This window comes from Callorhinchus milii, unplaced genomic scaffold (genome assembly GCF_018977255.1).
Source record: "Callorhinchus milii isolate IMCB2004 unplaced genomic scaffold, IMCB_Cmil_1.0 Scaffold6, whole genome shotgun sequence".
In the NCBI taxonomy this organism is placed as follows: Eukaryota; Metazoa; Chordata; class Chondrichthyes; order Chimaeriformes; family Callorhinchidae; genus Callorhinchus; species Callorhinchus milii.
Genome location: NW_024704747.1, coordinates 24,014,653 through 24,136,548, shown reverse-complemented (window position 1 = coordinate 24,136,548; position 121,896 = coordinate 24,014,653). Strand labels below are relative to the sequence as shown.

At 38.1% G+C, this 121,896-nt stretch overlaps 4 protein-coding genes and 1 long non-coding RNA gene across 6 annotated transcripts; 2 read left to right on the top strand and 3 right to left on the bottom strand.

Moving 5' to 3' along the window:
• Positions 1–5,967: 5,967 nt before the first annotated feature.
• frzb (frizzled related protein) lies at positions 5,968–13,269 on the bottom strand. The gene is made up of 6 exons (XM_007890110.2): positions 12,570–13,269; positions 11,488–11,547; positions 9,478–9,543; positions 7,760–7,964; positions 7,237–7,300; positions 5,968–6,871 (listed from the first exon to the last, which is right to left on the bottom strand). The coding sequence occupies exons 1-6, from the start codon at positions 13,030–13,032 to the stop codon at positions 6,728–6,730; spliced, it is 1,002 nt and encodes a 333-aa protein (XP_007888301.1). The 5' UTR covers positions 13,033–13,269; the 3' UTR covers positions 5,968–6,727.
• An 8,082-nt stretch (positions 13,270–21,351) lies between these two features.
• nckap1 (NCK-associated protein 1) lies at positions 21,352–62,555 on the bottom strand. Its single transcript, XM_042336131.1, is given in 32 exon segments — positions 21,352–22,346; positions 22,968–23,057; positions 24,193–24,302; positions 25,027–25,143; positions 26,978–27,071; positions 27,414–27,494; positions 28,289–28,371; positions 29,022–29,115; positions 31,413–31,510; positions 33,899–34,029; positions 34,138–34,356; positions 35,027–35,158; positions 36,269–36,408; positions 38,396–38,515; positions 39,496–39,628; positions 41,251–41,371; positions 41,374–41,395; positions 42,952–43,010; positions 43,164–43,245; positions 43,762–43,894; positions 43,990–44,099; positions 45,467–45,563; positions 45,844–45,900; positions 46,129–46,285; positions 46,735–46,783; positions 46,998–47,135; positions 47,294–47,384; positions 47,682–47,824; positions 47,935–47,991; positions 49,123–49,215; positions 55,338–55,447; positions 62,393–62,555. Coding segments are annotated over 31 exon segments (3,276 nt in total). The 5' UTR covers positions 55,446–55,447; positions 62,393–62,555; the 3' UTR covers positions 21,352–22,229.
• A 4,455-nt stretch (positions 62,556–67,010) lies between these two features.
• dusp19a (dual specificity phosphatase 19a) lies at positions 67,011–71,442 on the top strand. 2 transcript variants are annotated; one of them, XM_007890113.2, is made up of 5 exons: positions 67,011–67,097; positions 67,249–67,477; positions 68,988–69,034; positions 69,811–69,963; positions 70,869–71,442. In XM_007890113.2, the coding sequence occupies exons 2-5, from the start codon at positions 67,255–67,257 to the stop codon at positions 71,055–71,057; spliced, it is 612 nt and encodes a 203-aa protein (XP_007888304.1). In that variant the 5' UTR covers positions 67,011–67,097; positions 67,249–67,254; the 3' UTR covers positions 71,058–71,442. The 2 variants fall into 2 exon arrangements, with proteins under 2 accessions (XP_007888304.1, XP_007888303.1); XM_007890112.2 differs by having other exon boundaries at positions 67,011–67,477.
• On the bottom strand, positions 68,869–69,802 carry LOC103176514. Its single transcript, XR_487610.2, has 3 exons — positions 69,700–69,802; positions 69,522–69,595; positions 68,869–69,019 (listed from the first exon to the last, which is right to left on the bottom strand). It is a non-coding gene; the product is annotated as an uncharacterized LOC103176514 (long non-coding RNA).
• Positions 71,443–74,084: 2,642 nt separating the features above from the next.
• Positions 74,085–82,493, top strand: nup35 (nucleoporin 35). Its single transcript, XM_007890114.2, has 9 exons — positions 74,085–74,234; positions 76,844–77,011; positions 77,202–77,335; positions 77,716–77,776; positions 78,580–78,718; positions 78,879–78,948; positions 79,803–79,931; positions 80,564–80,725; positions 80,852–82,493. The coding sequence occupies exons 1-9, from the start codon at positions 74,222–74,224 to the stop codon at positions 80,927–80,929; spliced, it is 954 nt and encodes a 317-aa protein (XP_007888305.1). The 5' UTR covers positions 74,085–74,221; the 3' UTR covers positions 80,930–82,493.
• The last annotated feature ends 39,403 nt before the right edge of the window (positions 82,494–121,896 follow it).

Below are 121,896 nucleotides of genomic sequence, written 5' to 3'. Positions count from 1 at the left end.
TCATTTTGGGGGTAGAAGTTTAAACAATTCCAATGGAATGGATTCAGTAACATTTACAATTATGGTTTTTTTTCGCTGTGTTTATGCTGCCAGGAATGAAGTGACTTTGTTTCTGGCAGGATAGTAAATTGGAATGGAAAGCCTCATTTAGACTGCCTGCTTTACATTGCAGTGAATTCAGAGCTCATTCACCTAACACCTGACTTTAGCGTTCAGTGCACGCACATCTTGTTGTGCTCAGAGTATTGGAATCAGAAGCTTGTTTGTGTTTTTCGACGATAACAACAACGTGCATTTGTATGGCGTGCTTCACAAAGGGTAATGTCTCGGAGAGCTGTTCACTGTTATTAAGGAGCCGGTTGCCAAGTTCAAATGCCAGTCATTTGCTGAGTTACAAGATTACACAAGATTAGTTTGGATGAAGAAGGCCCTTCGGTCCATCTAACTGATCTCCTTTGCTATCCAGGGACCCCAGTTGGAAGGAGGTTGTTTAAGGTGGTCGGGTGAGGACAAGACTGCAATGCTCCCATGGCCAATCAAACCTACCACTTGACTCTTACTTGAAAAAATATCTTCTTTGGAGAGTTTACATTTTGATTCCAAATATCTGGCTGCAAAACAAAAAAAAAGTTTTCAAAATGAGACTTTGAACGTGATTAATGCTTAGAGGAGAATTACTTTCAAAATCGAGGTTCTGCTACTATTTAAAAACTGCAATGTATACAGTATTGCATTGGATGTATTACCGTTGAAAGGTCTGGTTTATTTCAGTTAGAAAGTAATCATTGCTTGTGTAGATTAGAATCTACATTCATGGTGATTTACTTCCCCTTTGGGTATCGACATCGCTGTTGAAAAAATAACATTTCACAACTGGGAAAACCCGATTGAAAATAGTGAAATTATAAAACAGAATTTTGATATACGCTGAAGCAACCAGGGCTATTCCAAGATAATTCAGTGTAATGAAAGCAGATTAAAATGGAAATTATAGTGTTTATAAATACACAGAGTCTCAAATGGCAAGTTTAAAATGTTAAATTAAAAGATTAAATTTCGATTTGAATTAGTGTCCCGGTTATAAGATGCAAAGGTTGGATCCTGAAAGTGATTCACTTTAACAGTTTTAAATTGTAACCGGTTTTAACACCATGACTGTAGTCACTGGTTTGAATTGATGCCTGCAATTGCTGTAATGACAAGCAGGAGAAACTATTCTGCCCTGTGTGTTCTTTTCAAAACATTTTTTTAACTATTCAGATCCATTAAAGTACCTTGAAATATATTACTTTATATTGCAATTCAGCAGGATCCTGATGAATTTTACTGCACAATTTGCAGTCTTAAATTGACTTAAGATTGACCTTTCCTCTAAGTTATGGGCCAGTTATACTCGAGTCATTGGTTTGAACCGATGCCTGGAGTAGAGTAACCCACAGTACAGAGTTGTTTCTCTCACTTGTCATTACAGCAATTACAGGCATCAATTCAAACCAGTGATTACAATCACAAAATTAATTTCACTTCTAATCAGTTTTTTTTCTAAAGTGCTTTGAGACAATCATTTACGTTAACCCATATCTAGATGTAAGTTATAACAATCTTTGCATTTGATATAGCTCCTTACCCAATCCTTATTTTGCCCACAAATATACAGTCAATTCACTTTACAGTATATTCTGTGAAGTGCTTTGAGACATCTGGAAAACATGAAAAGTGCTATATCAAATGCAAGGATTATTATTTTTATTATTATTATTATGCATTGCCATGCCTGACAAACAGATCATGGAGTTAATGACCAAATTTATTTGTTGTTGCTGCCAGACAGGAATTATCCTGTATTGCTTTTGCCTTAAGTGTGAATACAGTGAATACTTTGTCGATGCAGACTACATGCACAGAGCTCTGCTAAACCGAAGCTGAATACCATTAGTGAAGAATCTGTTGCCCATTTTAATGTTTGTTAATGCTTTGCTGTGATTTGTGTTGTAATCATTAAGTCTGCAGTTGTGGATCTTATCACACACTAAATGATTTTCCAATGTGAAGATATGTAACAATATACATGATATGTATTTCTGGACACCAATGGCTGTCAGACCATCCAATTCTGGAGAAAAAGTGCAAGTCAAAAATATAATTACCTTCAGTCCCTGAAATCCACATGCTACTGTATATTATTTTCTAAAAATGTGACTCACCATCTCTCTCACCAGCAAGTTTATCATAACAGTTATAAACTACTCTGGCTTCCTTCTCAAAATGGGATGTTTATCGCTCCTCGGTGTATTTAATGTATTTTCTTTCCCTGTTCTCTCCATTGATCCACATCTGCTTATATTTCTGTCTCTCGCACTCTTGCTCTCTCTCTTTCTCTCTGTCGGTTTTATTCCCTGACTTCTTTGCTGTTTTTCTTCCCCTTTCTTCTTCCCTCTCTTCCCTCCCCACTGTGATGTTTTTCATTCAAGTAGATGTTGTTTATCCTAGTGGTCTGGCAGCGGGACATTACACAGTAATGTCCTGCTCTTTGGTCCTGACTTCCAGCCTCCTGATGTGTTGCAGGCATTACCCACCAGAATCTATGCAATCTTAGAACCGGTGTTCCCTGTAAACTCTTCAAAGAAAATGACAGAGTATAAATTCAAGGATTACAGACACTATTGTGAACTCAGTGACTGTAAGAGCCATTGTGTTGATGATGGTTCCTGTGGTGCTGTCAATCTCAAGTAGATGTGTGAAGAGCTCTTAAAATGGTGAATTTTAGAAATTCTTTCTTGTATCTATATTTCCAAAGGCACTTCAATAAAGTACACAAATCTCTGTATGACACTGAATGATATACCATATGCAAACAGGATATGAAAATACAGAAACCGTTCTATGTGTAGGAATACTAAATAATCCATCTTCATGTAAACAGGATATGTGTTTTATAACTGAAGACGTTGGCTTTGACTGAACTATGACTTGCATTTCACTACTCCTTATAGACTAAACAATGAAAGATTTGTGCTCGGATTTTCACTGTAAGTGGGTAATATTTCCAAACTGACAGGGTCATTCCATTCAGTTACGTGAAACAGGAATTGGGGGCATTGGAATTGTTTCGTTCTAAATTGATTTTGACTGTAATATGGCGCAGGGCAATCCACTGACTCTAATCTATAGCATCACTTTCTCCAGTCTGATTCTACTATATGTGGAGAGTTATATGATTCAGATAAGATTTAATCTGACTATCTGGCAAAAGACCATTTTTCAAAGAGAGTGAAGCAACATTCTGGAGTCAATCTAATCTACATTCAATCTACATGGCTCTCACCCACCTCTTTATCAAAAGCCATTGTCATAAGGTTCTGGAAATCATCTTCTGCCCTCTTTCTCAGTCAAAGGATGACGTGTGATTTTTAAAATAAAAATAAAATATAGAGAAGGCGGCTATCAATGGGGTAGGGGAGTGGTGTTGACAGGTATTCTCCAGTTTATCCTCCATTTGAATCTCACCTCCTGCCAACTGATCACAAGTGCTAACTTACTTATAGGTGATCACAGAGAAATTCACAGTCTGTTGTATCCCAGGACCATTTAGGTGATAAGTGGCTTCCAAAGAGGCAGTATAGAGTGCAGAGTGTCACTGAAAGCATTTTGTTTTGAGTGGCATTAACTCAATAGTAAATACATTTTAAGTTCCTTATTTATTCTTATTGTTATCCTTCAAGACGCAAATACAGCCAGTTTTATCTTATGATTCAAATTGAAATCTCTAATGAACTCCACAATTCATTAGTAATATAGTAATGCCATTGTTTTCCTGGTATGAATATTAAAACTCACCCTTTCCTTTCCTGCTGAGTCTTTTGAGCAAGTGATCAATGGGAGGAGGAGCTGCAGCTAATCTGATAGTTGTGTTAATTCTTACCATTAATCCTACACTTTGTATTATACCTGAACAAACTGAAAGACTTTTCTGTGATACCATATTTTTCATTACAAACAATTTACAGGGCTCTTTTGCAGCGATGAAGTATACATTAACTAATGTATCGTGTTTGCTTTTCAGTATATGAAACAATCAGGGACTTTTTAAACTAATACAGAAATTGTAAAGCACTACTGTACTATTGATGTACTTACTCCTGGCTTTAACATTTTATTTATAACACTATATTGTGGTGGACGTTAATATGAAATCCATGTCAATTCAATATCAAAAGTGCAAATTAAAGAATATTCAAATATTATCAAGTTATTGAGGGCAGTGATTCAATTCTATCTCCTTCTAAAACTACTTGCCCCTCATCTTAATTAGATTGCAGCATTATATTTTCTGTCTAACATATAGCGTATTGAAAATAGTCCTTGCCTATAACACTTTTGCAGATGATGTTTTGCAGTTGCTACCTTCATTGATGACAGCACAAAATATATCATACTTTTCTGAAATGTACGTTCTTTCTTTATAATAAATTAGAATAGCACAAACCACATACATTATCAGATACCCAGGAAAAAGTTAAAAGTTTATACTGAATCTCTTAGTTCATACGACATTTATAGTTTATAGACAATTTACAGACATTTACAGTTTGATTCTCATAAATCTCTAATTTTCTGAATATCTCTTCACTCCGAGTGACTTTTCCCAATTATTTTATAAAATAATATCCTCACACAATTACAGGGTCTGGAATGGACATCCATTTCCTTACCTCAAAATTCCTTCTAATGGACATCATAATCAATGCCTTGGAACGTCCTCTCGACGTGAAAACCCATATAAAAATGTCATTTTGTATTGTGCAGCGGAGAATTCTATATATCAGCTATCCAAGGAGAATTGAATTCATGCATAACAGAAGGCAATGGGAGGTTGTTTGATAGAACAAACCTGATTTTACTCTTTGTATCTCAGTGCTGTCACAGTCTTGGGAAATATATATACTATCAACATATACACAGATGACACAATGCAGCCTTGGGTCGAACAAATAACAAAGACACGGTTTGAATACCTTGGCAGGGAGAACAGCCAAGCATTAATCTTATTTTGGGGCTATTTTGTTTAACGTTCTGTGCCAAATTGAGGGCTTCACAAGGCTCTTTAACCCTCGAAACAAATCTAGCTCATTTTGTTTTACTAAAGGTTAATCAACTTTGAAAACAGATATTGAATGGTTTGATTAGATACTCATATTGCATTACACCACAAAATGTAAATATTTTGTATATTTCTCCCACAAAATATACAGTCAATTCACAGTATATTCTGTGAAGCACTTTGAGCCGTCTCAAAGACATCATAAGGTGCTATATCGAATGCAACGATTATTATTATTACACTAGATCATACCAACACATAATTTCTAGCAGTGTGTTTGCTGCTGTGAAAAACCTATTAAACTAACCACCTGCAATATTCTGATGACTGCAAAGTAAAACATATGGACAATTTGATCCAGTCTTAAAATAATTAGTTTACTGAAGCTACATTCACCTGACTTTGTGTCTCATTATAATAATAATAATAATAATCCTTGCATTTGATATAGCGCTTTTCACGTCAGGAGGACGTCCCAAAGCGCTTCACAGAACACACTGTAAAGTGAATTGACTATATTTGTGGGCGAACGCGGCAGCCAATTGCGCACAGCAGTGTCCCACAAACAGTCGTAGATTGAAAATGACCAATTTATTATTTTTTTTGTTTTGGAGGGATTATTATTAGGCTCTGTGTGGAGTAAGGAAACTTGCCCAAGGTTTCACCCTCTGCCTGGAATTGAACTCAGGTCTCTCGCTTGCAAAGCGAGTGCTCTAACCTCTGAGCTACAGGACTCCACAATTATCTGACTGAATGCGTAGATGAATCATGAATTAATTTGGATTCTCTCAGGCCTATTATTCTAGGTATACCAGTGTAAGACTGTGTTGGAACTGTTTTGTAAATCACAGTACGGAGTCAAGTGATTTTCGAAGAACTGTTTATTTAATGCTTCATAAAACATAAAATTTCAAAACTAAATGTCATAATTCGATGCAAGCCTTGTTCATGTGATGCAATCACCTTGAGAGATTGTACGCTGTCTCCGTTACTAATCATAGCTATAGTTAGGTCACACCTGACGACCAAATAGCTTTGTATCCAGTGTTTGTTTTACAAGTGCTGTTGGCCATCCCTATGGTCCTCTGCTCGCACTTATGAACTGAATTGAGCCAGTGGTATGAGCATGAGCATCATCAGGTCTGACATGCACAAATTCCGTAACTGGGGCTCTACTGTACAACCTTGTCCTTGGGATATCAGTGACGCCAGAACAATTCAATCCTTACACATTCCAGGCCTGAGTTCAGGCATTCCTTCAGTGACAAACATGCGAGAAAAGTTTCAGGGTCGAATAGCCTAGAAACGCAATAAATGTGTGCCATCCGCTTAACAAAGCAGCTCGCCCAATTCACTCCCAACAACAATAATTCTGAGACAGACAGTCTTCGCTTCACGATACTCGCAATACTGGTCGTCAATTCGATGCTGCATTCTTTCTCCTTACATTAACATTCGTGCAAAAGAGGACAAAAAAAAACAATAACAAAGTTACAGAATAGCTAAATTTGATAGTCGCTATTAGGACATACGTGCAATAGTGCAATTTTCCTGTGCCACTCCGATAATGCAGGTTTATTTTTTTCATACTGTCCAATGGGACTTTTCGTGCAAAAAAAATGTTCTTTATTGACGTGCTGGCTTGGCATTATTGCCTTTGTTGCTCTTTTTGGCTCTGGATGTCACGTCTCTCGGTTGTATGCGTTTCTCTCTGTTCTGATAGCCACTTCTTCCTTTCCTCTTATCCTGTCGGAGTTTCTGATCCCAGTTCTGATATTCACAAAGTACCAACACAATCCACATATTATTATGTATTACTTACCATATCACTTTTTACCGTGCTCTTCACAGACACGAGCAAATACAATGTACAACTCAACTCAACAACACTATGATCGAGAAGATGAGTGTTTAAACGTTAGCTCTTTATCATCTCTCTTTGGGATCATTTAGTGATACTGTATTATCCTTCAGAACAAATTATAAATCAATAAATCTTCTTTTAACAAGTTATTTGGCCGTGGCAATCAATCGTTTTCACCAACCGCGTTTCCAACAACCGTACAGACAAAAAGGGATGATACAAAACATAATGGTTCATTCAATCCGTGCAATCACTGATAAAGAATCCTTACCTTAACCCTTTTGCCAAGTCGATCCTTCCATTTCACAGCTATGGAACCCTCCACCAAAAGTAACCTGTCGCAACACAGAATAGCATTCACTTGTAATGCTGACGATTGTACGTTAAGAGCAATCAATTGAGTTGACTTTTGTGTATTTGTTGATATTTAAGTTGTCATACAACAATAAGCATTGCATTATATATAGTGCCTTATCACGTCGTTGAGACGTCTCGAAGCGCTTCACTGTAAAGTGAATTAACTGTATATTTTGTGGCACCAATTGAGCACAACAGTGTCCCACACACAGTCGCGGATTGGGACACCAAATTAGTGTTGGTTTTTGTTGAAGGGATTGTTACCGCCGGAAAAGCAACCCATCAGTTAACTAAGAACCGGGCTCCAACTTACATCTCGGTAAACAGATGCGTGTGGAGTAAGAAAATTTGCCTAAGGTTTTAACCTGCCCGGGAATTGAACCCAGCTTCTCTCGCTTGCGAGGCGAGTGCTCTAACCACTGACCCACTATTTGTACCTGGCTCGCTCTTCGTCTTCATAACCCATGATAATGTACTCCTCATTGGTCCTGATCTCAGGGCAGAGACATGCCGAGCTCGTGTGAAGTGTGACTGTCTCCTTTGGAATATTCACCAGGGAAGATTTCAGCACCTCCTTCACTTGCACAGTCGTGGCAACATCGTGGCATTTATTTCTTACTTCTTTCACTCTGGCTCGAATAACTGCAAATGCATTTCCAATGAATCACACAGTAACCGAGTCCTCAGACATCGTCCAGCAAACTTGATTTCAGCATTTTACACATGACTCAGAAATTTGTGTTATTTTCCAGACTGCAATGGAAAATCAGTCAGTGGTCAATTGAATTTAAAGCATGTGAAAGTATGAATGATAATAACCCATTGCAAAATAATGCTTGCATTTTGTTCTAACCATCTTAGTTTTTGTAATTTGTAATTCTGCAGATTTAACTACATACACAGTTTGTACAGTCTTAATGAATTTTTTTTATCATTCAAGTATGTGTATCCACTTGTTTATACCTAATTTTATATGCGGTGTAACATTTAAGTTGCAAATCCCTGGATTGTAGGCTAGGAAGTTGTATGTTTTATTAGGATTGCAAAGTAGCTCTAAGATCAAGTCATGTGCACTGAAGCATTTATATTGAATGGCTCTGTATTTCTATCTATAGCATTCCCAGAAACAAAAAATGATAATATTAATAATAATCCTTGCATTTGAAATAGTCTTCATCACATCGTTGAGACGTCTCAAAGCGCTTCACAGAATATATTGTAAAATGAATTGCCTGTGTATTTGTGGGCAAATCGCAGCAACCAATTGCGCACAGCAGTGTCCCACAAAGTCATGGATTGAGTGACCAAATGTTTTTTTTTGGAGGGATTATTACCTCCAGAAGCGATCCATCAATCGACTAGCAACCGGGTCCTACTTATTACTAGGTAAACAAGCGTTTGGAGTAAGGAATCTTGCCTAAGGACCTCCCTCCGGCCTGGAATCGAACCTGGGTCGTCTTGTTTGTGAGGCGAGCCCACTAACCACCACATTACGGGACTCTATACGCCAGTCAAGATTAAATACATTAGCTTTGAAAACGTTTTTCTGCTGCATAGTATTGTACTTATTTTCCATTGCCTCTTTTCGATCTTATTTTAACACAGATTGCTGATAAAAGATATAAATTCCCATACGTATGCAAGATTTACACGTAAAGTCCTATTAGCCATTTAAAAAATAAACTTCATCAGTGAACAAGGGAACTTTTGACAGGCAGGACCATAAATTGTAGGAAAAGGACATTCCATGCACATAAGAAAATGATATTCATCAATCTTCAAGCGTCTTAAATATTTTCGATGTCTCAAATTGCAATGTGGCAACACTTAGTCGAACAACTTATTTATTTATAATTCATTATCGAGCTGTTTATAATTTCGCCAGGGATAAGACAAACTTTAAAAGCAAAAAGGAAAATAAAATTTGTGCCTGGATAAGTAAGTTGATTCTGAGATAATTTAACCGCATTTCAAGTGTATATTGACTTATTTAATCTTTTTTTAAAAAATAGTTTATTTATACTCAATCCCCTTTTGCACGTAACTGAAATGTGTAATGTTTTGCTTTGGGGGAAATGAAAAAGGGCCTTGTTATAACATCCTCAGTCACTGCAAGAGCAAGACTTGCTCTCAGTTCGGCAAAGATTGCACTCACCATAATTATAGTTGTTCCTCAGGTAAACCTTCTGAGTCAGCTTTAAAGTTGGGCACTTGCAACCGTCTGAGCACAGGAATACAGGAAAGGCATTTAGCTTACTCCAAAAGACACATAGAAATATATTCGTTAAAATAATTTAGCTGCAACCGCCACTTGCCCCCTTCCCCTCGCGCCATCAAATATTGACCATGAGACATTGAGTAAGGGTTTGGATCTGATTTTAACGATCTGTTAAGAGATGAAAGAGAATTAATTCAACGACAACAACTTGTATTTAAATAGCGTTCTTCGGGCTATTTAACATCTAGGAACTCCTCAATAACATTGAACGTACTTCCAAATAAAGTCTGATCTCTCCTCGCCTCTGGATGGAGGATGGAAGGTTAGCAAAACAGGAGAAAGACAGTTACTCTCTGAAGCCTGGAGTTTGTGAAATTCGGGAGTAACAAATTGGGGGTGAGGAACATGTGACCGTGAGAGATCTTTGGGGTGGGAAGAGAGGCTGGGACACTTGGCGAAGTCTTTGGAGAGGTTGAGTCACCTCAGGACTTATTATGACTTGACCCTCTAGAGAGTGAGGAGCTCGTTGAATCCCAGTGGCTCATGGAGGAACTTGGGGGGAAGGGGAGGCTAGGGGGGAGGGAAGTTATCCCACTATGAGCTTGTGTGACCAGTTGAATGGCCAAGAGGAGGGGCTCCTGTGAGATACCAAGGAGTTGTGAGAAACTCATTAACACATTGTCTACCTGGGGTAATGAGCTGCCGAGGGTACTGTGAAAAAGTAGGAAGTCATTACGACATTGTTTTTTCCGGGTGGGGGTGTGGGGGGTTCTAAGGGATTTTGAATGAACTATGTAAAGTGGGGTGAAGGAATATACTAATTTGACTAAAAGCATATGTAACGATGCTACCCCCACTTGCACTTGTAGGGAGAGGATATACAGTCAGACTAATAAAAGGTTTTCCCAGCGCACTATTTCATTCGAATTTTCCAATGTCTATCAAATTTCAATGTCATTTTGTCAGTTTCCAGTAGTACACTGGGGCCAACCCATTGTAAATCTGTGGTCTGACTGGTATTTTCTGAGGGTGAGCCTGGCAGCAACGTGCAACTCGACAGTGTTACACTACAATTCTGAAGTCGATTAGGCTGATAGCAGAATGGATTCTGTATCAGATTTTTAGCATTTGATATATTTGCCTTGTGTTGAATTTTCAGGAAGTGCAATACCTGAAAATTCAAATCAAGTCTGATTTGCTCTATCTTTTCAATCAGGAAAGACCTAACTACTATAGCCAGTGAGTGTACTCCTTGCTCTATGTCCAGGGATTGAAACTACTGGAAAAAAGGTATCTGAAGTAAGTAGCACCTCCCTTTATATAAGCGTAAATTTCATCAACTACTCTCCTTGCTGAATGCCACCCATCTTGTAGCTATCCAGTGACCATCTAGCAAACATCCACCAGTTTTCGGAACTGTTCACATTTGGGACCATTTTAGGAGTGTTATTTATGGTCAGAGAACGCATTGAAACCGCCACAGTTATGGTCATTTGTTAAATAAAAATAAAAATACTGCACCAATGTCAGATTTGTAAACCATAAAGAGCGACACATCAGACAGACTAACCATATTCTCTTAGCACACCATGACATTCAGGGATATTTTAAGGGACAGTGGGCAATTCTGCTGCTTGTGTATTCCAGCCTCATTCTATTGAAAGATAACATAACTGTAGCATGGCTTTGCAGTAGAGCTATTAAGATTCACGTGCATTGCCTTGAATGCTTGGTTGCATCGGGAGACCAAGTATCAAGTATTCTTTTAAACCCAGTTTAATTGAGTTTTTTTCTGCTTGGTTCACAAAGTGAAGTGAATCAATGAGCTACTCTAATGAGCAATTCTATTAGAAGCATATGGAAAGATTCACAACTGGAGTAGAATAACATTTGCCCGCTTACTGATAGCAAAGTGGAGATTAGATAAATTATTTGCAAATTACTCACCGCTTCCAGTGCTTCTGCAGTCATTACCATTAGAATGGATGGCGATGTCTGGGGATGTTTCTTGAAGAACAATAAAAATCATTCAGTCACAATTTCCACTGAAGGTTTTTGATGAACCGATCAATGTCCATGCTCACTCTAACACCTTATTCAGCACAAAAGCTGTTAACTTTAGTTCTCGAGCTTTTGGAAATGCAACAGGTTTATGTACAGATATTTTAATAGACTTTTGTAGGCAATTCAGCTTCCAATTGTCTACTTAAAGTGTTTAAATCAGTATTCTTTCAGCAAATTATTTAATGATATAATGCAACTTCATTCATATTTAGCTCAGGAATCAATTAAAACTGGTTTGAACGTAATTGCATTGAATGCATTTATGTTCTCAAAGTCGATATTCTTTGTGATCTGAATTCCGAGTAAACTTAGTGCTGACTATTCTTTGCAGCTGCAATAAAACTCTAGCTCAACATTTAGTTCAACAAGAAACTTATTATAATACTTTCAGAAGTTCAGTGAATACAGAAGATTTTTTTTACTGAAATCAGACCCTGCTTACATGGGAAAAGAGTAGCTATAATAATCCTTGCATTTGATTATAGAGCTGCATCACTCGCGGAATATATTGTAGTGGATTGATTGAATGTGTATTTTGTGGACAAAATTCTACAAGTGAGAAGCACTCTTTTAATGATGAATACCTTTTGTTTTCAGCATTGGAGACTTTTGTTTTGGAAGAAGAATACCTTTTAATTCAAGTTAATTCGGGTTTTCTTCGAGCTTCTGCAAGCAGTTGCGTCCACCGTAGCCGAATGTTAACAATTATCCTTGCATTTGATACAGCGCCTAATCACGTCTTCGAGGCATCTCAAAGCGCTTCGCCGAATATACTGTAAAGCGAATTGACTGTATATTTTGTGGGTGAAATATTGTGTATTTATACAATATCTATTTGTATGTATATATTGTATATATGTACACAGACACATAAATATATATTATATAGGTATGTGTATTAATGTGCCTTATCACATATATATGGGTGTGTGTACGTACTGTAAATGTATGTATACTGTACTCACCAGGTGCATCCACTGTCACGATAGCTTCGGGAGATATACACACTCCCCGATCGTACATGGGGAACTCCTCACAAGCCAGATTCTCTGGCCAGCTGTGGTTGTACCTTCTCATGATGGGCTCGCAGCCGTCCCTGGCTCTCTGGCACACCGACTTGCACGGCTTGATGGGCTCGTGTTGGAAGTCGATGGTGCAGATGGGGGCATACATAGCGCAGAGGAAGAACAGCAGAGCCGGGCTGCAGTTGATGCCCACCAGCCCCTCGTACTGCTCGATCGCCAGCACAGCGTTATCCTGTGTGCTGTGGTGCAGATGGTTGGGCATTTTGGTCATGTTCCAAGGCATTGACCTGCACATGGGGATCCTGATGGGCTCACATGCAGCGGCTTCCACCAACTCCAGGCAGCTCAACCACACCACGGCAGTGGACACCCCTAACCACAGCACGCTCACGCGCTTGAACATTTTCCGCTCTCAAGATCGAGGTCGCTTTTTGAGGACGGTTTATCGGTCCCCTCTGTTAGGTGTCTGTCCCCGTTTTTGCTAAATAAAAAAAGGCACCGGGTTCCCCAACAGCTCTGGGAGATGGCGAGTGAGTCTGGTGGGTGGGTTTTTTTTTCCTAAGAGGCTGTTATTTTCCTTCCTGCTTGAAATTAACCAGACTCAGATTTTTTTTTTTTTTTGCAGCTCCCCCCCCCCCACCCCACTAAATCCTACCTTTCCTTTGCTCTCTCCCTCTCTCTCTTTCTTCCTTCCCTTTCCCCTCTCTCTTTCCCTGTCTGTCTGTTCTCTCTCTCCTCCCTCCCTCCCTCTCCCCAGTCAGCTACTGAGTGCATTCAGAACCAGCAGCCAAAAAAACAAGCACTTTTTATCCCTTTTGCAACCAGCAGGTCTCATGACGTGAGTTTGTCGTCTTCCATTTGCTCAGATAGTTTCATCATGAATGATTTTTGCAGAGGGATCTCAAGTTGTTTAGGATTTAATTTAATTGATGATCCCTTTTCTCCCTGTTTTTTTCCCCCCTCAAACAGTGACTCTTGTTCAATGAAAGCAACAACAGACAATGCTGTGCTTTTCATTTATATATTATGTATATATATATATATAAAAATAAAGACAGGTCAAGATCATTGCCAGAGGCTTAATGAATCCACCACTTTAATAACAGCAACAAAAAACAATTACTCTAGAATTTAAAGTTTTTTTTAAAAAAAGTTCTAATGTTCCAGGAAAATAGACCCAAATGTTTCAGTAAATCACACCTTTTCTCCCTCCAGCCCCTACTTTTTTTTTGGGGGGTAATAAAAGTCAATCCTCTAAAAGTAATACAGAATGGGGTTTTTTTTTGCAAGCAGGATGGACTTGCACGTATTTTGAATGCCACTGTTCTGTTTGTGTCTTCTTTTTTATTTGAAAGAGAATTACCAGCAAATTACTGTGCATGCAATTTGTTTCATATGAAAACTGCACTTTTGATCATTCTTTTGAGTGAGCGATCAATAGCAGTGGAGGGAGGGAGAGAGAGAGAGAGAGAGAAAGAGAGAAAGTAGGAGCTTTAAATTTGTATTATTATTTATACATGACTTTGTGATTGAGTCATGCTTTTCTTTCGGGTTTTGCGTGTAGATGTGGTTTAATAAGAGGGCAAATCATGAAATCGTTTTTAAAATCTTTTTGAGTTTCTTTTTTGGGAGGGGGACAGAAATGAGACTGAATTCTGTGCCCAGCCAGTGATTTTCAGCTTGTGTGTGTGTGTGTGTGTGTAATTGGAGGCTATAGCAGGCTGTGTAGTTGGATTCCCCAAAGCAATTTTTTAGAAAGGTTCCCATTTATGCAAAAAAAACAATCTCTCATTTGTCTTTGCTACTGTATTTTCATCTTTTTTTTACACACACGCACATACATACATATTTTCCCTATTTAAGAAAGTTGAGTCTTACTGGAAAATAATAGTAATCGTCCTTGCATTTGATATAGCGCCTTATCACGACTTTGAGACGTCTCAAAGCACTCCACAGAATATACTGTAAAGTGAATTGACTGTATATGTTGTGGGTGAAATGTTTTGTATGTGTTATATTTAAATACTCTATATTTAATATAACACGTACAACCTATGTATGTTACAGCATTTTGCTTCCCGAACTCAGTTTACCTTCCCTTCTGAAGTGTTTGGGATCTGATAGAGATTTATAAGATCCATAAATAGAATAATTCCCCTCCCTCCAATTGCCCTGATAATCTTGCTCAGAATACAACTGACAAGTTCTTTACATGCTTTCCATAGTCAGTCGTCCACAATTGTCTCATTACCTCTTCCCACACGCAGATCAGTCTTCAGTAGTTATATTTATATTATTCCCGAATGCAATGGCCATTCCCTTGTCCCTATTTCCTTTCCTCGTGGCAATAATCCAGTGAAACTATGTCAGAATTAAGTATCTTATAAGTACATACTCTGTCCTCTTCCTTTGCTTCTTGGTGATATATTCTTCGAAGTCCTGAGAAACTTTCAGCTGAGTAAGCGTAAGAGTACTATATATAAGGGTGTCAGAAGTAAATTTACTTTGCCACTTTCAATTGATTTGGAGAGGCTCTCCCTGTGCTAGATGGAGCACTGTATGGAGGGGAAGGAAAAAAAACCTAAGTGGACCAGTTTCTTCCTGAAGAAGCATACATTTTTGCCCTTCATAGAACAGCACTGTTAGCAGCAGATATGAACACATTTATGGCCACACTATCTCATTCTTCCATCTACCACCTACAGCTGTAAAGTATTAATTTAGAAGGAAGTGGGCATTGGCAATGACTGCTGTTTCAACAGTGGTTTTACCATTTGCGGTAAGACTAACAGAAAAGGCAGCCTTGTTTTGGAGTAATGATTTCAGCAATATCAGCCTTGTCCAATTTTTGGCATACAATTTTAATGGTATCCCTGTCTATATTTCCAGATAATAAAAGAGCCTTGACACATCGTTTGCTATAGCTTTCTGTATCCTGCGGTGGTAATAGCCCAGCAGCAAAGAGCCATACTTTTAGATTCAACATTCGTACAACTGGATTTTGACTTGACCAATTGACCCGATAAGGATAAGGAATCCAATCAGAGATTACTTTAAATGAACTTGATACTTGCTTGTGTTATCCGATTCAGTTCTGTTTATATTAATTATTGGCATGTTTTGCTTTTTAAGGGATCTTTTGCTTAGTTTATTTAGACTTATTGGGTTTGGCCACTGCTATTGCTCTCTTTAACACTTTGTGTTTCCTCCTGATTTCTCTGTGTTATTTTCTTTGTATGTTATTTCTCTACAGGAGGCTTGTCGCCACTGCAGAATAATGCAACAGGGTATGGATTAGTTCTTGTAATTCTTGCTTCTGAATGACAATCGTGGTCTTGAAATACAATTAAAGATCTCAGCAGTAATACGATCACTCTTAATCAGTACTAACCTTTTGACTTGCATTTGTGTCAGCCTGGCACATTGGTAGCAATCTCACATGAGTCAGAAGAGTGGGTTCAAGCCACATGTCGGATACTTGGATCGTATAGTTATAGGCGATACTCCAATGCTGTGAAGCAGTATCAGTCTAGAGGGTATTGCATTGCTGGAGTTGTTGTCCTTCAGATGATACGTTAAACTGAGGTCCCGTCTGCCTGTTTAGGTGGATGTCAAACATCCCGTGGTACTATTCAAAAAAAGGTAGTTTCTCCTGGTGTCCTGCCAACAATTCCCCAAATAAAAATTGGCACTCACCGCATGGCTGATTGTGGGTCACTGCTGTGTGAAACTGGCTGCCGCGTTTCACCCACAAAATACACAATCATCCACTCTACAGTATATCCCGTGAAGTACTTTGAGATGTTTCAATGACATGATAAGGCACTATATCAATGATTTTTGTTCCAGCAACACTACATTAAATAATAAAAAAATTGTTTGGCATAAAGCTTTAAAACATCAAAATGTCTCACTGTGCTTTACTGAGTTTTCTGTATAGTGTATTCTTTTTGAGTGCATTGTGAATATAATATAAAAATCATTGTACAGTACTATAATTCAACTATTCTCAACCCCAATCATCTTTATGAACAGTCTGTTAATGGCAGCAATATATCTGCCTTGCAGGGGTTCACATGCTAACAATATTTGGACTACTAACTCATGAGAGTGTGTTTCCCAGGAAGGAGCCAGAACTATTGAACAGACAGTCTCTGCTTCAAACAGATGGGTTTCCTGGTAAACATGGAAATTTCTCAAATGGAATCCTTCCAGGATACCTTAATAGGAGCCAGCTTTTAAACTTTCCCCATGAGCAGTCTTTTGCCAGAGGAATGCATTTTGATATCATACAACAGCTGCCATCTTTTTAACCAGGCCACAGTACAATAGCCAAACCGTATCTTAGAACTCACGAGGCTGATGTGAGCAACATCTATGTTATACCAGATGCTGTTGTAGCTGAACTTCCATCGGTTACACAGACTTTTGTCTTACACTCGCGTGTGTGGATACTGCATCTATAAAATCTCCTAGTGTTAGAAAGACAAGCAGGCAGACATTTACCATACCTCCAAGAACCTTTCTGAATAGCAAAGATCGACTTCAGGGAAACAGGTAGGCAGGGAGCACACACTAATCTACAGTGATGCATCAATAAGTTACAGCTGACAGTAGTTCATCTCTTTGCAACAAACATTTCTTTTTTTAGGAATAGCAAAAGGTCAACATCCCACTACAGGACCTTGCTTTCAAATCCAGTCTACACGATGGGATGACAGGCTTTTTTCTATGCTGGCAATCTACATCAAGTTCCCAGTGGGCAAGACTAATTAGCTATTTTAATCCTTTTACTGACACAAAAATATTATGTTTGTTAAAAAAAATTGTTCGTGTAAATATTGTACAGCACTACAGTAGTGATAAAACATGTGATGAGTAATTTATTTGGGCTACATTCATCTGAATAATTGCTGTAGACTTTCATATGAAACTGTACAAAATACTTTGAATTTACACATCATGTGGAAAATATTTTAAACTGACAAATTCTGAATAATTCACCTACAAAATACAAGGTGACTACTTTACAGTATGTCCCGTGAAGCACTTTGAGATGTCTTGCCACTGTGTCAAAATGTTATTGTGACAATGACTATTGTTATTACGAAGTTATCCACTATTCTCTGGGTTTTCTCCTATTCAAAAATATTTTTAGAAAAACTTTCTAAAGCCTATTTCACAGTATTCCACAGATGTAATGCCCTCATCTGGTGCTCAATGGTTTAGTACCGAAACAAAGTCACAGCCCATTCTACACGAGATACATTTATGACAGATCAAAGCATGTCCTGAATTTTAGTTGCCATCTTTTATTATCCGTAATTAGTTTTCCAGTTATATAAGCCTGAATGTCCTCCATTGAAACAAAAGTGATAAAGGAGACCTTTTACATGACAACTCTGTTAGTTTTGCATCTGCCAATGCTTTATCTAGTCGAAACGGATGTGAAGGCAAGAACAAAAGGCATAATTCTGATTGAAAAAAGGACAAAGTGGTGATTGGGGTGTGTGAAAGGAGATTAAAAACAGTGCCATTAATGCAAGTGGCATTATTCAAAGCTTCTATTTCAAATTCAAGCAGCAAAGCATAACTGTTTGTGCACTACATTGAAACAAAGTACGAAGGAGATAATAAAACACCTGATAAATTGCAAAATATTTGATTTATCTATCACTTCCAGATAAGTATTCTATCACAGAACTGCAAAACTAACAAAAAAGTCTATGGACAACACGATTATGAAGAGAATAACTTCTTAGTGGACTTGTTGTAATCTATCATTTCATATAAAATACCAACAGATACAGATAATCTGTTCAGTGTAATAAATTAATGTATACTACAAGTACATATTTTAGCCTTTGCACAGGACTTGAATATTAGTTAGGTTTTGAAGTCTGCTAAATACAATAACACTTCGCAGATAAAAACAGAAATCACTGGATAATTGCTAAATGTTGCCAAATCAGTGTAAAGTGTGCGACTTAGAACAACAATTCAGAAAATTTAAAAGAAGTTTAAATGTTCATAAAGGGGAAACTCAGGGTTTTACTATGATGTACGTTCCATCATACAGTGCTTTCTTGGTTTGGCAAAAACTTTAATATGCCAATACGCAAGACTGAAACAACCATCCATGAGCTTTATTTTGTGCTGCTTTCACTCATACAATACCATTTCCTTTTATAATAATACAATTCATCTCGTTTAAAGATGACTCTTAACAAATTTCTAAAACTGACCTCCTCACACACAAGTTAACAAAAATGTGAACAATACTAAATCCACAAAACAAGTTTCTGAACATCTAAAACATGCCAACTCCCTCATTATATTTTAAACACTGGTTACACAAAGACAAGGGTATTAAGCTTGAAACACTTTCCTCACTCTGTGACGTACAATACTCGATAACCTTGATTTGGTGCCATTTCCATTTCATAACTAAGCTATCTATTGGAAAGAAAAGGCTACTATTATGACAGATGAACACAATAAGTTGTCCTACGCTACAAAAAGTTAATACTGTGTGCAAACTGACATGTCCAAGAATGGAACACTTGTAGTGTCCAGACCCAGGAGTTGTTGAGAACCAAGATCTTCACGGTACTGATCAAAGTGTAGACCATCTGGTTAGCTTCACAGTAAACACTCAATTCTTACTGCCAGTTTGTATGAACATCAAAAAAAAACTTTATCCTAACGAGGGCTGCTCTTTGGTGTAATTATGCCCTTGACATTCTCATTCGGTCCAGTTCTCTTTCAGAGTAATAATAATAATCCTTGCATTTGATATAGCACCTTGTGGGCAAAAGAGTACATCTTGCTCCAGCTGTTGCTTCTGCCATGATACTTACTTGTAGGTCTCATCAGCCTGATTTACTGTGGCATTTTTAGAGTAAGTACCTGTTGTGGTTTTTGAGCTACAAGTGTCATAATACTGTCTTGATAGAGGTTAACTCCAAGGTTACATAAACACATCTCTCAGAATTGTTTGATGCTTGGCTTGGCAAGTGCAATAAACAAGTCTTGAGGCAAGTCTTATGTACCTGAAATTCTATTTCTTTATTAATTCTGTGCCCAAAAGCATATTGATAGCGTTTTAATTAAAACAAAACTCTTGAGGAAATAAATAATTACTTCTCCGATAACAAAATCTTTTAGTTAGGATTGTTTAAAGGATTCTGGAAATAATACATGTAAAATGCCAATTGGACTTTTCGTTGAACTAGTCTGATCTCAAAATGGAAACTTTACACTTGCAAGTGTCAGGCCACCTTGTTATCAGATCCCACTTGATTGTTTGCATACAACTACACATTTAGTGGGTATATTACAGTATTATCAAACCCAAATTATCAAATTTCAAAATCTTACAGAAACCTATAAGATTATAAAGGGGCACGACAGAATAGATAGTGAGAGACTTTTTCCCCTGGTTGGAGAAACTATAAACTTCTTCACTCAGAGGGTAGTGAATTTATGGAATTCTCTATCCCAAAGGGCTGTGGATGCTCAGTCCTTGAACATATTCAAGACTGAGATTGATAAGATTTCTTGTGGATAAAGGGATATGGGGATAAGGTGGGTAGGTGGAGTTAGAATAGATCAGCCATGATCTTATTGAATGGCAGGGCAGGCTCGAGGGGCCGAATAGTCTGCTCCTAATTCTTAGGTTTTAACCCAGTTGTTACCACATTATACGGCACATTAGGTAAGCCAGGAATTTGGAAATTACAGGAGATTCCCATCCATTTAAGAAACAGTCCAGAACTCATAACCTATGTTAATAAACACATTGTGTAGAAATGGGCTCTTGCTCATGATCCTCTAATGAACCCATTTATTTGATTGAGTTACACAATACCAATCTTTAGGAAATAATGGAATTAAGTCTGGTAGTTTGATATATGCTACCAATGACAAACATATAGACAGTCCCAATTTAAGCACTGTGATGTATCAGGTTAGGAAGACAAGAGGAAGAATGGGATTAATAAATTGTTCGTCAGTGGATATGGTGCAGCTTTAATCGGCTATAAAGGGAACAGCTTCAAAAAGATAAAGACAGTAGAGTTCAGGCGGATGTACACTGAGAATACTTACAAGCTGATGCGAGGGCCCAATGCTGAAAATAACCCACTACATTAGTTGGCAACTGCAATTTTCCAGCCCTACTACGTAAATCTATGCTGAAGTAGATGTAGCCCTCAAGCAAAGTTGGAGGCTTAACCAGAATTCATTATGCGTAATACCAATATACACGTTTTGTTTTCAAAGTAACATTTTCTTTCCTTTCACAAGTGTCTTTGTATCGTGCACCACCCAGCAATGTGGGCACAGGCAGGCCTGCTGCCAGTAGCCTGCAGTTGCCGCTCTGAAACGGATTGTTTAGCTGGAGTAACAGACAATCCTGCATCTCGAATTTACTTCAGAGGAAGAACAGTTAAATCAAATGCCAGGCCAGATGAGAACAATAATAAGCATTTTTCTGGAGCTGGTAGGGGTGCAAAGGCTAATGCCAAAACGCCCACAAATCTCTGTTGCTGTAGGCTATCTGATTTGTTTTCAGAACCAGGGCTCCCACCATTAATTACCATAAGCATTAATGTCCTGAACTCCAAACCTGTGAGGCAATATTTCTGCTGAGCTAGTGAAAGAACCAACATTTAAATGTGGCTTTCACCAAACATTTATGCAAATAAAACATTCAATGTTGTGGATGTGAAGTAACCTAGTGTTTTATTGTTCGTTATGGAAGATACACAAAAACTTGAAAAATGTAAAACATATAAAAGAGATTAAAGGCTAGCAATTTATCAGTATTTGATAAATATTCATGAATGTTTATCATACCATACAACAGGGTACAATGGTAATGTGAAATTCAACAAGGTCTCCACTGAAGTTAGTTTTATAAAAAAAATTATATTATGCTTTGTACAAACATCACTTCTGTTGTTTATAAGAGTAATGTGCAGTGGATTGCTATAATTGTCTCTGTAGCTTTCAGCATTCCTATAGAAGTTTGACATAGTGTAATGTACTTTATTAGAGTAACTAATATTGCAATCATTTAAAATGAAAGGAAAGAGTATTGTAATAAATGCACAAAATGAACTAATCACCCATCCCATTCACTGTGAAAGCAACAGGTACAAATCACTTCTTCCCCTAATTACCTGAAATAATTTACACACAGAAGAAAGCTAGAACACCATCTAAAATAATCACTAGATGAATTTTCCTCCGCATTTTTAATACAGCATTAAGGAACGAGAGGTTTTCAAACAGTTGTTTCATGTGCATGATTGATGATTTTTAAAAACTTAACCAACAATCTTATGGTAGTGTAATTTTAACAAATGTAGCTGCTATTTAAAATAAAACTCGGCTTTACCACTATTCAGCAAATCAGTCAAGCATATTGATGACCTTAAAAGAAACTACTGTACTGGTCTACAATGCACATTTATGAAAAAATGAGTTTCATAAAGCTGCTCTTATATGATCAAGTAAAATAATTCAACAGTTAGTTTGCAAACCAATACTGCAGAACACTCAGTTAATCACATCTTGCCTCTAGAAGGCTCCAGGTTATGCAGAAGATGTGACACTTTGCTTGTAGACAGCATGGTATGCGTTTCGGAGGAGGACATAAGGGAAACAAGACTCCAGCAGGTCCATTGTCAGGAAAGGAGATTCTTGTACAATCTGAGGAAAATTCCAACAACATGACAGAACGCTGATTAGGTACACTGCGGCATTTCAGTCAGCCTTTTCAGTGACAAAGATAGACCACTCTGTTGCTATGCTTATTTAACAGCTCAAGCAAACTACAAGAAAAACAGTCTTGTTAGAAACATTCAACAAAACGGTAAAAGCACCATAAATATTACACTGACCAATCTTTCAAAAAAGGATTTTGTAAGTGAGAAGTTAAAATAAACACTGTGTGTAAATTTCAAAGCCAGACAAGCTGGATATGTGCAGATTAGCTCATGACATAAAACATGACTGCTGAGGACAAATAATTACTGTTTTGTTTATACTGCTGCTTTTCAGAAGCAAAGGGGATTTCACTGGGATGAAAACATGACTGTACCATTCTAGTTTTTAGACAAGGCTACATTTTTAGTCGAACATGGCATTCTGCTACAAATGCCAAGTACTTTAGAGTCGATCAAATGAAGCCAAATGGTCTTTATAGAAAGAACTGTCCTTTATACAATTACTATAAGGAAGAATGAGGTAAAGGAGAAAGAACATCCAAAAGTGAAAGAAATCATAGGAGCACAATTTATGAATGGCCATCAGCATTGTAAACACACTCACCATATCGAGCAGGAGATAAACAGATTCTCGGTTTCTTGTAGTGGTTTTATCAGTCTCCTGTCCAATTTTTAGCAAACTTGAAGATGCAAGCTGTAAAGGAACAAACGTCTACAGTTACAAACATTTAAATCTAAGGCTCAGGGAAAAAACTAAAGAGAATGCCTCGTGTAGGATTCACTTGGAACGATCCGTGATGTTACTTCTGGCCTGCTCTTTGAGGCACTCAAGCGAAAACCAATGTAAATTTATGTTTTTATAAACAAGTCAGGAGGACTGGCAAATTATTTAGCTGAAACTGTTGGAAATGTCAGCTCTGCTAGTTGGAGTGCAATCTGCTTGAGTTGCCAGTCCCAGGTTAATTTGTATAGCTGTCCATGAAGAGACACTGTGTGCTGAGTAGAACTATTAGAGAGCAATGCAGTGTCCTGAGTTATAAGTAGAGACCGCAAGGCTATTCCAACTGGATGATGTTTAGTTTTCCACTCATGACAGAAATGGGATTCACGGTTACCAGTTGACATAAGGAGAATGTGTTTAGGAACTACCTACGCCAACACACTGAACTGTAAGAACTTCATGGAGAAAAACCGCAAGAGTTTCTATATTAGGCCCAAATTTGTTTGGAATGTACACTTTTACCATGGCTCCACTGACTGTCCGGAACATTACAAGGTGATTTTGAAGATCTAAAATTATTCATGACTCGGAATTTTACTTGACATTTACAATGTACAATGTGGTCCCTATAAAACTCTTGCGAAGGCTATACGCAGTCTACTGGGGAAACTAATTGACAATCAGATCTTTTGAAATGACTTATGGTACACATGCCTCTTTACAGTTTTGAACAGTCAGCATACCAACACTTGCATAGAACCTTGAAAGAAAAACTGCACTGTCAGGGTCAATCATAAAAGGGGCTGTCTACATACCATAGTTATACAATAGAAAAATTCAAGTATTTTAGTAATCAAACAATATGCTCATACATGGTAAGCATAAATATAGTTCTTCCTGCAACCTGACTCGGTTTTACCCAACAGTCTCTGTCCCATCAACCTCACAGTCAACAATCCCAATATCTGACTGAACTTCTACAGCGTGCACTGTTTTAAACAGCATCATTTCACACTATCAAGTAGAACTATAGCATTTTAAGTTAGAAATGCTGATCTTCAAGGCAGAAACCAAAAATCAAATCAATCTAAACAGCCGCTGTACCTACAGCAAGAAATTCTTTAAGACGGTCTTCAATGCTTCCCTTATGAATGGTGAACAAGGCAGCAGCGATTTGATTGATAGCTTTGGCCAAACAATGAATGTTGTTGCAATGCCCTGCAAAATAAAATGAACAGAACTTATTCTCAAGTTACAGAAAATGTACCACGATTACTAACAACAATGGGTTAAATAACCGTCTCTTTAATTCTACATTTACGAGTGCCGATAAAAAAAAACAAGATCAACAAGACAGCAGTGGTGAGATGGAAATATAAAAGTTTGCTTCGAGCTACAATTTCTTTGCACTCAGGGCATCTTTTCGCTCAGTCAAGTTAACAAGGTGGACATGAGCAGTTTGTTGCCTGATCTATATGAACCTTTTCTAAGCAGCAGAAAAGATTGCTGGCTAAGTTGTAGGATTGACTGTCAAACTTTTTGGGTCAGTGCCTTTGTTAGCTTTCCTCAGCATTCTTTTTCCAGAATACCTCCTGCAAAATAGGGCTACTGGGAAAGTGTAAAACTATATCACGCACAGGAAAGTAAGATTCTGGCTTGAAAAACCTGAGGTAATATTTGTATGGAAGGGACATATTCCAGATCAGGTTCAGTGGATCAAGATTATGGAAGGATTGGAAAATAAGAATCAAAACAGTCCAGGAAAGAGGGACAAGTAGAGAATGCCAAGGCAAGCAGCGAACAAGAATGGGGTGATAGGAACACAAGTTTGAGAAACCAAGAGCTTATAACAACAAGGCACTGACAATACTGTTTTGTGTCTTGAAAATGACAGCATCAAAAATCTTCACATTTCATATGTTCCATTTTCACATGTTTTTACCTTCGATAGCAGGACTATACTGAGACATGACATTGCTGGCTAGTGTTGGTAGAGAAACTGCGACAAACACCATAAGGAGGCAGGCAATCTTATATTCCTCCTCTGGACTAATGTTCTCTGAAGAATTGAAAGAAAATATTAATTAAGACTAATTTGTCATATAAGAAAAAAGTCAACTCATAAGGCATAAAAGGCTACCTTAATAAATAATACTAAAACGCCAGATCGGATTTGTTTCATGCATATTTGGTCAGACCTCACTGCATTCCTTTAACAAGTTCCAGCTACTCTGACCAACATTTAGCCTCGTCGCCAAAGATAAATGAAGTGCAACTGAGTTAAAGGAAATAGGTGACGTGTTACACCTAAAATGCAATGTTTGGAAAGAGTTTGCAGAGGAGGAGATTTGAGCCTGGTGAACTTTAATAAATTAATTAGTTTATACTCAAAACAGTGTAACTAATTTAAAATTAAATAGTAGAGATAAAACAAATTCTTTAGCAGATGTAGACAGGTCTCAAATCCCCGCAGCCTCCAGAAAGCTCTTGGGAAGGTAAGTAATGTTGATATTAAACATTTCACTGGCAATTTTGTGCTAGGGTCTAGGTTAACACTTTGAGTGCAAGTTTCATCAGTAATGAAGGATTGCATCAAAAAGATCAACTTCTCACACTCTCTCTCTGATAGTCATCTTTCTGATGTCCATTAGCAGAATTTTTATTTTTGCGTTTCCAGTATTCTTTTTTTTCCTTTTTCTATCTGTCCTTGGTGATCAATTATTCAACATTCAAAATCAACAGTTACCAGTTGATCAGTTATGTGATAATTTGTTTGGATGAGACTTGCTCAATAGTTCCTGTTCAACTATTTATTCAATACTGTCATTATGCAAATGAAAAAGACAGAATCCAGATTGTTTGTACAAATTGCAGCATTCAGAATTCCACACACATTGGGAACATTTCCTATTGTGAAAGAAGCAAAAATTTAATTCCAATTTAGATCCAGCAGGATATTGGAACAAAATCACTTACATCAGGTGTTAGGCTGAATGTTAAGTTAACCAGAATACAACCGTTCAGTATGGTTTTGCTGTTCAACCTAACCATATGCATCACTCAAAGGATTGCTTGCAGAATTCTATGTTCAGATTAGTTCCACAGTTTGTTTACAATCAAAGTACGAGATGCTTCAAAAAACACTTCATCCACCTGTGTGGTCTCCACTCATTTAAACTGAAATTATCTTATTAGTAACATGTCTACATGAGTAATTAATGAAGGCTTCTTCACTGAGGAAACTATCAGTAAGAAAAAAAAGCAGCAAAGAGAGCTGATTTAAGTAAGCATCTATGCCAAGCCTCTTTCCTAAAGTACAGACTTATGAGAATATTGCATATTTATGATGCTCAAGATTAACTACTGAGTTTAAAATTGTGCATTAGCACTTTCACTATAATGAACAAGAGCCTGGAACCCATTACCCACATACATCAGTGCCTGCAGGGGGCTGTCAAATCTAATGGCTCTACTCCTACTGATGTTATTTTTGCTGCTGGTTAACAATCTTAAGTCTGCAGTATTTCATCAAAACAAAGAATGAAGATTTAGTAACTGAGCTTGAAGTATACGGGACAATTTCTCTCGTCGGTCAGTGGAGCGACATTGACAATGTGTACCTACAATAGGAAATCCTATAAGCAAACATGAAAATCCCTACAACAAGCAGAATTTTTTAAAGTCTTAAAATATGCAAATATAGTAAACTGATAACTCGTTGCTCCAAGGGAAAAGGGCTCAGTGACGAGTTATTCCGAGTGGCACTTTATGTATAAATACATTATGTATAAATGCATAAATAAATGTAGTCAGGATATTGACAGTATGATGACTTAAGCGGTCATGACAAGGATAGAGTTATCAGGAGTTTACCAGTTTATGTAGTCACCTACCTGACTTCTGGGATGACAATGCTACCACCAATGCTGGATCAATCTCACAAGGCAGACCAGATGCTGAAGAAAGTTCATACACATTCATTGCAACCTGCAGATATGAACAAATCTCATAAAAAAAGGAAGCAAAGGAAATGAACAAAGTAAATTTCGGAATAAGCAAGTATACTTAGAATAAAAGGAACATTGAAGAATTCTTTACACAATCATTACTAGCCTACAACATTATGCAATTATTTACTTCAAGCTTTATTTGAAAGCTAATTTTCCACTGATCTGACAAAAGAATTGGCTTCTAAATTAAGACTGAATTTAAGAATTTTCTACACGACTTTAAATTTTATACAATACAAGACGTTTGAAACTTCTAATATTTTCTTTTCCTCAGAAAATGAAGCACATGTACTAAATGACATTTCAGTCACATAACTACCTTCATATCAGTCTCTCGTGGAATATGGTCCTTGAAGTCTTCAATTGAGCTCACAAGAAAGGGAATGTGGCAGGACAGAACCTTAAAAGAAATGTAACTGTTTATTTGGGAATAAACAAGTTTGAAAATTCATTCATCATTAAACCGTTGATGTCTCAGTCAAATTATCGTGTGCTCTTAAATATTTGCAATCAATTGTATCATGGATGATTTTTGGATATTTGGCTAATGGTCTCCGTTAACAATCTGAATGCTTGATTTAGCTCTATTGTGGTTTCTCAATTCTCAAAATACAACCCTGCCTTGTAAATACTGTAACCACCATTCAGTGATTTCACTGTGCTAATGTAAAAATGTTTCTCGCAAGATTACTAATGATAGTGATATTTTCCTAACCAATGTTTCTTCACCACAGGATTAATTAGTAAAATATTCCAATCTATTTGACTAATACTGTGTGCAATTAGACAAAAAGAAACTTCATTGCTATTTCAAATAGTATGTCAAACTTGAAGTAATCTTTCTGCCCTACAAAGGGGGAAACACAAAATAAGGCTTTTGTCTTATTTATTGTTCTCTGATATTGAATGCTAATTTTACTGATTTAATTACACAAGAGTTTAAGTCCATTCAATGAGTCAAACTGTTGATCTCTAACATTCCCGCTTGGGAGTTTTTGAATCAAAAGTAAACAAATAACTTGATAATCTTGATACATTCTCCTCTTTTCAATCACTGTAAAGTTTCACTCTGAAATATGATCTAAGATATCTAGTATATGTGCAAACTGCAGAGGATTCCCTTGAAATAATATGCAGTTGATGATTGACCTATTATTATTCATGATAGAGATACAATCCATTGTCCATACTTACATCTCTTAGTGCTTCCTGTGCTAGTGAACGAAATGATAGGATAACACCAATTATTGTCATCCTCTTCAGAACACTATCAACCGCTGTATTCAACAAAAAAAAGCAAAAACAGCATCAACTGGAAGTTTTCTTCATGAGAGATATCTATACAATTACTGACCTGACATAATAAAACAATCAGAACTTTTATAGGGATAGTAACCAATGCTTTTAGTCTTCAAAATACCAAGGCTAATCTGCATTTTATGCTCAAGATACAAACAGTGTCCAAATAGCCAGCAGCACGTTGACTCTGTAAAGAGTGAATGACAGACATCCTTGACTTGCCTATGTCAAAAAAGAATCAACAGTATGTCAAACTTGAAATAATCTTTCTGCCCTACACGGAGGGGAAACACAAAAGTCTTAGTTATTGCTCTCTGATATTGAATGCTAATTGTACTGATTTAATCACGCAAGAGTTTCCAGTCAATGAGTCAAACTGTTGATCTCTTAACATTGCTGCTTGGGAGATTTTGAATAAAAAAAAGCACAAATAACTTGATAGTCTTGATACATTCTCCTCTTTTTAATCACTGTAAAGTTTCACTCTGAAATAAGACCTAGGATATCTAGTATATGTGCAAACTGCATCAATGAAATGTTCATAACTATAGTTTCATTAAGACAGAAGCGATTAAATCACTAATCATCTGTCCAGTTGCTTTAATATAAGAACATGTTCTGCACCCACATGTTAATCTTTTGAAGAGTGCTGCCATCTGGTCTGGTTTGTCAAAGCTGGTCCTCATTTGTGTTAGCACATCAACATTCTCCACTACAAGTTTCTAAGAAGAAAGGAGACTTAGTATCAGGCACTTAGTCAGCACACAGATAACCAAAATCAAAAAGATATTTCAATCTGGCAAAAGGAAATTAGGTTTATAAACTCCAGATGGTTCAACAATCTTTGGTTCCCAAAAGAGATTTAAGATGTTTGACTTGACTTCTGAAACAAAACACGCCACAGCTTTATAACACATGTCTCCGTCTTCCTATCTCCAATCCGCAAGGACAAACTTAACAGCATGGGTGAAGAGAAATTAATTTTCTTTCAACCTCTCCTCTCCCCCCCACCATCCCCCTCTTTTCCAATCCTCATCGCAAAATGGCAATGAGCATTCCTGCAAAGCAGTCTGCCCGGCTGAGAAAAGATTTTCAATAAACAGCAAGAGGTGTTTGGAGGAGGTTGTTCTGTATTTCCAAGACTAGAATATTGAGAATCAATTTTAAAAAAGCACCAAAAGTAAAAAAAAATGCACCATAGTTCAGCAATCATCCTAATTCTAGATCACTTTACATTCAGTCAGAGTTGTACATTTCCCCCCAAAACTAAATCATTTTCATATGAGGTTAAAAAACGTCTCTCTAAAAGAAACAACTGCCAACATTATTTTCACACAATAATGCATTCGCTTGGGTTTGACCACAAACGAAATAATTTGATTTTAAAAACAGAAAAATCTTCTCAATAACCCTTGGAGACCACATATTCTTTATATTTATAACTGAAGAAGTTTCATCTGCACCAGATTATCAAAAAAAACGTTAACCTTCATTTTTATAAATGCAAGATGTACAGATTCTCAAACAACACAAAACTAACGCAGAATGGGGAAATTTGAATTGACCAATTTCTTTAATTGTACAATATACCAAATTATTTTGTATGATCCAAAGATCTCCATCTGCACTTTCACAATTTTATATTATGGATTACAGATGTTTTGTTAGATTGCCTAGTTTGCCAAGACACAGAGAGAGAGCAATGGGACTAATAGATTTATACTGCCAGAGAATTGTAAAGGGATTGTATTAATCAGATATGACTGCCATTCTTCTTAAATATGGGAACCATGTTTGCTCATTTCTAGCTCATCAATGACTCACTATTTTCAAAATAGTTACGGTTTCATTAAACTGCCTGCTTCGAGTACCGAGGGTTATCATTTATCCACACAAAGAATTATTGTTTTTTCAGCTATACAAATGTAATTTGTTGTTGTCCTCCCAGATAAAAATCTCTCAGAAGCATGTTCACTATTTCCCATTCGTCCTCATTTAATTTTCTCACTGCAACTATAATAAATGGAAGGAACTTATGGTGTCATGTTTATGCTATGGCTGTTCCTGTTCTCTCAGCAGCACTCTAAAGGATAAGATGGTGTGAGTGGGCCAACGTAGAAATAAGACATCTTTTCACCTAACTCAGTTAACGAACTGGCCTAAATTCAAAGAATGATACTTCTGTGTGTTTTTTTTTCAACTGGATATTTGATCCAGCCGTTTTTATCCACTGGAGTCAGTGTTTTACTTAAAAGAAAAACAGCATTGAAACTGGAGACGCCCAAGGCAGCTGTCAGCGAAGTATTTGTGACTATTAATTAATGTGGCTTTGGTGCTTTTTAAAACAGTGTGGTTCTAGATAAATCCTGTACATTTGTTTTTCTGTTTTTCATTATTTACTACCCCCTCCCCCTGGTAAACCGAATTTACAGTTGGGGTGTTTAGGAAAAATCCCAAACGTACTATAAAGACAATGCTGACTTTTGTTTTCCTTTATACAGTGACATTTCAAATTTACACAATTACATAAAACTTCATAAACAATTGAAAAGAAATAAAATTCAACTCTTTCAAGGTCAAAATCCCCAAAAGTGAAGAATCCAAACTCTCTTGTACTTTGGTCTGGAAAACAGCAATAACATTTATTGATTTGAAAACTCATCAAAAAGGGAGCACTCATCATGTGGTAATTCAATCCTGACCAGTATTATGTCCTCACTTTGCACTCACCAAACCTAGACTTGAAAATGACAACAAAAAGATTTACCACTTATTACAACTTTTTAAGAAGTTAGCATGTGCTATTCAAAGGATTAAACACTAATTATTTTGCAGATGCAACTTTTCACTTTGTTATGCAATCATTTCAATGCGATTCGTATTGTAATATGAACTTCCAGTAATCCAGCCGACATTTTAAAACATCAAGTTTAAAACATCAAAGCAACCTTCTCAGGTTTCCTTTGCACCAGACAATTAATAACATACATGAACAGTTAACATGAAACCATAAGCTTACCTTCAGTTCAGCCACTTGTGAGGAAATGTGCCACATTAAGCTTTCACTAAGAAATTTCATTCCATATGGACCCAGCAGCTCTGAAAGGGACCTCATTTCTGTGTGAATAAAGATAAATCTCAGCCCACAACCTCCCAACAGTAATACAACTCTTTCACCACATTGACACCATATTTTTTCAAAGACCTCCACAATCCCCAAAAGTATCTATACGGGGGCAATAAAAGCGGGTTTAAAAGATTGTATATGTTCCCTCTACATTATTATTTCCATAACATTTAAAAGCATTCTTAAGTTCTGTAAATCTTCATTTAAAAAAAAACAGTATAGCACTATGGTGAGTTGGTTACTAAATAGGAAAAGGAAAATCATTTGCGGGGGGAAAAAAAACAGTTGAAGTCATCTTAATACCCAGCATGAACCCCAGTGTGACAAACTAGTGGTTGTGTTTTATTCTGCGCTTGCATTATGGGTCGGTTTAGCAACACCAAACCTCCATGGTGAGCTACACTGAACAACTTACTATGAGGCTCCACTCACTCAGTTATTTCTGCTGAATGAGTGTTTTTCTACTGGAACTGCTGATAGATTAACTCAGTGGCAGCAGGTTTCATTCTTTGCGCACCAGGAATCTAGGACTTGACAGCATTGTACACCCGATGACATTCCCATTATGTATGTGATCGTGCCTATGAAGTGATGACAACAGATTCTGTGGATGCGCAGAGCTTTTGACATTCAGTTTTCCAGACAACCAGCCCATTGCAATAACGGTAGGGAAAAATAGCCGGGAGAAAAGTGACTTGATATTCAGCTGCTGGCCTGTTCTACAGTCGTTTAAGGAACATCTGATCAGGAAATTGGAAATTCCAATGGGAAATGTTACACAATGACACCAAAGCCTGTAAAGAATTAGGATTTTCAAACAAAAATGCTAGGCCTGCGACTATAAGTAACTTAGTGTTGTTGCATAAGTTATAGTACGGCAGGAGTCAGAACATAAATCTACCACCATATTCCCCTTCAAAAGTTGAATTGCTGTCACATAAAAACCAAATATCTACTTTACAGAGTGATGACTTTATAAAGTTGAGGCAAAAAGGATCTAGCAACAATGAATCACAAGTTCTATTCCTAAATCATAATTTTGCTTCTCTTACGTTTTAATTAAAAATGCACACAGAATCTATGAGTTATAAGGACTTCAATGCTGCACAACATTTCATTTTGGGCTGAGACTATAATAATGAAAATAATTTTTCATATTAAGCATTTCAGGACAGAGGTCAGAACGTTATTTTGGAAGGAGTATGAAAATAAGTCAGGTTGCAATGTTATTTTATGAATAACTTACCACAAGATATTAATCATGTATTGCACTTGGGTTGATAATTCAAATTCAATGTAGTTACTAGGAAGGATTTCAAAATTCTATGGTGTAAATAAACTGAACCTAAGTATATGTTTTCAAATAATAATAATCCTTGCAATTGATAGTGTCTTTTACATCAAGAGGACGTCTCCAAGAACTTCACATGATTTAGGGTAAAGTGCATTGTGCATTTTGCTAGGAGTAACTATCTTTGTTTTTAGAATAGTGTCTTTGTCTAACCACTAAGCTATAGTACCCCACAACATTCTGACTCAAGAGGCAAGGGTGCTACCAGCCTTACATTGTTGACAAATTCAGGAATGCCCTGGACATATTCAGGTAAAAGAAGTGACTGAGGGGTATCAGAGCCAAGAGTATCGTATGGTACAGTTCAAACTTTGGTCTTGGCCAGAACGGACCACAACAGTTTCTCTGGTCTGTACATTCTTATGTTCCTAAGAGGATACACAAAAAGAAATGCAGCTAGCATTTGCCAAAGAGAACAATGGAAATGCTCAACTCTTTTGGAATGAAGTGTTAAAGACAAATCAAAGGAAAATAAACCTTTTTCCAGTCAAATGAAAGTTTATTTATGAGCAGAGAGAAAGCTTCATCCAAAAAAGTCCTGGTCCCCAAGGTAAAGTGTGGTGAAGAAAGAATCATATTTGTGCTTTACACAGCTGCCTTGGGATATATGAGTCTTGTGAGAATGTTTTGAAGTGTAAGGCTGCTCTACAGCAATAAATTTATGCATCATTTATTGAAATTTTAAAAATAAATGCAAAATAAGTGTAATTACAAGACACCCCTATTAAACCCATTCCTTCATTGGTGACATTTAGCACTGAAACTGCCTCAATATTTTACAAAAAATAAAGGCAATGTCAAATATATAGTTGTCATTCATAGAATTATATATATGTAGTTAAGCAAATATATATATCCTATAGAAAAAAAGATATATGATTTGAAAGTTGTTGCGTCAAATAATAAACTTTAAAAATCATTACAATGTTCCATGTGGGCAGACAGAAGAAAAACAACAAATGGCACATGAATTTATTGCTGGAGAAGCTAGCTTTACACTTCACAAAATTCTTCCTAATTTCTTTACCTGAGATGTCTGAATATTCCTCTGCATTAAATGTCAGCTCACTCTCAGTAGGAAGGTTCACGAAAGCCTTCATGGCTGGAAAATATGCAATGTGCCCATTGCTGACCTGTCGCAGAAGAGTTTCGAGATACCTGTAGAAGTGCAAGGTAATGGAATTAAAACAGGAATTCTGTCACGCTATAATCCACTCTTTATAAATTCAAGTTAGGCAAAAGTACATCTAAATCAACTTCACTTACCAATTAGTGTACAGGCTAGTTATGGTGGGTTCACCATGACTATCTAAATGTTGCGTTTGTTGGAGAAGAACATTGTTAAAGACTCTGGTGATATCAATCTGCACATAGTTTTCTATGGACTGAAGTACTGTCATGTAGGCTTTCACACTTGTCAACAGCTCAGATGGCTTTGCAATCTCCTGTGTAGCCTGGTTGTACATGGTCATCCCAACAATTGATCTGAAAAAAGTAAATCATTCAAGATAAGCAAAGCTGCTCAAACACAAGTAAAGACAGAGCAAGTAAATACAAATTGGAAAATATTAGTACTATATTATATATTTAATTTTACCTATACATTCAAACATTGAGACAGTGAAATGTGTTGCTTTATTAGTTTTACTGCCAAATACTTCCAAAATGAGTTAAATTAATGCAAAACATTTTTAAAAAAATTCTCTTTTCCATCAGCCTTGACTATGTTGAGGCTCTGGGCTAGCTCCATAATTAAAATCAGGGCCATCAGTCAAAACATTACCAAAATAAACTTAATTTGCGAGAGAAATAATCCAGATGAAATTGTTACTCAAGTCAAATACTTTAAGAGCGCTCTTGAAAAAGGATCCAGAAAAAACAGTGAACTTTAAAAAATGCTTGTGTAGAAATAATTTCAGGAAGCTAAAAATGTATTGCCAACATCTGGCAGCTCATAAATACTTGACAAGTTACTTTAGCTGATCACTGATTCTTCATATTAAGTCAAAATGTTAGCTTCTAGTTTCTGCACTTATTTTTTTAAAAAAGACAAACATTCAACCGAAATGGGTAAGAGCGAAAGTGGAACTTTTTGTTTGTCAAATTTTCTACAAAATATCAGTCGAGTTTCTTGTAAATTGTGAAGCGTTCTTACTTAGTAAAACGGATTTCCAAATGTGAAGTCAGATATTCTCTTGGTGTAAAGGTGTGCTCCCAAACAACTAAATTGGGAACATAATTGATAGAGAAACAAAGTTCCGAGAGAGCGGTGTGAAGTTTGTCCAGACTGAAAAGAAAATCAAATTAAACAGGTAAATAATTGTTTCAAAGTAGAACACAACTTCTGTTGCCAAAGTTCCCAATTAAAAACATTAGATATGTTTTATTTACCAATAATCATTTCATAGTTCTTCCCATTATAAAAGTTAATTTACAGTTTAAGGCAATACCTGAAAGTATTAACATTTTTTGTAAATATATTTTGTTTACACATTTTACTTCACAACCAAAATTAGTAACTTAAAGTGATCAAATCTTGCCATAACAGTCTACATTACCCAACCCAAAAAATGATGGGCTAAGAGTTCTCCTACAATTGTTTAGCTATCATGAAAACATTTAGTCACAAAGTGTTCTGACACAATAAAATGTAAAGTGTACTGGAGAGATATTTAGTCAATAAGCTTCCAAGCTTTCAGTCAATGACATCCTCAACAAGCGTTCTTGGTCAGGCCAGATGATTTACAGAAGATTAAAGTGGGTGTGGACGGGAAGAGGAAGAGAAACTGAAATAAAAAGGGGTACCTTCTTGATGTGAAAGTTGCTATATAAGTGTAAATTTGGACTGTGTTGTATAGAGGAGAAACGCTTATTTTCAAAGTACTTAGTCCAAAGTACAAACCTCAACATAAGTAAATAGAGTCATTCTAAGATGGATCAAATCCACCACAGTAATGCATGTCATGTTACTTTGAGTAAAGGCTGATTTAGTTACTAAGTTTTGCGAACTGCTATTAACTCTGGAGAGCTAAGACTATTTCCAGCAACTATAATGCTTTAGTGCATTCTTTGCTAAAAAGTGAAAGGTCAACTCAGGGAGGTTCAAACAATTGCTTTAACCACTGCCATTCTAAGTCACAATAGAAAATGATTAGTCAAATTTAATTTTGTGCTGGATAGTCACTTACAGTTCATAAACAGCAATTCTGCCAACAGAATTACAAAACTTTACCAGTAATTCTACCAGGATAACATATGCAGTCATTCTTAAAAAAACACAGAAAATGGAAATGCATCTTGCAAATGTGTAGTCTCAAGTGTTCAATTCTGGTTTATGGACTAATGCTGAAAAAAAATCTTAACTAAATTACAGAGATGGTAATTAATGACTCCTCACTTGGTAACCAGTAGCCTGTTCTTTCTCATGCTCTCCACTCCAGGTTTCTCCCTTTCAGGTTCCCCTTTCTTTCCAGTCTGTTTTTTGGACTTTTTGTTCACTGCTTGACTGATAGTCTTGGCACAATGTTTTGGCAGTAACTACACAACAGGAAAAAAACACACAAGTAAAACCCTTAAAACAGCTTAAAGGATGAAGCATGCCAAAGCTAACACACTTGACAGAGTAGAATGATGAAGGTGGGGATCCAGCTGTATTCTAATACCTTAAACATTTCCATGGAATGCTGCATTTCTTCTGGTAGAATTTTTTTCATTAGGTGTAATTAAATGTTTTCAGGTGAAGTCTTTCACTGGACTAGTGTAAATAAGTGTATTGCACATTCAACAAAAATTGTGTTCAGCTCAATTTCCAGAAGTAACAAATTCTCCCAGTACGGAAACCCTCTACATATTGAAGTTTACTAAGCCAAATTTCAGTATCACCTGATGTTTTCAACAATTGTTAAAGAAATTTAGATTGCTTATAACTGTAGGTGGACTTATTCTTTGCATCCTGCTATACAAAAGCTTTCCAACACACGTTAATTTACTATTGTGCTGTAACATAATTCATGCCCGAGACTCTTGCAACCAAAATTTTTTTTCAGGGTGGCAGCTGTGGGACAAGTCAGGGAATGTACAAAAGATGCACATTTCTTTAAAAGCTTTCACCCACAAAATATAGTCACTACACTTTACAGTGTACCCTGTGAAGCACTTTGAGATGTCTCGAAGACATGATAAGGTGCTATATCAAATGCAAGGATTATCATTATTATTATTATCATCATCATGCCCTGCAACTGAAATCTTCCACACTCGATAAAAGTTATTTGGATGATGACTATGATAATCAGTTCAGCTGTTGGAACACCTATAAGGAACCTGGCATCTGTATCAAACATCACCACTAAGATAAACCTTCAAAAGTTTTGCGTATGCTCCGGTGACAATCCTGCACGATGACCAGAACACTGCACGCTGTTAACGGTGTCCAGTAATTGTGCTCCTGCAGTAACATTTCTAACTGTCTGAAATTCTGGACTAAGTTCCATCTAGTAACTTTGCATAGTTACTCCACAATGCCATTAATTTCAATTCTAGTTAATTCCATGCTGAAAAATTCTTTGGGAAATTTTGTTTTTGTGAAAGGCACTATTGTGAATAGGAGGTTTTAGATGACCAAAAGTATAGTTCACCTTAAGGCAGCTCATTCTTGGAAGAGTTTTGAAAGATCTCGAGAATTTGTCATTTTCAATGTATACATGGTGGGGAGAATTTCCAACAGGTCCTAAATTTGTTCTACTTTTCAGCATTTTAGTGTGCAGAATTTGGCAAATTGTTGAATTCATTCATAACATTGAAGTCGTTTTTTGTAGTTCTTAAATGAACTTGCAAAAAATCAATTTCAAAACTATCTTGCTCTGAGATGTAAAATTATCTTGCTCTGAAATGCAAGATAGAGGTGAAATTACTTCCCTGGTCTTAAGATGCTGAAACACTGAAACTTCAGAAACGCATGAAAATCTGTGGCAAAATACATTTCAGGTACAATTTTGCACTCAGGAACGCCACAGAGGACAAGTACAGAGATTTATGATGCACCATAAGAATATAGTGGGAAACAAGAAAAACACAGTTTAGGAGCTTTCTCAGACTTCCACCTGAGCCAACACAGCACTTTAAACTATGGCAAGTTAAAAAAGTTTTAGCATAGAGAATTGCTCAGTGGTGTACACTTCTCTAAAATAAGCTGCTGTAATTATATAAAGCACTATTACAAGTTTCCAGAGATTACCAGATTTTCTAAATTGTATAAAATGACCTCAAGGGGGCTGTACGGTTTGTCATCCACTATCATCGTATTAATTCATGGCGGCTCTTGATCGCTCTACTGTTTTTCCCCCTGCTTTTACTCCATCACTTATATTCACCTACAAAGTAGTCACTACTCTTTACAGTAAAATCCTATGACGCAATGGGAAAGGCACTACATGAAATGCATTGGTTATCATTATATCCCTTAATACATCAACTTCAATACTGTTTTGAATTCAGCTTTGTTAATACCTCAACTGAAACTCACCTGGTCACTGAGAGTGCATTGCTCTGTACAGATGTCTGTGATAAGATTGCGAGCTTGCTTAGCCATTTCATCCAGAAACATGTTGCACAGTGAAAGGCTACGATCTCCAATGTGGTGTCTCTGAAACAATAGAGTTCACAAGACTATGAAACATGCATACTTATGTTGGCCAAAAATTATTTCAGGAAAAATATTTATCGAAAATAAAATATTGATAGAAAATAACCCATGTCTGGACCAGATGCAAGAGTTAGCCTTTCCGCAAACAGAGTGCTAAAAACTGTACGTGCATCGATACATTTATGCCGGTGGAATTTAGTATTTACTAAGATAATAACATAAAAACACATCACATCTAAAACAGAAAATGCTCAGTGAATGTATATATACACATTATTTCCTAATTCAATCATACACAACAGTTAAATCCACAGTGCGGATGTTATACATCAATGTCATCTTGTTTTTAAATGCAAAATTTCACACTGGCTACGGCAACAAACATCTTGTTACGGAATGTTTGTAAGAATGATAAATATTCACCTCAAGAGCGAGCTGATTTAATAACCTGATTTTACTCCCATAGTTTAGAGTGTCATTTGTCACAATTAAAGAGATTAACACCCTTAAATGGTCTTGGCAATTGGTTACAATGATCCTAAAATCTGATTTTGATATTAGCATTTCCAGACAATTATTGAAATGAGTTGTATTAAAATCAATTATATTTTATACAGATGGACTAAGCCTTATGTTCTTAAGATTTTAATGAGGCAAGGGCATCCCTGATTCCTAATTCAAGTGAAAAGACTCAGTTAAAGTCTTTCTGAAAAGCAAAGGGAAAAGATCTTAATTTCAATTCAGGGAATATTCCCCATCCACAATGTGAACAAAGACCCGAAGACACAAGGACCAGCAGCTATGCTAAAGGCCAGAGAGGGAGAAGAGGTTTTCAAACCATAGTGTGCATACCAATGTGGGTGCATACATTTTTTTTCAACTCAACTTTGATGTATAATGCCCAACACGATTATAAATTATTGGAAAATGCAATGTTGAAATCAGGTACCTAAAACTAAGTAAGTCAGAAACAATCTTACCTCTTCAGGACACAGTTCATGGGTGCAGCTCATAAAATGTGTGCACACCAAAGGGAAGGCGATTGAATATCGCGATTGTGAAGGCAACTCCAAGCACTGCTGAAACATCTTCTCAAAAGCACGACTGTAAAAGCTTAACAGCATTAAACGCCACTTTAATACAGTAACATCAGTGTTAAAAGTTCTGTACACCCGAATATTGGTTAATACAAAAAAACTTTCATTTTTAAGAAAGAGCTTTCCAGCAGTTTCCAATGTATAATATAGCAACTGATTTTTTGCAATGAAATTAAAGGGGAAGTGATTACTCCGTGGTCAATTTTGGTAATAAATCTTTTTTCATACTAGTAACCCAATGCGTCGTGGTCCTGGAGTGAAACTCGGTAACCGCGTGCAAATATGCAAATCCGCCAAAATGTCTACTTCATACAAGGACAGTATCTGGGATAAACACAATAAATCGCTTTTTTCAAGGAGAGAAATTATAACTGAGAATTTGGAATTAATATATTGGACAGAGGTTGAAGGCCCAGTCTGATGGAATTAAACTCTCCTCTCTGCTAACTTTAAAAGTTGGGATGAGATAGAGATGGAGCCAGGCAATAATTATGGAGGTGGAAGAAAGCGGAACTGCTCATATGCCAAATGAGTAATTTGTTCATCTTTTGCTGTTTAGACTCAATTTTGCAGATATCATTAAATACAAAGATGCAAACCCAGGAAAAAAAAGGTTACTTCCTACACACAGTTACCAGTATTTTCTCCACATATAACTAGCTCTGAATAAAGCAGGTTTAATAGATGCCTATGCGTGGAACTGTTAGAGAATCTTTATTCACAAAATCCATTTTCTATACGTTTAAACTGTGACCAGCAAAATGTCTATACAAAAACAGTAGTTCAACACTCTACTGAAATGCAAGATTATGGGCCCTTGCAGTTTTAAAATATGAAATTAATTTGCTCCCAGATAATGTTTTTCAAAAAAAACTGGAGAAGATACAATTTTGATAAGATTCATAAAATGCCATTGAAAGCAGGCAGATAGTTAAAACACAAGTACCAGACTACCAATTAGTTGAGATCCCAGTATCAATTTAAACCAATACTCCCATTTCTCCAAAGATTTCTCTCCTCCACCCCCAAACATAAAATCATGGTGATTTATTTTCAGAGGAAGAAAAGGGTGTTGATTCCTACATTGTTCACACACATTTCCTGGTGTGTCAAGACAACAAATAGTGTGGACATGGTGAGTTTTCAAACTACTCTACTCGGGCCTCTAGGCAGAAAAAAACATGGCATCCTTCAACTCTGTACTGTTTTGTTTTAATTGTAACCAGAAAGCTAAGGTATAAAATAATCTCCTGTACATCAATTATAATGGGGCCATATACAGAAAAACCTTTGATATTTCCATTTTGGAAAATTACAAGTTTTATATACAGAAATACAAGGCAGAGTTTTGGACTGAGGTTTAAGAATCTGCCAAAGTCCAATTGAAGATAAATGGATCTTGAAATCAAGGCAGCAGGTGAGCCAATTATTTTCAGCTCATAAACAATTGCTCTCATAACATTGCTTTGAACTGCTAAATTTAGTTCCCTCCAGATAAGGGCCTTAGGAACATAGGAATGTATATTAGAATGCATCTCCCCATACAAAAATCCTGTTAGCACTCCCCTGAAGTATTGCTAGTAGGAACACAGGAAACCAAGGGCCAGAAGATTCAAATTAACTGGAATATAAACATACCAGAAGATGGAGAGATCCGAAGTTTCTACCAGCATTTCAACCAAGGAATCTACCATTTTCGTGTGGAATATAATCGTATTCATCATTTTTCCGAGCTCTTTGTGATCGGAGAGATTGAGGAAGCCTTGGAGACACTAGTGTAAGCCTATAAATTACAACATCAGGATTTTCAATTTGACCCAATTCCTTGTGTATTTTAAAATGAAAACTTGTAAACTGGAGGGCTACACACAGTTCCAAAAAAAATACACATACTGAATTAAAGTAATTATTGGACAATTATAAATGTAATAAATGAAAGATAAGCAAACACTAGGCGATTGACACTCTGTAGAATCAAATGGAAAAAATACAATGACCATTCGCTTCATCCAAGTCTTGCAGTAATTCAATAAAAATGGTAATAATACTTGGATTTGATATAATGCCTTATCACATCATCGAGATGTCTTAAAGTGCTTCACAGAATATATTGTGAAGTGAATTGACTGTACATTTTGTGGGTGAAACGCTGCAGCCAATTATGCACAGCAGTGTCACAGTCGTGGATTGAGTGACCAAATGATTATTATTTTTTTGATAGGTTTGTGGTCATGCATTGTACTTTGTTAATAATGCAACTGATTTAACCCGTTATACTACAGGATCAATAATTCATGAATGCTTCAATTTAGTTTACTAAATAGAAAATACAAATGTTTTTTTTTCAAAAATCTTAAGAAATACAAATTTCTACCCTTATTACTTGTTCCCCATACCAGCATGTATCCTTAAGGGCAAAGAACCATTTGATCATTGCACATTGCGTAGAAGAGAGAATAATTAATAATTTGTGGGCAAAATAAATATACCTTGATCATAGTATATTGAAGCAAACATGAAATTTTGGAGGGTTTAAAGACAAATCAAGCATTTATATTTATCCATTGTATGGGACATGACAATAAGATGTCTGTCTTACAATCTTGCCATTGTCATTTAGGTGCCCATTTATTTCCTTGACTTTGCATTTTTCTTTATGTAAACCCGAAAACTGCTTTTTGAAAATGTCACCTTTGACAGCTATACAGAGTATGATTTGCCTTTGAACTCAAAATAGTTTCTAGATTTACAACTGTAAACTGGCAAACTGGAGGGAGACACGTCAACACTTTGGTTTTCCTGGAAATAGCAAAACTATTTTCCAGAGACTTACCAACAGCACTGTGCTTAATTATACAATGTCAGCAAATGTCTTTGATCTCCATTTATAAATGTTGAAATTCAGACTTTATGATTTCACAAACCAGATCTACCAGCATTCTTTGTGGGGCTTGGAATGACCACTGCCTGCTCAATAACAGCTCACAAATCTAAGCTAAACACTGCAGGGCAGGAAAAACAATTACACAGGGCGAGGATGCATACCCCTCCTTAAATTCCATTCAACCACTGAATATTTATCATGTTTTTTATTATTACCCAGCATTTACTGTAATTTCTCTTTAAACTGCTCTCTAAATAGTCTACAAATATTCCAATCACACGTTTAATTTTCAATTGGTTTATCATATGCTGAATATTCACAACACTTTTGACTCTAGATTACACAATCTGAAAGTCTTGTAATCTCCTGTTTTTGCTTCGTGGAGCTATTGGTGGAAGTGAAAGTCTAAATCAACTGCAAGGAAATGCTTCTAATAACATTAATTTCATCCTTACCTGCAATCTAAACCAGTCCAGTCTCATTCCTCTGAAATCAAACACTTCTCCATCCTCAACTGTATTATGCAGAGAAAGAGATGATCAACAGGCTTGTTAAATAAACTTATTAAGCACTGCACAGGATAAAATGTTTTTTTCTTCATAGTTCAATGAAGTTTAATTATGGTGAATAATGTGCTGGGACGCAACAAAATAAATGCAAGTCTTACCTTGCTTTACACTCAGGGAAGTCATGGTGTTCACAAAAGAAGACATAATGATGGACTCGTCTTCTGGGCATACTGAAAGATTCTAGAAAGCAAGCAGAAGAATCATTTTAAAATATGGTCTGGGTCGGGGAGAAACAGCATACATTGATATTCACTTCCTCAAGAATCCAAGTTGTAAGACTAGATCCCATCACTTTATCCAATAGTTGACATAGTGAATCTATTTAACAGAGTGACTGCATTAACAGTTACTGCATTAGCAGCTTAGAAAAAAAATTAATGCAGTAGACTTAAACATCAATAAAACTTACGTTTTCTCAGTCCTATCCCTCAACTAACAAGAGCATAAATCAAGTTGATTAATGAGATTCACGTGCCATCTACTGGCTGAAAAACTACACTGCATCTAAAACTTCTAAATCTACACATAAATCTGTTTAGAAAATGACTGCTGTAGAGCTACTTTACCGCTTTGTTAGCCACTGAATCTAATATCCCACTCCCTTTCCTTTCAAAGGCCTGCAATTCCTAATAATATCCCTTTCTAACATAGCTTGTCATCCCTGCAATCCTATCTAAACTCATTAAGCAATCTCACCTGCACAAGTTCGTTCAAAACTACTGCATCAAAACCAGAAAGGTATTGCACATAGTATCTCTGCATCACCGGTCCATATTTGCGCACATGAGCTCTGAGCTCTTCCATGTAATATATCAGCTCAGCAATGTGTCTGCAAAATTAAACCAAAAAGGAATCAAGGTTTAAAGACAAATGACAACTAATACAATATTTGGATTAGGTGCAAAAATGAAGCAAGTCACTTACTTATCAATAAAATCATCACTGTTTCTAGTTCTTGGAATGTTGTCTGCGTGACGAAGGAGCCAGATAATTTCATCACGTGCAAAAGATAAAGCCATAAATACAAAGAGTGCCTGGAAAAACAAAAATTGTCTTAAGCAACTCTCCAAAGCAAGACAAAAAACAGTATTGAATTCTGCTTGACTACTAAATTCAGTATTGCCATTAACTGATTGTGGATGAGCACTGATTGGAATTCACAAGATAGCCACCTCTTTACAATGTTTTTTGGCCACGACCCACCATATTACAATTTCAATTTTATTACACTGTATAATTTGGCACCAATACTTTTGAAAAGGACAAGGTTACCCTCAATGCCTGTTTTCCTTGCAGGCTAATAATCACACTGAATATAGTCCAAGCAACAGCCAAATGCTTAGAATAAAGCATTCTAGCTTCTGAGATCTGTATTATCAATAAAATGGCTCATAAGCATCCTGGCACCTGCATGATCAAATCTTGCTCTATTTCTAAATGGAAGCAGTGAAGAATAGATCACTTCATGAGCCTGATAGAAGTCAGACTAAGTCAGTAACTTAAGATAAGGTACTTGAAATTTGGACACAGATCAGAAATATCAGGCTAATAATAGTCATGGGTTCAATAGGAACGATGGATCAGCTGGTTAGTTTTAAGATCAAATTCCAAGCTGAAGAAACAAATCCAAAACACTGTTTCACCTTCCAATTCCTCTGTCTGAGGTTAAAGAACAGGAGACTCTTTCCATTTAAAGACAGAGAAGCAATATGATCAATCATTGGCTTCCTAACATACACATTATCCTTAAGATAATTCCTCGCATCCTCTTCATTTTTTTGCCGATTATCCTCAGTACATTTCTAAAGCTATAAAACTTGCTGTAACCTCTCGAACTATTTTAAGTTATGGTCTAGCCCATGATGGCTGGTTGATTTTTGAATACTCTTTCATATGTTACACATCTCTGTAACTCAGTTCCTCAATAATTCTGCTTTAAATATCCAAAGCCACAAATCCTACCTAATTTTAGGCAGCAAGGCAGTTTAGTCTTAAAAGTTAAGATTTGAACTGTGGAAAAACTTCTCAAATTCAATATGAATTTGGAAGCCATTTTACCTGTTTTGTTTTTAAAAACAGGGGTCTGTTTTAAAACAGAATTTTGTAAATAATTTTGTACAATTATAAATTTAAAACTAAATTGTCCCCCTCTGGTGCTCTAAGTAACATACAAAATGCAAGAAACCAGGAGCACGTATGCATTTTGAAAGCAAAGGCCATGCAATACACTTTAATTTAGTCCACGAGTCCAAAATCAAAAGAAAAGAAAATTGCTTTTCACATTCGTTGAACTACTATGGTAAAGGATAACGTTACTGATCTCAGCAAGTAAAACAAATAGTCAACATCAATCGAACTGGAATGTTTGGATTAACTACCATTAAAAGAAAAATATCAGTACCTTTGGGCCTAGCAATCCTGGCTGGTCAGCAAGAACAGTAGCAAGCTCTTTTAATGCCGATCTCAAGAACTTGCGCCTCTCCCTGTGCAGTGGACCACTTGAGGAAGAGATAACAAAAAGTTACACAGACAAATAAGCATAACAGAGGTTTAAAAACCAGCAGCAGCATTAAAACAAACATAAAGTTATTGGTCACTCGATTCCAACATTCTATCTCCAAGCTGGCCACCCGTCAGCTCAACTCCTATTGAAAGAGAAAGCTCACCTCACTTACATTTCTTTTGATATTGTGCTTTTATACCATTCTTATTATAAAGAACTTACATACATTTTCAAAACGTACGTATTTCTTGGCTGGATCAAACACAGATACTTACGCATGTGATAATGCCGTCTCTCGACATTCTCGGATATCAGCTATACGTTTGTTGTAGCTGCAAACATAAGAAATTCTGATTAAAGGTATGCTTGTTTTTCACCTAGAATTTAATTCATTTAGATTTTAATTTTTGCCTGTGTAAGTACAATATTTGTAACAAAACATAATACAAGTGTAGTACTTCAAAACTGAATCAATTTACTTCGTATTAACAATTGAAAGCATATCTGATTTTGAGCATCAAAATTACTACTTTTTTTGTACAGTTAAAAAAAGAATTTACCCCTTAATGTTCATGAATAAGTCCTCTGCAACCTTGTGTACGTGGAAGACTTCATCTCTGAAGAGAGCAAGACAGGAGCTGCTCTGCAAGGCAATCTTCCACAGGTTCAGAGCTGCTGCATCAGAGTTTAGGGTTCCATGGCACAGCACAAAACCAACTAATAAAAAGTATAACATGTTTAGTTAACTTGCAAGAATTAACAAAAGCATTTTTATATATCCTACAACGCTTTTTAAAATAAAAACTTTTAATACTTTGCACTTCAAGGAAATGAAAGAGACCAGCTCTATTTAAATTTAAAGCGTTCAAGCTTTTTCTGGTCCAAATATAAAGTGAATGTTAATGCTCATTGAGGACTTAGTGAGCCAATCAGGATGCAATTTGTAGAAGTACATTTCCTAATGGGAAAGCAATTTACAATAAAATGATGGAAGAATAAGAAACAAAATTTAACACAGCTCCACACCGATGCAGTTTCATGATGTGATTTCAATAACCTTGAGTGTAAATATATTGATATATTGATTACTGCTCAGTATGAGATTGTTTGTTACATCTGTGCATTGTGGTCGAAATTCACATTATGGTGTAAAGTATGCAACTTACAAACAATCCATTTCTCCATCGTATCCAGAGACAGATATTCACATGGCATCTGATCAAAAAAAGTTTAGAATTAGTTTGAAGGATTAAAATTGAATGCTACAATTGCTATATATAGTCCTTTCCACTTATCTCAAACCCGCTTATATCGATATTCCACATATCTCAATATAAAATTCGGTCAGTCCCTGGCATGTCAACATAAGTGGGAAGGACTATGTATATAATAAAAGCTATGTATATTTTATATATAAATTCTATTTTACCGTGTCAGACTGTGCAGGGTTAAGCATAGTGCTAGGAGCACTGATTAGGCTCAACAACTGAGCATTCCTCCACTGCTCTGCTGAAAGGTTCCGTCGTGGGTAAACCATCTGGAGTGAAATCAGTGCATCTGACAAAGACTGGAGGATAGGGACAGTAATGACATTATTCTCAGCAATATCACAAGGAAATGTTCCAAAAGTTGAGACGTAACATTTTCTGAAACAGATATTTTTTTTTAGAAACACAAGAGAAAATCTCATTTAAAATCTCATTCTGCACTTCCGCTAGATCTCACCTTGCTGTGTGGCACAAATTCTTCCATCATTTTCTTTAAAGGATTTTCATAATCTACAATCATCTGGCCAAGTCTTGGGTATTCCCGATCACTGTGAAGAGAATGAAAATATCACAGCCCATTTTACATCAAGACTGGACACAACTTTCAGAAAAGAAACCAGAGAGATAGGCCTGATGGCATTCCATTTATATTGATATGAAATATAAAATTTGATCGGTTAACAGGACTTTAAAATTTGAACGGCAACAGGACTTTAAAGCCCAAATATTGAATGCATTTTACTTCTTCCCTCCTATATTCCCTGCAGATAGTTCACCTTCATGCACAGATATAGATCACATTAAACACCACCTAAGCTGCCCACCAGCTCAGTTTTTTCACTCACCTGGCTCCATGTGACATTTCATGTGCATAGTTGTAGAGTCCCACTATTGCCTTCCTTTCCTCAATCCTTGACACCATTATCATTAGTGTTGTGTAGGTTACAACCAAATCCAAATAATTACGAGTTAAATCAAAGTTGACAGTCTAGGTTAAAAAAAAANGTAAAATGGAAGAAAATGAATTCAATGGTGTTTTTAATCTGCAAAAATAATCTCAACAATTGCAATCTGAAAAGCAAACAAACAAAAACTTACAATATCAAAGAAAACCTGGGAAGCATCAACAGTGTTCAGCAGTTCGCTCACATGATCCTGGAAGGGGGGAAGGTAAAAGGAAGAGGAAGAAACAGGACATTAGGATTTTTTTTCTGACATTGAGTCACAAGAAGAAGGTATCCGAGTGACAATCACCAAACTATATTTGAAGGTTAACCACAGGACTTTCATCCAGATAGGCACAAAAAATACTGCTCACAAATATCTCAAAAGATTCCTTCAGAACGTCACAATTTTAAATAAGTGGAATCTAGAATACATACAGCATCATAAATACATCAACAAAGTAATAAGAGAGGCTCTCTGCATTCATTTCACCATAAAAAAAGGAAGGTGAATGCATGAATTAGTAATGTTGGAACTTACAATACTGTAGTTGCAATTCTAAAGTGGAATAGTGTCCTCATCTGGCATCGTTATGTATTGCAATGAAGCAAGCTTGAAATTTTGAAAAGTCAAATTTCACCCTTTAGCTATTAGACTACTACCTCTGTTGCATTTGGTGCTGCCTTTCAAATCCCTCCTAGTTTTCCTGCTCTCAGTTTTGATTGAAATATGCATCAAAATGCAACTATTATAATGTGTAAAAGTACAATAAATAAGGAAAAATGGCTTTTCAGACAGTGAATTAACGGAGACAGAGAAGACTTGGATCCCTCACCATCAATATTTTATGTTCTCTACAAATGTTCAATATGTGCTAATTATTAGAGGCATTGTTGTGTTTATTGACACTTTCATTCAAAAATAGAATATGGAGGGAAAACAATCTATAGGAAACAGAATGAACTGTAAATTTTTCAAGTGAACTATACCTAAGCAAAAGTACCTCCATTCAATCAGTGGAATAAACAGTATACCTTGAAGTAGTAAAATAAAATAAGATCAGTCTAAATGCATTGCATGATATGTTAATACTATATACAGCAAGGAAGGTCCCAGGATAAATTCCTAGATTATGGTGATCTCTAAAAGGGCATTACTCCTATATTAACAGACAGTCACCAGAAGTGGAATTACAGTGGATTACAATTAAAAAAACTGGAACTTTAATTAAATTGACCAATTGGTCACAAAAGACGCAGATTCCGGAATAATATTCAAAACATTTAAAATTGCATTACTATAGCAGAGCAGGGATGTTAATATAGCTGTACAGCAGAGCACCTTAAATTCCATGACATCTACGAACGTGAAGTAATAAAGTGCCAGATTCTTCAAAATGTCTTGCTTCTCCTTATGTAGTTGTGACAACTGTTGCTAAAGGAGGAAGGGGGGAGAAAAAAAAAATCAATAAAAACATACTTTTACTGAACAGTTTAAATATAAGTTGTACTGAAAATGAAACCAATGGTCCTCTTCAATTTGACAGTCGAGCATTTTAATATTAACAGTGTCTCGCTTCTTTCACAATCACAATCCAATTTTAAGAAAATCCAATGGACATTTCTTAAAATGTCCATTGGATTTTCTAGTTTATATATTAATCTGAATAGCAGACATTATGCTAAGTTTTATGTAATGTAGTGTTAAAGTTTCCATTATGCCAAAATCTCACAAGAGTTCAATATAGGGTTCAAGAGAGGATTATAAAGATTTTATATTTAATTAATTTTATCAAGCTGAGGAACATTGGTTCTCAAATCAGACCTCATTATTGTGAGAGCAGGGTTTAATTTCTGCTGAAATCAGTTTAACAGTTCAGTAGGAAATACTTCAACATTCAAACAAAAATGTCATTACTCATGCAGTGTAAGCTGCCATTCAAAATACTCAACAGAATAAGAGCATTATATTTATTAGCTTCGCTGGTCAGAAAATAAAGCAACAGGTCTGTACTTTATTCTGCAACAACAAATGTTTTGAAAACGAAGCTCAGATAACATTTGTACTGAACGACAAAGCTAAATGTTATGCTTTCCATAACCAACAAGAGAAGTTTTTAAACATTTTGAAACGAGTATGTATGTCAACTAGAATGGACAATACACATTTTAGATCTACTTTCTGCCTATCGTAGTTTACTTGAAACAGATTTTGATAGAGGGAAGTAATGGCAAAAAGAATGAAGCTACAGATAGGATTAGTAACTAATATCAGTTTTCACTCCTGACCCAAACAGGAATTTAGTCCAATCTATCTGTTCATCCATGCAATTCCAACCCTTTTATATTGTTGGCCCCAACTTTTAAAATATTAACTGAAAGAGAAAAAATTTGAGAAAGATCAAATCTCTGTAATTTGCGATTGTAATCTGAACATTTCATGCTAAAATGCAGAATATTATGCATTTAAAAATATGCATTTTCAAAATCATTCTGGTGAAGTATGCCTGATATGCTTCAGTGACAGGTCTGCACAAATTATTTTGGAAATACTATAACTTAGTACAAAAGAATTATAGTTTGGGTCAAGCTACAAATGGTTTAAGATACAGATTTGGCAAAAAAATAACAAAGTTGGTGGCTATGGTAGAGGGAATGATGTTCAGCTAATGTACATAACATACAGCAAGAGAATTCACACTTACCAACATATTATCCACGCAAAGTCAAGTTAAGCATGCAAAAAAATCGAAAGACACGATGTAAAATGACAATTTTAAAGCTTTTGTTTGCTATAATTTAGCAGAGCCCAACAAAATTAAATAAGCCAAGCTTAAATTTGCTTTCATGAGACAAAGATTGAGAAGCGCTGTGATCCAGGTTTTAAAAATGCTGAGGCACATGGAAAATACAAATGCAAGACTTTATAAAAAAAAACAAAAAAAGCACAAATTGATAACCGGATGAGCAGGTACAAGAATAATATTACAAGCCTCCGGCATTGAGAAATCCACCCTGAGTTACAGAAAAGACAAATAGAAAGCCATAAAAAAGTTATTAAATCAATTAACTCATTAAAGGAAAACAGAATAAAGGATTGACAATTGTAAAGACAGGAATAGATTAACCAGATTATGTAAAAAAACGACAACCACTTACTAAGATGCAGCTTTTAAAGTTATTTGGATCATATATGTATGCATTTACTGTACTGAAAGGAAACCAATATTGAAATGGAACAGGTTCGATGTTAGAAATAACATCCTTCAATTCAGGCATCTCCAGATTGGTATCTAAGTAGGTCTTGGGCTCCAGTATGCCACTGGAATGGCAGACTTTTATCGGAGGGGAAGAAAATCTAGGATTGCACTTAAGTGTGCCTCATTAGCTTGTGTTCCCTTTCATCTATGGCTAATTCACAGCTGGGCCCCAAGTAGAAATGGTTGAATTTCCATTTAAAATGAGAACCCAAGAAGGAACTTACAAATGCTGCCACAAAATGTGTTTAAATATCAATGCATCAACCACAGCTAGCATAACAGTGCCTTCTTAGTAAAAGATCAATTAATTCACAGCTATTCTTTCTGTTCAATGTGCACCTTCATACGTGTATGTGTCAATACAGAAAATCCACAAACGTGAGTTTTGAAAGTTTCTTTTGCCATAGCAACTGTGAAATGGTTTGAGATTTGCACTTACAAACGTTACTGCACGCAGGTTGTCCAATATAGCAGTTGTTTGCTACTTGGTAAGTTTATTTTAATGTGAGGTACTCATAAGGTCTGAATGAGTTGCAATGTGTGCAATCCACCAAAATGCTATAATTCCATTTTCCCCAAAAAAACACTCTTCCCCTGAAGCTACAAAGCACGTTCAACATAAATTGTGAAATCCCTATCGTGAAACAACTTTGACAAGCTCCACTGGAATGTTACACTTAAGATCTTTTTTTCTGATAGAAGTGGTAACAAAGTGACATTCCTATGTTGAACAAGATTTCAAATACAGTAAAAAAAGATGTTTGAAGTAAATATGTATAATAGAGACTGAAGTTTTTCAACAGAAAATGATGCATTTAAAAATATTTACTACACGACCACATGCAATTTGCACAGAACTTTTCATGTAGGATATCTCGAAGTGCTTTCACTGAGACAGTACCAATACAATTACTTTAGCAGCAATATACATTTCTGATCCCTGAAACTTCTGTTAAAAACTAAAGGATGCAATGTCAATCCTGCCTGTTTATCTATCAAGAGCCAAAAGGAAAAAGTGTAGTTCTAAGCAAAAATAACTTCCTGCTGCTGGAATTCACTGAATGGTGACCCTAACTTTGTCTGATTGCTTCATTCCATGGTGCATTAAAAACTATCCAAACACACCCACACACAGAAGTTATTTATGCATTGTACGGTATGTTGTATTTTTCATCTGGAGTTGAAACCTATTTATTGGAAACACCAATCCCACTTGATTCGATGTGCAAATCGTACTGGTTCAAATGCATTTAAAGAGAATTCATTGTTTTTTTCGATAAAACGAATGTCTCTATTAAACAGATGTCTAATTAACTCGGATCAACATGAATGATTTGACTGCTAAAACAACTTTACTGCAGAATTCTGCAAATGTGCAAGTTATTAGAATCAAGCAGCACAGGAAAAGCAGCATGCAGTAAAGAATGGTGGTGGTACATATAGAATCTCCCTCTCTGAGTTCTTGCTCCCAGCTCCGTATCCTTTAAAAATCAAACGGAGTTACATGCGGTCCAAATGAATTTTTTCTGTACGTGCTCATTATGTAATTTGGTAGGAAGGCGCCAGTGGCTCAAGTAGGTTTTAAAGCACAGCATTAAAGGCCTATTAAAACAGAACTCATTGTCACCAAAACAAGTCTAGATTTGGTCTCTGTTCCAATCTATTGATTTAATCAGTTCTATTTTCCAGACAACTTAAGGTATTAGAAAGCAGTAAGAGAACATTTAGAAGAGAGAAGTTAAGTTACATTTCTTTGGTGAGAAGGTTGTTCCAGAATATTATTGTGTCAGCAGTTCAGCGGGCCTAGAATGCAGCAATAGAGTCGGCAGAATTCTTTTTTTTTTTTGCTTGACAATATATTTGAGAATTAAATCGGACCCCAGTGACATCAGACATTAATGGTTAACACGCTGTGCCAGAGAATGAGATATCTAAATCATTGATTCCTTTTGTTATGGGCTCCACACCCAAATTCTTTTGTACACTCTGGAAGCCACAAAATTAGAATATCAGCACTAATAATAATTGCATTTGATATAGCGCTGGATCACTTCTTTGAGACGTCTCAAACGCCTCACAGAATATACTGATGTGAATTGACCATGTTTTGTGGGCGAAACGCGGTAGGCAATTGCACACAGTAGTGTCCCACAAACATTCATGGATTGAGTGACCATATTATTATCTTAAAATCTCACCTCAGAGTTAAATCAGAACAGGAATTTCTGGTGTTTTTCTGGTTTATTGAATAATGATTTCTTTTTCAAATATCAGATATTTAATCAGGGTTTATCAGTGTTTAATCAGTAGTCCTGTTAGCTGAACCCCAAGATAGAAACACAAGATTACACCCTGGAGGGAAATACAGGATCCGTTTCAAAATAAATTAGCACCCTGGCCCGTTGTCTGTGGAATTTGAATTTATAGATGAAACTCTTCTATGCCAGATAAATCTAAGGGGCCCCATGTAAAATAATTATGTGCTCTTTGAATCTGCTCGAGGGCTCCAAAAACTGGCATTAAATTTGCACTAATTGGTAATTTCATCCAGATGATGCCACAGGACATCTTATGTGAGAAATGAGTGGGTCTTCCTGATTGGGATAAATTGGGTGTGACAGAGTCACTCGATACAACCAAATTATCTTTCACTTGTAATAACAGGTCAGACTGGAAAGAAGGGAGTTGTCTTCAGGAGATAAAAGGGATAACAGATCCAGAACAATAGAACTTCACACCCAAAGGTATTCCAGTCCCAACACGCTCCCTCTACTACTCTCATTGTAATTTTTGAATATTGCTTACCCTTCACCTCTACAGTGAACATCTGGCAAGTTGCAGATGCTACAGAAACATCATTTACAACCTCTCATATATTTGCATCTTTTAATCAAACCGAATTGTTTTTTTTAAAAAAAACAGCAGTAACTAGGCATCATCGTTACAAGATAGTCACAGGGAGCCCAAAAGGAGAAACAAAAACAGAAATCTCTGGGAACACTCAGCAGGTCAGGCAGCATCTATGGAGAAAGGAAAGTGAATCAACTTTTCAGGGCCACAACCCTTCGTCAGAACTGCCCGACCTGCTGAGTGTTCCCAGTGACTTCTGTTTTTGTTTCAGATTTCCAGCATCTGCAGTATTTTGCATTTTGTTTAGCCCAAAAGGAAAGTTTAGGCGACATTATTATTCCTCAAAGTTTTGGGGATGTGGAATGCCCTGCTATGTAAGGTGGTAAAAACAAATCCATTGGGAGATTCAAGAGAGAAATAGATAATTATATGAAGGATAGATGTTTGAAGGAGTATTTGGATAAGGCAGAGCAGAAGGATTGAATGAAGACCTTGCTCAGAGTTGGTGCAGATTTGATGGGCTGAATGACCTCCTCTGTGGTGTAAATTTCTATAATTCTAGTCTCCAATATGCAGCATTCCAAGATTCTACCCTGCATTACGGGTGCTGTATAACTGCCAGTTGTTTTTATGTTATTGGGGGGGGGGGGTGTAAAGAAGGGGCGGGTGACATTTAAGGAATAAGCTGCGGGATCTTCAGCTAATGCCTTGCTCTTCCTTTTGCATAATATTGGTATCAGTAGATTGCTGCCGTAAGCAGAGCTGCTTCCTGTGGGGCTCAGTGTCCAAGTTAAATAGGATCAAAAAGTCATCTGGAACAATGGCAATCATCATCAGCTAGAGGTTTGCAAGAGCGAAGCTGATAAAACCACTTGACTGCCTATCAGTAGCTAGGATCCTCTCATTACATTCACAGTTGAACCATTGATGAAGTGATTGGCAAGATCAAAGGCAGAAAGAATCGAGGACATAAACCAGAATGTATAAACTTCTCGTGTGCTGGAGAAGAACACGGCATTATTCTAACTAATGTCATTTTGTTGAAGTTAAACAGAAATCGGAAGTTTAATCCTATCTTTAATCATGCAATAGAATTCAATTCACCATAAGTCGGTTATCTATCAACAACGTCAAAACTAAATTTGAAAATAGTTGCAAAATTGAAAGTTTCGGAATTATACAAGATCACAACATTGGTTTGAATGACGAAGGCCCTTTGCCAATCCTTCCAGAATGCTCACCCTGCTATCTTTCCATCACAGCATCAAGCGGTTTTTAAGTGAGTTCACCATTTAAAAAAAATCTAAAAGGATGTAAATGATTGTGCTAGATACTTAGGTACATTTTTCAAGTTTGTTCATTCACACGTCATCATTTCAAAAATTCACAATTAAAATACATTTCATAATTTCACAAACTTGATTGTTCATTGCCATTCGGTACTTACACTGTTGTTACGAGTATCAACAACTGGAAACTTTTTGACAATGTACTTGACAGCAGATTCCAGGTTCTTGTCAATTAGGTAGGATGGCTTTGCCTTTGGATCCCACATGCCTGAATCAAAGAGAAAAAAAAGTTACAAAGCCTTGGAAAGTTGTTTAATTAATATACAGCAGTTATAACTAACATTTTCAGCAGGCATAACCAGTTACTGAGGAAAGTTTACTACCGGTTTCAGTGAATAGGTGAACAAATGAGGAGATAAGTGCAAGGAATCATCACAACTCAAGGATGTAATGGGAGATAGAAAGCAAGATGTGCTACAAAAGTACTGCATAGGGATTGTACAGAGCTTGAAGCAACAGCACAGAGTGAAGGGATTCAGTCCTAAAGGGAGGAAGAGGTTTGTATTTGAGTCTAAAATATATTGAGGTAGGGACTAAAAGGTTATTCAAAGCTAGTTGGTTGCAAACTTCAAGAAGTTATCAGCAGCATCGTTGTTGTGGTGCTCTAGGTATGCATTATGTGCTCAGATCATCCTGGATGAGTAAATAGAAGAAACATTTTGAAGCAGTGCAAATTTTAGCCTTCAGGTTTACACTTCTACACTTAAATAGCGATAGAATTCTTTTCCTTTCATTGATCAAACTCTTTTTTAAGGAATCTCTAAATTTCTACGAAGAGCTCTGCTTGGTTATTTTCATTCAATCTAAACTAAGACTTTGAGAATCTTTTTTTCAGGGAAACTCTTATAGGAATTTATAAACTCAGAAGTCGCTTTCTATGAGGAACCACAATTCATAGAAAGTTGGATACAACTTATTCCTAAATTAAGTTCATCTTAAAAAAAGCTAATTTAGTGACTTTGCCTTTTATCATTTTCTACATATTGTGAATTACAAAGAAAGGTTATGGGTGATGAGACTGGTCTGATAGCAGAAGGAAGGTGAAAAGCTTTGCAAACCTTCCAAACTTGTCCTTGCTGTGGAAGCATTGTAACAGAAAGAGAAAACACATGTAAACACAAGTTTCCAACATCTGGCATGCTTCTACATAAAGCTTTGGGGTTATCCGATTGATTAAATGCCTAATATACATAATGGGTAAAAGGGCAAAGATTCACGTGAAATTAAAAATCTCTACTGGAGATCAGACCGCCTTCTATACATGTACAACTGGAAAGAAAAAATCCATGGAATACTCTAATACGTCCTCTTGTGATAATCAAATTTATAAAGTTCTTACACTAATCACTAAGTTGATATCATATACTAATGAGCACAATAGAAACACTGGTAACTAGTCAGAAGACAGGCAAATTACATGCAAAGCAATCTACGAGACAGCATGCAGAAGATCTGGGGTAATCGATCACCTTCATTTGGACAGGAAGAAGATGCAAACAAGTCAATTTAAACAGTCTATTAAGTGACCAATAACATGATACTTAAGCACAAATACATTGAACTTCCAGTGTGAAAATAAAAATGTAATCTTTTTTGGAATGATGTTTGTTGTAGACTTCCTACAGTATTCCAGAGGACTGCCGATGACAGACCAACCACTGGTAGCCTGGATTATTCCCAATCAGCTCCTGTTAATCATGAACCACAAAGCCCTAATAGATAGGGTGGTCCTAGATGGACGAGTGATGGGAAGCTTTCCAGATAGTGCTATCATTGGCAACTTGCACAGTCTTAGCTGGTTGAACTCCAGCAGTACCCAAACGCATACACTGCGGTTCCCAAGCCTGGTCCTTGCCAACTTGCACCTTGTGCTCTCAGGAATTAGATGCATCCCTTAGGGAGTGTGTTCATTCAATTCCAGAAACAGGCTGGAATGAAATAAGTGGATCCCTCAGGCTGGTTTAGATATTCTTCAGTATGCTGATGAGTATAAAGACACGCAACTGACCCAAAATAATTGCTAAAGTAACAGCGGACCATGAATAACAGGCCTTTTCCAAACCTGCAGAATTTTAAAATAAATCCAATGCAAGAATAGCATACTTCATACACATTTAAATGGAAAACAACTTTTTAGATCAACATAATATAACCAAGCATCACAATGTCCTTCAATTGAAATACATATTAACACAAACTTTTTTTTAACTTGCATTGTACTTCTGGATCTAAACATTAGACACAAACACAAAATGCGAAACTGTCAAATAACTTCAACATGTCGTTAATACAATTACAACACAAAGTCTAAAAAAAACTAACATATATGACCTCTGCATCAGCATATATTAATAAACATATCATTACTAGTTCAAGATAGGGTAAAATAAAACAATTAGGATTTCTATTCCTAAAGAGAATCAGACAATCACTGATTCACTGAAATTGATCTTATTCCATAAACATTGATTAGCTCCTCATAGCCTAAAATGTGGCAATTCAATCTGCACATACCATCAATTGGATACTTCTTAGTCTAACTGGCAGGAAACACACTTCAATGATGTGAAAAAAAACACCATTCTTGCCTAATCTTTCCACCTTCACACAGTAACCCAACTGAGTAAAATAAAACACCCCCTGTAGGAGAATTCCAAATACCTTAGCGAGAACATTATCCCTGTCAGTAATGTGATACTTCAGAGTTGGAATGACCTTGCTAGTTTTCTTGCTTCTAGTTACATGGTCAAAGAGCAACATCTTCTGGAATCTCAAAATCAAAATATTCAATGTTACTTATTCTATCCTCAATTCTCTAGTACCCTATCTCGCATATGAAGTGGAACAATAGCGATCAGTCTACTTCACAATGACAGCTGTTTGATTATAAAACCTTGACTTGTAGAGCTACCCGTTACACAAAGGTGAAATATCTTCTGGTTAGTTGGTTACTAGATATCCATATAACAATGAAAAAATCTATCTCTGGCTCAAATTAAATTGGCAACAAAGGCTTGTTCTGTATCAAGATCCAAATGCTGGTATTGCATAATGTCTGTATTCCACTGAGAGAAGGAAGATGTTGAATACTAAAGGTCAATATTCTATTATGGTAATACGCAGAAGAGAAAAATAGTTTTAAATTCCAATTATTAAGGAAAGGAAAAGGCAGAGTCCAAACACTCCACAAGTTAGTCATTTCCAATGCAAAAATTCAAATCTTGTTGCTATTACCAAATTTCCTGATCATAAGAGTCACATTGAAAAATATGGACAATATGTGAATGTAATTTACATTAAAAAGTAAGCATCATCAAAACCCACAATGGAACATCGATTAGCACCACTACTCAGGAAAAAGTTTAAATACAGTATTCTGTACACTAAACATCAATGTATGTCTCAAATTTCAGAAATATTTCCCCATTCCAGCCTTAAATGCTCTATCCTCAAGCATTTGTATGAAAATAGAACCAAAGAAATTACATCACAGAAGGCAACTCAGCTCACCAAATATATAATGAAGCTAGTTCCACTATCAGAGCTATAGCATTGCAATCCTAATTCCTTGCTCTTTCTCCGTACCCATTTATATTATTTTCTTCCAATATTTATCCAATTTAATTTGAATGTTATGATCTTAGATTCAAATAGCTACTTGTGGCAAAGTTCCATGTTCCAATGATCAAAATACATCCCCACAAAATTAAAACTAATTACAGTAACACAGGGCAGCTAGCCTTCCAATGAGGGTCAAGTATCGACTCCATGTCTCACCCGATCCCATCACATCACCCCTCAAATTGTAATCAATGAGCAGTAGGGGTGCTGGAAGCCAAGCCAAACAAAGCAGCATTGATACCACCAGAACCTTTTTTTCCTTTTTATAAAAAAATATTGCATGCAAATGCTTACATGAAAATTTGGTTCCACTACACTTGGAACCAGGATTGTTAATATTTTACACTAAAACCATTCAAAACAAGACGAGCAGGAACAATCAGGTGGTGACGAGTTACAGATATTATCCCAAGAATGACATGGAGCTTGATATTCTGTATCCAACTTTCATTGCAATGCTAAATGGAGAAACTTAAAGCTGCTTTTTACTCAAATTGAAATATTCTTATAAAAATCAATAGTACTCACCATTACAGTTTAATTATGGAAAAAAAATTCTATTTTAGAAAACACTATGGTACAATATTTCATCAGAAATTCTTCAACAATCTATTCAATTTAGTATTTAAATGTTAACAACCAGAGTAATGGAGCACCACTGATACTAAAATATATGTTTTTATTGTGTAGAATTCCTTGTCAGATATTTGGCATTTTAACACAAATCCTGCAATGAAACTAGTTTTGTTCTAGAACTATAAAATTGGAAATTAAGCATGTATAGATCGTAAAAGCAATTGAAATTTGTCAACAAGAGTCATCACTTTTTGAACACGCGTCACCAATTACTACCCTTCGCTTTGTTACATCGCTAGACCAAACACAATAGTGTACTCTACAGAAAGGATCCTAATCTGGCAAAGAGCTGGTGAATTCAAAGAATGTTCAAAACAATTTCTTTTTAAAAGAACAAAATTACATTTTGCCTGATAACATTTACACTGTTTGTCAAGTCCTGGAGGGAAATGATACATTCATACAAATATGATCTGACCAAATGTAAAAATGAGAACTAGACACTATTGGACCTGACTGAAAATCACCAATTGTGTAAACTAAGTATCATGTCATTATCTGAGTTGAGAAGAGTTTTCTTATTTAAAGGTCAAATGTCAAAATGGCTATACTTCTGCAAGTATAGTCTGACATACTGTAATATTGGGCATGAAGTTTCCAGCAGCACAACTAAATGGAATTTACATGGATATCTTCAAATAATTATATTATACTATAAGAGCATTCAGCATTTTATTCAAATCTAATATCCTCATTGCAAAAATACAATTTGAAATTACTACCGCTGAAGCCTCATAAATTATTAAATAATTGTTTTAACTAAGAAATGTTGTGGTTTGATTAAGAGCTCTGTATAATAAAAGTGGTGAAGAATGCCTGGAAAGTTTACAATCAAATTAACTATACATTTATTGAGTGCTGTATGATTAATAATTAACAATTTTCTTGCAAAAATATAAACTTCCTTCTTCATTGCCTGAAAAAAAAAGTTTGGCTACAACTCCAATGCAACTTCCAATTTAATCATACATCTTAGATCTATCCACTGTATCTAAAATATGATAAGTAAATGAAAAGAATGTTCTAATGTACAGTAAAATATTTGGTTAGTTTGTTATTAAATATGCTCTTAAACGTCAAGCTATAACTACTAGATATAACTGGCAAGTCAATAATCCTTGGATAATTGGGATTATGAAAGTAGTTTCAAATTAAATGCATAAATTGATTGGGTTGATTTGATTAATTTTCAAAGTGCCTGCACAGAATAACTTTGTGCAAGCAGTGCCTGTCTGATAGTGTCAGTATGTGTTCACACATCTAGGAGGTCAGTAATATTTCTACTGTTACTGGATAAATATTAATCTTACTCTAATGAGTTGGTTTTGCATCACCATTTTGCATTTTTTTACACACAAAGCAGTGTCAATGCTACATTCTTAAGTATTCAAGCAAATCTGTAATACTTCCTCTATCAACCGCAAACAGAAATCACACATATCCGGCCAAAAATACCACTTGGGTTTCAACAAGATTCAACGATAAGGCTTTTCATCTGACCAGATTTGCAACGCAATTCAAGGATAAAACCGGAACCATCAACGATTAAAACAAGTACATCTTTGTAAAAGGTTGTTTAAAAACAGAATGCAGCACAACCCGAGGAGGAAATTCACCTCAATTTCCTTTCGAAGGGGGGAAAAAAAACCACACACACACACACACAATACAAACACAGCAACCCATGAGCATCGGGTTCATCAAAGCTGGCAAGACAAAAAAATATACTGAATTGTTATAGCTGTAAACATTTCCCTTTGATGTGCTGCTCCAATCGGACCAAAATAAGGGCTGGGGATGTTATATGGCATTTGGGGACAAGGTGGGGGGGGGGGGGACAAGGTGGGGGAGGGACAAGGTGGGGGGGACAAGGTGGGGGGGGGACAAGGTGGGGGGGGGGGGACAGGTGGGGGAGGGGGGACAAGGTGGGGGAGGGGGGGCAAGGCGGGGGAGGGGGGACAAGGGGGGGACGACAAGGTGGGGGGGGACAAGGTGGGGGAGGGGGGGACAAGGTGGGGGAGGGGGGGGGGGGGGGGGGGGGGGGGGGACAAGGTGGGGGGGGGGGGGGGGGGGGACAAGGTGGGGAGGGGGGGACAAGGGGGGGGGGGGGGGGGGGGGGACAAGGTGGGGGAGGGGGGGGGGGGGACAAGGTGGGGGAGGGGGGGACAAGGTGGGGGAGGGGGGGGACAAGGTGGGGGAGGGGGGGCAAGGGGGGGGAGGGGGGGGGGGGGGGGGGGACAAGGTGGGGGAGGGGGGGGACTTTTTTTGGGTGGGTGGGGGGCTACACTCTTAGCACATCACACTCTACAATGTGATGATGGGGAGGAGGTTGGGGGGGAAGAGAGAGAGAGAGAGAGAGGGAAACACAATGACACTGAGGCAGGCGTTTGCTTCAGAGATAAATGTCGTGAGCAACTGACTCGCAAAGCCAAGGGATATCCTGTGTAAAAAACACACACCCACCCACACACACTGACAAACCATCCCCCACCCCCTCCCTCCCTCTCCCTCTCTCTCTCGCTCTCCAGTCGTGAGAAAGAGACAGACAGACAGAGAGAGAGAGAGAGAGAGCACAAGTGGGGCACAGGACACAAACACGGCCCTGGATTGGGGGGTGAGGGGGTGAGGGGAGGGGGAAAGTCCAAGCAAAATGCACGTTGAGCGGAGTGTCAGACGGGCCTGAGCCGTGGCTCGGGGCTGCACTAGGCCGGACATATTGGGAGGTTGGAAAATGAAGGGCGGGGAAGGAGGGAGGGAGAGGGGGGCAGTGATAAACCCTGAGGCCTGTGTGTGCGGGTGTTGGGGGGGGGGGGGGGGGAGGGGGGGGGAGGGAGTGAGTGAGGGGGAGGGAGAGAAGGTGAGTGAGGGGGGGGAGGGAGGGAGGGAGAGTCCTTACCTTTTTGATGTTATAAATGCGGGTGAGCATACCAACCCCGCGGTCGTTCAGGATTGTCAGCTTCTCGGCGATCTTCTGTTGGCTCGACATCACCGCCCTGGACATGACGCCGGGCTGGATGGCGGGCGGGCGGGCGGCGTCCCTCACTCTCCTCTCCCTCCCTCTCACTCACTCCCTCCCTCCCTCCCTCTCTCTCACTCCCACTCTCAAACCGTTTCCACTCTCAAAAGGGCCGGACCAGGGGAGGGTCGGGTCGGGCTGTGGTGGTGGTGGTGGGGGGGGGTGTTTACGGAGGTGAGTCAATCCTCTCCCCCACCCTCCGTCCGTCACTCTCTCACTCACTCCCTCCCTCCCTCCCTCTCTCACTCGGGCTCGAGCTGGTGGGTGACCGCACCCACAACGAGGCTTCGTTTCCTGCCGCCGCCGCCGCCGCCGCAGCCTCTCCGCCCCGCCCTCCCGCTCACGTGACCTCTCGTGGGGCGGGGGGGGGGGGGGGGAGACTGAGGAGAAAATAGTACTCAGCAGCGCCCCCCACAGCCCGTTGGCTGCATCTGCTTCTTTGAGGGGTGGGGGGTGGGGGTTGGGTGGGGTGGGGGTTGGGTTGGGTGGGTGGGGGGAGAGAGCAAAGTCCGTCTTGCACACACGCCGGACTGTGAAATAATCCCTTTCACGTGCCAGTCATCGTGATTTATTATTTTTACGTATGTGTGTCTATTTCGCCCACAAATATACGGTCAATTCACGTTACCGCCTAATCCTGCCGAGCGCTTTTGAGACGTCGGGAAGACGCTATATCCAATGCAAGGGTTATTATTATTATTATTATCTACGCGCACGCGCGGGCACAAAATATTCAGTCAATTCGCTTGACGCTATGTTCTGCGGAAGGGCTTTGAGACGTCTCGACAATGCGTTAAGGCGCTCTCTTATCGAATGCGAGGATTGTTGTTCGGTTATTGTATAATCCCCAACTTCTGGAATTCCATTCCCCAGTCACTCCGCCCCCCCCACCACCCCCCTCCTTAGCCTCCTTCAAGTCCCGCCTCAAGAACCTCCTCTTCGACCGTGCCATCGGTCACCCCCCCACCCCCCCCGCCATTCCCCTCCCCTCCCTTCTCCCCCCTGACTCCAGCTCGGGTCTGAAATGCTGTACACTGTCCAGCGCCTTGTGACGTTCTCCCGACGTGAAAGGTGCTATACAAATGTAATGTTGTTGTTGTTGTAATTTGGTCAGTAGATCTACGACTGTTTGTGGGACGCTGAGGTGTGCAATTGGCTGCCGCGGCTCGTCCACAAAATATACAATCAATTTGCTTTACAGTGTATTCTGTGAAACGCGTTGAGGCATCTCAAAGATGTGATAAGGCGCTGTATCAAATGCAAGGGTTGTTATCAAATGGAAGGATTGCATGTCACAAGGTGACCAAAATTGGTTTGGAATCTCTTTCAGTTTATCCGACATCATCCCTCCAGAAGACTAACCACCGACCCTTTTAAGGAAATTGGGGTGCACAGAGGAACAAGATTTTTAAGCACCTCTTTTGCACCCCTTCTGGTACCTGCTATGTGTTTCCAATTTCAAGAGTAAAACATTTCCAACACTACAGGTCCTCTTTAGGATGTTTCATTATTTTTATTTGGTTACCTTATCTCTGCATCTTGCTTGGTCTAATATATCCCCTCTCTCCAATTTCTTTTTCTATGGCATTCCATTCCAGCAATCTATCTCTGGGATTTCCATGTGTAGGTGGGACGCATGGAAATCTCAGCTTGGTTTGGATACTCTTAAGCATGGTGATTACTAAGAATTAAACACCCAACAAATCCCTTATGTGTCTTTCTGTCAGAAAACAATAATATAACTGGTCTATTTGTATTTGTGTATTTGTCCCACAAATAAAAATACGTATCAGAGATGTTGAAGTTAGCAGACAAAGCTACCAGTAAAAAAATGTTCTAAGCCTGATTATAGGCAATGGGAATGTCCTGGATTTTCAGAACTCAAATGCTCCACCCATTACTTGGTTTTTCTCCATTTAAACCCCTTTCACATGTTCTTTAATAGGTTACACTATCCACCATGGCTGTTTGACAGTCCTTAATACTCATATTTGCAGCAGCAGATGAACACAACAGTACTAGATAACTGAACAGTGCTGTTGCTATTGGAAACACAGCTACTGTTTTGCTGGTTCTTTGCCTTTCTCTGCAATCTGTTAAGAGTTCATGTCATGAATCTGAGGGAAACATTTCTTGTTTGTGTATTTTTATAGTCCATTTTACAATGCTCTCTGCATTAACAGTTTCATTGGTCTGTTTATAATTCAGATACAATGGGGAAATAGATCAGAAACACACATTGTACCAAAATCAATCTCTCATCAACGCAAAGAAAATGGAAGAATGAAAATAGTGAATCAATACAGCAGCAGCAGGAAGATGCAGCCTATTTTATGTTGTTATTGTTAAGCTGTGATTCTAGATATTCTACAGGCATTCTCTTGTTTTTCTTTTATTTGACATCTATTGTTCCAGATTATAAAGGAAAATTATATAGGTGCTTTGAGATGCCTTGAAGACGTGATAAGGTGCTATATCAAATGCAAGGATTATTATTATTATAAAATGGGTAAACGATTAAAAAGGTTAAAATAGAAGAAATTAAATTAATTGATTTTGTGTGATCTGACATAGTGAATATTTACTCACTGGGGGCGGGAGAGATCAGTTGAGGTGTTTTTTCAGACTTAAAACATACATACCCACCACACAAACACTTCCAGAAAAGGCCACTTGGGAAAGCCCTGATTGATTGCTTGATTGATTGATTGATTGATTGATTGATTGATTGATTGATTCCTTAGTTCAAAGGCATTGGGACCTCGCATGGTAAACATAAACACTTCTTGTTACCTGTTGAAATGGGAATTGTTTGCCTCCTTCAAGTCCAATCTCAAGACCCTCCCTTTCAACCATGCTGCTTTCGATCACCCTGCTTCCCTCCCTTCCCTCCAACCTCTCCAATCCCGACCCCCAGCTCGGGTCTGAAACTCCTTAGTTCAAAGGCATTGGGATCTTGCATGCTGAACGTGAACAACAACAAGAAGATTACATTTGCATTGCGCCTTTCACCTCAGAAGGACGTCCGAAGGCGCTGGACAGTGTACAGCATTTCAGACCCGAGCTGGGGTAGGAAGGAGAAGGGAGGGAAGGGAAAGGGGCGTGACCGATGGCATGGACGAAGAGGAGGGTTTTGTGGTGGGACTTGAGGGAGGCTAAGAAGGAGGCGAGGCGGAGTGATTGGGGGATGGAATTCCGGAGGTTGGAGGCAGAGTGGCTGAAGGCTCTCCTGCCAATGGTGGGGCGGGTGGGTCGGGGGACGTGGAGCAGGCCAGAGCTGGCTGAGCGGAGGGAGCAGGCGGGTTGGTAGGATGTTAGGAGGTCGCAAAGGTAGGGTGGGACGAGGCCATGGAGGGCTTTGTAAATGAGGACCAGTATCTTGAACTGGATCCTCTGAAGTATAGGGAGCCATTGGAATCAGGCATGAATGGGGGAGATGGGGTCACAGAGTTTGGTGCGGGAGAGGACACGGGCTGCAGCGTTCTGGATTATCTGCAGCCTGTGGAGGGAGGAGTTGGGAAGGCCGACAAGCAGGGCGTTTGCATAGTCGAGCCTGGAGGCGATGAAGGCATGAACAAAAGTTTCAGCGGGCTGAGGGGTGAGGTAGTGTCGGAGTTGGGCAATGTTACGGACACTTCTTGTTACCTGTTGAAATGGGAATTGTTTTCCTGGGCATTCTCATACCCATCCTCCTAGTTGTGGAGCACAATTGGTGAAAACCTGAGAGATATTTCTAGGTTGTCTGCTAGTGTTATTATAATAATAATCCTTGCATTTGATATATATATATTATTATATATTATCTGGCGCCTGATCATGTCTTTGAGACGTCTCAAAGCACTTCACAGGATATAATGTAAAGTGAATTGACTGTATATTTTGTGAATGAATATCAAGTTAAATCCATGTCCATATCTGTACATTGTGCTACCCTGACCTCACTCTGACAACAATATAGTCCTACATGCAGGATAGAGTGTCGGAGACTTTAGATTTAATTTCAGGGAGAGGCATTGCGAAGAGAGGGAAGAGCAAGCACCATGTGGGGCAGTCTTGGCACTGTGTGTGGAAAGAAAGATGAGTTTCTGCAGAGTGACAACTGCAGAGTGACAGTATATACCCTGTTTGATGTATCAATGTCCCTTTGAAATTGGGTGCCCAAAATTGCACATTGTATTTAACAACGTGAATATTAGTGATCTGTACAAGTGTACAAGAAGGTTTTATCAAATGTTGAACAGCTGAGGCCAATAATAATCGACATCACACACACCTAGGTCATCTTTTTCTGGACCTTTCCTAAGATGCACTGTTTGCTAAAAAATGTTTCGAACATGACTTTGCACGTTCATTTCTATGGCCATTCTGGAGGCTAAGATTCTATTGTGAGGGTGGTCTTCCCACAGTGTAGATGGCGACGCGCTTGGGAGTGAGCTCTCTGATGAGCTCTTGCGCTGGTTTGGTCGCAGTACTTCCGACTCAGCTGCAGTCACACGTAGTGGGAGGAATGTGACACTGCACAGTGAGATGATGCTATTGCTTCGCTGCCCTCTGGTGACAAGAACTTCTGAGCGTTAGCAATCAGGTAATTGCCACAGGGGGTTGTGCACATTTCACTCCTCCTGCTTGAGTCAGTGGTGTTCGGTTGTGGCGCACGCTGTGGCGAATGCATTCGACTTCTTTTGCACAGCTGCTCTGGACTTCAGCCTCTTCTTAACTCGAACACTCTGATGTAGGCGGAGATGCATTCGCTGGTCCAAGAAATCCACAGCTTCTCAAAGACCTCCCTCAAGAAACAGAGCACCAGAGTGACAACCGTGACCGGGAGAAGACTGATAGAAACCCTGAGAGATGCCCGAGTGCAGATCGTGGAAGAAGCACATCAAGCTGATGGAGCATGTGGATACGTTCAGGACACCAGCCTTGATCTGCAAGTGGGTGTTGTCAAGCCTTGGCTCTTACTCTGTGAGTGAGTCTTAACTTTTTTTACACACACGCACAGCTATGGTTAGTAGTTTAGCTACTATCTGTGTGTGTGTGTGTGTGTGTGTGCAAACTTAATGGTTGCAATGATTCCAGTATCTGACACAGCAATTAACTTGCCTTGTCCAGCAAAGTGAAACAGCTCAGTAATTGAGCCACTAATTTCAGTGATTGGTTTGAGCCCTGCCGTTCAAACGTGTATATCTGTTCAACCCACAACACTGTAATAACCAAAGTGGGGACGTAAACTAGTTATTTTGTAACTAATGTGGGTCACTGGTAGACCCTGGCTTTCTGAATCAGAAGGTTGTGGGTTCAAGTCCTATTTCGGGATACAAACTTGCATTGTCTTAAAATACAGTCACATTGCTTTACAGTATGTCCTCCGAAGCGCTTTTGAGACGTTTCAACGACGTGATAAGGTGGTAAATCAAATGCAAAGATTAGTAGTAAGTAGTAATAATATTAAGTAATTGCTGGATTGCGACACTGATTTTGTTTCTGCTTGTCTAAATCTTTATCCACAAATATTGTATTCGGATATGAAAATAATTTACAAATAGGCTTTTTAAAAGACCCATGACTGTTATGGTTTGCGCATTTGGTCTGGGAAAACTGACAACTCATCAATCAAAATGTAGTTATTCTTTTTATATGAAACATTAGTTCAGTTATTTAAGACACCACAGGTAAACCAGACTATCTGACATCATCCCCATTATTTCTGCATTGAAAATACACTATCACTCTTGTATGATGGACCACTACACGTTTTTTGATGGTAACATATATCCCATAATTATATGATGCCAGTTTGCAAATGCGACTTGTTTATTGTTTTTTATTTTAAATACAGAACACATTATGTTTGGAAGTGTAATCAGTATGCACAATAGTGATGGTTAAGTTTACCATGTTTAGCTGGATCCACTTTCAAGCCATTCACGACTGAAAGTAATTCTAGACTTGTGTTGTTGATAGACATTCTATCCAACATTCCAGCACATTAGTATCAAGTAGTTTTAGCGCCTAAAATTACAGGACAAAAAGCTGCCCGTCCTCCCATCTATCTTGTTTAAGGCCAAGTTACTGTTCAGACCATCCAATTTCCGAAACATTTAAGTAAATAAAATTAGCTCAAATATCTTTCTAAATATCTTTCTTGCGTCTCCCTTGCCTCCTTCAAGACCATCTCAAGACCCTCCCCTTCGACTGTGCTTTCGATCCCCCTGCTTCCCCCCCCTTCCCTCCACCCTCCCCAATCCCGACCCCCAGCTCGGGTCCAACACTCTGACTGTCCAGCGCCTTAAGATGTCCTCCCGATGCGAAAGGTGCTATACAAATGTAATTTTGTTGTTGTTTCTAAATGCTTTTATTCCTTAACAAGGTTAATTCATTACAATGTATCCATATGTATTTTTGTTCAGCCTTGCTCTCTTTCCATGATTCAAGATTATCACCATTTCTAATGTCAATGTTGTTATTATTTCAGCTTCACAAGACGTGGCCCAGGACTATGAGACACTGAAAAAGTTTAAGGTATAAAAAAAATGCCATCAGATGTTTTGTTTAATAATCTTATAATGTGACAGCACTATGATACTGCATTGGAGATTTTATTCACTTCAGTTTCTTAATTTCCAATGAATTGCTTTGGGAATCACTGATGAGGAGTAGGTGAGTATTGTAGACTAATCAATGAATTCCTCATGGATATCTCTGGATACCTAGCTCAGAACGGATTCAATTGCTGGGATCAGTCTGCTATTTTGGATGCAGTTGGTGAGACCGGGGAAAACGGAGACAATAATTAACTTGAGAAAGAAAGCCTATAAAATGCGGTGACTACACTTTATAGTAATTTCTGTGATGCACGTTCTGCTGACACAAAAGGCACTGAATCAAATGCAAGGATTCCTTATTTACAAATACTGTGTGAAAAAGGTGACACAGTATGTCTTATTAATGATATAACATCAACATGGTCAGGTGCCTAGTGACATGTCTTATTTGTGCATTAACGTACCTTGCCACTGATGTGTAGAATGCAGGTTGTCTCCCAGGATTTTCCATGAGATCCCACACTCAACTGACTGGAACCTAAAACAGATTAGAGAGTAGGTACTTTTCTGTGTGAGGAAGAGAAAATGAGAGAGAGAGAATCTCAGCAGAAGTAGAGGCTGGAAACTAGGCACTTTGCTTACCTTCTTGGCTAGTATTGGTGCATCAGATAGAATTCAAATGTAGAAAGCGATGTTCGATGCAGAAAATTTAGTTTTGTGCATCAATTTACTGCAATTGCTTTTCTTCCGAAGATTTCACACATTTTGAATGTAGGCTATGGAATAGAAAATGCCTTTCCAGATGTTTTCACCTATAAAAGCATTTCCATACTGGACCTTCCAGAGACTAGAATCACTTCATACTTCCAAGAATGCTTCAGTTTTATTGATCAAGCAAGGACAAAGGTGAGTACATCTTCTGGAGAGAGCATTTTGTTTTAGAACACTTCAGATGATAGGGCAAGAAATTATGAACATGTTGATTGAATATAAATGGTTGACTTAGTAATAATATCCAAATAGAATATTGTAAACTGTTTAGGTGCACACATTGAATAATTAATTATTTTTTCCACTTAGCCACATTTCCTTCTGTTTTTCGGTTACAAAGGAATATACTCAGAAGGAAATTGACTCCACACACATAAGAACAACTGTTTTTCATTATTCATTACTGAAGATAGTGTGAAAAGCTATTCCACTAATAACCATTGTGTTTTTTATAGTGTCTTTATCAGACTTCAGATATCATTACGTGCAATGTGAAACTGTTACTAATAAGTTCAATCAACTGAAGCAGTTAAGAAACCTTCATCTTCATTTGGAAATTAATACTATGCTCAATCTCCAATGAGGCCAGCATGGCGATGAAAGATAGCTGACCCTAACAGTCCTTTAACAATAACAACCCAATATCAAGCCAGCAATTCTGCCTATCTTCACAATGTTATTGAAAATGAAAATCCATTTGCAACCGCTTATTAAGTAGCTAATTATTATGACAGTAAATGGCTGATAGTGGCATATATCATAGCTTTGTTGTATTGCACAAAAAGATACAAATGTAAGGATGTGCAATTATTATTTTCATTTACTTGAACTTTGCACTGTGGAATTAGGTGCCATTCAGATTCTTGGGATATAATTTTAAAATGTTAACTTCTGGCTATTAATCCTATTTGAAAAATGGCAATGTTGCACTGTAAAATGTTTTGCCAGTCCTAATGCAATTGAAATGAGCCTGGCTTTAAGTTTCTATTTGTTGAAAAAGAAATGTTTTTTAATAATTGTTTTTAATTTCTTTCTTTAAGGATGGAGTGGTGCTAGTTCACTGCAATGCTGGAGTCTCACGTTCTGCATCTATAGTTATAGGATACCTTATGAAAGTAGCTGGACTAAGCTTTGAAGATGCTTTCTCATTGGTGAAGAATGCAAGACCAGCTAGCAATCCTAATGCTGGCTTTAATGAACAACTAAGGAAGTACCAGCCAAACAAATAAAATAAAGCATACAGAACTGAATTTAAAAAATGTAATTTTCGGATTGCGACATGGTGCTGACCTAATTGAATTTTACCATTTTTTTTCATGCTTCTTTAGTGATATTGTAAGTATTTAAGTAAAACAAGTCACCAAGATAATATGAATTTTCAATGGATGTCTGGATGCTATTTATTTCCACAAAATTCCATTTAAATCTTTTGTCCTTTGGATAGTAGTTAGGTTTGATATTTGTATGTATACTGTGGTTTGTCATGATCTGCGTGTGTGTTGCATGATTTACTTTATTTTTCAGAAATATGTCTATTGTAAATCTGTTAAATTCTTCCCTGATGTGCAATCTGTCCTTCAGATGGGACGGTAAATTGAGGTCCCGTCTGTCTGTCTGTTCAGGTGGACGTTAAAGATCCTATGGCACGACTGGAAAAGGGAAGGGAGTTTCTCTCAGTATCCTGCCTAACAATCCCCGAAATAAAATTGGTCATTCACTTCTTAGCTGTTTGTCGGATATTGCTGCGTGCAATTTGAGTGTCACATTCAACTACAAAATAGATTATTTACAGTATATTCTGTTAAGTGCTTTCAAATGTCCTCCTCATGTAAAAGATGCTATATCAAATGTAAGTATTATTTATTCTAAAATGTTTGCTATGACATTATATATCTTAATTTCTCAGAAATAAGCACAAACTTAAAATTATTTGTTTCAGAATTATCACAATGTACAGTTACCAATATACATAAGTTTCCTTCATCTAAGGAACCTGAGTAATGTGCGTAATGTTTGCTGTAGTACCGTCAAATTGGATAGAATCTTTTGTAATCGAAAGACCAATTACAGTGCATCTGGTGGTTCACATCACACAATACTTACATCATAAAGACTGCTGTCATACCAGCTGACGTGCAGTTTAAATGTTCAACAGCATAACTGTATATTATATACCATGGGTGAATCACAGCACGTGTTACAAGACTGACATCATAAATAATGCAAGCTTTGCAACATAAAACAAATCCTCCCGCACCATGTATGAGGAGGGATTACAGTTTCGGCCTTACTTGTAAAGGAAACCTGAGAAGTTAAAGGCAGCATTACAGTAAAAGTGGTACAAAATTCTCTGGTTACATATGTTAGACAAAAGGATCAAGATGACATTTGGAGCTTGATCTTGACTGCCTGGTCAATGTTATGTAAAACAATTAGTCACTTAATATTTGATAGGCTAAATGAGTAAAGTAAGTACTGGTGGAGGTTGTTAACCAATTCAACAGAAAATATCCAAGTTAGAGGGTCACCAAGTTTGTCAATAGATTGATAAACTTTGGTGTACAACAGCCTGAAAACGTATCTCTTACACCTCACTCAGTTATCCTTAACACTCATAAATGTCATTTATAATACTTGTCATTTCTCATACAGGAAAAACCACAAGGTATTTCTAATTTATTCAACAAATATACAAAATCTTATGTGTTATAATCTCTAATGGTAGAGGAATGAACTGCGAGCAACAAACAATTAGACAAGTTGGTGCTCTTCAACCTTGAAGGAGATGTCTTGGAGGGGACCTTATAGAGGTAAAGTATCTTAAACACAAATTTAAATGGGATTGAAAATGTTAATCCAGAACAATGCTTTAGTATGCACTGAGACAGTGGAAAATGAGGACTCGGGTTCAGTGTTACCCAGAGCGTAATTAATAATCAGTACAGGTTGCCAGCAAACGTGGTTGAGTCCTGGACACTGGACTCGTTTGAAAAATAAACTGCTTGATGCTATGAGGGAAACAACCACAACAACTTGCATTTTATAGCACCCCTCTCGCAGGGTAACGTCCCAGAATGGGAAGACAGCAGGAATGGATGTTCTCGGAGGATGAGATCAAATGAGCTGAAGGCCCTCTTCATCCAAACAAATCTTGTGGTTTTAGATCATTAAGTGGGAGAAATGAGCACTTTCCTTAATGTGCATCTATAAATATATTGCATTTGAGAACAAACAAAGAAACGCCGCATTAATAAATGCAGTGGGCAGTAGCTTCCGGACTATTAGGAAAAAGAATGGCCCGGAGCAAAATACAGTGAGAGACAGAGAGAAGAGAGGGTAAAGAGGAGGAAGAAACAGTGGAGGAGGAAGGGAAAGAAAGAGAGAGGAAGGGGGTGAGACAGGAGGAGGGAGTGAGGGAGATAAAGTGAGAGAGGAGGAAAGATAGAATGAGAGAGGTGGCGAGATGGAGGAGAGAGTGAGGGAGACAGAGTGAGAGGAGAGATAGTGAGAGGAGTGAGGGAGTCAGAGTGAGAGGAGGAGAGTGAGAGAGTGAGGGTGACAGAGTGAGAGGAGAGAGTGAGGGTGACAGAGTGAGAGGAGGAGAGATAGTGAGAGAGGAGTGAGGGAGTCAGAGTGAGAGGAGAGAGAGAGTGAGGGTGACAGAGAGAGAAAGAGAGAGTGAAGGTGACAGAGTGAGAGGAGGAGAGATAGTGAGAGGAGTGAGGGAGTCAGAGTGAGAGGAGAGAGAGTGAGGGAGACAGAGTGAGAGGAGAGATAGTGAGAGAGTGAGGGAGACAGTGAGAGGAGGAGAGAGGAGAGAGTGAGGGTGACAGAGTGAGAGGAGGAGAGATAGTGAGGGAGACAGAGTGAGAGGAGGAGAGATAGTGAGGGAGACAGAGTGAGAGGAGGAGAGACAGTGAGAGAGGAGAGAGTGAGGGTGACAGAGTGAGAGGAGGAGAGAGAGTGAGAGAGACAGAGTGAGAGGAGGAGAGATAGTGAGAGAGTGAGGGAGATAGAGTGATAGGAGAGATAGTGAGAGAGGAGAGAGTGAGGGAGACAGAGTGAGAGGAGAGAGTGACAGAGTGAGAGGAGGAGAGACAGTGAGAGAGTGAGAGAGACAGAGTGAGAGGAGGAGAGACAGTGAGAGAGTGAGGGAGACAGAGTGAGAGGAGGAGAGGGGGAGTGGGAAAGAGGGACAGAGCGTCGCCAGGTGATGACGTTGTTCCCAGCATGCAACGCCCGTCGCCTTCACCGCCGGAGGTGGAGGGGAGAGAGGGCGGAGTTTTTTTTCCGCCATTTTTGAAATTAGTTTGAAGCGGGTCCCGGGCTCCAGCCATCAGCGCGGGAGCGGGAGAGAGAGAGGCGGCAGCAGCAGGGAGGATCGGCCTCCCTCATGGAGTTTCAAGGTGAGGCGCCCGGACCCACCGCGTTCCGTCGGCCTGAGGGCGGCCGTGGGCCGCGGGCCGGGCCGCACCGCACCGCGCGCTCTGCAGTCACTTCAGGCGATCGCACCCCCACAGACACACACACGCACGACGCTGATGCTGCTGCTGATGATGATGATGCTGAGCCCCACCGTGTGACTGGCGGCGCTCCCGGTGCTCCACACTCGGCGGTTATAATCGGCTTTTTATCTTTTTTAATTCCGGGTTCACCGTCGACTTGTGACCCAACGGGACACTCGCACCTCAGCCACACAGTGAAGCTGAGGGCACCTCTGGTGCTGCCACTCTGCACACGGAGGGGGTCCAGCACAGGTTCAACTACAGTAGTTCGGCTGTGGCCTGGGGTAGGATAGGGCTGGGCCTGGGGTAGGGCGGAGGGTGGGCCTGGGGTGGGATAGGGTGGGGCCGGGTTGGGGTGGGTTGGGTTGGGGTAAGGTGGGCTGTGCCTGTGGTGGGGCTGGGCCTGGGGTAGGGTGGGCCTTACCCTCTCGACTCTCTTCCCCCTCCTCGCTCCCTCCCTTCCCTCCCCTCCCCTGACCATTTCCCCCCTCCTCTGACCATTTCCCCCCTCCTCGCTCCCTCCCTTCCCTCCCCTCCCCTGACCATTTCCCCCCTGCTCGGGTCATGACCCAACTGTGCAGCGCCTTGGGACGTCCTCCTGACGTGAAAGGCGCTTTATAAATGGAATCTTGTTGTTGTTGTTGTGGGTGGGAATGGGCTGGGGTGGGATAGGGTGGGATTGGGTTGGGGTAAGGTGGGCTGGGCCTGGGGTGGGGCTGGGCCTGGGGTAGGGTGGGAATGGGCTTGGGGTAGGGTGGGAATGGGCTTGGGGTAGGGTGGGGCTGGGTGGGGTAAGGTGGGCTGTGCCTGTGGTGGGGCTGTGCCTGGGGTAGGGTGGGCTGTGCCTGTGGTGGGGCTGTGCCTGGGGTAGGGTGGGCCTGGGGTGGGGTGGGCCTGGGCTGGGGTCGGCCTGGGGTAGGGTGAAGCTGGGCCTGGGTTGGGGTAAGGTGGGGCTGGGCCTGGGGTGGGTTGGGGTAGGGTGGTCTGGGCCGGGACTGGGATGGATATGAGTTGAATATTTTAATTTTTTTTACCTTGGGGCAATGGTTGTGATAATTGCTCAACACGCCACCAGGTCCTGCTCTCACAAGCCTTTGCCGTTTATTTGACTTTCAACCACCCGTGGTCTCCTCAGGATCCTCTTAATGTCTTTAGATTGCGAGTAGCATGTTTGTTATCCAATATAATCACAATCACGATCTTTGCATTTCGCCCCAAAGTATACAGGCGATGCACACTTTACGGTATATTCTGTCAAGCGCTTTGAGACGTCTCTCGAAGACGTGATGAGGCGCTATATCAAATGCAAGGATTATTATTGTTATTTGCTTTGGCGCCTTTTCAGGTCAGGAGGATGTCTCGGAAGCGCTTGACAGGATTTACTGTAAAGTGTGGTAACTATTTTGTAGATTAACTAAATTGCACGAATGGAGATTGCACTGCTTTTGTGGCTCCTAATGTTGCAATCTTCACTGATACTGTATTTAGCTTTAGAGATATTTAATCAAATTACTGCATCAGTTCTCGCAAGATATCCAGATCTTGGAGAGAAAGTTCTGTAATAATAATAGTAATAATCTTTGCATTTGATATCGCGCCTTATCACGTCTTCGAGACGTCTCAAAACGCTTCACAGCATATACTGTAAAGTGGATTGACTATATTTTGTGTGCGAAATGCGGCAGCCAATTAATTGCACGCAGCATCTATTGGGGAGGTACAGTGGCCCTACACAGCCCTTTTAACTCGTATGAGTTTGAATATAGGTCAAATTGGAAGGACAAAGTATGAAGACTGACATCTGTAAAAGAACTACAGTACATGAAATGAGTTTGAACTGTCACAATTAGGAATATTCTGCTCTTGTGTGTACAGTATATAGAGAGATCACTGTAGAAAGTAGAAACAATGGCTGGTGTTTGGGGAGCTAGCCACAGGAACGTTGTTCTATCTGCTGTATTATAATAGCCTACAGCAGGCACAGAATACAGTTCTTGTGGCTTATCATTGCGCCATCACCCCAAATCTTGCATAATAGGAGTTCACAGCAAACGGGGAACGTTTCCTGTTGATGAATGTTTGTGCTGAGTTTATAGTTTCACAGGTGACAACGGCCATCTGGTACCATGTGCAAGTGATCATACTTCATTTGTAAGCACAATTTAGACTTTTGGGTTATCATGATTAAACCTGTGCACATGCTTTTGAACAGTCACTTGGTAATGATCAGAAGCAGGAATCCTGGCTGATTTTCTCTTTCCTTTTTCCCCTCAGCCTTCAAGCCCCCTTTCTCCCCTGCTTTTATGGTTGCCCATTTTTGTTGCATGTTATTTTGTTAAACTTTTTTTATAAAGGAAATGTGTTTGGTGATGGGGATAATGTTTTTTTCTGCGCATCTTTTACCTGAAGTAGAAAATAGATGCATAGTTCAATCACTTCCAGTGCATGTTTTAAGAATTTACAAATTTAGGTGTTCAGTTGAAAAATCAGATTTTTTTTTCTTCTTGCAGGATCAGAGCCAATGGCCTTGGGATCACCTTCATCTCCTAAGCCTGGGGCGGGTGCCCAGTTTTTGCCTGGTTTCCTCATGGGGGATTTACCAGCTCCGGTTACTCCTCAGCCACGCACCTTTGGTGGAACGTGTGCTGGTATAATGGACTTGCGATCTCCTCTCGGAGGTAAGTGTTCTGCATTATTACAAAAAGAAAACTTGGCAGAAATCTTGTTCCTTCCTTGGATTTTCTTGGTTCGGGTTTTGAAATGTTTGGAAAGCAAGTTTTCAGTTCTTTGAAAGGACCTGTAATTGTAAAGGCTTCTTAGACAATTCTAAGTATTTTATGCGTTTATCTTTATTATTCTGAAATGCAGGAGGCACACCTCCCCAGCCAGTTGTACCCAGTTGTACACCTAAAGATAAAAGTGGTGCTCCACCGGTTCGTAGTTTGTATGATGATTTGGGAACTGCAGGAGGTGGACTCACACCCTTATCTTCGCGTAAACTGGTAAGCAACTGGGTGTTTTCTTTTGGGGGGGAAAATATTTATATGTTTGCCTCAGTGTAACATTTGGATGACTTTTAATAGAGATCAGTACCACATTGCATCTACTTTGAGTAAAAGTGATTTGTGTGTGTACGTGCATATTTGACCACGTTAGCCATTCATTGAAGATTGACCATGTTGATTTTCTCTTTCAGAAAACTAATGGAAAGTTTATTTAAAATAAAGCTAAATCAAACTTACAGAACACTTGATTGAGTTAAAATTGAATATAATTTAGCAATTATATAATAATAAATCCAGTCAACAGATCCATTATTTGCCGGAAGTGACAATTAATGTAATTGACCATCTTACTGGGCTAATTATATATTTTTTTGCAGGCCAACATTTCAAATATACAAACGCCTCCTTCTGTAAATAGTCAGTTAACACCTGGATCATGTAAGTACTTGTGTATGTCATTTGTTAGTACACTGAATATGAGGTATTTGCAACCTCTTCATAGAAACATGACCTAGAGAATAGATTTCTTTCTGGTTTTGTCTAAATACTGAAAAGCTTTGCTGTACACTTCATTCATAATACTGTAATTATTTTGGATGCATTAACTGGTTGTAGTGTCTCTAAAAGGAATAATATTTCTTGCTTGTTACATTTTCTCTTGTTAAAATCCTAGTGATGCTTTATAGTGGCTGTGAAATGCTAGAGTGTTGACAATTCTAATCCAAAGTATTGGACACTTTCATTGAGGGCATATCATTACTTTGCAAACCTTGCTGGTCACATCATAACAACAACAACAATAAGATTACATTTGTATAGCACCTTTCACGTCGGGAGGACGTCCCAAGGCGTCCTCCCAGAGTACAGCATTTCAGATAAAAGCATGTAATGATAAAAGCATTTGTAGATCAAAGTCAAAAAGGTTTAAAATTATTCCTGGTGGTGTAGGAGAATGTCGAGCTGGAGCTATTCCCTAAAGATGACCAGTGAATAATGGAGTTTCTCAGAACTTTAGTGTTAAAAATGTTCTCAGTTTAAGTCAAGGGTCCTTTTGCAATGTAATTTTCAATACACTGTTTAGACACGCAGGTATTTAAAATCCAGTTTTATGCGCTCCTGGACAAAATTGGGACAACGTTAATAATTTTCTCTTGTAGAAAAACTGATTGAGTTGTGTGCAGAAGGGCATTGCGTAGAGCATTGGATAAAGCCTTGCTTAATAAGTGTTCTTTGTACCTTAGGTCCAGTATTTAGTCCAGCTACTATTGGACAGCATAGGAAGGCCACTCTTTCTCCCGCACAAGCTGATCCTTTCTACACTCAGGGGGAGTCTCTCACCTCAAACGATTACCTAGATGATACCTGGATTACAGTCTTTGGGTTTGTATTATTTCGCTGGAAAGTATAAAATAATTCTTCTGGGTGGATAAAATACCGAGCGAAAGTTTAATCTTCACTGGTGTGCACCATTAGCTTTTCACTATCATATACAGCAGCATAATTTGGAATAAAAGGCTAAGAATATTTTGCCTTTTTACAGGTTTCCTCCAGCATCCGCTTCTTACATCCTCTTACAGTTTGCACAATATGGAAATATACTGAAGCACGTGGTAAGGCTCTGTCATTTGTGTGATTGTGCTTTCCAGTTGATGTAAATTTATTGTGGTCTCTCCTGGGTTGTATTTTTTAGGTGAAATTTGGGGCTTTTTTTTTCTTGCACTATCTACATAATGAGACAAAAAACTTCTACTTTCTCATCACTAAAAGCTCTAGTTGCTTACATCAAACTTTTTTGTTTAAAGACCTTGATTTTCTTTTTTCCCCCCTTCTCAATCATCCTTGCTTCTGAATCCTCTCTTCCGCTTGAATGTTCTTTTGAAGGTAGGGTGCCCTATTGGCACACAATCCTCTGCATATATCCTCGACTGACAAAGTTAGACTAGCCCCTTTTGATTTGTAATCATTTGCCTCATGCTGTACCGTAGCATTTGATTAGTTTTGCTGCAGCAGCTTCCCATTAGCTGGAAATCCTCAGTCATTGATCATACCCTAATCGTTTTTATTCTGAATCTCTATAAATGAAGACTCCTCTCTTGTACATGATTACATGTTATTTGTTTGAATAATTATCTTAAATTTAATTTTTTTTAACAAAAATTACAATAATTTGGTCACTCAATCCATGACTGTTTTTGTGGGACACTGCTGTGCATAATTGGCTGCCGCGTTTCGCCCAGAATTCTATGAAGTGATTTGAGATGTCTAGAAGATGTGATAACGTGCTATATCAAATGCAAGGCTTATTAGTATTATATTATTTGTGTTTCATGCATTGCAATTTTCACATTGAATTGCCATGAGAAACATAGTATATATTGTGGTTGAACAGCTTGATCACAAATTGAAATGCATTAAAAGTGCCAAGTATATCTAACATAGACTTTGGTTGTTGAACATTGTGCAGATGTCAAACAATGGGAACTGGATGCATATTCAATATCAGTCTAAACTCCAAGCCAGGAAAGCACTAAGTAAAGATGGCAAGATTTTTGGAGAAGCCATCATGGTTGGAGTTAAGCCATGCATCGAAAAGGTGGGTTTGCTGAATTTGTATACCAATAATATATTAAACTTCAAAATAATTGGTGAACAAACAGTTGAACATTGTCATCAAGTTGCTGATGGAAACTAACGTGGGGAGGCTTTGAAAAGACATTATATCTTTGACAGTACTACTGATGTGTGCAGTACAATCTGTTGTCTTTAAGTTCTTTCATATCAAAGGTTTGTTTACATAGTGAATCAGTGTAGGACTTGCGGACTCCACTCCTCAGACACTTTCCCTGATCATTAGCATTTGCTCTTTACAGTTTCTCTTAAAATAGTGGGGAGGGTTGGAGAAACAGTATCAAAGTATCAATACCGTTTCAAACACTCCATTTTTTTTTCCCCCACCTCCATTCTGAACAATATTTACCTGCAATGAATAGAATATTTGATGTTTGTTCCTTCTACCAGAGGAATAGTTAAGAAATTGCATTCTTGGCAAAAGATGTATCTTGTATTAATTTGCTTTCAGCGCTTTGGGATGTCCTCGCGACACAAAAGGTCCTTTACAAATGTAATTTTGTATTTTTTGTGTTGCTTAAGTACTTTGTGTTCATTGTTGAAATTTATAAAGATGATGTAAAAATAGTGACAAAATTACTTCTGTGCGTTTTCAAGGGTGTCATGGACGGCTGCAACAGAAACCCTGTCTCTACTTCATCAGTCTTCACTCCTCCCATAAAAACAGTGTGCACGCCTACAAAGTCCACAAGCACACCAAAAACACCTGCAATGAGACCCCTGGCAGCTGCATACAAAGTTTCCAGCAGCGACTACCAGGTATGTGCAAACTGGATTTATTCCGGCTGCAATGGTTCATTGTTCAATGGGAACAGTTGAAATTTAATAGGAACCTTTGTGCAAAATGTAATGTTCTTTTTTTTTNCTCTCCCTTTTTGTTTTAAGGTGATTGCAGATAGACAGACACCTAAAAAGGATGACAGCCTAGTTTCCAAAGCCATGGAGTACATGTTTGGCTGGTAGTGCTTCCGTTAAGAAACCTGGAATAGAGATTTGTTCGAAATTGAATGACTGTCACTGATCATTAATCGTGGCGTACGGTTTCCAATCACTGCTGCATTTTGAAGTGCAATTGCACACACTACCTTTATAATTAACAGCAAAGGCTGTACGACTAATACAGTTTGGTTAGTTGTATAACCACTGTTACTATGATGTGGATTTGCATTTGTCAACAGTTGTTTTCTAACCAGATAAATAGTTTGCACTTTATGGTTTTTCACGCAGAGATTTACAGGAAGTGTAATTTCAAGGGTTCTTTTTCATATAAAGCAGGAAGCCAAGTGTCAAAATCGTTGCCTTTTTAAGTTTTGTGGACACCATTCTATCGTCCGGAAACATTACTGAATTCTTCCTTTTTGTCTTTGAAAAAAAATCGTGTTCTTTGTCTCCTTTTCTGAACTGAAACTTGTTCCTGCCGGTTTAAGTTGTAATTTTTAAAAAATACTTTTTTATATCAATTAAAAAGAACATTGTACAGGTATGAAAAATCTGAGACCATTTCATAGCAATGTTTGTCTGCAACAACTGTGTAGCAACTGAAATTGCATTTAGTTCAACTTGGTCTAATTTTGGTGACCTCACTTGCATGTTTTGCTAATGAATTTTGCTGCTGAGAAATATTGCAATATTTCAAAACGTGAAGCTATGAGGTGAAGTTTCGTTATTTATGTTCCAAAAACTTATGAAATGAATGACCTATTTCCTTATAGGAGTAGCGATTTTCTGACCCTTTATAAATTCAGCAATTGTATAAATTTGTATAAAATAACTTGGTCATTGACTCTAGTTTCTCTTCATATTATTATTAAGTTTATCTCCTAAAAAAATCTTATCTGATCACATGGTAACCAAAAGAAAGTAAGTCAATGTTTTCTGATAAGCTTAAATACTTTGACGTATTTCCCATTTACTAATATTTATATCACACTTGGGAGACAATCCTATTCACCAAAACCCAGGAAGAGTATTGGTAGGTTCTGCTATTTGAATGTTTAAAAAAAAGTCTGCTCAGTTTCTGTCAGAAGAACAAGTATTGGTAGTTTTGGTACTAAAAAGGTTTGACTTTTGAGATGATAACGCGGTATTAGTTTTGAAATTTCCACTGGGGCTTGAATGCTCAAGTAACAGCAGTGGAGATTACACCCCCGGATACACTACTTTGGCTTAACTCAGACAAGCAACCCTCTGATATCTACAGGCCAGCAACTTAGAGAGGTCCACATCTTCACATCCTCTGTGCTAAGTGAATGTCTTGTTTCTGGTTGGAAGGAAAACTGAACTTGCCCAATCCATTCTTAACTTTGCCTTACTTCACGATCTGTTCATTTTAACCAAGCATAAGTGACTTCTTCATTTTCTGTCAATTAAAAGGAAAAACTTTGAATACAGGGGATCTGAAGTAGACCCTTGGTTAATGGACGATTATTGATTCAACGTGTACTTGTCAGCACTTTTTAAAATCTTCAATTTTGTATTGTGCATCGGTAATTCAGATCTGGATAAATTAAAGTTAAGATATGATTGACGATCTTGCATTTTTTAAAAAATATTTGCGACCCATAAATTAAATTTATTCATTTTACAACCTGCCAACATTATCCATTACCAACTAGAACAATTCACCAAAGATAGGCTAATAGGCTCTAATGAAAATAGGCTCTTTTACTTCTGCGATCACTTTACACCTGTGACTTTGTTCACTGTCAATAGTGGATAGTCAATATTCTAATTCAACTGAATTAGAAGCACCATCTAGTGGCAGATTTGGAGTACTCTAGAAATGTTTTTTGTCAATACTACAGTTTATAAATTCTATACTTACATCCCAAATTTGTAGCCAATAGTTGGAGTAAATGGACCATAGCAGACAATTTGATTAAAAACTGAAGGCAGAGCAAAGATACAAAAGTGATATTTTGTAGGGCTTAAAAAAATCAATAAACATTGTTACGTTCTATGCATATTTTAGGCAATAAATAATGATAATAAAAAAATAATAGGTATCCTCAATTTTCTCAAATTCTATTCTAATACTTTTTTTTATGTGGCAGTGATAAAGCCAGGTGCATTGCCCTGTTAATCTCTCTTTGAAAATATTGGCTGTCTCAGTTCTTATTCAATGCACACACCACACCCTCTGTTAACTGAACCAAATTACACTTGTCTGCAAATTTATGTGAAACCCTATAGCTTCTGGCAGCTGGCTCATAGGATATTGGCAGATCACCACACCCTCTGCCAACAAGGAGCAGTCCAGACCTACAAAATGTTATCTGTTAAATAGAAAATATTTACACATAATAACTAACAGCTGGAACAGCTTTCACAGAAGAGTAGTTGAGGCATCATAACTGCTTGATGCAGTGAAGATGGTAGGCTTGGAAAAAATGATCTCTCAAAAGCCTTCAAAAAAAACTTGTCAGATATAGCATATTAGAAACAAAATTATTTCTCAAAGTATGTTTGCAGATCCAGCATTTCATCAGAATAACTTCAAATCTGATTATAACTGAATTCTTAAAGGATTAGTGGTTAATCAGATTAAAGCAGTGAAATGTTTCTTGATTAGGGTATCAAATACAGCCCTCGTTTCAGCAGTTGGGCTTAAAGAATTAAAATTAAGCAACGTGGTGCTACAACTGAACCTTAGTAAAGCAATTCAGCATGGGTCAAATCCTGGTAATAAATCATTTTAGCTAATGTCCTAATTGTGAATTAGAGTATAACTAAGAGGTGTACAGCGGTCTAGTCTAATGCTGGTTGAAATGCACACAACGCTTACAGTCACTGCGCTTTAAAGTTATCCTGTGAAGCGATTTGGGACATCCTGAATTGAAAGGTCCATTGTCAAATTAAGGATTATTATAAATGTTCTTCAAATCGGTCTACCTAATATAGCAGCTCTAATTACGAAAGACTACAGTATCAAAGTTGAAGCATGTTGTGGTAAAACAAACACATGATTCCTCATAATAACAGGCAACAGAGTACTTGAATCATGAGGCTGCTTTGGAGTAAAATTCAAATGAACAATTTCACAATTAACCAGCTGAATTTGATCAGTTTAGAGTGGGTGTCAGAACACAGGCGAAGGATGTGAAATGTACATGATTAAATCAGCTCTTGTGTAATAATTTGTTTTTGCATCTACATTCCTCACTAATTCTCCTTGTTCTACTTGTTTTCTCCCTTGTCTGTGATTGACAGGTGTACATATGTGATGATGTAATCTGCACAAACCCAGGCAATAAAGTAACTGAACCGTACCATGACACAGATTGATATAAGTAACATGCATAATTGTGCACAGTATGGGCACATAGACACTTGTTTAAGAAAGCAAATTGACCTTTTTAGTATGCAAATGAACGCCAATTCCATTGTTTGAACAAATGGATATATATATATACTGTACATACGCTTAGTACAGTTCGCTATTGATCAGAATCCTCCAAGTGTAGAACTACTAGCATCAAGTGATCTGGTGTGCCTTGCATAGCACTACAACAACAACAACAAGATTCCATTTGTAGAGCGCCTTTCATGTCGGGAGGACGTCCCAAGGCGCTGTACAGTTGGGTCAGGACCCGAGCAGGGGGGAAATGGTCAGGGTGAGGGAGGGAAGGGAGGGAGCGAGGAGGGGGTAGAGAGTCGAGAGGGGAGCTGAAGGCACGGTCAAAAAGAAAGGTCTTGAGACCGGCCTTGAAGGAGGAAAAGGAGGAAGCAAGGTGAAGGGGATAGAGTTCCAGGTGGTGCCACTAACTTTGTGACCATCAGTGGAACTATTTGACGATCTCTAGATTTATAATTCATAAAGATTGACAAAGAATGTGCAGCACAGAAACAGGTCACTCGGCCTAACCAGTCCACACTAGTCTTCACCCATTCCTTACTCCCTCCTGTACCCTTCTGTATCCCTCTCCCTGATGTGAAAGTCTTAAGATTTTTGAATGCTTCTATAGGATCTGATTAATGTTTTCATTATTTAGGAAGACAATGGAGCTATGATACGGTGTTCAGCTAACAAAGTTTATAGACTTTGAGAAATGAGGTTTTGTCATAACAAGAATGAATGCTTAACTCTTTTGTTTAAGTTAGTAACATAAAACACCATCTGTCTTATTTAGAAATTTATCAATTAGACTATCTCAAGGGATAGTCATCAAAGGTAGTTAATATGAAGTGACTGACTTGTAGATGATTAGCTGGAGCTAAACTTTTCCAATAGCGATCTGACACCCATGGAGTTTGATGATGAATATGCTCTAGCTATAACTAATGTTCTAATATGTTGTATAATGGAATAGGGGGACAGAGAGCTCATTTAAATATGAGGTAGAGCCAAGTTCGTCAATCGTGCTGCCCTATCGCCACATGAAAAATGCTGATATGTTCTATCATTGCAATCATTGGTAGATGGATATAAGTAAACTTGTTCTAAGATTATAGATTTTTTTTAGCATGTATTAATCAAAGCTTTCTTTGGCAATTAGATTATTGTTAAAAGAGTAATTCAGTTACTAAGTAACACAATGGCCCAGGGTCATAATTCCTAATAATTGCGAACATCTGAGCAACAGGGCTCAATGAAGATCAATTCAATACAACTGAAACAGTTTCTCTTACATCAAAACAGAAAGAGGTGAGTTACTGTAGAGTTAGCGTACAATAAAGCAAGAAGATTTATTACAAGTCACTTTACAAATATTAAAAAGGAATCTTTTGTTAAAGTTTGTAATGATTTAAAGGAAAATTGATTGGAATGAAGAGATGTGCGAGTGAATAAGGGAGAAGGCTCTCCCAATTCCTTTATGTCTCTCCTTCTCTGCACCATTTCAAACTGGAATAGTTGGAAATGAAATTTGAAGGTGTGTTAGAGTAATGCAGGTCGCTGTGATCTTTTTATTGCTCTGATTAATTTCCTCTCATTGTTTCCACTTGCTGGCTGCTTGACGTTGATTGAGATTTGGAATTTCTGGCGGTAGTTAACTCACACTCTACCACTGTGATTTTTATTGTGCAGTATATTTGGTTAATTCCCATAAGACTACATCTAATTGTATTGGTCATTAACTTACTTAACTAACGTGTTTCACTTGACTGATGTTACTGAATGGAGCAAACACATTTCTTTGGAAGGTGGGAGTGCTAACTGGAGATAATAATAATAATAATAACCCTTGCATTTGGTACAGCGCCTTATCAAGGCTTCGAGATGTCTCAAAGTGCTTCACAGGAGATGTGCACCTACAGCCCTCAGAAGAGAAAGAACACTGGAGAAACAGAAAACTCCCTGCATCCATCTCTCCCTCCCACCACCACCCTTCTCTGAAACAAAATAATAATTCCAGGAACATACATACTTGTCACCCTGGGCTTTTGTGTGTTGCAGAGCATTTCCAGTATTGCTGTGTGAGCCAAGTTATGAGATGAAATTTATTGTGACAGCATTTCTGGTTGCTCAAAAATCCAATTTTGAAACCACGAAGAATGAAACTGGATATTAGTGCTGTTCAATGGCCTGAGGACCTCAATCAGATTGCTTCACTGGAGCACAGTTGTGCTATGGGGTAGGGTTACATTTTAAAAAAAATATGGAATCCTGTTTTGAAGGGATTGGGGGATAATGGTCTTCAGACTTGGAATTACTCAGTTGCTGGGGATTTACTGCAGTAATTTTTAAGATATCTGCTGAATAATCCTTTGAAAATGAATAATTTAATTTACTGGTTCCCTTTTCATCTCCTCTTTTGTATCTCATACTTGTCTCATTTTTACTCTTCTTATTTCTACCCGTGCTTTCTACGCTTTTGACATCCAATTAGAAGCAAAGGCCAAATAAGTTGGATTCATATTCATCACAAGTGAACATTGCTAAATGGAGGGAGAACTTTCAATGTAAAATAATGGCTTTGTGTAATTTTTTTTGCCAGATTAGCCTAACCTTTTGGTCCTCAGAAAAATTCTTTTGAAAAAGGCTAGTTAATTTCAGCTGAATAAAGGGCCTTTTCTTAATTTAATCTCACACTTCAGAGTGACCATCAAAACTACCATCTTCCTTTTACAGTTTCAAGCTATTTTAAAAAAAAAATGATTCTGGAATCTTATCCCAATCTAACTACAACAACAAAATTACATTTGTATATCGCCTTTCACGTCAGGAGGACGTCCCAAAGTGCTGGACAATCAGTGTTTTGGACTACATTATCCTGGCTTTTTTGTGTGTAAAGAAATACTTCCTGGCATCTACCCTAAAATTGCCCTTCAACCCTGAACTTATGAACTCTTGTCCTGATGTTTTAGTAGATTTGACTATATTTTTCCTGGATTTCTCTATTCCATTTAGCATCTTATTTACTTCAATAATAAGGTCCCTGCTGGCTGAGAAATCACTTTTCAAAGCTGGAGTCTTACAATATCTGGATATTCCTCTCACCTGACAATCATTGTCATTGCTTCTCCTCTGCAATATGTCCCAAGGCCAGGTATTCATGGACCAGTGAAAGGTTGAATAAGATTTTCTTCCTGTCAGGGTCTATAAATCTTTGGAGCATAACCCTTCTGTGCCCTTTAATTGCTATTGCTGAGAGTTTGACAGTCAGTGGAGATCATCATGTAATTTCAATGGATTCACCCAAACCTAGAAATTCTTTCAAGCTCCAGATTACTCTCAGTAATTCAGATGTTTGCTTTTAAGCATTAAACCTTGGCTAGTTAAGAATCTGTTGCAGTAATTTAATGCTTTAGTAATGGGTTTGGGTTAAGTGGAACAAACAGGAAATAAATGGGATGGTTTCTGCTGTTTATTCTCTAAAATTCCATTTTTGTTCTTTGGATTGAGATACAACACAATAGAATTTTATATTTATGTAAGCACCTTTCATGTCAGGCAGATGTCCCAAGATGCCTAATAGTACTGGTTGGGTACCAGTATATATTATACAGCACATTCGGTTGCATTTAGATATACTGTAATTATAATAATCCTTGCATTTGATAGAGCACATCTTCAAGATATCTCAAAGTGCTTCACAGAATATACTGTAAGGTGAATTGATTATACTGTAGCATCTATAGCGTCAAAATGTCTCAAAGGATGTCTCTTTGTAGCTTGAATTAAGGTGAATTAGATCTTCTTTATATCAAAAAGGCATGTTCAGATGGATAGCCAAATGCATTTCATTTTTAAAAAAATTCCAAAGTGCTAGGATATAGTTCATACGTTCCTGAATTCCAATGGACATATTGTCTGACCCCTTTAATCTTGGTCTGATTGAGGGATCCAGTATGGAGAGTCATATATCTGCTGTTAGGTTTCGTTAGTTTTCCACTTTGCTAAATTAACATCTTCCCTGAGTAAGAATAGCTTTGGAACTTTTTCCTGATACATGCGCAGAGTAAATCCAGTACAAAATGACTATTATGCATAACTGATACATTTGCGGGAGATTTGGGTTTTCCCAAATTGGAGGAAGGTGAGCCAATGAGGGACTAATGGCTGACGCCAGCCAAGCACTGCTATCAGGAGGGAATTAGGGGCAGTTATCTGCTCTCAGCCCAAACCGAATTAATTTAATTCATTCCATCTATCTGTGCTAGACTAGAATGCAGATGAAAGGCTAGACAGATTAAATCATTGTACCACATATCCACTCTCCCCCAAAATACAAAGGTGAGTGATAATTTATATTTTATGAATACGCGTGTTAATAGCTGTACATTAATAAAAATGACCCGAAATATAAGAATTTGACAGATTTGTTATTCTGATCCCATGTTGCTCTACTATTCTACTTTTAACTTGAAAGGCTAGGTTAAAAATTTAAAACTTCAGCAGATTTAAATGCAATGAGGCATTTAACCTCATGGATCACAATTTTAAAAGCTGTGATTTAAATCAAAATTAGTTTTTTTATGAATTAATTGATCAAGAAATCAAGCTGATAATTTATTTAGCGCAATTGTAGCCAGGTCAGGAAAGGTCCTACAAATGCATTTTTCATTCCTACAACAGTAGGTTAAAATGCAAGAAATTTAAATTTTAAACTACCACAAAGTAAGTAATAATAATACATTGTAATATCTCAAAACACTTTAAAAAATGTATTTTATTAGGTGCAAAATGAGTGTTGTTATCCAGGCAAATGTGGCATCTAAACTGTGTTCCATAAACAACAATGTATTGAGCAACCAAATATGAGCCAGGAAAACATGTTCTTTAGCAAAGCAATAACAAAGTGGTGCTTTTGCATTCACCTGAATCACCTGAATCCTGAAACTAAAAATAATAAGTCATAGAAATTGGAAGATGATGGAAAATAATGTTGTACGTAATAATATATGTTCTTTCTGTAGCCACATTTGGTCATGTTTTGCAGCTATTGGTCTTTTCATGTAGTTCTTGTATTAGAGAAGTAGATAATTATTTGGGGAGGACAGATTTGTAGGGCGCGAGGAATGGGATTGATTTGGATTGCTCTTTTCAAAGAGCCGGCACAGACATGATGGGCTCCTTCTGTATAATTCTATGATTCTATGATACTCTCTATAGAATATTTCCTGTTTCTATTTCTCCCTTTCCTGTATTGGACTTTTGCCATTTTGTTCCACGTTTCCATTGGTTCATTATTTAAATTGGGTTGAATACCTTTCAAACAAAATAGTTTATGTTCTTCTTTTAAGTATACTATTTTGTGGGAATTATTGGATAAGGTTAAATAACGAGAAATGAAATTGCTTTGGGGATGTGGGATCTGTGCTGAAATAATATTGGAACATTAATTACAGTGTAGTTTGAGAGATTTCACATTGGGGCCACAGGAATCGGTATCATAGTGTGTTAACCATGTTCACCACTGGAGGCCAGTTGTTAGCTAAATTGAGATTAGTAGTTAGAGTCATTTTGTATTGATGTTGGTTAAATATTGCAAGTGAAATTACTTTCCCAAATCAATTTTGTGTCTAATGAGGACCAGACTAAGCTCAGAGATTAACTAGCCAGTTCACCCATAAATGCTTGTGTGAAACCTACCAATCTTGAGGAAGCAATGTTCCTGTGCTTATATTTAACTACGCTTGAAGTAACATTATCTTTTTCTCTCCAAATAGCATGGTTACTTTATCATATTTTTTATTTGTTTAAACATGGGTAATTATCTTTAATGTTCTTGACTGGAATAACTTCAAGAAACTGCTTTAAAGCAAAGCAACATCAAATTGGCGTCCTGTGATTTAAGAGGTTTTAATGCCTGGATTTGAAGAAACCAGAAGTATTCTTTCCCCTGAAAATAACAAATAATTTCCCAGTTCATGCAAAAAGACATAATGTAATCAGAACATGATTGTACTGATGCATTTCACTTCAGCTGAAAGCTATTGTGATTAAGCCCTGAGCAATGGTCATCATTATATATTGTTAATGCAGTGCTCCTCATAAAACAGCCAGGCCCCATCTCTCCTTGGGCTTACATTTTTAGCTTTGCCATATTTTTGGAGCTAGGGGTGGGATGGGGGGAGAGATAGAAATATTCAAAGATATTTCCTTCAGTCTGCAATAAATAGATGCAACAGTAGATTATCCTGGAAACCCAAAAGAGTAAAGAATCCTAATTATCTCACAACAGTCAATTTACATAAACTTTTTTAATATTCATGAAAACAGAGAGCAGCATCTTACTGTTTGCATCTAGTGCACATTATTTTAATTAAGCTGCCGTGTGTAATAAAAAATCAAACTTGCTTATGGCCAACATGAGCTACTCCTATTGAGTTTATGTTTTTTTTAAAAAAATCACCATAGTACTTCACCTACTGGATTCTTTGTCTTCTTAATGTAAAAGTCTATAGATTTTTTTTCGCATCTGACGGGAAAATCTATACCTATTTGTTAATCTATTCTAGCACACGTTTCTTCAATCACACCATCTAATTTAATTGCTTAAAAAAGATCTCCACATAACAATAATTGCGAAATATCATCTTTTGCAAAACGTTTAGTTGAGACAACCAAAAGAACAAAATCCTGGCATCATTTTTCCAGTGGAATTATTTACAGTAGTTCACTTTATTAACGTAAATAATAGCGCATTATTACGTCTTCGAGACGTCTCAAAGCACTTCACAGAATATACTGTAAAGTGACTTGACTGTATATTTGTGGACGAAACGCAGCAGCCAATTGCGCGCAGCAGTGTCCCACAAACAGTCGTGGATTGAATGACCAATTTAGTATTATTGTTTTTTTTGAAGGAATTATTACCCCCAGAAAAGCGATGCGCCAATCGACTAACAACCGGGTTTCTAGTTACTGCGAGGTAAGCAGAGGTGCGTGGAGTAAGGAAACTTGCCCAACATTTTGCCCTGCCGGGAATTGAACAAATAAAAATAAGTCACCTTGATTTTGAGAGCTTTGTGGCAGATTTTCAGGAATTGTAACTTAATTTGTTAAAGAACAGCGATAATAATAACTTCCATTTATATAGCACTTTACGCAGAATGGTACTGTGGATTGGAGCATCTCAAGATACTATTTCTAATGCATTTTTCTCAATTTTACTCCTTTTTTTCCAGTTGGTACCTCAACCTCATCCAAGCCTCTATTCTGGATGTGTGAATCAGGGCAATGAGTATTTGCAGATTACTGTAAACCAAAATTTCCCATTAGTAGGTGGATATAGGCCTTGCATAGTACTGAAGAGATTAAGCTGATATGTCGGGTGATGGTTTGCTAAAAAAAATCTTCTATTAGTTTTTCCTGCCATCTTGACACTTAATTGTTTCAGTGTAAATCAAATGAATGTTTCCAACCAAAAAGATCTTACTTGCGTACTTTTATAAAGTAGAGGTGAATGGGCAACAGACACAGGTACATTCCTGTGTGTAGGTGGCATATATATGTTTGGTTTGGATACTCTTAAGCATGGTGTTAGGTTTCCACAGGTATCGGACACCTGACTGATCAAACAAATCTTGTCAATGGGAAAAATAGTTAGATATTATCATTATATTTTGCTATGCTTGATAAGCAGTATTTGCTGCATTTGTGAAACACGATTGATTGTGGTTGGAACAGATGTCCAGCAGGTGGCAAGCTTGCATCACACTTGCAACTTATCTGTTAGCAGTGCATAAAAATATCATATAAAATAACTAACGTCATGAATTGAGGTAAAGGCTGGAATTTAATCTTGTGCATCTTTTTCTCTCCTATTTGGAATATGTTTTGATTATTTCTGTGTTCTGTTTTTTCCCCCCACTGTATGCTATCTAATTAATGTTCATTTCCCTCTGTGTCTCTGTCTCTCTTTATCTGTAATTTCCATCTCCCCAGAATTTTCTCTGTGTGTCTTAATTTGTAACTTTATGTTCCTGTTTTGTCCTTTGTCCATCTAATTGCTTGTCTCTGGTTCTTCCTCTATTCCCCATCTCAGCCACTGTGGGTATCAGTTAGGACCCAATTACATACAAATGTTGAGAACTCAGCTCGGGAATCTTAAGATGATTGATTCTGACCTCCGGCACTGCCACCAGCAGTTAATATCATTGATCTCTTGCCTGCCCAATCTGCTGCTCTGAATTATGAATTAGAACCCCCAAAGCCCTATTTCATTATTATTTTATGGACGCTGACTACTCATTTCAACCAAAAATAAACATTAAATTCCGTGGAGCCATGATGAACTCAATGATAGTGAGCACTTCTACTGTTCTTCCCTCTGATTTGCAAACTATCACACTTACGCATTTATATAGCGCTCTTCACACAGGGTATATCAATATCGGACAGTGTTATCAATGGCAGCCTATGCAGTTTTAGCTGGTTAGACTCCCAGCAGTTATCCCAACCTACTCTGGGGTCCCCAAACCTTGGCTCTTGCCAACCTGCGCCAAATACTTTGCAGATTTATGTAAGCAGGATGTGTCCCTAAGGGGAGAGAGAGTGCACATTCCATTCCAACAATCTATCTCGGATTTCCACGTGCATCTAGCATGCATGGAAATCTCAGCTTGGTTCGGATACTCTTAAGCATGGTGATGGGTTTCCGTACTTGCCAGACTCCCAGCTGTCCACAAAAAAAGGATAAATGGAAGGAAAGAGAGTACAAAGTGAGCACCAGGTGTTGGAATCTATCAGCACATACAATACAGGGTGGAATCTAAAATGAGCAGAATCCTAAATAAATGGGTTTTAAAATATAATTGAAAATTTACATGACTGGGTTCTTGGTAAATACACTGTATAACCATTTTCTTCAGAGCTGAGCTGGTGCCTTTTTTGCTCACTATCGCCTACAAAAACAGTCACAACACACGACAGTCTTTACTGTGAAGCACTTTGAGACATTTTGACGTAAGGCACAATTTTGCTTTCATTAGAGCCAGGATTTATGTGGTCAGGAAAAAGACTTGGTTGAAGAAATACTATCTCCGCAGCCTCCTCTGTGGCACAACGATAACAACCAGTAAAAAGATTTGAAGGGTTGCGTGATATCAATCACAATCATTGCAGTGAGTGCTCTACAAATTATGCAAATACAGTATTCTTTGCCATACTTAAAATGGATGATAACAAATGTTAATATAATCACAGCAAGGCGCGGGGAATCGACATTATTGTCTAAAGATAAATTCCACGCTAGATGCCGCAGAAGAATTATGCACCAGACTAACCTGGAGGTGGAATTTGAAAGATGCTGAAGAACTAAGACACTAAGACAAGGTGGCATAATTACATATAAATATAGAGTATGGTGTTGTCTATCGCAGTATAATTTCTTGTAATCTGATTTGTGACATGATCGTTATCATGTTTTTGCACAGTGATGATGGGTGGTAATCGGATTGTGGCTGTTTCAGAGTATATGACAGAGAATGTGCTAGTTGGTGAGGAAAATCACAGAACAGGACAAAGTGGATTTCAAAGAAGCCCATTTTCAATTTTGAAAGGATTGAAAGAAATCCAATGATTGTATTAACGTGCCAGATGATTCCGAATGTACCCTGGAAAGTATCCGGTTCTAATTGAGGTATTATGACAAAAGAGAGGTTGCAACAACAAAAACAACAGCAACTTGCATTTATAGCACCTTGGGATGTCCTCCTAACATAACATGTAGGAGCAGGAGTAGGCCATTCGGCCCTTCGAGCGTGCCCTGCCATTCAATCATGGCTGATCTTCTAATCTAACTCCAGCTAATAACCTGACCCTGCCTTATCCCCATATCCCTTAATCCCTTTTGCAATAAGAAATCTATCTATCTCAGTCTTGAATATGTTCAATGACAGCCCTTTGGTGTAGTGAGTTCCATACATTCACCACCCTTTGAGTGAAGAAGTTCTTCCTCAACTCAGTGCGAAAGGGTTGGCCTCTGATGTTAAGGTTGTGATCCCTGGTTTTAGTTTCTCCAACCAGGGGAAACAATCTCCCACTATCTACTCTATCATGCCCTTTAATGATCTTATAGGTTTCTACAAGATCCCCTCTAATTCTTCTATATTCTAGAGAATATAGGCCCAAATTGGTCAGCCTATCCTCGTAACTCATCCCCTTCATCCCTGGTACTAACTTAGTAAATCTACGCTGCACCCCCTCCAAGGCAAGTACATCCTTCCTTAAATAAGGAACCAAAACGACACACAGTATTCCAGGTGTGGTCTCACCAGGGCCCTATACGGTTGCAGCAAGACTTCCCTACTCTTATATTCTAATCCTTTCATAATGAATGCTAATATACCGTTCGCCTTCCTAATTGCTGCTGCACCTGCAGACTAACTTTCTGTGATTGGTGTACAAGGACACCCAAGTCCCTCTGGACGCTAACACATTCCAATCTCTCCCCTTCTAAAAAATAACCCGCTCTACTGTTTTTGCTACCCAGGTGGATGACTTTGCACTTCCCTACATTATACTTCACCTGCCACCTGCCTGCCCAATCACCTAACCTATCTATGTCTCACTGCATTTTTTTAATGTCGTCCTCTGTATTGACACTTCCTCCTAGTTTTGTGTCATCCGCGAATTTAGACATATTAACTTCGATGTCCTCATCTAGATCGTTGATGTAGATGGTAAATAGCTGAGGAGCAAGGACTGATCCTTGTGGCACTCCACTAGTCACATCCCGCCAATCTGAAAAGGACCCGTTTACCCCTACTCTTTGTTTCCTACCCGTTAACTATTCCCCAATCCACGTTAATATGCTCCCCCCAATACCATGGGCCCTTATCTTTTGGACTAATCTTTTATGCAGCACCTTGTCGAATGCCTTCTGGAAGTCTAAATAGACCACATCCACTGATTCACCCTTATCTAGTTTACTCGAAGTATCTTCAAAAAACTCTGAGATTTGTCAAACATGACTTGTAAATTGGGTATTGTATATAGCGTCCTCCACACAGGGTAGTGTCTCAGAGCTCTTGTGCTAGTAGGTATTTTTGGAAGTGCTTGGAACACCTTTGTGAAATTTATTTTACCTTTACTGACATAGTAAACATACTGATTCATACTTTTTTTTCATCGTGGAAATCAATAATGATGTAAATCCAAATGCAGAAGTGGTTTATTATGTATAACATTAATATATTGAACAGATGTTTTTGCAAAAAAAAAGAGCGAAAAGTCAATTGCCTTGAGCAAATTGTACGCCACACTGCACGGAATGTAACGTGTTGACAAAGCGTGGAAGCCAAAGTTGGGTTATCAGAAAAGATTATGTCAAGTTTGGGGAATTCATATTCAAGTTCAAGTTAACTGGGGGTAAACCTGTAAATTTAGGCTGTTGTTAGTTCAGTTTTAAATTCATTTGACTGGAGAGGCTACAGTTGGCTTCATGACAATAGGAGGACCAATATTTGCACCTCCCCAATTACATCAGGTATCTTTGTGAGATGCATGCTGCAGCACTGTTATGTCAAATTATAGAAATTATATATTAATTGATTAAAAGGTTGAATGTAGATTAATTCTCTATTACTTCATTAAAAGGACATGTACTCAGATATTTGTGTGGTTGATACAGATAATTGTGTGCTTTAACGAGCAAAAAGATGAGAATTGGCTCCCCATTCACTGAATAGCCCACCATTTAGCTCAGTGGACCGAATGCCATTGAGGTATAGTGTCCTGTTCTTGTTTGTACTCTTAAATTCATTTTCAAAGAGCAATTACCATAATTCAAAGACACATTTCAGTTGCTAAACTCAAACTGGAAAGCGTTCCTTCAGTTCAGCTGTGAATCAAGTGAACTCTGAGGCTTTCATCTGCAGTAGTGTGTGACCACGGAAAAATCTTTTTATTCAGCCTTTAGAAGAAAGATACCAAATCCACATGAAAACAAACTAGCGACATGGTTATGCAAAGGACTGTGAGTTTGTAACTTTTATGGTCGTTACCCTGAAAGCTAATATTTACAGTTCAATTGTGCTTTTAGTGTTTAACCATGTATAAATTGTGCCTAGAGTTGACACATTTGATTGCAGATCAACTATGATTTATTTTGCTGTGGGATTTGCTGACCCACGTTGTAATATTAATCTTGGGAATGTCTTGGCATACATGATCATCTGGTAAAACACAGGGTCATTGTTCACATCGGTTGTGACCCATTAATGTAAACAGAACGCAGACACAAAATAGTGTTCCAGATCGTATGGAATCTCCCACACACCCAATTAACTGAGGGCACTTGCCGAAACCAAGGAACTCAGCTGAGATCGTGATCAAACCTGGGACCTTCCTGGTCTTTGTGACTCAGGTTTACACACAATGCAATGACTTTATCAAATGAGCCATCAGAAGAGCTGATCAGATCTCTTTAACGATCGCTCAGTTATAACGTTTGAAAGAATCAAGCAATACTGTTTATGTTATCGCAGTGCTTAATGGTCGATCATATGTTTGAAACTCCCCATTTAAGCTTTGACGCATGTTTGAATATCACACTTTTGTTTTGACAGCGCATCTTAGTAAGTTATATTAATATGTTTAACAATCTGCTTCAGAACCTGAATCCCTGTAAGTATTTAGTGTGATAGTTGTTGAGCAAAATGTAATGGAGAAAAACAGTTCATTTGAATTCCATGTATGTAGATTGATGTAAGAGGTGCGCTGTGTGCAAAGAAAGACTGGGGAGGCATCTGTAGATACTGGAATACCACACTGAGAAGGGGTGTGAACTGAAGAAATTTATGAATGATGGATAGAATGATTGTCGTATCAAATGAGGCAAAATTGAAAGGTCCAAATAGATAAAACAAATACAAAGGAGCGACAATATGAAGAGGTACAACATTACTTATGGCTTCTTATTTAATCTAACAATGTCTCAACTCAGAAAGCAAGTAGAACCTTTTAAAGTCATTGCTTGTCTTTTGCCATCTCATACAAAAGACGGCATCTCCAATAATGCAGTGATATCCCCCAGCACTGTGTTGGCATGTCGGCTAAGATTGTGAATTCCAAAGTCCTACATTTCTGAATCAGAAGCGAGAGTTCTACCAACAGAGCCAAAGCTAAGCTGAAATGTACCAAATGATCTGCAACACGACACGCTTTGTGTTAAGCTTCCGACAAAGAAATCCTGATTCAAATGAGGCAATACATTTTTTAATTAAAAATATTTCCATTAAAAAAAAGCAAACATAAATCACGGCACAAATCATTACCCACAAGATTTAGATAGACAATTAGCTTTTTCTAACCCAGCAAAGCATGGCTTCTCTGACCTGATGGAATTTTCCACCTCATCCGCTCTTCATCCTCTCCGCAGAAGCGTGGCAGGATCCTTTTATTCACTAGGGTCTGTCTAAGTTCTAGCTAGTGAACTGAGGAGATGAGTTTTAAACTAATCCTGCATTTGAGGAAAGGTTAGGATTTCTCCATTGAGTAACCTGAGAGACATTTGATTGATGGTGGGAGCAGAACAAGTTGGATACTTTTTGGGGTCACGGAGTCTTATTTTGGAAATGTCAGTTTTTCCTAATAATGTCTTTAACATGTTTAGAGCTGACAGACCATCGGATGCTTGCAACCATCATCGAACCAGGTGGCACGTGAGCACACTAATATTGGGACTCGCAGAAGGTCTGCTGCTCAGAACAGAGCTTTGAGAGTTCATGCAGCTCTGGAAAAGTATCTGTGACCCTGAATGGAATTTGCGCTTCATGCTTTCTTGCTCGGTCTAAAAATCACCTTCTGCCTTCTAAGCAGGTACCTCATAACCACATTACTTTGGATCTACTAAACAACAGCAGCAGCAACAACAGCTTGCATTTATACAGTGCCCTTGACACAGGGCAGAGTCTCGGAGTGCTTGCACAATCTCAACATAATAGTTTTTGTAAATGTTTCTTTGTTGCACTTTGTGCTTTAATGCATTTGTTCCACCTCAATTAACCCCCCCCCCCCCCACCCCCGGTACCATCTGCACTGTATCCCATTGTAAAGCGTGGGTTTATTTGAATTTATTTACTTTTACAGTTTAGTTTCTTCAGGGTCTCTTTGACCTCAATTGTTTACTGTAGTTATTAAATTAGCAATCACTGAATTCTAACTACATTGGAAGCTACTTTGACTGTAGCCTCCAATTCTGATGATATAATGTGACTGTTGTTTCTTTGAGATCCTGAACTTCCTGATCACCAAGATTAATGTCAGTGTATTGTCCAGTTAGCAAACAGGAAAAACTATGAATTCAAAATCTTTTTCAAATAAGCAACTAATGCACTTTTGAATTCTATGCTTGCATTTTGTCATTTTTTCTTCATGTGCTTCACAAACCTTGAAAACCATATTGCTACATTTTGGAGCATTATTTGCTGAAAGCCACTATATCAAATGCAATGATGATTATTATTATTATCATCATAAAACATATTTTCGATTAGATACTTGTTTATTGCAATAATAGATGCAACCTATTGACTGTCTATTATGTTTGAATGAATGAATATATAAAAAAGGGTTTTAACATACAATTGTTTTTGGATGCCATGAAAAATAAAAGATAATATATAATAATAATCCTTGCATTTGATATAGCACCTTATCACGTCTTTGAGATGTTTCAAAGCGCTTCACAGAACATACTGTAAAGTGAATTGACTGTATATTTTGTGGGCGAAAGTAAACAAGTCAGAACAGAAGCAATAGAATCTCTGTGCTCGAGAAGCAGCAACGAATAAGTTAATGGACCATTTTATAGCACACGTGGCTGAATCAGAAGAGAATGTCTCCTGGCATGAGGAACACAGGCTGTGATGGAAGGACCAGATGGTCAACTCCTGTGTGCAGCACGAAGAAAATCTGCTTTAAATGTTGGCAGGCCTGCCTCAGGACAGATCTACAGCATCATCTGCCTTCACAGCAAAATCCTGCTGGCCATTACCAATATTCCATCTGCAATCTGGTCTGCTCAGACAGCAAGCACTTCAGGTTACTCTTCTTATGGTTCAGAAACCGATGCAATTTTGCACTCACATATAATGCTTTCACAAAACATGCCACGATATCATTGGGTGTGTGTGTGAGTGAGGATGGCAAATCTACCAATGACGATTTTGATGAGCTAATGCTATGATAATGCTCTGCCCATCTCTGACGGAAAATCAGCCCACAAAATGTACAGGCAATTCACTTTGCAGTAGATCCTGTGAAGCACTTTGAGACGTCTCGAAGATGTGATTAGGTGCTATATCAAATGGAAGGATTATTATTATTATAACTTTACTGCCTGGGGTCTGTTAGCAGTTTAACAGTGGAAATAAAATCCAGTTTCAGGTCACTTGTCAAGTGACTGTCTGAAATGGACCTCACACAAGTTAATTCATGCTTCCAGTCATCATGCACTTAGGCCAATATTTTCCTGACTGGATGGTGTTGCTGGCGGTTACCAACTCTTACGTGGCTATTTTCGGTTTGGCTATTAAGCCAATTGTTTCATTGTTTTTTGTGTGTGTAGCTTTTCACCTATACCTGAACTACCGCAAGCCACAGGAGAAATGAGGAAGGAGCAGCAATTTGCTCCAGCAATAGCACTCAGTCAGGATGAAAAATTGTGAAATATTTTTAACAAAATCCCCTCAGGTATTATTCAAGCAAATTATTGGTCTCTTGTCCTGAGGAGGACACCACTTCTGCTGCAGCCACAATGAAAATGCATCAAAATTAAGTACAAATCTGTAGTTTGGTGATAACTATTCTTGTCGCCACACACATTTTTAAAGTGCTATAATTCAGCTGATCCAGTGCTGACTAACATAATGAGTCCATTCATGGTGAGGCAATAAAGGAGTTTCAATACAATTTACATTTATATTATATTTATATTATGTAGCGCTTGTCACGTTGGGAGGATGTCTCAAAGTGCTTCATAGTAATGACCTCATGGCTGACCAGTACTTACCAAAACAAAAGTAGCATAACAGTTGTAATGCAAAAAGTACCATTTACCCAATTTTTTCACAGCCTGTTTATTACATCTATATTTACCATTAACAGATGAAAAAATTATTTAACATATTATGGAAGGCCTGATTTATTTTGCAGGACCTGATGCACAAATTGTCCTTACTGCACAAAAGTCAGTTTCTAATGAATGTAAACTGACACAAGACTGAATACGAATGCATAACAAGGGAAGTACATTCACTAAACGATGCAGTATTAGATACGAATAACAATTGCCTGGAACACAGACAACTGTTTGTGAACCACTGTTTAATTCTACCTTTGTAAATTGCCCATTGTAATTACATATTTCATAGATAGGCAGACTCCTTTTGTCAAATAATAGTGTGTGGAGTGCTGATGTCCCTACAACAACAACTTGCATTCATAAAGCGCCTGTCACACCCGACTGCATCTCCGAGCGATGCTACATGAGAGAAGGGAGATCTTCAGTATTTTGAATGCTGTTGGATTTCCTGGTATTTGTGCAAATGATCGATGTGTGCTGAATGTATCGCCATTCAGAGCGTGATCCCCTCCTTCTACTTTCACCAGTAGCGAGTGATATTCCAAGTTGTGGCCACCGCCAGCGCAAATAGCACAAGCTTCTCCCTGCATTAGTCAACCTATAATCTACCAACACTTACCTGTGTTGTGCTCTTAACACTTCCAATATGTAGAGCCCTTGAAATGTTCTAAAACACACTCTGTGCATCAGTGCTGCGATACAAATGATGGTGTCTCATTTTAAGTCCTTTTTTTTTATTCATTTGTGACAGTTATAGCCAGAAACGGAAGTATGCAATTCAACTGCCATTTCTTGCTGGAAATTAGTTATAAATTGTTAAATCAACGTGTTTTGTATATCCACTGCTCTCGGCTTCCACCACTAAACTGGGTCCCAATTTATTTAAGAATGCCGTTTTGTAGTTTACCTTCATAATACGCAGGTGTCTTACAGCAAACAAAATATGCAGTCAATTCACTTTACAGTATAACCTGTGAAGCGCTTTGAATCGTCTCGAAGACGTGATAAAGCGCTATGTCAAATGCGAGGATTATTACACAGCAAAGCTTTTGAAGCTCTTTGATATGTCCTTCTCATGTGAAAGGTGCTGTTTCAAATACAAGGTTTATTATTATTATTATTGTTCTAAGAAGGTATCTGGAGTGAATGAGCGAAGACTCCTGCTGATAACCAGAGGTATGTCACACGTATCTTGCCAAACCTCTGGAACTCCTCTCTGAAAGCAGATCGAGCTCCCACAAGTCAGCATGTCATATTCCTAGTTTCCTTACTAAGGAATGCTTTTAGAAATCATTGCTTATTTGACCTCACTGTCTGATCCTGTCTGGTGTGGAGAACCATGGCTGTTAAGCTTCCTTTAAGGAACCTGCCTTTCATCATTGCACACTCAGAGTGCAAGACACTATTACGTATGGTGTCACCACCACTCGTGGGTTAACATAGATGAGTCTGTCATCATGAGCAGCATGCATCTCCACAGCTTCTTTAAATGTGCGTTGATCTTTTCTAACCATTGCATACTGAACAAGTCACCTCTGTTCTGGAAACACGGTGTGAAGTGCAGAGACAATGAACAGTATTGGATTAAATGGAACGTTAGTGCCACTTATTTAAGTGGATAATGCCACTAGTGGTCCAAACATAATAATGATTACCATACTAACACACCTACCCTGGATTAAGTGGCTATTATCAAAGAACAGTGTCATATGTCAGGACAACAGAGGACATGAAGAGTTACACAGGAAATCGACAGATAATTTTGAATACATACAGTACAATCTGTTATCCCGTATTGAATGAGCAAGCGCACAAATACGATATACTTTTTTCCCAACCAGCTGATTTACATGGCCCAGAAACATTAACGTTGCTTGAGGGCAGTTTCCATGATCGCTGAGGCCATCCTACTCTGCTCTAATAAGTAAACTGGGAGTCCTGGCATGAAGTGATACGAATGAGTTGACCGTTAATCGTTTGGGGGAGAAACACTTCACCCCCCCCTCGGACCTAATGATAATGATGTGCAAATGATGACGTATTGGTAGATCAGTCGAGTGTAGTGTTGATTTCTCTTGATACACGAAACACTGCAAGTGTTGTCATGCACTTTGCATCAGACTCCCGGCTGTCACAGTGTCATTGCTCTGCGCACCTTCACTGGAACGGAACGCAGGAATGTGATGGCTTTCCTCTCAATTAACTGCTAAATGAGGAAGAACATGACTCTTTCCTCATTTAAGTCTCTGTCTATTCGTTCTTGCTGATGGCCCTCTTATAGTTATGGTCCTTGAAGGCAGTGAGCATATCTGCCCACATGCAGCCTTGACTTCAAAAACAACAGTAATAACTCAAATTAAAAAAACAGTTTTTCCTCAAAAGGCAATGTAACTTCACTTGTTTAACTCAGCTTCCTCTGGCCTCAGCCTATCATTGTATGTTGTGTACTCTGTCATGGAACTTTGAGCTCACAGTCTAGGTTGACAGTCCATTGCAGTGTTGGGGGAGTGCTGCATTCTCAGAGGTGTTGTCCTCCAGGCGAGACATTAAGCCAAGGTCCCATCTCTCTGTTCAGGTGGATGTTAAAGACTCCATGACACTATCTGAATAGAGAAGCGAATTTCTTCCAGTGGCCTGGCCAACAATCTTCCAGATAAAATTAAGCCGTTCCTTTTTGGCTGTTTCTAGGACGATGCTGAGGCGGTAAGCACTTTTTGACAGCGTAATAAGGTGCTCTATCGAATGCAAGGATTTTTTTAAAAATAACTTAAGATAATTGGATTGTTTTAAAAATAACTAAAGATAATTGGATTTTTCAACTTTATTCCCCCCCCCCCTGTGAATTCCATAATTGAATGCTTCATCCACTTGTTCAGACTCACGGTGATATTTACTACTATAATAATAATAATAATAATAATCCTTGCATTTGATAAAGCGCTTTTCACGTCGGGAGGACATCCCAAAGCGCTTCACAGAACACACTGTAAAGTGAATTGACTGTATATTTGTGGGCGAACGCAGCAGCCAATTGCGCACAGCAATGTCCCACAAACAGTCGTAGATTGAAAATGACCAATTTATTATTGTTTTTGTTTTTGGAGGGATTATTATTAGGCTCTGAGTGGAGTAAGGAAACTTGCCCAAGGTTGAATCACCTGGCTGGATGTTTACATTCATACTGATATTATTCACATGACATTAGAGTTACATCAAAAAATGATCATTACCCCTATATAATGGCAGGTAATTACATAAAGTTACGAATTTCCTTGGGGGATATATTATTTTCTCTCGTCTTAACAATGGTGGGCAAAAGGCAATTCAAATCTACATCTGCAATAAAATATAAACATTCTCGTAATCCAATAAAAACTGATACTTGGCGGGGTAGCGAGTATTGTAATGTAATGTTTTGAACAGGTGATTCTAAATTTCTTCCCGCATCTGTCACATTTGGAACATGCTATGTGTTTGTATCTTAAATTGGTTGCATTTAATAGAATAACAATTCTAAATTTGGATCCAAAGCTCATGTATTTATTCTGGAACGCAATCTTTGGTTTCTATTTTCTGTATTAAAAACATGAGCAAACATGTCTCAATCAATTAAGTCACATTGGGGATTAACTGTGGGCCATATACTATATGGATTCAATAATCTAGGACAGAACAAATGTGTGGATGTGACCTAACTTACAAAGAATCAGATTTTGTTTGCAATCTATATTGGAACAGCAGAAGGCTGAGAAAGCTGAAGAAAGGCAGTTGAAGAGGATGCACTTTCTGCTGCTTAACTTCACAGAGAAATACAGTTTCCTTTAATTTCACTTATTACCACAGCTTTGACTGCTGTGACTGATCAGGGCTGTTGATTGTGAGCACAAATATTCATCTGTCTTTTGGACCATGTCTTCACAAAGACCTTCTGTGAGAATGAATGGTCAGTGAATTTCCAAATGAGAAAATGCTGAATACTGAGGGTACCTATAGAATATATAGAGAAGGCAAGTTATGACTCAATTCCAAACCAGAACTTTGTTCACTTTTATATTCTCAAAGCTTTGGGTGGGCAAACAGAGAAGGGTTACTTTTGACCTGATGATTGTTAAGATTGTTAAGGTTTTTCAACCACATCATATTACATATTGCAGCCCTGTTGGTTTTGTCTTCACTATCAGCAGAAATTTAAGCCATCCGGTTAAATATTAGTTGACATTACACATATTTCCATGCTTAACCATGCAAAGGTGCCACTTGGTATGATTTATTGTAGTGGTGGCAGTAAATGCAGAAGACAGCAGATGAACATGCCTCAGGAGACTATGCTTCCATCTTTATATATTTGCTATCAAATACAGAACCATCTTTTGTGGTCAGTTAAGTTCTTCTCTCAATGCCCACTTGATCATGATAAAACAGGACCCAATGCTGTTAACCCATTGAAAACCACTGGCAAGTTATCACAATTCCATTTTCACAGCCAATACCCTGGTTGCAACTGTAAAGTGATCTTGTCCAATTTAAGTCTCAATTAACTAAGAGGATTGCAGAAATAATTCATTGTGTCTGCCTGAAATTGCCATTTGCAAACTAAACCTGTTCTGCCTTGAATCTATGGAGCTGCCAGAGACCTGAAGGTTAATACAAAGTGCAGAATTTCTCTCTATTCAAAGTTAGATACTTGACCTCTTTAGAAGCAGAAATAATTCTCTGGTTTGTTTGGGTATCTCCTTTCCTCTCTCCCTTCCTTTTGAACATCTAATTCTTCCAGAAACTGTGTGCAGAGGGGGTAATCTTGAATAGATCCTGTCCCATGTACCAATACGTGTGCTTGGAAGGAATAATACATTCATGGGTGTCAGTTTGCTTGTCAGGAGGATTTTGCAATCGTAAGACAGTGTTACAACATCAAAGGATTAACCACTGTTTGATCATTAGAACGGTGTTAGAAGTTGCTGTGCCTTTTGCGGCAATTGACAGGATTATTGTTTATCATATATCACAGTATGTTTATGCATTGTCCTGCGGTATTTAAATCTGACAGTCTAAACGAGTGTAATATCACTTAATTTTTTTTCTGACTAGATCATTTGCTCGTGGCTTTCAGGTGATGCAGTGAAATCAAGGCTATCACATCAGTTTTCGTTTGCTAATGGCTACCCTGCAGAAAGATCAGGTAATTAACTTTTGAATGGAAGCTGTTCTTTACGGCAGAATATTTTTGGTGAGAAATTCCACCTGGGAGTAGATTTACTCTCTTAAAGTAACATTTCAGAGTGCACTGAATTTAGCAAATTCTTGAATACAACCTTAATTTTGAAGTCGTTTTTCTGTAAGTTCTTTTAAGAACTATCGAAAAACGACTGTAAAGTTAAGACTAAATTCAAGGTTTGCCAAATTCTGGATGCTCTAAAATGCTTTGTTAATAGAGTAAATGTACCTAGGTGTGATCATACTCCATTTGTGCTTGAAACCATAATGCAGTAAAGCAGGTCTATAATACTTCCAAGTTGTTAGTGGAAATTATATCAGTTCAAGAGCTCTATCCATTATTCAGAATGGGTTTTGACACCTAAAATGTACCAAGCAACACTTGTGCCCACAGGGGGGGGGGGGGGGGGGAGAAATAATTCACTGAATCTCTTTCAGAAAAACTCTTGAACTGATGTACACCTTTACTATTTTCATTTTCTTGAAGAGCTACATTTTTGCATCACCTTTCCAAAGGCACATAATCCAACTTCACTTCACAACGCATCATTATATTGTTCATTAAGATTTACAACTAACTGATCACTAGCAATGCTACAGTGTGGCCTGTTTATTTGAAGGTTAACTATCCATTATTGTGCCAAGCTAGAGATGTACAGTGTAAAGAACAGGCAGAGGTATCGTATACTTTCAGCATCCCCAAATTAACAATCAAATTACACCAATGATTCTTCTTCTGCCATTTACATACTCATTAATATCCGGCTTCCGATATCAGGTAATAAATGTGATTTGAAAGACTTGAAGGTACAAGTGGAACTTCCAGTGGTGCGAATATTTTTCAGCTTTTGTCTTCTTTCGCACTAACAGTCTATGGTATAATAGATTACCTCACTGTTAAGCCCTTTTTCAGCTGAAGAATGCTGTGGAGTTGATCTACGTGACATGCCTGACAATGATAATGACAAGTAAATATATGTTAAGATAAGATCTGAGAGGTGAAGAACTGAGAGAGAGCCTTAATGAAGTGGGGACATTGGTGCAATAGTTTTAACCTCAGTTATCATACTTACAAGAATTAATACTAAGGTACGAATTATTTTCAATTTGAAACAAACCACAAATGAACAATACTTGACAAACGGAAAGGAATGAAGGAAGTATGTGGTCTTTTTGCATAAAAGTTTCATATTTAGCTAAGTCAGATATCCAATTATTTACCAACTGTCAACTTTAGAAGTGATCCTTTCGTGTTTAACAAAGAGGTGATCTGTGCTGTTGTCTCTGACTTGACATGAGAATGAACATTGATCATTCGTTTTTTTTAAGTATGTGCAAAGTTCCTTGGCAATTCTTTATTGCTCATGGCAGTAGGTTTTTGTTCCGCCAAAAATGCTAGCTTTTACAGTGCAGAGTGAATGCACTCCTTCCTATACCTGCTAATCCCCTGGCACCTGTTTCAAATGATGCCCCTTTTGAGTGTCTCAGTTGAAGGAGGACACCTGGCCATGTTGGTTTTCACACTTTGCGTTGTTAGCTCGAGTAGGGGATGACATTGATGTATTAGGGGGAAGATAGCTGTTCCAAAGGCCATCTGCCTGCAAAGGCGGGCATGCTTACTGGGTCAGCGGGAATTAAATAACTTCCTGGGGGAAGGCAGAGATTTACAGATGCAGAACCTCGATCTGCCAACAGATATTGAGGCAAATTCATTGAGACTCCACAAGCCAAGCACATGACAGAGTTGGGTGCTAAAAGTGGTAATGCAACAGTTATCTCCCAATGATTTTTTTTAATTAAAAAAAATAGGTGGATGAATATCTAGTTAGGAGTTGTTTGAGGGTTACAAATATAGACTGGGATAACTGAATGTTATATGGAGCTGCTGGGACCATCGAAATGTCACGCCAACTGAGGCAACCAGTTAGGGATGAATAATATAGGATATAAGAGTAGATGTGAATTCTCGAACTCTGCTTGATTTACTTTTGAGTGGGGGGAAAGCAACCTTTTGCACAATTGTCATTCGGAAAAGTAAATGGGTCAAGTGGAGTCTGCCAGAAAAAAAANCCTTTCGGATTTGATAGATTGATTCTGATTTGATTTGTTTTGTGACAGTGAAATTAGGGTAGGAGAGACAGAGCCATGCACAGAGAGGAAAGAGAGATCCAAGGACAATAAGAAACGTACCTAGATAAATAAAGACCATAAGAAAGAGGATGAGAAAATAAACATCCCATGACAGAGATGTATAGAAATAGGCAGAGAGCAGAAATAACAGTCAAACTCACACAGTGACACAAGCATGGAGCAATAGACAAAGAGGCAGATCAATAACGATACAACAAGGAGGATAGCAAAAGACAGACATGGAGATAGAGACAGAAAAAAAGTACAGACGCAAATGCAGATGGATCAACAGGAACAAAATAGACAGGAGACATGCATTGAGGGACAGACGGATATAAACAGGCATGGATACACACAGATCACTCACTGGGACAAAGAGAGACACTGACAGTACAGAAAAAGACACAGACAGACAGGCAGGCAAACAATGCCTACCACGTTTCTGTTGCTGCAAACTGATGGCTGGTTTTAAAAACAGTAATTCCTTTTAACACAGGACACTTCCTCTCCTTTCAGCTGCTTCAAATGGGTACAAAACTATGCAGAACATGCAGAATGTGATGATGTACAACTAGATTTTATGCATTGTAATGTACATTCAAGCAGAATAATAATACTGGGGAGAAATTCCGACTGGCTCTAGATTTATTCCATTTATGTGGCATTTTAGAGCACCCAGAATTTAGCAGAAATCTATACAGAAAAAAACACTTCAAAATTAAGGTAGAAATAGAACCAAATTTTGTGACGCTCTAAAATGTTACACAAATAGAGAAAATCTAGACCCAGGTGGAATTTCTCAACAAAGGTATGTTGCTTAAGTAACAATAATTTACCAAATTTGAGGTTCAGAGTGAAGACAGTTTAATAATTGACCTAGTTTGCACGTAAAAATTAATCACAATCATCACACTTCTCAAATGTTTTAGAGGAATAAATATATCTCTATAAGTAAGCTGTTTCAGGAAAATTGTTAATTAATGTGGGATAGACTCTCGAAATGTTTTTCTCTTTTAGCTTAATAAATACAATAGCTTTCCAGTTTCCTAAGATGATATGTAATGTGTCATTTGTTTGTTATGGGTGGATGTTCATTTTTCTAATTAACCTAATATGTGTTGCTAAATGATATCTTTTTGGCGTCATTGATTTAATTTCCTATCCTATTAAAAAAAATTAATTTACCCTTGACATTTTATGAAGATGAGTCGCTATTATTAAATTGTAAGTAAAAACACATGGTAGAAATTTAAGCTCCTTCTGTCAATAGTACTAATGATGCCAATGCACATTTGTTCTCCTCTGCCTGCTTTAATTATCTCTGATAAGGAAGAAGGACAATCTTAAAAACCGGAATAAGAGGCCATAAAAACTTAGAAACAGGAGCAGGCCATTCAGCCCCTCGAGCCTGTTCCGCCAGTCAAATCCTGTGAAGCACTTTGAGACGTCTCAGCAACGTGATAAGGTGCTATATCAAATGCAAGAATTATTATTATTCATTTACTGATGCGACTGAGACCAAAGATAATACACAGAGATTTGTTACATCAACAGAAGAAACTAGCGAGTCTTGGAGGGTCTTCATTTTTGTCCTCTATTGCTTTCCAAAATAGAACTTTATCCTTTACACTGAGAAACGATGATAATTTCCTCGTGGTTAATGCTAGATTAGGGCCCAAGCCTGTGAGAATGGAAGTCAGACGAGATTTCAGCCACTAAGGTTTGTAGTTATTTGTAGCTTTGGACAACCAAGTTGAAAAGCTTAGGCTGGGAGAGATGGTGTGACCTTTAAATAGTATAAGGCTTTGTATTGTCAGACTTTATTTGGTCTTTGCAATCTTGCATTAGGAATGGGAGATTGCAGTGCACTATGAGTGATATAAAACCGGAGTGAACAGAAACCTAGATAATATGGTTTAATCCCTGTAATCACCAGTAAATTGATTCGCGGAATAAAGGATTTAAACTTTTCAGTTCCTGTCACAATGACATCATAGCGACTCAAGTTTGTACTCCTATAATAAGAACTTCAATAAGATCTGTAGGTTCTAGATTAACTGAGGAATTTATAAATAAAATCCACGTAATTTAAATTGGCAGCTTTTTATATTTTGTTTAATTTATCAATTTAAAATTAAAAATATACTTTCTGTAATGAAGAACTGTACTCCTGAGATTGTTTAAATTGCTTACAGAAGGTTGCTGTTATTATTATTATTATTATTATTCAAATGACCTTAAATGCTCTGCTGGGTGGGTAAATGGATGTCTTAAAGCTCAAGACCACAGCTTTTTTCCTGAGCATTAATATGTGGGTTTGATAACCACAAGCATGAAAGCTGCAGTTTGAAAATAATCAAATTGTTCCATAGCCTTGCTGTTCTTTAGCAACACTAAAGAAGAGATAAGAAGAATAAATGCAATTGCAATGGATTTTGACTTGCACCGAATCTATTGCGGTGTGATCAAACTGCTTTCTCAGGAGAGTTATCTTGTACATATAAGGAATAATTTCAATTGCGTATACAAATAATAATAATAATAATAATCCTTGCATTTGATATAGCACTTTTCACGTCGGGAGGACATCCCAAAGCGCTTCACAGAACACAATGTAAAGTGAATTGACTGTACATTTGTGGGCGAACGCGGCAGCCAATTGCGCACAGCAATGTCCCACGAACAGTCGTAGATTGAAAATGACCAATTTTTTTAATTATTGTTTTTTTTTGCTTTTTTTGGAGGGATTATTATTAGGCTCTGTGTGGAGTAAGGAAACTTGCCCAAGGTTTCGCCCTGACCTGCCTGGAATTGAACTCAGGTCTCTCGCTTGCAAAACGAGTGCTCTAACCACTGAGCTACAGGACTCCACAAATATATGTGTGTATGCATGTGCGTGTGAGAGAGAAATATTATAGTTTAAAGACGGCTATCTTCATTTTGTTATTGCCTGTGACAATTTATTCTTTCCTGAAGGCACGCTTTGTCACAGCTCCTTGGGACGTTCTCCCAACATCAAAGGCGCTATATAAATGCAACTTGGCGCTGTTGTTGTTTGATTGTGGGCTCAATTAGTCAAAAGAAATGAAAATAAAGTTATTATTTTGATTACGTTTTGAATATTGCAATTATCGTAAAGTGGGTGAGGATATGATTGATATTTTAAATTATTAGTGGCTTTAAACTTAAAAAAAAACAAGAACAAAATAAATCGGTTTAGGTGAGGTTCCTTCCTACGTCTGAAACACAATTGTCGAAGTGATTTCAAAATCTTTACGCTGTTACAGCTAAAGTCATTTATTTGTTTTGTCACAAACCTGTTTCCAGAGGCTGGTTTTAGAGTGTGATAGTGTTAGATGTTGCCTTTGTTGCAAAAGGCTTTTCATGTTTCAATTGATTTTGAAACCCATGCTGGCTAGTTATTTTGCCTAAAGCTTACAAGATGAACTAAGGTACTATGTGAAATTTAAATTTGAAAGAGTATTTTCAATTATAATACCGAAACGTGTAGCTCAGTGGTTACACCCCTCGACTCGCAAGCGAGAGACCTGGGTTCAATTCCGGGTAGGGCGAAATGTTGGGCAAGTTTCCTTACTCCACACACCTGTGTTTACCTGGCAGTAAGTAGTAACCCGTTGTTAGTCGATTGGCGGATCACTTTTCCAGGGGCATTAATTCCTTCAAAAAAAAATTAATTGGTCATTCAATCCACGACTGTTTGTGGGACGCTGCTGTGCGCAATTGGTGCCGCATTTCGCCCACAAAATATACGGTCAATTCACTTTACAGGGTATTCTGTGAAGCGCTTTGAGACGTCTCGAAGACGCGATTAGGCGCTATAAAAAAAAAATTGCAAGGATATTTCCCTTGCTGTAACCTATAGCTTAATGTAGTGATAAATCTTTTTGGACAGACGACACATATCGATTTGTTCTTTTTTCAAATTGCATTACAAAGCATTGTATCACTGAACACAACCCACTGCCTCAAACACATTAACAAGAGATTTTGACATGTGTAGCTACATGGACAGTATTCATACGTAAACTAAAAAAAAACAATTCAAAACCATTCGGTAAGTAATATAATTTACAGCGGCCAACTCTTTTCTAAGGTTTGCAAAAAACTGTCATCAAAAACGCATTTTTTTTCTTAACGTCAATACATTTTCGCATAAAAAAATTTCACATTTCGCATTTTCGCAATAGATTTTCGCATCATGTCTGTTTATATGCAAATTGGCTGCTGAGTTTACCTGCGAAATACACAGTCACTACACTTTACAATATAGATATCAAATATAAGCATTATTAGGATTATTTAGCACAATAAAGTTCATAACATGGATAATATATTGAACGTCCCCTGACTTATCCATGCCATCATCAGTGGCTGAGCTTTTAGCCACGATGACCTTAACTTCTGGAACTCAATTCCTCCAACCCCTCTTCCCCACCCTGACCCTTAAAACCACCCTTAAAAGTTTAAAGCACTGCTTTTAAGTCCCATCTTAAAACCTATCTCTTTAACTGCACCTCTGGCCAACTCCCCCTCCTCCTCTCCCCTCTTGTTTACTCGGTCTGACCCTATCTTTACAAAGCACTCCCAAGACATTATGCTAAGTGAAGGCGTTGTATAAATAATTATTGTTATTATATCTTTTTTTCAAACAATCTAACTGCACTGCTTTTGATAATCCACCATTAAGATATTATTTCTGCAAGACACCATTTTGATATTTCATTGTCACTCATCAACTAATACTTATTTATAATACGACTAAACTGCTTGACCTGGTTAAACTGAGTGGTCTCATCAGTCTACATCCATTAAAAAATAATACTTCATAGGATGCAATGAATGTCTCATTTATGGTTACATTTTAAATATTCTGTAGTTCGGTTTTACTCATTTTCCTTCTCAGGAAAGTAAGTTGTTGTCGTTATTGCTGTTGTTTGTATATACTTTTTTAAAGTATAAAACCCAAACTTGTTGGATCTTTCCAGTGCCAGTGACCAAATGTAATGATAAACCTTTTGGGACAATTTGTTCTTTTTCAAAATGTCTAGTTTTCTCCTATTAATTTGTTTTACCGACTTCTTTCCTCTTTGATCCCTTGATCCACATGAACCTCCTTTGCTGGAAGACCATCAATCGCCACTTCTTGATCATCTCACCTGCACTGACTAAGACCAACATATCCAACCTCCTGAAAAATGCGAATGCAAACATCATACAGGGCTAACACTCAATTGTTCTGATCGAGTCCAACGTGAGATTTTTTCAGCTGCCAGCTTCTCCGGAATATTTTTTATACGTCTCAACATGATGCAAATGTAGTATAGCAACTTTATATTCTATGAATATCTTAATCTAATACTGAGTGGTTCAAATCTATCTTTCCTAGTTGATCATTTGAGTTTTCCTTATTACAGCTGCTTTCAAATTGGTCCACTGGAATTTATTTCACTGCTGATCATAATGGCTTCTTAATCTGCATTCAAATTAATAACATTTAGCTATAATTGGATTCCTAATGCAGGAATCCCATTATAAGCAAACTCCGCCAAGTCCTAGAGATCTCCCGACAGGGGGAAGTTTAAATATGAAATATATTATCAACTGTAACACACACGTCTACGGTACTTGTTGGATCTTTCTGGTGCAAGGGAGTTAAAATGTAAATCAGCACGGGAAATAATTTAATTAAAAGATGAATGTTTTTGTTGGGGATTTTAGGAAATGGATCTTTGTGAGCCTTAGCTGTTTAGCCAGTACTTGGAGAGAGATGCAAACAGCCTTCCAAAGCCAACGGCACCCGATTGATACATCCATGCTCTGATATTACTCGAGATAACACATGTTAATCATGTTGTGACTTGTCTACATTGATGCCAGACAATTTGAACCACATTCCTTAATTGGCTGATAAGCTATGGTCTACCTCACAATCATTTAAATTTAAATCCTGGCAAACCATGTTTTTATTGCCTCAGATGATAATTTATTTTCTGCCAATCTGCAGCTGGTTGAAAGCAGTTGTACTACTTTAATATTTATGAATCCTATGCAGTTCTTTTTTGTCAGTCTCCGGATGTTGTCTATCTCATATTAAACAATTGCAAAGTTCACCTAAAGATCAGCTGATCTGAGGTCAGGCTTTGCGATTTAGCGATTCAGAGAACGGCATCAGTAGTGAATAGAGTCCAGGCTGTCTCTTCTACAGTTCTTTTGAAGCATTTAATTGTACACACTCGACAGTACCACCTTATTAAGGCTTATTAGTGCTGGATGCATTGCTCTGGGTTTTAACAGCAGCTTTCCATGATGCATAACCAAGAGATTGTCAGGATGAAATATCTATTCTTTCTGTCTTTCTTCTGCAATCCATGTGGTATTCAAATTACCTAGTCTAAATTTGTTAATGATTACCGCTACATTATACTAATGATATCAACATTAGTATAGTCCTGGCTGGTGTTTATACTCCATACAAACCTTTGCCTCTCCTAACTCCTCTGTCTATTGTCTTTCTATCCATACCGCTCAGTTCCCTTCTCCCTCATGTCTGTGAATACCAAACTGAGGCTAATATGACCAGCATTTGGTTGTGACAGAGGATTTTCCCCAAGTAACCATTTTATTGAGGATACTCGGTCGAAGGGGAAGGTTTTCAGGCGGGACTTGAAGAAGGAGAGAGAGGAGGCAAGGTGTAGTGACTGAAAGCCCGACCTCCGATGGTGAGGCAGAGGGTCTGAGGGACGAGCAGGAGGCTGGTGCCGGTCGAGCAGGGGAGCCAGGTGGTGTGGATTGGGGAGTGAGGAGGTCGGAGAGGTAGGGAGGTGCCAGAGAGAGAAGGGATTTGAACACACGTATGAGGGTCTCCTTTGTCTCCTCTCCTCCTCTTGAACGCCGTGTGAACCCAGACATTGAAGGCCAGCAACTATCTTGACAAAGAAGCCAACCGCAGACACAAAGAAGCCAACCACAGACACAAAGAGCAACGTGTAAGTAGTTAGACATTTGCTCCAAGTGTGTGCATGCATCTGAAATGCAACCTTTTACTTAGACGTTTAAGGTGGAGGCTTTTTTAAAAAAAAAGAATTAGAATTAAAATCTTTAGTTTCTTGAAAAGTAAGTGTCACTCTTGGAAAAGCTAGGTGTGCTCACTTAAACAAATAATCCACTTTGACCAATCGTTGCAAACAAGATATATACTTGCTGGTTGCAGCAAAATATTTGGAGATCAAAAGAAAAACTGCAATTCCTGGGAATCTGAAGCGAAAACAGCTTGATCTGATTAGTCATTGTGGATTTCTAGGTTCTTTTTCACTTTCTTCTAAGGTACAGTAATATCTCAGCCCCAACATACTATATAATCAAGAGGGAAAAGTTGAATGAGAATGTAGACATTTAACCTTGAGTGAACTATTGTGCATCTGTGAATAATATCTGAATTTCTACTTGATAGCAATATAATCTTTTCTGGGAAAAGATGCGGTCAATGTCTGGACAATTGTATCGATTAAAAAAAAAAAAATTTCAATAAAATAATGTATCTGAAAGAAAATGAGCTTGGATTTAGTTAAATCTAGTTCTGTGAACACGAGGTTACTCAAGCATAGAAAATTGCAGAGCAATTGAGTGAATACTAGAAATTATCCTATGTCTACTACTTAAATGAAGATGTTGACAACGTAATTTTCATACCTAATCAACAAAGACTTTGCAGTATCCAAATAAATGATAATGATAAATGTGCAGGTGAGGAGAATTAGACAATGAGCCCAGGAGTGAAGTGAAAGAGCTTCTGTCTTTAGCACTCCCTATTACCAATGGTTTGAAGTTGCTCTTTGTTTCCTTGAAGGTCAAGGCTCGAGAATTCTTAGGACCATTAAGATTAGCAGTGTCTTCAGGGAGATTGATTGAGTACTGCAAACAAATTGCTGGAGAAAAAGATTGACAGAATGAAGCCCACTGATTATTTTAAAGTGGACAGGCCGCCTTGATTCAATGAAAGTGTCTAATCATCTGCCAACAGCTTGTGATCAGTATTACTTTAATACTGTCGTGCATCTCCGCCTTGACAGGATGGCTCACTGATTATTTCAGAGCGGACACCAAGTTGTCATTTAATAAAATCATTTAATCATGTCCGCAGATTTTCTAATCAGCATCTGGGGCAACTAAATTTAGCCCGTAAAGCCACTTTGTCTTAACATTTGAGATTGTGGAGAATCGTGAAAAATTCTTAATTTGAAATCTGGCTTCACACAGTCCCTTAAAAGACCAGATTCAAAATGAAGACTATTATGTTGTATGCTTGTGCTTGCTTACCAGATAGTACAGGAAGAATATTGGTAATTTACAGGTATGTGGATTTACTTTGGATTCAATCCCGTTTATCATTTTAGATACCTTTATATGGTCTGCTCTGAGATGTCTCTTTTCAAGGCTGAAGAGTCCTCTTATCTGTGTCATTTTGTATCCCTCATCACTCTAACACTGATGATGATCCCATTGCTCTCCTATGCATTGCACCTGGGTAGCCCATGATTATCATGGAAGCCGTAATTGAAGGGAATACTTTAGGTACAGCCTGACCAGACCACAGCACAGCTTGACTAGGATTTCTGGAGATCTGAAAACTGCTTTGGCAAATTAGCCCAGCATCCTATTTGCCTTGTAATCTGATTCTCTGAGGTCTCTTGCAGCTTTCCCTTTGGCAAGTTCTATCGTACCAATGCATCTTCCATTTTACTTTCTATTTACAGGATGTTCTGCTTATGTATTGTTTAACATAACCTGTTAAGTGATTTCATTCACAATGTCTATCCATGTAACCCAACTGTAAATGGAAAAATTGAGATGCAACCAGTTCCGAAATAAAGTTGAAATAAACTAACATATACAGGCACTTACTGGTTCACAGGTTTCCTACCACTTTTCACACCAATTTAGTTCAGGTTCATGCACTCAGATAGAGTGACAGCAGTGCTGATTTCCTGCCAATCTTTCCGACTGCTGTAATTTACAAAATACAGAAACGTGAAGCCAATTCATCTTTTTGTCATATTTATGTCACGTCAAATCTAAATTTTAGAACCTGCTCGCTCCTCTGGGTTGTATTGGAAGCAGAAAACCTGTACATGTAAACACTAACAATTTTAGGCCTCATGTAAGAAGAAGTTTGACCCATTATATTAGTGACAGTGTTTACTCCACTAATGAAGCCATCTATCCTAATCCCAATTCCCTGCTCATTCGATCTAGTGTGAGAATAGCATGTATTTAATAACGTATGGCTCCTAGGGTTAACAAGAACATTAGCTTGTGATAACTTCTGGGTGTACCACACATTTTTTTGAAAGTCTGTAAACTTCTCTGATCATTTCTCGTAACATTCAAAACCCGCTAAACCGTGTTGGCAAATATAAAAATGATTCTTCCACCTGCCTGCAGACTGTTGTTGACTTGGAAATCAGGCTGTGCCTTTTTTCAGGGTTCGTTGCTGTGACTGGTTCTGATGCAAGTGATACGCATCAAATAGCTTCGGATATTTGGAAACCAGAAGCCACAATTGACATTGCTGTTTTTAAGAATGTTGTAGTTTAAAGTCCAATTTCACAGTGTGTTTCTCAGGAAGCAACTTCTTTCCATGAACACGGAGACGCCAATCATGTGATTGTTTGTGAATTTCATACCCTTACACATTCCATAACTCATTTTAAATAATTCTCCTCCTATTCAGGCTTACACCAGGGTATAACCTATTCACCACTGAGCAGATAAGTGGACAACCTTCTTTGCCTCAGCCAGTATTATTGTGTAACAGACTACAAAGTGTCTCTGGATGACTCATCCTTTTAATGTGGAAAAAAACACAGGTCCTACTCACTATGTTTTTTTGATACAACAACTGAGGCTTGAAACTGCCCATGTGTTTGATTACGAGTGCCACTAGTATACAACCACATCCATATGGCTGTGGAAAATTCAGCTTTAACGTTTTATATTCAGAACTTCTGGAGGGAAGTAGAGTATTTGAACAAATTTAAAATCTCTAATTTGTAACGGTTCCTTAACTTCATAGAAAACTACCTTTAATCCTTTAGACTTTATTGATTGTTTAACGGCAGACATGAGGACTTATCTAATCCTTTTAACTAAGTACACCTCAGGGAATACCAAAGTGGCTTGTCTAAATTGTACAAGGGATTATTTAGTAATTACCAGTCTTCTTCTATTTAACCTTCGCTTCCTGTTTGCTTAACGCTGTTTGCAATGCTTGTTTCTGAGACAAGGTTTGGCTTAATTTCTGTGCAATGAAAGAATAAACAGCAAACATTTTCTTGAGTGGAACTGAAGGTGACAAATAGAAGATGACAAGGTGACCAACAGAAGCTCATATTGTTTAGTCTCTGCAGCAGTTCACCTATCCTTGTATACTGCCTGGACAAAAACTGCATTTTCTGAATATTGTAACAAGAACCAAGGAGCAAACACAGAAGTTTCCAATCTATATGACTTTTCCATGCAATGCAAGGATTGACAGATATTCAGGGGGGAATTGGCAGTCAGATTTAAATTTCTAGCCACACATCTTTTAATGCTTTTATTTTCCATTAAAAATAAACTGTCATCATTTCTTAAATTGAATTAAAAAATTCTATGAGCAATTTAAAGATCTGTAATGACGGTATAAATTCTGATCGTAAAAGTACTATTAAACAATAACAACACAAATTGCATTTATATAGGGAAGACGTCCTCATGGAGTTTAGTGGGGGAGAGGACATGAGCTGCGGAGTTCTGTATAATCTGTGGAGGGAAGAGTTGGGAAGTCCATTGAGCAAGGAGTTAGCATAGGTAGTTAAAAGTTTTATACTCAATAATGTTGCTGTATCTTATGTCTGGTAAGTTTTACACATTTATATAATGTAATATTAATATTAATGTTACTTTGATTTCAAGATCCTCATCCTCACCTACAAGGCCATTCACGGCCTTGCTCCCTCCTACCTCTCCAACCTACTATCCCCCTACCTACCTGCCCGTACCCTCCGTTCCTCCGGCTCCGGTCTGCTCCACATCCCCCGCCCCAATCGCCCTACCATTGGTGGTCGGGCCTTCAGCCTCTCAGCCCCGAGGCTCTGGAACTCTATCTCCCAGTGCCTTCGCCTTGCTTCCTCCCTCTCCTCCTTCAAGGCCGGTCTCAAAACCTTTCTCTTTGACCGAGCCTTCAGCTCCCCTCTCGACTCTCTTCCCCCTTCTTGCTCCCTCCCATCCCTCCTCCCTCCCCCTCCCCTCACCCTGACCATTTCCCCCTCCTCGCTCCCTCCCCTCCCCTCACCCTGACCATTTCCCCCCTGCTCGGGTCATGACCCAACTGTGCAGCGCCTTGGGACGTCCTCCTGACGTGAAAGGCGCTTTATAAATGGAATCTTGTTGTTGTTGTTAAAAGTTCTTTTTTTGTTGTAAAACATACCACAGGAGCAGAACAGTACTTAGTACTTAGCAAAGACTCTGCACAAAACACACAGATCTGAATGATATGAACATGGTTGGGACAGGTGGTGGGTTAGTTAAGTTGGGAGGAACAGTATTTTGACTTGGCCAGCAGATAGTCAATGTCATAAGAATCTGAAGACCGAGAATCAAGAGGATAGCTACAGTGCTATTCTGGAGCTTACCAGCCATCCCTCTGTGCCAGTTAAAAATGAAAAGAAACATAAAGGCAACATAAGAGCTTCAGGAAGACTTTAAGGACTGAATGAGGATCATACAAGGTGAAGTATAACAGCTGGAAAATTAGTTTGATAGATAAGACAGCCACAGTCAATTAGCCTCACATTAATACTTATAATACTGCTTATATCTGACATAGCCCCTTTATCGTCTTGAAATGTCTCACGCATAAGTTGCTTTGAAGTGCAGTGACTGATTAGGAGACACACTTTAACATTGTTGCTGGCTTCTGTGTACATCCTAATGATAACTACAGTGCTATTATCTGTAAATATACTCTCTATACATTTGACTGCAAAAGTAACCAAATTGAGTTTAGTCGAAGTCTGAGCTTGATTAATCGGTGAGGTGCTAAGTTGATGGCCAGCTGGACTTGAACCAGCACCACATCCTCCATCCTTTGCATCATGATATCGGGAAACTGGAAGACAGCAGGATTGGTTTTACTTTGAATCAATTGCCTGCAGTGATTCACAACCAGTCACCCTTCACTACACAGCTCAGGGCCGATGCTAGTTAGAGTTTTGTGGAGTCCTCTAAGGGCTAGTTTGACAGGATCATTAGGACAGTCTGCTGTGCCAGTGTGACTGATCCTGTGGAGGACACTGAGTAAATTATCCTCCAATAATTATACATCAAGCCATTTTAAATCAATAAAGAAGAGTCGTAAAATTATCTGCTATATTTTGGTTCAACTTTTACATTTTTTTGATTTGAAGACCTGTTTAACTTTGTTGTACATTGCAATAAGGCAGTAAGAAACCTGGCAATTTGTCTTGTGATACAGGGCTGTGTTCTAATGTAAGATTAATTCACTCATAGCAAAGTATGGATATATCTGATTTAAGGTGCTCCAGATTTGAGCTGTATTAGAAATCAACAGATGTAAAAGCAAAGTTGTGTCTGCTCACGATATTGTGAAACCTGATGAAAGAGGCCTGCAATGTAAATGATGGACCTCACGATGGTACCTGAGTGTTTGGCCAGTTAACTTTGTCCAATATTCACAAGTAACTAACCAGCGGTCCTTTCAACACTTCTAGGAAAATGGGTAAATTGTATTTTGGCTGTTCCACTGTGGATCCCTCTGGTCATGGAGGGAACATGAATGTTTTCAAATTAAGATAGAATTACAGACACTACTCCACAAAACTTTGGATCTCTCTGCCTCCATCCCTCTACTTGCCCCCTCCTTCCCCATTACCAGATCACGCCTGAAGACCTTCCTTTTCGACTGTGAGTATGGTCATCTTCTCCCTTCCCCTGGCTGGGAGTCAAACTCAACTATATAAATGCACGTTGTTGATTATCATCAATATCATCCGACTTTGTGCACAACATATGGAATTTGTGGGTGGGGGGGTGGAGTGGGGTGGGATGGGGAGAGGAATTAGGGTTTGAGGTATCATATTCTATGCCGTAAGGTAAGATACAGAATGCATTGGATGATTTTTTTTAGAAATCAGCTTGAACATGTTTCTTAAAGTGCAGTCTTGTCAAACCTTCGCAGCTGGATAGGATTTGTTACCGGTAATTTCATTAATTTGAGTGGGTGGGAATAATTACGACAGTCATGATCTACAGGAAGTCTCAGGTGCCCTTTAATCCCCCTCATTATGACTCAGACACAAGAGTGTGACCAACTGAATCAGGCTGACACCTGTTTTGTGGCGGCTGTGTGCAAATTGGTTGCCGCTTACACCCACAAAAAAAATAGTCGGCACACTTTATAGTAAATCTTGACTCGACGCTATATCAAATGCAAGGATTATTGTTATTTTATTACATCATCAATATTGATGAAAGGGCAAATCGTTCAAACTGAAAGCGCAACAGAAATCTCTTTTGCTTTCATTGGTTGTGGAGAACATTTTAATATGGGCAAATAATCCATGCACATAATCTCTGAATGTTGTGCTAGTTACAGCCTTTCACCATTGTCATAATATATATGTTTTAGAATCCAAGCCTGTGTGTGTTGTACTATAGAAAATGCAAAGCAAGTTTGGGGGAGGGAAATTTACTCTTCGCAGTCATTGAAACATTGAACCAAGGTCCAGTCTGCCTGCTCAGGTGGACTTTAAAAAGCCGCGGAGCTACGCAAAAAGAGAAGGGGTGATTGTGTATTTGTGACAGCGAAATGTATGCACTGCAAAGTCGCACAAACAGCCATGAAGTGAGTGATCAGACCTTCGAGACACTACCTGCGTGAAGGATGTTATATAAGTGCAAGTTATTGTTGATGATGGCACATTCTATTTGGGAGATTGTTGGCCAGGACATCGAAATAAACTCCATTTTCTATTCAAAGAGTGCTATGGGATCTTTAGTGTCCACCTGAACAGGCAAATAAAATCTCGGTTT

What these genes read in the sequence shown, in the direction of transcription:
- frzb (XM_007890110.2), bottom strand. Translation starts at nt 13,032, where the DNA reads ATGTTCAAGCGCGTGAGCGTGCTGTGGTTAGGGGTGTCCACTGCCGTG. An exon ending in GAAGACGAAGAGCGAGCCAG is followed by an intron (nt 7,301 to 7,759) that starts GTACAAATAGTG and finishes GTGTTGCGACAG; the next exon opens with GTTACTTTTGGTGGAGGGTT. An exon ending in GACTTGGCAAAAGGGTTAAG is followed by an intron (nt 6,872 to 7,236) that starts GTAAGGATTCTT and finishes TGTGAATATCAG; the next exon opens with AACTGGGATCAGAAACTCCG.
- dusp19a (XM_007890113.2), top strand. Translation starts at nt 67,255, where the DNA reads ATGCATTCGCTGGTCCAAGAAATCCACAGCTTCTCAAAGACCTCCCTC. An exon ending in AGACACTGAAAAAGTTTAAG is followed by an intron (nt 69,035 to 69,810) that starts GTATAAAAAAAA and finishes TTTCTTCCGAAG; the next exon opens with ATTTCACACATTTTGAATGT. An exon ending in TTGATCAAGCAAGGACAAAG is followed by an intron (nt 69,964 to 70,868) that starts GTGAGTACATCT and finishes TCTTTCTTTAAG; the next exon opens with GATGGAGTGGTGCTAGTTCA.
- nup35 (XM_007890114.2), top strand. An exon ending in CCTTATCTTCGCGTAAACTG is followed by an intron (nt 77,336 to 77,715) that starts GTAAGCAACTGG and finishes ATTTTTTTGCAG; the next exon opens with GCCAACATTTCAAATATACA. An exon ending in TTTCCAGCAGCGACTACCAG is followed by an intron (nt 80,726 to 80,851) that starts GTATGTGCAAAC and finishes TTTTGTTTTAAG; the next exon opens with GTGATTGCAGATAGACAGAC.